This window comes from Lichenostomus cassidix, chromosome 4 (assembly GCF_008360975.1).
Source record: "Lichenostomus cassidix isolate B80296 chromosome 4, HeHo_3.0, whole genome shotgun sequence".
In the NCBI taxonomy this organism is placed as follows: Eukaryota; Metazoa; Chordata; class Aves; order Passeriformes; family Meliphagidae; genus Lichenostomus; species Lichenostomus cassidix.
The window spans coordinates 52,246,504-52,390,682 of NC_139484.1; the positions used below are offsets into that span (position 1 = coordinate 52,246,504).

At 35.9% G+C, this 144,179-nt stretch overlaps 1 long non-coding RNA gene across 1 annotated transcript; it reads left to right on the forward strand.

The window, feature by feature from the left end:
* Nucleotides 1-30,363: 30,363 nt before the first annotated feature.
* Nucleotides 30,364-85,670, forward strand: LOC146438482 (uncharacterized). The gene is made up of 2 exons (XR_014852084.1): nt 30,364-30,439; nt 85,354-85,670. It is a non-coding gene; the product is annotated as an uncharacterized LOC146438482 (long non-coding RNA).
* The last annotated feature ends 58,509 nt before the right edge of the window (nt 85,671-144,179 follow it).

The following is a 144,179-nucleotide window of genomic DNA, read 5'->3' on the forward strand; positions in this document are numbered from 1 at the left end:
CTTTCAGGAGCTTTATAGAGACTTTTCTTTCTTCAGAGCAGGTAATCTTGTAGATCTTTTTGAATAATATCCAGTTGTTTTGTTCTATAAAAACTGTACACGTCTCTTCTTAGTGTTGCTTTTGTTGAGCCATTATCTTTGGAAAAGAAGAGCAAGACCAACAAGCCTGCCTCCAGTGTAAGTATAGGAGACAGGTCTGCTTCATAGAGGAGAGTAGAGTGGAAAATTTCTAAGAGTAGGAGGAGATATTCATAAGAGGAATTATTTCATTAGTAGGGAGGGAATTCTTGAGGAAGCTTGATAAAAAACTAGCGTTTGTCCTCTACAGATCTGTGGTTATTGCCCTTGTGCTGTCAAAGCTGCAATTAACCTGTGGGAATTTGATTGTGTGTTTTCGTGTTGCAGCTGAGAAGATAATAAAGAAGGTTATAAAAACAAATAAGAATATCTGCTAAACCTTGTTTAGCGTTTGATTACATATATTGCCTCTCTTCTTTTTTTATTGATAAAACAATAATAAGCAAAGATCTTTAAAGAAGCTTATGTTTTTTCTGTTTCCATCAGTGCTAATTGCTTTGATGACCATGGTAAACCTTTCCAATCCTCTGATGAGCTGTAGTGTGAAATATAAGGGGTTATTGATCAGAGTCTAGGTCAGAATAATTCTAAGAACCTGTTACCAAAAATATATTTCTAAATAATCTCTTAGTTGCTTCAGACACAAATCACATTCTGCATGAATGAATTCATTTTTAACAATAACTGTGTATTCTATAAACTATTATCTGTAAAACAAAATATTTCAGGAGTTATTTAGCCCATTTTCTTCCTGTGTTTTTGTTTGTTTGTTCTATTTCTATAGAGAATAAAGTAAAAATATTAAAACATTAATTTTTAGGATATTAAAATAAAACATAGTGGCATGTCCAAATGGAGTCATTCTATTGAGGAAGTAAAATATTTTGATATTTTCAAAATATTACCCCTAATTTTTGCAGGAGTTCAGCTGAAATTATTTACTGAGTTTAGGTTATTTCTTAGACAAGTCCAATTAAATTCTGGCATAGTAGCTTTGCTTCTTATAAAACAATTAATACAATTTTAAGCTAAAAAACCCCAGATGTAAGTATATATTTATTGAATTATTAAAACATACCAACATTTTCATATTCTTATGCTTACCACTTCAAAAGTACAGAATCTCAGAATCATGGGTAAGTTTGGAAAGTGACCCACAAGAGTGGGTCACTAGCCCAACCTTCCTGCTCCAGGGTCATCCTGGATCACATGGCACAAGACTGTGTCCACATGGTTCTTGAATATCTCCAGTGAGGGAAACTCCACAGCCTCCCTGGGCAATCTGTTCTAGCACTATGTCATTCACACAGTAAAGAAGTTCTTCCTCATGTTCAGGTGGAACTTCCTGGGCATCAGATTCTGCCCATTGCCTCCTGTCCTATTGCTTGGCACCCTGAGCAGAGCCTGACTCCATCCTCCTGACACCCTCCCTTCAGACACTGATAGACATTGATGAGGTTCCCTCTCAGTTGTCTCTTCTCAAGGCTGAACATGTACAGATCCCTCTGCCTGTCCTTGTAGTACAGATGCTCCTGTCCCTCCATCATCTTTGTCACCCTACTCTGGACCTGCTCCAGGAGCTCCATGGCTGCCTTATACTGAGGAGTCCAGAACTGGACACAGCACTCCAGATGAACCTTACCAGGGCTGAGGAGCAGGATTACTGCCCTCAAACTGCTGGCAATGCTCTTCCTAATGCACTCCTGTACTTGTCAATTCAATTCAGAAATAATCCTTCCCAAGGTTTTATGCATTCTACATTGTATCATATACATTAATATCAGTCAACAAAAGTTTGATATATCCTTCTCAATCATAAATTACCTAAATAGTCAAATATCTCATAATCCTAATTTAAATCACTTTTATGGTGAAGTAATTCAGCATTAAATCAGTTGCAGCTCTTGGAGAATATTTTTGTCAGGAAAGTAATAAACATAAATTCTTTTAAAAATAATAAAATTATTACCTGTAAAAAAAAAATTATTATTCTCCTCTTCCATGTATATTCTATAGCTTGTAGTGTCTGCAAAATTTTTTGGATTGTACAGTACATACTGATTTTGCATCTATAATGCCTTCTTTATTTCTTCTAAGTATATCAAGAGCATTAGAAATATTTAAATCTGTCTTAATATGCTTTCTCTTTCTCCAGGCTTTACATTTGTCTTTTCATCTATTTAAACATGAGTCATTCTATGAACCAGTGCACTAAATGCTCACGTAAAGGTAGATTCCTGCAACACAGTTTCCTTCTTATCATTTGGTTCTCAGGGGTTTTGCTTTCCAAAGGCAATAACAGTTTCTGCCAGAGTTTGGTCCCCAGTCCAAGTTATTTATCAAGAGTGGAAAATGTTTTATCCTAAGCTGTAAAATTACGAAAAATATATGATAAGTAAAATTATATCATGTCCTTCCTTAATCCAAACTCACAAAAGTGCATAAGAACTAAAAATGGCAAGAATCCCACAGAAAAATCTCACATAAGTGAAAAATCAATTAAGACAATCCCAAGAGTAGAATCCATCCTTTATCTGTTAAACAAGGAATTTTGTAACCATTTAGTGGGATTTACTTTGCTTATGTTTTATGATGCTGCTACTGCTGCATATGATGAGGTCAAACAGACCCAAAAGGGCTAAGATACAAAAAGACTGACAGATACTAAGAGTAAGATTGACTAATACCATCCATATTAAGGTATGGATGTATACAAAATTTCCTATATTCCTATATAATTAAAGCAATATGCAAGTGTGATAGCAGCTCCTAATAACGTGTGTATTTGCTTTGTGAGCAGGCTAGATGGGATAAGTTACAAGGGATGACATATTAGCAACCCAAACATCTCACAAAATTATGGCTCTGATCTTTCTCACAGAGATGTATAGGGCTCATGGTGATCTTTTGTTGAGACGGTTGAAAGTTACAAGATAAGGTTTTGAATTGTTAAAAATGTGATTTGAAGAGAGAAAAAAAGGCATTTCATAAAGGATGCAGAGTCTCCCTGAGGGACTTCATAATATAATGAAAACAACTTAGATATACCACTAAGAGATCACTACAATTATGAATGTGACTATAATGTCTCCCTGGTTTATATTTCAATGCTGATTTTATCTTGTTTTAAAATGCCAGAATTAGCAAAATGTTTTATTGCTAGATATTACTAATGTTTAGCAGAGAAAAATATATGGGAATGTTAATAAGGTAGAAAACTTAATATTTGTCAGTATATTAAATATATTTTAATCTAGTGGGGTTTTGGTTTTTTTTTCAAAAAGGCTTTAGCAAGACTTATTTAATGTAGTGTGAATCTTTACCATACTTGTAAAATCTAGAGCACATGCATCGTTTTGGACCAAAACGTGAAGTACTAGGCTCATCATAAAACAGTGGAGTACTGCACAGCACAGGTTGAGCTTGACATATGAAATGTAGGCTCCTTTTGTAACTTGATGATTGTTTCTATTTTTAGTAAATGGGATTTAAGCACCTGCTTTGCTCCCTCATAATTTCAACATCTGTGGAAGTTTTCTTGTGCTTTGTCATTCAGTTAGAGGCACTAGTGACAGTCTCTGACTGCTTCATTTATCACTGTACATTCTGTTCCACATTTGGAATTTATTGTTTCAAAGATGGAGCCTAGTTTGAGTTCAGTAGGCAATTTTATGCATTGTCTGAAATGTCTTGCTTCATGCTAATAATAAAATCTTTTTGTAGGATATTTATCAAGGTCTAAGTAATAAAACAGTTTGGAGTAGGCTTCAGCTTCTAAATTAAGATATTTATTTTTTTCAACAGAGACTGAAAGCCCTGTATAGTGTTCCTCTAAGGAGCATCTCAGTTGTTTGAACTGTAGTGGTTAATTTGCAACAGAAGTCAGAATTTCTAAATTGCAAAGGAGAAACCTGCACTACAGCACTGACTATTAATAAAATGCCTAATGTTCCCTCTTCATAAAAATAAAGGATTTCTTATAACTTAATTGACTTTGTCATCTTTTTAAGCTTCTCTAGAGACTGATTTTTTAAACCTTTAAAATTTTGCCTGCAGGCTGCTACAGAGACTGTTCTTTGTATATTACATACCACAGAAAAATATACTTTTTTTTAATGTACAATGCAGTATTTTGTGCTGAGGTGAACATTTAGAAATATCACACCAATAATGGTTCAAAGTGGGAGAATTTTACTGCTGGGAAGGTTTTGGATATGGGAATTTTAATTCATTAACCTTGAAGAAATTTATTTTAAGTTCTGACATTACTTTCACAACCCAGTCATAATTTTCAATGCTATGAAGAGCCTTTTCACTTGGGTATTAGAAGGTTGTTTTGTGCCTGAGAAAAAAAGGTGAATCCTTCTTACCCACTGCCTTTCCTTGAGCCCTGGTTTTGTAAAAAATTGCATGTTTATAATGCATTTGGTGTTTGTATGGTCTGAAAGTTAGTTTGCCAGTTTGAACAGCAAATGCCAATATACATTTAAGAGGGAGGATGTAAGACTCTTTTAATGTTAAACTTCTCTGTCCAGTTTGTAATTATATACAGTACTTAAAAACATGAATAATATTTTTATCTTTGATGACAGTTAACTGTTCATTTATTTGGCTTTCAGTTAGCACTGGTAATATTTACTATGGAAGCTTCAAAGTTGTGTTGATTTTATCTTGAATAATTTTTTTTCATTAGTAGCTCATTATCAAGGTATTGTAGAGACGGTCTCTCTGTATGATATATGATTTCCTAAGAAATTAAAGACATGTTAAAAATTCCTGTAGCAGGAACACTAAATTTGCTCAAGTCAGGAACAGGAAGAGTAGCTTGAATATGTCTTTCCATATATTGTCATTTTCCTGATGTCAGAGTGGTTAGAATATGGATGAAGAACTAAGTTAATTCCAGAGTTCACTATTAGAGAAACTTCAGAACCAGCTGTGTTAATGAATGACAGTAAGTTCAAATGAAAATGGATCTGCCAGGTTTAACATGTAGGAAAATATTTATTTTTAGAATAAAGGTCAAATTGTAGAAGAACTGTAGTTTTCTTTTCTTAATCTTTTATCCAAAGCACCAGACTTTGTTTTCTGAAAGAAAAATAAATAATAAAGTGGCTTTTATATTGGAAGAATTAAGTGTTAAAGATAAAATATTTCAGTACTTTTTGAGAAGTGTGTAGTGTCCTACAGACATTGAAAAAGACTGAATAAAAGTTAAACTACCAATTTCCCTTTTTCCTCCCAGTGTTTTTGTCTCATTCTTCATGCACATGACATGGTATAGTCCACCACTTCCTGAAAAATAATATCTAAGAGCAATAGGGATAAAGGAATTCTTACCCCCCCAAAAAAAAAGAAAGAAAATTCTTCCCAAGACTGTTATTGCAAGAATGAGATTATTTAAAAAAAAAAAAAAAATTTGTAATCTTGATCACTCTAATTTACATGGTTTATCTGCAAAGAATCCTACTATTTGATTTTCTGTCTATGAATGAGACAGAAAATGTCTGTCTGTGCTATATTGGAGAGGCAAGGATTAAGAAAAAAAAACCCAGGCAGAAAAGATCCAGATCAGGTATTTTTTTCCTGAAGCTCTACTCAACTGTACTAAGTTTAACATGCTCCCCTCAAAAGCTGTTCTCTGTTTTTTCTGCTGTCATACACATAAAAATTCTCAAATATAAGCTCTGAAGTAACAGGGAAATAAACACTTAAAACTTCCACACTCGATAATTACTTAAAAAAAAAATCCCTGAAAAAAAGTAAAACTTGGAAAATACATTAGTAAAGAAACTCAGTAATTCTGAAATGGGGTTGCTTTAATCATATTAGAGTATTAGCAGAAAACGTCTGAATCCTTTGAATTCTTGTTATAAAACACACATTGATTTTTCTCTTGTTCTGATGCTAGAATTGTACTATATCTACTCTCATACCTTTTAGTAAGAATTACACTTAAAAGAATACATTCATTTTCTCTCAGATATTTCGTCAGTTGTTTTTTCATTCTTTTTTGTGTTCACAGTTCAATTTAGATACATTCATTATCCCTCTATTTTTTGTCCTTTCTTTCCTCATATCTCAGTAGTCTATCTGATGTCTCTCCAGTATGCAGGTTATTGTAATTGCATTCTATGATTAGTTTAGTTTATTACAGTGCAAACTTCCTAGAGCTTTTCCTGTAAATTGAGGTACAACACATATGGATCATATACTTGGGGAGGTTTTGTTGTGTCTTGTTTGGAACAAACAATTTTTATGATCAAACAACTTTTCATTGATAGGTTTATTCATTCTAGTAGTTTCCTTCGCATTTAATGTGGATTTAACAAAGACCTAGAGGAAAAGTGTGTTAGAAAACTTAGCTGTAAACCACTTTTGAAATTTCTTAATCTTCCTTGTATATAAAACCCACATTCAAGAAGTTTAAAATAAGAATTTGTTGACTCTGTATGGAATCCAAGCAGTAACTGTGACATTCTAAAGCATGTGGAAACTAAAATAACATCATCTAATTTGGCTGTGTTACTGGAGTGGTCAACAACCTTGTTTTAACTTATCTGTATTTCTGAAAAAGAGAAACTTAAAAAAAGGGGGCTTGTGAGACAGAAGTTAACCTTAACATGATGAGTTAAAACATTTCATAAACCCTTATTTTATATTTCAATAACAGCTATAGTTTTCATATAGAGAGTTCTTCAAAGTTTTTTTTTATTTTTTTCGGAATGGTAGCATAATGTCGTTTTCATTCATGAAAATTTCTGATGGAAAATTTTAGCCTTTGCCCTTTTTTTGGTTAAATGGTGGGTGCTCACCTATTTTGTATCATTGGTTTCTTTCATTCCAAGGCAGAAAAATAAGTCACTTGCTAACTCTGCAAAATTAGCAGTGCTTCAGAATGATTCCATATTTTAGCTTGCTCAGTATAAAAGTAACCTACCAAAAAAGTCTACAAGATCTACAAACCCTATCTTTACATCAAACCATTATTTTTTTAGCTTTATCTACATGTAGGGAGGTAAAGGTTGAATATGCACAGGTAAACAGAGAGATAAACTGGAGGAAGAGCCACACCCAGACCTGTGAGCTTACTGGGGCCAAAGACACAGATCTGCAGCTTCAGAGCAGCTTCATTGCCCTGGTAAAATGTGAGGGAAGAGTCTAGAACAGAGCCAGAGGCAGCCAAGCCTGGAATGCAAGTCAACATCAAAGGATAGCAGCAGGTGGTAATAGTTGGAGACACTTTCCCATTGGGAATAGAGGCCCCCATCTGCCAGCCCTGTCTGCTGTCTGCAGAGACTTTTTGCCTGCCTCAGGCTCAGATACCAGATGATATGGTGAGACTTTTGAGATTTGTCCAGCCCTTCAATCATTTTCTGCTGCTGTTCATGTGCATGGACACTGGTGGTACTGTGAGGGGAGATACCAACCACATCAAGAGTGGTTTCCCAGCTCTGGGTGTGAGAGTGAAGGACACAATAACCCACACTGTTTTCCCTTAATCCCGATGATTAAAGAGAAAGGCTTGATTTGGAGCACATGGGTACTGCAGGTCAATCACTGGCTGCACTGCTGGAGCCTTGGCTTTTATATCACATTGTCTGTTTTGAGGATTGAGGACTGCTAGACAGGCCTAGTTTTTAGTGTCAAAATGTGAAAGGAAGCAGCAGTAGAGGGAGAAGAAAAGAAATAGGGACCCCATTCTTATATTGTGTCATTTTAAAATGAAAATTTGTTAATAATTTCCAAAACAACAAGGATTTCCTTTTTTCATAAAAAAAATCATTTCCCAACAGTTATATTTTCAGTACACAATTCAGTTTATATCTTTCCCTTTTTTGTTCCCTTTTTCACATACTTGATGTGGAGACCTAGTCTTCCAATAAATACCTCAACACAAGTGCATGTTATGTGTTTTATAAAGATTCAAGGATAGTATCACAATTTGCCCTTGATGAACAGTGAGAAAGTCATACATATTGGTAATTAGTTAAGATTCTTCTTATTCTTGGATATATGGTAATCATAACTGCCTAAGGCTGGATGGTGTGCTGATAATGACAGGAATGTCCTTTGTACAAGAAGAGAAGAAAATCTGTACAGAGATGAGAAAGAATGCAGATTTAGAGAACTGTAATGACATGAAGGAAGGTGCATGTTTTCATCATTTGACAAGAGGATGTGTTCTTTTTTAACCTCATCTAACTCACTTTCTCTGCTGATTTGCCACGGGAAGGTGCTTGAAGGGAGAATGTTTGCACTCCACTCAAGGCTGTGTGGTTCAATTTGTAGGTTTTATTCAGGATATCATGATACTGCCATTTTCATACATATTTAACATGTACAGTGCACTATCCATTTAAAAGTAATATATCTGTCCTCCTATTTGTACCCCCTAGAGAAAAATCTCTCCACCAGGCTTCTCAACAATGAAACCCTTTGTGAGCTTTCAGTTGCAGAGGCTCTGGCAGTAGTGTTTTAACAGAATGTTGATGTTTGGAAGTGACTGAGGACAAGAACGCAGTGGATGTGCAGAGTTATCACAGAATTGATCTGGTGTAATCCTAGGATCTACATAGATGACATTATATATTCATAAAATTAGACAAATTAATTTAAAAACTTAAGATAAATGATCATGTAAAAATTGAGCCACCAGAAGCAAAGGGTAATGATCACTGGTTTGACATCAGCAGTGACCTGTAACAAATGGAATACCTCAAGGGTCAACACCGGAATGTTGGGCTTTTTAAAGTGTTCAATATCTTAGTCAATGATCTGAATGGTAACATAGAATTCTCCCTCAGCAAATATATGAATTTTGCAATATAAGGAGAATGACTGATAGACCAAATGTCAGAGCTATTGTCCAGAAGGACCTGTAAAAAGCTGACAATTGAGCCAAAGAAATCTATTAAATTTCAGCAAGGAGGCTGAACATCAGTATAGGTTAGAATACCCAACAACTAATAACAATGTATCATGCACCTAAGTATGATTCCCTCTTATCATCTCCCTGTCTTCAGTTACGTGAAATTTAGAGATTATGTCAACTAACTGTGTAATCTTTATGTAAACCTCCTGGAAAAAGTTGTAACAGACTTCAGGAGCAGAACTGGCTTTGGACAAAATAAGTCAACAACATCCTGAAGTTTTGTTCCTTTTTTTTTTTTGTTCTATAGATTTGGAAATATATATGATGTCACAACTGATGACTCATATGCATTGCCATCACTGGTTAGAGGAGGCACTGGGCTTGGGGGGAATTTCATGGAATTCTCATTAAATTGCAAATTCCTTCAGTAAATCTCTAATGCCAGTAGTCTGATTCAAAGACCACTGAAAGCAGTGCACAAGGAATTGGAGTGAATTATATTCCATATTAGCATCAGTTCATTGTTTATATATATGGTCAGTAAATCTGCAACAGTAGCAAGAAGGCGTATATATGTATACTCGTGTGCACAAGGAGAAACGTGCTCCTTGTACATTTGAATATGAAGAATTTACTGAGGAATTATGATGTGAAATCAAAATAATCAAATTACATTTATATGGCATCTCAAAAGTAGAATAGTAAACATAGGACTTTTAGTGGAAATATTTCTCCTAAGTCCTTATCTGAATGAGTTTTAGTTGCATGATAGAAGCTGTTATTCTGAAGAGGTGAAGAAGGCTGCTGATTCATGTACACTAATCTATACCAATGAATTTTTGAGGAAAGAAAATTATCCAGTATATATCTAGTAACATGTAAGCTATAGTTCATGGCAGGTAACTCCTCACATTGTTTTTCAAAAGAACTTGGAAGTGACAGGAAAAAGTTAACAGAATGTTCCCAGTGTGACACTAACCAAAGATGCTAATACATTTTATGAACAGGGCAATACTGAATATCAGTATAGTTATTATATAATTGCATGTTTCTAGTATTGAATAGGATCGATTATCTGTAGCTATTATGCAGGAATGATGTGGCAAAATTAAGAGAGGGTTGTAGAAAGAAGCACAGAACTGAAGATTTACTCTTGAAGTAGGAACAAAATTAGTGTAATTGTTATGCAAAATGAATCGTTGGAAGAAAACCATGACTGGTATCAGCTATATTTGTTTAAAAAATTTTTTTGGCACAAAACGAATCTATTGGTAGATCACTGTTGATGCTGGGACTCATTTTATTTCTGTCATGTGCAGTTTGGAAGATTTCACTTCACATTAGTCTTAATTTGTGTGAAGTCCCATCTATACATGTAATTCAGGTCATTTTGAAGAACTATTGTATCATAAGCCTTTGCTTCTTTGAGCGTGGGCTCTTTGAGGAATCTCTCTGGATGCCTCACATTCTATTTTCTCCTGTCTCATGAAGATGATGACAACAGATCAAGAGACTTGTCTCTTCTCCCCACCACCATTGCCTATACAAATACTAAAGTGCCAAATCTTTAAATCAAATCCTGTGAAATTTTCAAGTGGTGAAATATGCCTTCTATCTCCTCCATTTCCCCACTAAATTTAGTGGTACTCAGCACCCTAGACAGTGGGAGATTTTTTCTGAACACCTAGTCAATAGATTTACCAGGAAAGGAACAGGCCAAGTACTGACTCCTAGGTCATGGGACACCCTCTTTCCTGGAACAAGGCAGATGTGTGGTATAAATAAGGTAACTAAAACTCAAATGAGAAACTGGTGCTTTCTTCCTGGGCTATGACAACAACATCTGTGACATTTTGGTGGTGCTGTTCTGAATTTTGGTAGATATTGCTGGCCCCTGTGCCACAGGGTCCTGAGATTGTCATCTGACAATGGTATGTATATAAATGGTAGAGGAAAAGGGGTAACATGGCATAAAATTAGTAAAAGTCAGAAACAGAAGAAGAAAGCTGGGAGGAAAAGGTGATGGTCAAAATTATCATCATGTTAGCCAGCATGAATCCCTGGAAACTAACTCTGGAAAATCTTGCCCATATGGTCTAACTAAAGGGACAAAAAATACACTTGCAGTGCTGCTAAGAATGAAAGAATTCTTAGCAGCTGCTACATTTTCCAGATCCACCAGTCCACTTTCCTCCAGGAGATCTGCACATCTAAAGAACTTGTAAAGCTATGAAGTCTGGGAGTGCATATTAGCTGATCAGGTTGATCTCCACTTCTTCCTATTCTTGTCCTATTATTGTTACCTGGTGGTATGGTTTGGCAGCTCTGTCCCCACAATGGTCACCTATCCAGTGCATCCTGCTCCTGAGTTTTCATCTTATCTCTAGATGGACTCAAAACTATTAATCCTGCTGAACATCCTGGATAACAGCTGTGATGACAGGCTCAAGTAATCTCCCTCCTCTCTGTCTTCTCCTCTGTCCAAATCACAGCCTGGGTACTGGGGTGCCACATCTGTTTCAGGATGGCTTTTCTGGTCCAAACTGTCTCTCTTCTCTGGTAACATCAGGACAAATCATCAGGGAGCACATGGATGCTGCAAAACCTCTTCATCAGAGGAGAGCAAAAGAATAAGCCTGACAGTCCTTAAATATCTTTGAGGACCCAACATATTAACTTTCTGTCTAATGTCAACTTTTCCACAGATCATAGCTCCTGAAGAACACAGTTTCTGCAGATCATAAACCTGATCAGTTCCTGTAGGGGATGGTTGAAAATGAGCTCTGAATAAAATAGGTAGATGAGGAGGGATTACTGGTACCTCAAAGGCTTGAGGGCTGGAAGCACATATTAAGGCATTTTCTCTATATATATCAAAGAAAAGCAGTTTTTGAAGTCCAGAGTTTTCGAAGACTCCAGTACACTTGCATAATGGCTGTGAAGTACTTTGATATTCATTGAGTGCAGGAATTTGTTGGTTTAATTTCCTCTGGAAGGGAATGGGTGTGTGGGTGTGGAGGGTGTGTGTGAGTATGTGGTCTGAAGCAGCTTTGAGAACTAGCTCAGCACATAATAAGTGAAGGGATTTTCTTCAAAAGCTTATTACTGCTCCCATCCAGACTGCAAATGCCTTAGACAACTAATTTGATTCTGGAACACTTAATACTTGTGTTCTGCTTCCAGTGTCTCTAGACTGCCTTTTTTTCCCCCATAGCTTTTACATCTACTGCTGTGAAAGCAATAAATGATGTTTGAATTTGTGATTTTGGTTGATTGCTTGCTTATTCTGAAAATGGTTAGACTTCATGCAGTCAGATTCTAATATCAGGGCTTTGAGAAATGTATAAAAACCATGTTATCAGGCTACCTTTGCAGAGAATAGATAAGCACTGTTGTTTTCCTGGGGACACATCATATCATTTGAACTGGCTCTACTTCTAGTGCTCTGCTGGTTGATGCCTTAATTGATTTATGGCAAATATAATTATACAACCTGTTGATATTCAGTTAAAAATTTTAAATGGTTTCTGAATAGAAAACAGAAACAATAGAGAAAAAAACACAGAAAAAGAAAGAAAACCCCATGAAGAACCCACTTTGCTATCTTCAACTGCTTTCAGAGGGTTGTTATTTTGTTTGTTTTAATGTTGAGGGTAAATAAGCTTTGCCAGCAGTGCAGTTCTGCCAGCATATGTACCTGTACTAAATGAAGGTGAAGTGAAAAGGAGTAATCAGAAACAGGCAGGATGAAATTAAGTCTGCCTCTAGGCATGTTTATATATGCAAATTAAGCAATAGAATATTACAAGGGCTTTTGCTAAGTGTTTTGGAAAACAAAAACTTGTGGGCTGTTTCATAAGGGTCAGTTCTGAATGAAGCATTGGAGCACACAAGTTTAGTGCATTTCCAAAACTCAAGAACCCTTCTTTTTTCATATTTCCTTCCAAAGAATGCATATCAATTTTAAACTATTTAAATATGACATGCAAATATGCAAAAATGAGTGAAAATATTGTACATGTATTGAAAGAGCAAGCACAGCCTAGGAGTTGGCTGGACAGGGTGCTGGACCATCTTGTCTGGACTGTACTTTTGCCAAGAAAGTTTGGACCAGATGATCCTTGAGGTACCTTCCAACCTGGTATTCTACAGTAGTTTGAAAGAGTGCAGTTTTAAAAGTATTTAACAGTACTTAGTATTTTAACAGTATTCATTTATTTTGCACTCTTTAACAATATAGTTCTCTGATAACATTTTTAAGAAGGGATGGAGAAAGCTGCAGTGCAACTGCAAGTCAGAGAAGAGAGGAGTGAGAATATGTGAGAGAAACAAACCTGCAGTCACCAAGGCCAGTCAAAAATGAGGAGGAGGAGATGCTCTAGACACAAGAGCAGAGTGGTGAAAACCATGGTGAAGCAGCCACGTCCCTCCAACCCACGGATGTCCATATGGGAGCAGAGATCTACCTGCAGCCCCAGGAGGACTCCACCTCAGAGCAGGGGGAATGCCCAAAGGAGACTGTGACCCTGTGGGAAGCCTGAACTGGACCAGGAGATAGGAGCCCATGCTGGAGTAGATTTGCTGTCAGGACTTGTGACCCCATGGAGACCCACACTGGAGCAGTTTGTAAAGAACTGAAGCCTGTGGGAAGGACTTACATTGCAGGAGTTCATGGAGGACTGTCCAGAGCAGGAGAAGTGTGAGAAGTCCTCTCCCTGTAGTGAAAGGAGTGGCAGAGGCATCATGTTAAGAACTGACCACAACCCCCATTCTCCTGTCCCCCTGCACTGCAGAAAGGGAGGAGATAGAGAAAATCAACAGTGAAGAAGACAGGCAGGGAGAAAACATTTTGAGATTTGGACTCATTACCCTACTCTGATTTGGCTGGTAATAAATTAAACTAATTTTCCCAAGTTAAGCCTCTTTGCCCCGTGATGGCTATTGGTAAGGGATCTCTTGCCTGTCCTCACATATGCCCTTATGTCCAGCCAGGGTCAACCACCCCACAGAACTTACTGAACTCAAACAGATTCTTCATATTTGAGAGGAAGGGACAAATATGAAAGTAAAGCAAGATAGTGCTATATATTGAAAAAAATTGAAGAAATCACCCCAATTGAAAAAGTTTTAAAAGCTTTAGAGCTTTACAGCAGCAGACCTCATAGGCCACACGGCCTGTGTGAAATTGGATTCCATGTGATTATTTCTGGGCAATAATTCAGAGCAAATAACATCAAGAAAGCCTTGCATAAATCCTGACAGAAAAAGTGGATTTAAATCAAACTAATAGGTTGCAAAACATATGAAATATGCTTTGTACTGTGCCTTGGAGACACATGGCCAAATCCATATTCAAAAAGTAAAAACAAACCAGAGTGATTTGAAGAATAAATCACTTGTCATCGTGATCTTTAAAAATGCCAGAATTTAATGCAAAAATATAATCCTAACATTTATTGCAGCAAAAATAAATGTCAACATATTAGACTTAACTGGCTAAGCCTTGTGGTAGCATTTCTACAAAGTGAAAGGAACATGACAAGTTGTATTTCACATTTATTAGAATAAGATTTGCTCTTCTTTATCATAAGCAGTAGATTTAAACACTTTATTTTAATTTGCTTCACAGTATTGAGAAAAACATTGACTCAGATAAGAAGTGGAATATCATATACACTTTTCTCTGAAGCAATCAATCAACTTTAGAAGCTAAATATGTAATATGACAACACTAGAGTTTTGCAGTGAAATACAAAATGTAACATAAAATGTTTGTGACATTTCACAGACACTAGTTAGAAACATATCTGCTATATCTAGAACATCAGACAAGTTATAGTCTACTATTGGTTATAACAGATATATCTTCATAAACATGTAATTGCACATTAGTATACAGAAGGACTATAACTGAGAGCATCTTTTGAGGGCTGCTAGGGACATATCCAGACACAATCATTGCTCTAATTCCTTCTCAAATATCGATTTTGTGTAACACTTGTGTGCGCTTCCTCTCCCTCCATTATTTATGACTTTATGCTTTCCAAAGTGTGTTCCTACACATTACTAACATAAGTACACATAAGAGATTTAGGCATCATAGAGACTAGCAGTTTTTTAAAGCTTATATTCATAAGAAATAATCCAAATTCATTGGAAATTAATACATTTCTTCTTGTTATAGCAGTGGTAGCTTAGCCTTCAAGAGATTTCAAAATATTGTTTGTTGCCTCACAGGTAAAAATGTTTAGATGATTTTCTTTCGTATGACAAATAATATTTACATAAATCTAGAATAATAAAGTAACATAAATATTAAAACACCAATATGATAACTGCATTAAATACCTATATAAAGAAACACTGTGAAGTTTATCATTGAAACACTAAAACATACTTCAAATTTATATTTAAATTTGCAAAACTTAAGCACTAAGAAGATGACAGATTTGTACTTATTTATGTAATATTACTTCAACCTCTCGATGTTTTCTATCTGTTAAAATCAGAGGTAGTTTTCTCTTTCCAAGAAAAAGAGAATGCCATATGTGGTCACAAAATTAAAGTACAAAAGCTTACAGGGTTGTCAGAATACAGTATAGTTATCTATATTAGAATTACTTTTTAGTATAAACTGTCCGTTTTTCAGCCTTAAATTTTATTTATGTAGCAATACATAACAATATAACATCTTCTAGTTTTGCTTTATGTTTTCTTTTATTGTTCAGTGCTGTTTTATTTGAAAAGATGATGACAGAAAGAAATACATCCAACAGTCTCCCCATGGCTGAGGGAATATTGTGTATGTTACATAAAAGAATCTACTGCATCTTTCTTGCTCCAGGAGTGGCAGCAAAACCATCCTGCATGTGGCAGAGCTGCCAGGAGTCACTGATGTGTCTGACTGGTGTTGCTGCTGGTGCTGGTCTTGTTGGAGCACCCAGGGAAACCTAGATGAAAGAGGAAAACCTAGTGAGAGAAAAGACAGTGTGGAAATGGTATGAAGGTGTCTCTAGTAATATAGGTAAGCCCATTAAATATGTCCAAAGTGACAACTGGTCCTATTTACTAAAGCTAATAGGTACAGGTGACAGAAATTCAAAAAAGGGCCAGTTTTTTACTAAGTTAAAAGACTCTAACTTAGAAAAGAGTATGATCACAAGACAAGAAGATCCAAGATTAATTTTAAAGACTTTCTTTCCCTAATATTGGATATAAACACTTGTCCCAATCTTTTCATTGAAATTAACTAAATTATTTTAGTTTTCACCTGGTTTTCAAGTATGCATGGGTTTGGTTCTTAAGAGGTATGAGCGGGTTGACTTGAGATGGATTTGTCCAGGAAAGTGGGTACTTTCATTATCCTGTGTAGGGGCTGAGCGAAGCATTCTCCTTTCTGGTACACACAGGCAGAAAAGCTGGTACAAACTAAGTGCTAGGTCTAATGGAAAGCTTTGCAGACTCTACAAGTCTCTATTTTTGGGGATACTCTCATATTGATCATTTCCCAGCACTGCTTTTGCAATTGGCATAGGTCAGCTTTGGATCTCAGGCATTTTAATGAATTTCACTCCCTTAGAATGCAACTTCTAAAATGGGCCCTATGACAGACACGTTGCATCCTTTGTTGTTTGTAGGGGGCTTTAACACTCTTATAGGCAAATGCCTCCTTTTTATTCACATAAAGTACTATATGACATAAAAGTGTATGGTATAAACTTCACATATCAGTAGAGTAAGAAGTTGAGTGTTATTTCATCTGAATGACCAAATGTACAATTACACATTTAACTCTGAAGTTTGTGCTAAGAGGAGGAGTTGTAGCATATATTGATTATTGGATTTAAATTTGAAACTCATCATTTTTCGTAATAAACAAGGCTCACAAATGTTTAAGTATTACACTGCTCTGTATAAATAAAAGTGACAAAAATCTAATTACATACACTGAAATTATGCTGCAATCAAAGAGTGATAAGACAGTACAATATTCTTTTTTAGAGGAAATCAAACTTCTCTTTCAATGGACTCTTATTTGTGTCTAGATTTTATATCCTTCAACTTATAGATACATAAAGGTGTTTATAGACCTGAAACTGGTAGCCGCTTAAAAGTGTTTAAAAATTTCTACGGAAAAAAATTTATTGAGCTTTTGACATATCAAAAACTACATATACTTCTGCTCATATACTTTTGTAGGTTACATGAAAAATTCTCCTTTTCCTCTACAAAAAATCCCCATTGTGTTTTTATCTGCTCATAAAACATTCACTAAAGCAAACAGAATGTTCAGGTAGTAATATTCTATTTTATATTTCCTCTACTTTTTAAAGGAGCTTTTTTTATTTTGATTTATGTTTCATTGCCCCCTGCTGTTTGATAAAGAACTTTTTTATTTTTTTAAAGAATCAACATCTCAGTCTACTTTCTTTACTAATGGAAAAGGAATTGAACTTGAAATCATCTTCTCTAGTTATGATCTCAGATTCAATATGCTTTTTTTTTTTTTTTACCTGAAAGGCTGAAGCAGTCAAATAGTGCAGTCATTCAATCAAACTATTGTGGAAATGCTGCAAAATTAAAAAAAAAAAAAAAGAGGATTCAAGTGCCATTTCCTGTCTTACACAAAATATTGAGAAACTGTATTATTTTCATATGCAGTGTTTCTTCCTTTTTTAGTTACTGCCTTGAGAATGCCTCATGTGAAAAATGAGTTTTCCTTACATATGTAGATCTACTAGCCCCTACTCCTTGGGAAGGATTCTCTGTTGCTTGATGAGACTTTTCACTTAGATATTCTCATCACCTGTCTCAACATAGTTCTTTTGATTTTCAAAAATATTTACCTGGAAAAGCTGAAGCCTTAGTGATGTTCATTTTTCCTTCTGGAAGTTACACAGAAATTTTGCCCAAGCAATATTTTTCCATGTATAAGGATATCTACAAGACTTCTCTAGTGGTATTTTAATATAAAAAACCTAGATATGACAGATATTGACTATGTCCACCAGCAAAATATCTGTGTACCTTATGAATGGTTCCCTTCTTCAATTAATCTCTCTCATGCCAGGAGAGCCTTGGCTCTTTCAAAATGAGATTGTTTTTTTACATAAATGAGATATATAGACAATGACAGCAAAAGCTTGGTGCAAAAGGTTTCCATAAGGCACAAAATCTCATTTATGTTATCAGAATTGTGGGACTATATTTAAAGTTGTGGGTTTGCTTTAAAAACTGAGTTTGGAAAAGTTCTTGGGCTTGTAATGCAAACTCATAAGGCATTCTATATTCTATAAGGTAACCATAGAAAACCCATGTAGAAGAATAGTGACATTTGTACCATTGCCACTACACCTAAGGGGTTGATCTACTAACATGAAGTGGAGCATGAAGACTCAGGATAATATCTGGTTTATCTTGGCTGATTGGATAGCCTGAATTAAAACCTCCAGCATCTGGCTGCACCAAACAGAGAGAGCACGACTTACCCACAACACCTTCTTTCAGTAAGATGTCATTTTATTTCAGTTTGTCAGAGGCAAACTAAGAACACAGCCAATTAATTAGCTCAGATGACTTGGATGACTTGATCATTTGTCTGAGCCCTGAGGCTTCTTATTAAATATCCACAGTTTATAATGTAGTACAGAGCTAGAATACCCATGCCAGATCAGATGCTGTGTAGGTGTGTTACATCAGTATAAATGCTCAGCTCTGTACAAGTTAATTTAGAATATTCCTTGCTTAAGGGAAGAAGCAACTACAGATAGAGCCACAAATGGATTTTTTCTGCTTCTCAGCTAACAAGAATCACAAGTCCTTTTTGTAGAAAAGATTTACTGCCTCTATCTGCCCACATCACAGAAAAGTGAGGAATTAAGCTGATTGCACAAAGAATTACTTCAAAATTCAAACCAAATGGCAAAAAGATTTACTTCAAAAACAATTTTTGTGTATTTCAGTAAGGCTTTTTACACTGACCATCAAAGTATCCTTCTGAACTAGTTGTCCAGCTGTGGGATGAGCAAGTTTGTGGTGTGCTGGCTAGGACTGAATGACAAGGCTCAAAGGGTTGTAATGTGTGGGGTTACAGCTGGCTGGTGATCAGCCATTAGTGCTGTCCTGCAGAGTTCAATTCCAGGGATAGATCCATTCTAGGAACAGGTCTGTTCCTCCTAATTCAGGAGTTGAATGCACCTTGAAATGCAAGGAGTTGAGTTAAATATGTTGATGATACTAGACTGGGAGATGCTATTGGCTCTCTTGAGGGACAAGAGGACTTGCAGAGGTATCTAGGCAGATTTGAGCTTTAGAAAAACATCAGTGGTATGAAATTCCACATAACACCAGGCAGAGCTGGGAGAGGAGTGGTTGGAGAGCAGCCCTGCAGAAAGGGATCTGGGACTGCTTGTCAGCAGCAGCTCAGTGTGAGCCAGCAGGGTGCCCTGGCAGCTAGAGTGCAAACCCATCCTGGGGTGCATCAAACACAGAAGCAGCAATCAGCTAAAAGCTGTGATTATCTTGCTGCATTCAACATTGGTGCAGCCTCACCTCGAGCACTGTGTGCAGTTCTGGGCCTCACACGTTAAAGAAGTATGTTCAGGTCTTGAAATATGTCCAGAGAGGGGCATCAAAGATGGTGTAAAGGGCTGAAAGGCATGACCTCAGCCCTTTGGCCTTTTCTGGTTTGGAGAAAAGGAGGCTGAGAGATGACCTCATTGCTCTCTGCAGCATCATAAAGAGGGGAAGGGGAGAGGGAGGTGCTGAACTCTTCCCCCTGGGATCCATGGATAGGAATATGTGAATGGTTCAAAGTTGTGCCAGGGAAGGTTCAGACTGAATATTGGGAAGCATTTCTTTATTGAGAAGATAGTCAATCCTTGGATCTGGCTTACTAGAAAGGTGCCTGATGCCCCAACCTTGCTAGTGTTTAAGAGTTATTTGGATCTTAACAACATGCTTTAACTTTTGGTCAGCCCTGAAATGATCAGGCAGTTGGACTAGAAAATCACTGTAGGTCCTTACAACTGAACTATTCTATTCTATTCCATGCCATGCCATGCCATGCCATGCCATGCCATGCCATTCCATTCCATTCCATGCCATTCCATTCCATGCCATTCTATTCTATTCTATTCTATTCTATTCTATTCTATTCTCATTCATCCAGCAGTTTTCAGTCTTGTCCACAGCTGGAAATTGTTGATGGAAAAGCCTGAAAGGACAAATTATCATTGTTACGTATATAGATAGTTTTAGCATGTTAGTACAAATCAATGGTGTTAATGTTTCTCTCTTAACATTCTAGCTGCAACATTTATTGTTTTGATGTTTCTTGACTCTTATTTTTGAGTTCTGGAATCCATTTATGCAATTATGTAGCAACATAGCTATTGGCTATGAAAATTACCTCACTTACATAAAGACATCCTTCCAGCTTATTCATAACTAAGTTAATATCATGCTGCAGAGCCTAGGATGGATCCTAAGTGTGCATTTTCACATTTTGGACTATTTTTTAGTGAGTTCTTTTCCTCAGTGACACATTGCTCTGATTTTCCATCGTAATCATTGCCTTAATTTGTTTTGCAAAAATTTCACAACTTCTTAGACGTATGTGTTCTGTATGGTTTTCTCTCTAGGTATTTGACTGTTTTCCCAAGAAGTATTTTCTTATGAAATGCCTTTTTGTGCCACTTTAACACCCCAATACTTGTATCACTTTAACATCCCAATATTTTTCTTTGTTGCTCTTAAGCATCTATGCCTCTTAGAAGAGTTGTCTGTTCTTTATATATCCATACTTCCTAACTGTTGTTTTTTACTCATTCTAGATTATAGTACAAGTTTCAGAGATAATTTCCTTTGACCAATATATATATAAAATAAATTAGGTCAAATATGTGCCAAATCTGAGGCTAAGCATGTAGAGGTTTAATGTCAGCTATGGGTGGTGTATAATACCATCAAGACTACTGATTAGTTTTGTAGATATAAAGAATTCTAGACCACAGCCTTTCTTTGATGGTAGTGGCAAATTTTCCGATTCTCTAACAAAGCCAGTTGAATGAAGTAGAAAAGCTTCCTATTTTTTATAGGAATGGAAGAAGTAATCTGAAGAACTGCTTCTGTACAAGGTTTTGTTTCTCTCAGTCACATTGTTCTCTCTTGCAGTACACCTGAGGTCTGGTAATCTTCCCTAACAATGCCAATTGTTCCAGCTTATTGGGTTGCTCAAAGAAACATAACAGAAGCTGTTTCCAGAACGTAATTTGGCAGAATATTTTATTATCAAAATAATTGTGCAAGAATGCTCGTTATGTACTTATGAGATATAAAAACATACCTGGAATATTTCTCAGCTTCCATAACCTGTTCTTCCCAAAGAAGAAACTACATACAAACAACCACATATAAATATGCAAGAAAATTTAATGAAATACAATAATAATAAATGAATATAGACATTGCATATCTGCTATTGCAAGTTGTACTTTAGAGATTTTTTTCTTTATTATTTGCAATAGAAAAAGCCTTTATTTTCATTAAGACAAACAAAAAAATGTAATAAAGCAGCTCACCATAACAATAGGTTTGACATGCTAGGTTAAGAATATGTTTGAGGCAAATCAGAACCAGTCTGTCATCGCGGCGAGAGGGAAACTCACAGCACTCTCAATATGAGATATAAAGTAAGCTCCCTTTTATTTCACCAAACAAGAAACTTATATACTGTTACAGAAGTTACTATTCATAGATACACACACACCTGCAGTCTGTTCTCACACATTCAGGGATCCTCCCGGTGACTCCCTTTTTCTTTCTCATAACACTTCTGACTCCCTAATCTTTCTCATGACATTCTTCCCACAGAACATTCTCAGGTAAACAAGCCACTGTAGCTTGTTGGAATTTTACTGAGGCCTGAGAATTCAGTTAGCATAAGTTTTGCTGGAAAACTGCGTTTTCCAACACCAGTCTATGTTAATATCTGCTAAGTTAGATTCACTGAGTAAAAATACATACATACATGGATATATTCATAAAATGGTGCAAAAGGCAAATACTCTTATTATTGTTTTCTAAAAATTCTGATCCAGATCACAACCCTACTATTATACATAAACTCAAAATAAACATTAAGACATATTCTTTGTTTCAACAGGTCATAATGCAAACTATATGAGTAAGAAAAAGAACCAGAGAAAAGTCATTTTTAATGTGAGGTTAAAGAGAACAATGGTTCACAGAAGTCTCACAGAAAGCTGATAGAAATAACCTCTTATTTCCAAAAAGGATCAAAACTTATTACTAGCTATTACTTATACCCATGTATATGGAGAAAAACTATCAGCCTTCCATACATACTAAGAGAAAATATATCACATTGTCTATTTTTTTTCACTCTTGTCCGCAGATGTTTTAGTTCTGTAAACAAGACTAGGCTCCATTTATAGAAGTCAAGCAGCATTGTGCCAAAGCCAAAGGGGTATGATTTCAAACTGAAAGAAAGCAGGTTTAGATTAGATATTAGGAAAAAAAAATTACTTAGAGGGTGGTGAGGTATTGGAAGAGGTTGCCCAGAGAAGTTAAAAGTGAATGCACCATCCCTGGAGGTACTCAAGACCAGGTTAGATAGAGCTCTGAGCAACATGGTCTAGTAAAAGGTGTCACTGCCCATGGCAGGGTGGTTGGAACAAGATGATATTTAATATCCCTTCCTACCCAGGCCATTCTATGATTCCATGAATAGTGACTTCCTCATATGCATCTTCTTAATGTTTTTTTACTTCTGTATGACAACTGTAATGTTTTGAGAAGTAAAAAGCTGAAATAAACCAGGACACTGAAGCAGTGTTGCCTCACAATATATTGATGAAAACTCCCTGCTCAGAGAGTGCTTCCACCAGATGATTATGGGACAGATAACCCAGATGTTCAGATTTAAATCATAGATTTTGATTTTAAACCATTCAGGTTGAAAGACAAAAAGCCCATTTTACCTGGATTGTTGTTTACAGTCATGCTTGCCTCTCTTTGCATTATTTGCAGGGTTGGAGCAGATGTGTGATAATAAAATTTGAACCAGAATGATATGGTAAATGCAAGCACAGAGCCAAAATAAGAAAGTCTGTTCAGAAATCTCTGCTTCTTAAGTTTTACAAGATCTTTTCAAAAGTTTCATCACAAAATCAGAGAAATCTCAGGTTTGGAAAGGACTTCTGGAGATCATCTAGTCCAACCCCCCTGATAAGGCACGTTCATGTTTGTTTGTTTATGTGTTTGATAGTAGACCTCATTATAATTTTTTAGGGTTTTTTATTTTGTATTTGGGGTGAAAAGCTGATTGACCTTTATGTCTGGAAGGTATACTAAATGCACAACTATGCTATGTGTGCCAAAGGAAAAAGGAGCATTTGTGGATGTTTATATATATATATTTTTATTTATACATTTATATTTATGTATATATGTAAATTTTGTACACACATATATATATACTGCTATTTGCCTTTGTGTATAGATATCTGTAGAGTGAGAAAAACATGGTTTCTGTGTAAATGTAATAAAGAATGCAATAAATCTTAAGAAAGTGAGGCAGCTGTATACTGTTTCTCATTATCTTCACCATTCCATGCATAATTCTAATATGTATTTCTGCTCAGTGTCAAAGGTCTACCCTGAATATAAAATTATTATTTTATTCATGAGCTTCTTCATTAGCATTGTACTATATAAGTTTTCACCATATCCTCTCTGTGAGGTGAAATACTTACTACAGTTAAAAAAACTGCACCAGCTTTTCACAAACTCAGTCACAGAGAGAGCTAGTCTGCATGATAGTCCCATTCCCATGTCTTTCTTGATTCTTCCAACTGTCAGTTGCACAAATCATTGGCTCTACCCCATGGTTTTGTTTGCTGTGTGTTATTAAGGCAACCTTTTTTGATGTGGATTAACTATTCATCCAGAAAAACGTATCACAGTAACAAATTGCAAAGATTCCATTTGAGGTGACTTGTCTGGTCTTCAGGCCATGACAATCTTTATCTTTCTGTGTGATTTTAACAACTGGATCTTTCTGTTGATTTGTCAGTTGTTATATACTTACTACACTCTCTGTATAATACTCTAACTTGAAAAGTAAAATCTTTGGTACTTCGTTTTGATGGCCTGTATACTGAAGTCTCATTTTACCTAAATTTTCTCACTGTTGCACCCTGATACAATTCCAGAGAACAAATTCTGTGATACTTACATCCTTTCTTTTGTAAACGTGGTGGACTAATCTCGACCAGTAACCTGAAGTGAGTTGACTTTTGTAGACTGCCAGATACTCACCAAGATGCTCTAGCAATCTTCTCCCCAAACCAGATAGTGGAGAGAAAATATAACAAAAAGCTCATGGTTTGAGTTATGACAAGGAGATCACTAAGCTATTATAGTCATGGGCAGATTAGACTATACTTGTGCAAAGTTAGTTTAGTTTGTTTCCAGTTAATTAAAAAGTAGGATAATGAGAAGAACAAATCTAAAAACACCTTCCCCCCATCCCTCGCAAACTCAGCTTCACTCTCAACTTGTCTACCTTCTCCTCTCTGGCAGTGCAGGACAACTGAGAATGGGGGCTGTGGCCAGTTTGTCAGAAGTCCTGCTAGGAGCCTGCTCCAGCAAGGGCTGTCCTGGGGTCACAGCTTTCTTTGGGGCACACACACTTGCTCCAACACAGGGTCCTCTACAGGCTTCAGTGTGGTGATGTGCTCCACTCTGAACATCCATGGGCTGCAGTGGAATAACCTGTGTCACTATCACCTTCACCTTCTTTCAATTTTTAAAATGGAATTAAATTCCGGAAACTGTTAATTCATTTTTATCACAGTATTTTTGAAAGAAAAATAAAAAAAAAAGCTAAAGTTATTGCTGTATTCATGAGAAAAAAATCACAGTCTTTGCAACTGTCCCATAGAGAAACTTGTATTTACAGTGATACTCCCTCAGTACTCTGTACTTTGCTTGAGGGATAGTCTATGTTACATTGAAGAAGTAATTTTCGAGCGCCTTGCACTAGCTGAATTTAAACAGAAATCTTCTCTTAAGAACTAATTTACAATTTAGATTAACCTGGAAAGAAATCATTATTATTATTTAGGAAAAACTAAAACTGAGAAATTTCCTTTTCTTTGAGTAGCTATTTTCTAGGGCAAATTAGTGATAACTTTCATAAAAATGAGTGTTTTCATCAAAGTGTTGCAGAATTGGGTCACTTTTCTAATTGTATTGAGAACAATTAGGAATTTCACATTGACTTTTGATAAGTATTTTATTGAGATACAGAGGTTTTGTTCAGAAAAGGAACAACATTTAGATTACTTGGATTACTACATTGAATTACATATTATCACAAAAATTCAGTATCACCACATTATTTAGAATTAAACTGACAGTGGCAGGTGGACTAGTTTTTAAGTATAGTTTTCCCTTTAAGATATTTTTTGCCTTAACAAAGGTAAAGAATGATAAAGGACTTGAGGTCATGGTTGATAAACAGCTGACCATTTGATCTCTGTCGGATACTGCAACACTGGAGGCCAACAAAAATTTATAAATTATATTTAAAACCCCTTTACATGAAAATAGAAAATTAGGAATTTTTAAGTTGTATTACTTTTGTTATTAATGAGACCCTTATGGGATATATGAGCTTGAGAAACTAGAGAATGCTAGCCATAATTTGAAATTAGGTAAATTGTGATTTATAGCAAGAAAGCAAGACTTTTACTTTATACTATTGACTTGATCAATGTCCACAAGAATCCACAAGAACCAGATTGCTGACAGCATAATGGCCTTTGGTCTAGAAGAACTGAACATGACAAACCCACTTGTAGAAGATAAACAAGTTTCAGCAGCATCACATCAATGAGACCAAATGTTCTAATTACTGAAACAGCTTAAGTGGGAAGCAGTGAAGACTTAATAATATATGTTATTTGAAGATCAGGACATATGTAGCTGAGGCACATATTATTAAAAGGGAAAATGAAAAAATCACTAGATGTGTCACAAATCTGCATTATTCAGAAGGTCACTATTCAGCAACCATAGCAGATCTTTTTATCCTTTAAAAATTTAATAATCCACATACTTTAATGGTCTTTGCATTACTAAACAAGGATTTTATTTTTTAGCAGTTTTCAAGTTTTGCAGTACCACAATACTTCAGTTTTTCTAGCACTATTGAAAAGAAAAATAAAAGTAGGTTCTGGGAAAACCCCATGTCATGGCTTAACCCTATATCTTGGATTTTCTGACACTCGCTATGCCATTCTGCTTCATATCATAGCTGATATAAATAGGGTAGTCTTTTCCCAGGATTTATACACAGCTCCTCTTAATCTAACACCATCTACTAGCCTCATTTTGCATTTTCCTATTAACTGCAATGTATGTATGACTTAATGCTTTTTGAGTTCTTTATTTACTGACCCAGCCAGAAAATATGTTACACAGCCATTATTTACTAATCCTTAATGACAGCTTGTATGCATCCGAAAAGCAGCTTCACCATAGTGATATGTTTCTAGATCTGATTTTAAAAATCGTTTAATTGATTTCCTTTGATTAATTAATGAAGTCAGTGTAAGTCTCTACACGTGGAAAGCAATCAAGAAGTTTCAATCTCTCTTTTTCCAATACTGCTGCATGCTGAAAGCTCCAACTCAAGTGTTACTCATCGGTCAAGTAGAAACAGCTGTTATCCAGGAAGAATGGGATTTAAATAGAGATAAGAGAAAAAGCAAAATTCTCCCAATATAAAGGTTCATAGAAAGTGTGGGAGAGCCCAAAATCAAGAAAAACAAGGTTTTAAAGTTAAAAAAAAATTAAAAATGTAATCTGGCTACTGTCTTAAAAGACAATGAAAAATTGTTTCTTTTAATACATTAACAACAAAAGGAAGTCTAAAGAAAATCTCCAGCCTTTATTGGATATTGGATGCAGGGGGAAACATAGTGAAAAATGATGAGGAAAAGTCTGAGGTAATTAATGGATTCTTTGCCTGAGTCTTTAATAGTAAGACCAGCTGTTCTCTAGATACCCTGAGCTGGAAGACAGGAAAGAGGAGCACAATGAAGCCCACATAATCCAGGTCAGTGACCTGCTACACTACTTAAACACTCACAGGTTTATGGGGCTGGATGAGATGCACCTGAAGGTACTGAGGGATCTGGCATACCTGCCCAGCAATCACTTACCAACAGTCCTGGCTATGCAGGGGGCTCCCAGTTGACTGGAGGTTTGTAAATGTGATTTCCAGCTACAAGGGAGGCCACAAGGAGGATGCAGAAAGAGCCTCTCAGCCTGATATCAGTGCTGGGGAAGGCCATGGAGCAAATCATCCTGAGTGCTATCATGCAGCATGTGCAGGACAGCCCTCGGATCAACCAGAACAGGTTTATGAAAGGCAGCTCCTGCTTGACCAACCTGACCTCCTTCTAGGACAAGGTGACTTGCTTAGTGGATGAGGGAAAGGCTGTGGATGTTGTCTGCTTGGATTTAAGCAAAGCCTTTGATACTTTCTCCCACAGCTCCAGTTCTGGAGAACCTGGCAGGTCATTACCTTAAACAGGTAATGCTCCTCTGAGTTACCCTTGGGATGGTGATATACATGAGTTCAAGGAGAGTGATTTTGCCTCAGCTCTTGGTTCAAAAGCAAGACATTTTCTTTTACCTCCCTTGGTTTTCAGCTGCTACATGACCTGTCAGCTAAAAAGTGCCACCAAGTTCCCTCCTCTGCAAGTATTTCAACAAAGCCTGACTACAATGTCTCCACTGCGCTCCACCCTTTGTTTAGTCGTCCTTGGATTGTGTGAGGGAAGTCAGGAATGCAGACCATGCTCCAGCCAGCAAGTAGCAACCACATATTCCCCTTTAGCACATATTTTGTGTGGTGAGTTGGGCATACTGATCTCAATCTCCATCTACTAAAACATAATTTTACCCCCCGTCTTTTTCCCACACGGTCTTTTTCCAACCTTAATGATTCTATGATAACTGTTCTTCTCCCTGCATTACTCTAAGTTGTTTATATGATCCAACTGCTGTGGAAAATAATAAAAATACCAAAAATGATTTAAGGAAATATATTAGGTTAGGTGATGCATCCTATATGTTGTGTTCAGCTTTCTGTTGTTTCACTGAGGTAAATATGGACTGATGCTGTCTCAGAGCACAGCTGATTTAGATGTATAACACTAGGTAATTTTTGCTCTATTGCTGAGCTAGAAAGCTCCTAAGATAAAACTGGTACTGATTTCCCTGAGATGAATCTATGATGACTTTCAGTGTGACAACTAAGAAAAATTTGACGTGTTGCACTAAGCAATTTGAGAACTTCAAATTCTAAAGAAATTTCTTGGATCAGTCTGAAATCCACAATGAGGTGGTGCTCTAGAAATGTCAACTGTTATTTTTATTTTCATATGGAAATACTGAAACTAATTAACAATACTTAAACCACTTAATATAAATGTCTGTTGTGGTTAAAGAAAACTAATGTAATTGGTCAATGGTCTTTAAACCTGCTGGAAACTGTTAATTCCAGTTAATTAAAAAAACAAATAAAGAAGGAAATTTTCTGATAGTTAACCATGTGGAAAACCATTACAATTTAGTCTTGACTTAAGCACACACTGTTCTTTCCTATATGCCAAGTATGGAAAAAGCAGCACACAAACAAAATGGATACTGCATAGAGTTGTGTTTAAAGTCTATAAATCATATAAAACCACTCTTTTGCAGTCTTTATTTAGAGGGATTTTATTATTATTTTAAAGGGATTCATTTCATCCCAGTATCTTTGGGATGAAGTCTCAAGCGAGCAAGGAGAAATCAATAAGTATTTCTTCATTGCATGCTGCCATAGTTCGTAGAGAGTCAGCATTAACCTGTGGCGTTGTGTCCCCGCAAAGCAGCCGAAAGCCCCATCGCCACACGGAAAGGCAGTCGGCTGCGCCGAGACATGCGCCGGGCTGTGCTGGAGCCGGGGAGCGCACTGGAGCGGAGTGGAGCTCGGGGGACAGAAGCTCTGCGGGAAACAAGGTGGAACAAAGAAATGTAGGATCACAGTCTGCTGTTTTCCAGGGAATTTATTAGGGTCTTCAGGTGAAGATTAGGTTAATATTAGGGTCTTCATGGCAAAGAGGGGCAGGAAGCAGGGGGCAGATGACAGGGTTGGAAATCCTGAGGCTGCGAACCCCGAACACCGAATTGCAGGGGATTATAAGGGAAGGGAAAAGGGGAGTGGTTAGCTCCGGAGAGCCAACCAAGGAAGGCCAGAGGGAAGAAGGAAAGGGGTACAAACCAATAGGCTTGTGATAAGGGAGGGTACAAATTCAAAGAAGCAATGACACACAGAACTAAGGAGAAACTTCTAGAACATAAGTAATATAGGGAGAAGGGACAGGGGAGAGTACAGAACCAATAATTTCTAGCTAGGGTGCATGCTTAATTTCCCAACCTCAGGGGCTCACTGTTGATCTCCACAAGTCTCCATAAGCTAAACAGTCCTTATCCACTGCCCCCTGTGGTAAGTCCCTCAACCACTAAAACTTGCAGACACACACTGCAACATTAACCTTCTTAACATACTATGCTGTTATTCCTCTCTGGTGCAGTGTCATTGACAATATGTTTTAGACCTTCCTTATAATTTTCATGGTGCTCTAGAGAATAAATGGTTTTACAAAACACTTCAGAACGTCATGTAAAAAATTTTAATTGATATATATGTGTTTATGCTCCTTCAAAAAACAAAACACCAAACCAAAACAAGCAAAAACTAACAAACAAAACAACAACAACAAAAACAAAAAAAAAAAATCAGCCAAGCCAGATGAGAGAAATTTATTTTCAGAATTAAATGTTTCTATACACTTTACAAGTAATATCCTTTAAGCTTGTCTTGGTTTGAAAACAAACCAGTGGGAGATCACAAGTCAAGATTGAAATTAAAAATAAGTGAAATAATACAAGGAAAAACACTGACAAAGTCAGATACAACCTAACACCCTGTTAGGGTGGTAGTAGCAGTCCAGCTGAAGTAGTCCAGTTGAAGTGGTGATCCTGTGAAGGTCTAGTCTCCAGCTGAAGATCCAGTGGTAGCTCTCATCCTCTGGGAACCCAGCAGACAGGGCTCACTCAGGCAGTTCCAAGGCCAGGTTATATCCAGGTGGGAACACCTGGCTCCTCCCTCCTCGGCAGAGCATCTCACAATGGGATGAGATAAGTCCATGAGTCACACGGTGGGTCCCTGATGGCCCATTGCCTGTCATGCGGGGTGGGTCGTTAGCAGCTGGTAACAGCTAACGGATGGCCCATTGTCTGTCATCCGGAGTGGGTGATAGCAGCTAATGGCCCACAGCTGGTGGTAATAGAATACTTAACTACATCTATATTGCAACCTAGGACAGCTTTAAAGATACTAATGTTTGAAATATTTGTAGTCTGTGGATTACAGTGTACTCTTTCAGAGTGAGGAAACAATGACATTTAATGGAGGATCTTTTTCTTAATATGAACTCTAGACTTCTGTTAAATGCAGTGTAATATTTTGCAGGTGAAATAGGGGTGGGAGAGCACAATGTCAGTCTCCCCTTGAAAGACTATGTTAAACACAGAAGTTTTCTAAAAATGCTGGACCGGAACCTACATGGTCCTTTCTCTGGGCTCAGAGTACATCTGTGGCTTTTTGTTGCATAGTTTTAACATTATTTACTTTTCTTGGTCAGTAGATGCTGGAGATCCTTGTTATCACAAGGTTCTTCTAGCTTACCCTAGTTAGGTCTAGTTTGCACTTAAGTCCTAACCTTTTGCTCATTCACACTGTATTAATATAGCATAATTTTCAAGCATATAAGTAAGGTTTGTCTCAGAATGCCATGAAGCACTGCAAAGATTTTGTACCCAAAACCTTTAGCAATATCTAAAGGTCTAAAAAGATCTAAAAAATTAAGGAAAAATCAATTATACTGTGCCAATCCACATCTCGCCAGGAATCACATCCTATTTTTTAGGAAATTCTGTTGGCTGGTATTAAATAAATCAATCATTTTGGCTTCTTTCAGGAAAAAAAAAAACTGTGTGGTGTGAACAAAGTAGGATTTATATGTTGATGTGGATGCATAAGACAAAGCTGAGAAGTGTGAAGGACTGTAAGCCACTTTCTCATTAAAGAGATGACATATGGCATAGTTATTTTCTTGGACATGCAATTTTTATGCAATATTACTTCTTTTGTTATTCATTGCTCAGTTTAGCATCCAGTGAATTGCCATCTATATGCAGAAGATACTTATGAAGCTAATTTTTGGGTGTATACAGAAAACTTAGTGAGTTCCCTTGCATATGCAAGTGAGATTGCAGGACTGAGGTAAGAAAACAGAAGTTGAAAGCACACTGAAACATTTAACTTTTAAACAAAACTTGAAAGCACAGTTTGTAGGCATTGCAGCCTTTCAGATGCACAGTTGTAGAACAGCTGAATTATTACAGGATACCTCTGGATGACTGATTTAAAACCTCTCTTGAGACTGAACTAAAATTGACCATGATATATAGTTGTTTGGGCTTGAGATAGGTAGGTGATTTGGAATATGGTACTGTTCATAAAATTGCCATCTAGGTCTGAGCTGTGTGCCACTTTGATAGTTTAATTATAAATCTATCACTTAAATCTTTCTGAAAGATGGGTTGTTGTTCAAGCAAATTCTGATTTAATCGAGCAATACAAGATGAGGTTCTATGGTTTATAAAGGAGAACAGACTGGACTGCTATAATGTGCCAAAGATGCTTTATTTTTCCCAAATTTAAAATGTGAAATGTTATCCAGCCTAAGAAAAATAAATGTGCTATAGATCAGATTGCTTTCTAAAGTCCAGATTAAACAGCTTTTGTATGATTTTTAAAATCCACCTTTCTTTGGATTCATTTTAATTTTGCAGTGTCTCATGGGATTTCAAATGAGGATAGCTCTACACCTAGTGGTCTGGTATAATTTCAGCAAAAATTCTTGTGCTTTCATTTTGAAAATATCACTTATTTAAGTTTTTTTGGATTTTTGCAAAACTAGGGCTCAGACTTTGTATAAAACTTTCAAAAGGATCTGAACTTCCGGAAGATTTATTTAATTGTTCATAGCTCATAGTATCCTTTAAGGAAATCAATATTTTCTAAGTTAATGAAGTTAAATTAAAACTTTGAACTGGCACTAATTAATACAGAAAAGACAATGCATGATGACCTGGATTTAGTTCAAGTCTGGTGGGTTTGTGAGTACTGTGTTATAAGAACTAGGTTACTGAAGAGGACATGTTTGGATGATGCATGCTGTTCAGTAGATATTGAGACCTTTTAGACCTTGTCTCAAAAGTTGTACATCTGGTCAAGGTGACTCAAGCAAAACAAATATTAGAGAAGTATTTATTAAAATAAGAATATGTTTGTAGTGTTATATATATTTCTTTATATCTAACATTACATATTTGTCTGTATATGTATATATTTATATATATTTATATACACACACTCACTGAATTTTCGTGTCAATTACTTTTCTGAAGCCACACTTCCACAAAGCAATCTGTGAAGGGCCTACTAATAGACAGCTCTGCTGTGTAATCTTCTGTGTGCCACACATATTTTCACATGCTTGGGAAGCATTGTAGTTATCAGAATTCTGTTGACTGAGAACTTTGATCCACACTTCTCATTAAAGCCATCCCAGTTTTCCCAGGTGCTTTACAGGCTGCAGCTCCAAGTCCTTTAGTATATTTTGCATTTACTGGGTTTAACAGGCAAGCAGTCATCTGGAAATTTCACTGGATCAGTCTTATACCCATCCCAGGCCAAAACTTCTTAAGTTATTGGATTTTTGTGAGGAACAGAGACAGCAGTCCTAAGAATCTCTGAAATTCCTGTTGCCTAATATCATGCTTTCAGTAACAATCAGTAGAAGTTGTCTAGGACAGATCTTCACAGAATAAATTCAGTGAAGTTCTCCCATGATCCTTTCCTAATTTCTAACAATCTCTGAGTCAGACCTTTGGACCAGAACCAGAATTAACTTTTTTTTGGGGGTGTCATGGATTAACTCCAGCTGGCAACTAAACCCCACACAGGTGGTCATTCACACAAACACACATACGGAGTCCTGGTGAGATGGGGGCAAGAATCTTAAAATAATAGACTTTTTAAGGTTAGAAAAGACCAGTAAGATCGTTGAGTTAAACCACCAACCTTGTTGACCACCACCATGTTCACCATTAAACCACATCCCCAACTGCCATATCCACACATTTTTGCAACACTTCCAGATATGGTGACTCCACCTCCAGAATCAGAAAAGTCAGAAATGTCATGGGTTGAGATAAAAGGTTTAAAAGGTAAAGCAGAAGCTGTGCATGGAAGCAAAGCAAAACAAGGGATGCATGCACAACTTCCTGTGGGCAGACAGAAGTTCAGCCATCCCCAAAAAGCAGAGCTCCATCACTTGTAACAGTGACTTGGGAAGACAAACACCATCACTCCAAACATCTCCCCTTCTTTTGTCTTCCCCCAGCTTTAGATGCTGCTCCTGATGTCATGTGGTGTGGAATATCCCTTGGGTCAGAGGGATTTATCTGTTCTGTCTGTATCCCTTCCCAATTTGCTGTGTACACGAATCCTCACTGGTAGGATGGGGTGAGAGACAAAAAAAGGCTTTGACTCTTCAAGAAAGGCTCAGCAATAAAAAAAAATTCAACATTTCCAGCACAAAGCCAAAACACAGCTCCATACCAGCTACTATGAAGAAAATTAACTCTATCCCAGCCAAAACCAGCATAGAAAGAATATACAGAATTTAATATTAGGGGTTAATATATATTATTATGAGTTCAATAGCAAAATGTACCATAAATTTAGCTTCGGAAAGCAAACTCTCCCAGGACAAATATTGTTTCTGTTAAAGCCCCTTCATGTGACCCTTTATTGTATGCAGTTCTTGTAATGTGTTTAAGCTAGTAGAAAGGATAAAAATGTCTACTGTGTCCGTTTCATCTATGAAGAAAAGCAGCAGCAAAAGCTAAGTAACAATGAATTAATTTGTCATGCTTTCTGTGGCTCTATGCAGTATTCTTTATACCCATAACATTTCAGCATGGTGATACCTTGGAAGAGAATGACTTTTTTATTAAAAATAAATATCTAACTTTATGATTTTAAGAAATGCTGTTAGTATGTTGTATGTATTAAAAACGCTTTACAAATGTCTATTTTTAGTACTTTAAATTGGAACAATCACTGTTTTTACAAGCATGAAGTACAAAATAATGACTAAATGAAAAAGAAAAGAAAAAGGAAAAGATAAAGGGAAAGACTAAAATACTTTCATTCTCTTTTCTACTATTCACCTTTCCTTCACAAAGGAAAAACTGTATTGATCATTGAAATTCTTCTCTCAAGAGATGCTTGAAATGACTGTGTCCTTGAGAACACTTGTCCTAATTTACTGTCTAATTAAGAGCCACATATCTATTCTTTACTTGCTCTGTCTTAGAGTATTTCTGATGGTCAGGGGCTCAGGATATTACAATTCTTTGCAACATAGAAATATAATTCTAAAAAAGGACATTTAAAAAAAGACATTTAAAAAAAGGCCAAACAAACCAAAACAAAAGAAAAGCCCCAACTCTTGACTTCAGAGAAAACACACTGATAAAATAGTAGTTGAAATTTCTGCAAGCACCTCAAGTTCAATGTAATAAAGATATTTATATTGTTATGTACCTGAATGCTGTGATCATGATGCTGCATTAACACAAACTCAAAAAAAGCCCGCCTCCATTGGAAAATTAGCTTTTCAGAGTTTATTTCAGGTCCAATACTGGCACACAGTCACATCCCTTGTACTGGTGTTAAGTAACAAAAATTTGGTAGCTAGCAGGGGGTCTGTGGGGATGGCTTCTGTGTGAACATGGAGAAACTTTCCCCCATGTCAAACAGAGTCAATGCCAGCTGGGTCTAAGACAGAACCATCACTAGACAAAGCTGAGTCAATCAACAATACTGATAGTACCTCAGTGAAAACACATTTAAGGAAGGAGAAAAAAATACTGTTCAACAGTAGCTGGGAGAGAGGAGTGAATAAGTGAGAGAAACAGCTCCGCAGACACCAAGGTCAGAGAAGAAGGGGAGGAGGTGTTTCCAGCACTGGAGCAGAAACTCCCCCACAGCCTGTAGGGAAGATGACAGTGACACGAGTCGTTTTCCTAGAGGTGGAGGTGTCCCAAAGGAAGCTGTGATCCCATGGAGAGCCTGTGCTGGAATAGGCTCCTGGAATTGTCACCTGTGGAGAAACCATGATGGCACAGTCTATTTCTGAATGACTGAACCTGTGGAAAGGACCTACACTGGAGCAGTTCCTGAAGAGCTGCAACCCATGGGAAGGACACAGGTTTGAGAAGTTCATGAAGGACTGTGTCCTGTGGATGGCATCCTATGCCGAAGCAGGTACAGAGCATGAGGAAGAAGAAATTTATTGGTTTATATGTTCCTACAAATTGTACTCAGTAAGTTATCAACACTCTTTCAGTCTCAGGATTTGGTACGAAAAAGAGAAAATGGTGGCTGATGTTTTTTTCCCCCCCAACTTTGATTAAAATACATACTGCAGGTGTCTGAGCAAGGAACAATGTGGAAAGAGGTATTTATAACACAGGACTATAAGTTTCTGAATCACTGTATCTAAATAGTTGAAATTATCAACAGTATAGAATTCTTATTGAATGGAGTAACATGATAAGGTATCATAGCAAAAAGCCTGCCTAAAACTCACAGTTTTTAATCAAATCAGATTCAAAATAGTTTATTGTTGGTTAATTATATATTGTCCATAATTCAATCAGTAAATTGCACTTTCTGAATCAATGTGCCATATAACAGAAACTGCAATACTAGATAATTTCAAAATGTTAATAAGCACCTACACTTTTCTAAATACTTTTTCATAAATAATCCCCAAAATTATATCTACATACAGTAGGTATATACCCCCCATATACACCCCTGCCTTGGGGTATGTGGGTTGTAGACATATACACCCTCTGATCAGCACTTTTCTAAAGAAGATGCGATGGGATATAAATGGCTGAGAAATACATGTCAAAAAAAACAAAAAGAGATGTAGTAAAATAAAACAAGATGGTCTATAAACTGTAAAAAAGGAATGAGTAGAATTTTTGCAGCAAGACTCAGTAAAAGGATCACGTGCCTTTTTAGGCAGTTTTGCAGTTTAGTTGTTCCATCTGGAAAGAATCTAGCTTGTTTATTTTAAAATTCAAAGCCAAACTCAGTAAGAATGATGGAAAAACTTGTTTAAAAACACAGTTGTGATTTGAATGCAGAAATCTTGTATAGCTACACCTTGACTGTGAGGGTGAGTCTCAGCTTATAGGTTGTTCCTCAATGTGTTTTGTATCTCACGTTTCTGTTTTACAAAGGTAATATTTGCCTTTCTAGGCATACCATGGTGAGATGTCAAAACACAGCACACTATTAAGCATTAAAGAGACTATATGATATTTAATCTTTCATATTTATCTTGGCAATTTTGCAAGGCTTGATTTTACCACTAAAATCTGGGTGGCATAAAAACGGTACATAAATCTTACAGTGTCATGATATTCTCCCGCCTTTCTCACCTTATCCTTATATTCTTATACACATATATCCTGTGGCCAGTCTGATTGCTTTGATTACAAGGAAATTATGTCATCTGTATGAAAAAATGAATCTTTATAGCTCTAAACTGGCACTTACAGAAGTAGAAATTCCTGACATGGTATAGTCATATCTCACATTGATAGAAGATATATTAGTTTGAAAAAAAAAAAAAAACAGTGGGAGATCACAAGTCAGTATTAACATTTAACAGGAAAATTAAAAATAAGCATAATAGTACAAGGAAAAGCACTGACAAAGTCAGATACAGCCTGACACCCTGCTAGGGTGGTGTCAGCAGTCCAACTAAAGTAGTTCAGTTGAAGCAGTAATCCTGTGGAAGGTCTGGTCTCCAGTTGAAGGCCCAGTGGGAGCTCTTGTCCTCTGGGAACCCAGTAGACAGGGCTGACTTGAGCAGTTCCAAGGCCAGGTTATATCCAGGTGGGAATGCTTGGCTCCTCCCTCCTGGTTGGAGCATCTCACAATAGGATGAGATAATTCCATGAGTCATGCAGTGGTTTCTTGATGGCCCATTGATTGTTATCAGGGGTGAGACATAGCAGGAGATAACAGCTAATGTCCCACAGCTGGTGGTAATAGAATACTGAATACATCTATATTGTAACCTAGGACAGAAGACATTAAAGCTTTCTTTGGCTGATAAAACAGAAGTCCAATTTAGACTACCAATGCAATGCATGAGATTTTTTTTGTATTCCCTCTAGTTGCATTGAAGCAACTCTATGTCATTCTACACAGCACGATCTCACTTTTTTAACCCTTATATTTCTTTATTTTAAACAAATTCTTTTATTCTGTAAGCTTCATTGAATAGTTGCTTTCATACTAAGCAAAATTAATATAATATTTTTGCAAAGCATCTGGCAGTCTGAGGCCCATGACTTCATTCTATTAATGACAGTAAATACAATTCTGTTACGTTGCATGTTCATCATGAATAAAATACACTTTTTAATAAGGATGAAAACACTACAGCATATCTCAATACATAGGAACACTTTCTTAATTATGTCTCCATATAACTACTTCAGTGTTCCTACCTTATAGTTTGCAATAGAAAGTTTTACCCTACTTCTCCTGTCTCACGAGTATCTTTTTCCTATTTCAATTGCATTTAAATGGAGGGATTTACATTTTGTTAATTTGTCCCTTGACTTTTTTTTTAAGCTTCTTGATTCTCCCCATAAAGAATGGCAAGGGTACAAATTGGCAGAGGTTTGAGAGTCTTCTTCCAAAAATTGGAGATTTTGCAATAAGAGAATATAATCAAATAACACCCTCAGGGCATAATGTTCAAAACTTCTTTTACCAGCATTATACATGAATTTACTCTTTAATTAAAAACTTGGAGTGTGAGAAGGAAATTACATGATTGGTAACATATGATGGAAATGAAGTATGAAAAATTTTCTCTCGACCAATACTGCCGATATAAGAAAATCTGGCATTACAGCCATTCCTTAGACTGTATTCTGCAGCTGCAGGCTGATTAAAACTCAACAGGAAGAGCTATAATAAACAAATACCACCTGCTGCAAGAACAGGTGTTTGTGTCTTCATTTAGAAACCAAAGTAAAACAGAAGATGCCAAGGGGCTTAAGTAGATCAGTATTTGGATTGACATAATTTGTTACTACTTGTCCTTGAATTTAAAAGCATATTATTCTGCTTTCAAGACTCCTTGATGGGGATTCAACACTAGTTTCTAGTAATTAAGAAGCTCTTTGCCTTCTCTGTTCAGCTCTCCATTCTCCATATTCTGTGCATTCAGTGAAAATATTTGTTTTTCCATTCAGTGGTATATATAGCATCATGTCTTTGACTAAGAACATTCTGTGCACAAAAACAAGTAAAACCAACATTTGATATTTTATTTAATTTCACTAATCTCATCAGTGTTATATTTGACATTTTTAGCCCAAACAAATCAATATAGTCATGGGAATTTATCATGATTGATCTGTTCCTTGATGGATTTAATACATGTTTACAAAAGAAGATTTCCATTATAAAAAAGTACAAACCATTTTGTTTCTGATATTTTTCTCAGTGACACTTCTGATACATAAAAGGCAAATGAGTATCTTTCCCAATGAAACTGAGTGTCTGTTCAGTGTGTCTTCAGTGTGCAACTTCTCAGCGGTGACTTCCAATTGCATATTTTTTTCTTCATTGTAACAGCACTTAAGCAATAATAGCCAGAGTTACTGTCTAGATAAAAACATAAATTGACAGGCTATGTAATTGTTCATCTAAACAAAATGTAGTAGAGCACAAAGCAATGATTGTGATATACCTTTAACTAAACCCAGAACAAATTAGACTAAATGGATTCATCCTGTACCAGGAAAGTTACCTTCATGTTACAAGAAGACTCAAGGTACTTAGCAGCTGATTGTAGTTTACAGTGGATGACTTCAAGATAGTTCATGGTAGCAGATAAAACTTACAGCCAGCAGGCAAAGAACTCCAAGGTAACAAAGTTTCTGAGAGCTCTATTTTTTTTCTCTTTTGCAAGAGATGTTACACATAAATAAGTGCTGAAATCCCATAATACTTAAAGCTGATGCGAAGAGTTATTACTGGGAATACAGGCAATATCACAAATTCATTTAAAATCTGCACACTGCCAGAAGTGTGGATTATAAAAAGGAGAAGCTGAGAACTGGAAAGTTTTTGGGAAGATTTAACATATTTAAGATGTAAAAATTACTTTGCTGGCTTGTTTAGGGAGCCTGCATGGGTTGAGCAGGAGCTGGAGCAGCGTGATGCCAAAGGTAGGATTACCTGGGGGGTTTTTTTGTTTGTTTTTGAATTTCTGACAGTCCAAATACTTAATAACCTTGGAAGTAAATTAAGTTTAAATTGTTCTTAGATCAATATCTTAGAAGAGAGAGCAGAAAACCTGTTATTTGCTACAATGGCCATAAGCACATTGACAGCAATGACTGGTATCTCTTTTATGTTATTGAGTATGGAAGAATAAAACTTCTCTCTTTCAAGAGAAGGTCACAAGCAAATCTCATTATGTCTGTAAAATTGACTTGCACTAATATTAAAGATATCTGGAACTTATTTTAAATTATGTTTGCTATATTAAATATAATGAAGTATTAAAATGAGATTTAATATAGGTGAGAATACATTTTCTAATAGAAATAAATATCACTTCTAATGCTGCTCACAAAAGCCTACACTTTATTGTTGCATATTTTTTAGAATTTAATAACTATGTAGTTAAATCAGTAATATAAATATATTTTTGAACATAATTGGATACAAGTATGAACCAAAGAGCTGGGAAAGAACTTAAATACATTTTGAAAATTAAGGTAGAAAAAAAAGATAATTTTTGAAATGGCTCTGATATAGATTATAGAAGGAGGCAACTAAATTGAGTGAATATTCAAATATATATGGAAACATAAGCTATAAGAATGAGCCTTTGAGAAGTCAAACTACATGTTTAGTTTAACAAAATGAAAATTAAGAGAAATGTCAATTAGCCTGTAGACTCACAAAAACAAACAAAACATATCTGTCCACTATACTGTGTGTAAAACCTTAAAATAAATGGCTCAGATATATTAATGAAACTTTTAATTTTAAGTGTAGATACCTGCTGGCTTCATAGTTAATTTGGGTTTTTTACCTATATAAAGCTTTCAGAATTACATGTACAGTTATTGCAGAATTTGAGTTGGATCAGCACTGTCTAAACTTAAAATCAATAGAACTTTGAAATAATTTATTAGAAAATGAAGCTGCTATGAAATTGGAAAACTATATCATTAAGTAGAGCAGTGTAATGCATTACTAGCTGTCTATGATGTAACAGACTACTAAGAAATCTCTTGCACTCACCACCAGAATTTTCCTTCACATTTTGTATATTTTAATATATTTTTTTATTCTGCTTGACAACCTGTTTCCCCTGATTAAACTCTTTTGGTTTTTTAAACCTTCTTTTTTATTTGAAAAGTTATTTTCCATTATGTCTAGCAAAACAAACAAGACCAAATGTTTGCCCATATTTTGGGTATTTCTGTGATAAAATCTGTAGTTTAATGCTGTTAAATAGTGTTGCATTTTCTTACTTCCCTTTTTCTTCTGGCTGAGGCTTACAGAACTGACCTCATTTCTTCCTTCAGTATCACATGAAGCTTCTATTACACCTCATACTTATTATTTCCCTGTTCTACCATATAAGCTAACCAAAGCATAACTGATATGCTAGTTGTTTGGGGGTTTTTCTTTTTTTTTTTCTAGTGGTCTTTAAAGCATTAGCTGTTGGGAAATGTTCAAAACTGAGGCAGCCTAGAAAAGTAGCATTGCCTACTTGTCACATTCAGGTGGTGGGACTGTGAAAGTGCATCTTAAAGGGTAAATAGACATGAAGTGATGTGGTGGAGGCTCTAGGCCAAACTGAAAAACTTATCACAAACAATCAAAGGTTATCTTTGCCTGCCTTAATTTTTGTTTACACATGTAATTTCTTATTTTACCTCACAGCTGACTGTTTTGGGAAAAATCAGAGTGAACCCTTCTGCCTGATTTTATCTCCGGTGATGTCATTGGACTAGGCTATAAAGGTTTCCTATAAAACTAGCTGTATAAAAATATGAAACTACCCATATATGTAATCTCTTGACTAGCTAGTGGGCTTATTTTCATTAGAAAAGCTGCAGTGAATTTAATTTTCAACATTGAGATGGTATGAAATCTACCCATAATCGCTGCCCAAAATCTCTACACAAATCAAATAAAGGATTTCAGGGCTCAATAGGTTAGCTCAAGATGAGCTGGAAAACAAAGAAGTGATAGATACACCTTTTATGTTATGTGATTTTTGCTGACTTTGCACATGTATAACATATTTGAAGCTGAAAACTAGTGGCTGAGAAAAAGCCTGATGAAAACTCTGACAGCTGCTAATTGTTGTTGGATATAGAGCAAGTCAGCAATTGGCCTCAAGCTTGATTAGCAAGGGCAATATCATCTTGAACTGGTGTTCTGATTAATAGTGCAATAAAGGGAGAAGACAGTTGCCCGATATGGGATGAGATCAGCACAGCACATGTGGACCTCAGACATCTTGTCAAAGGCTGAGACCAACATGGAACACAGTTTCACACAGAGACCAGGCCACAAGGTGGGAATCTTATCTGTCAGCATGAGTGTCCTCAATCCCTAGATCTGTGCTGCCAGCCTGAGCTGGGCAAGGGGAGCAGGGACTGTGGCTGTAGGATGTAGTATGTAGGATAAACTCACTTGCCTAGAGATCGCCAGCCATCACTGTACTAAAAATGCTCAGTAAAGAAACTCCAGGTTATGTCAGGATGGTGATGTTGTTCTGTTCTCAGAGGCACTGTACCCAATTACCTCATCACAAGAGTTAATTGCTCTTTAAATACAAGATGTCACTGTAAAAGTTTTTTCTTGTTCAGCTGTTTATGTGTCATGATTCTCTTCAAGAGAATGTGGAGCATTAGAGCTTGAAAAAAACCAAAAAGCAAACAAAAAAATCCCATGAAACCAATCAAACCCTGCTTCTGCACCAAAAAACCAAAATAAAAAACCAAAGGGATAAAGCTCACTGTTTGAAAGAAAGTACTGAGAGGTAGGTAGGTAGCAGAAATTTTCTTCTAGAAAGAAATATGTTTCCTTATTCTTGCTACGAAGTTTAGCGCACCAGTCCACATCTAAAACAAAATCCTACAAAAATCTGTTCAATGCTTATTTTCGTATTTTCACAGGACTGTGAAAGAGATGTACATGAATGTCCAAGATGTTACAAGTTCAATTTTTTATATATGTATATTTAATTGTTAAATAATACAAAGGATGGAGACTGCTGGAGGGAATTTCTTAACCTTGAGTCGTTTTTTCATATTTTGATTATCTGGAAGCTTTCATGTACTGCATTTATTTAAAAGACAAAGCAATGAACCTATTTCAGTGCATTGAAAAGCCCACAATGATAAGTGAATATCAGACAAAGGTTTTCTGAAGACGTTGTTCAGATTCTTCAGATGTTCTGAAAAGTTTTCCTTCCATTCTTCTTCAACTAAGTTTATTAAAGAGTTCTTAGTCACAAATTGTTCCCTATGCCTTCAATGTCAGACGTACTGTTTATCCTGGAAATGCCTGCAGTGTTGCTGGTATATGATGTACATTCCATTAGTGGCTGTTTCACCCCCAACAGCTTCTGTGAAATATTTGAGACAGAGTAAAAAATAAATTATTATTGAACTATATGTTATTAGATATAAGTGTTCAAGATGGTGAATTCTGTTTTCTCCCTCTGGGAAGTAGACTTTGCCTGCTTCAATGGACTTTAAATAAAAAACTTAAGAAAGCTGCTAAAGATCTGCAATGACCATATAGTGTGTTCATGAATCAAATCTGGAATCTATTTCTCAACTATTAATATTTCATATTTCCAGAACTGTGTTCATATTCATTTTATTCTGTGGTTCCTTAAACCCTACTCTATTCATCAGTGCACACAGTGTGGATCTTTATACTCCTACACATTTACTCTCAAGCTAATGAAGAAATCCTGGATGTAGAAGTCTGTATTCATAATTTTATTTTAAAACTTTAGTCAAACATACACTTTTGCAGACTACATGCAATGCGTCTTTAAAGCCTTCAGTTTATGAGTCTAAGAATTCATTTATTGAGAGAAATTTTCACCAACTTTTCCTTATGATGGAACACAGTGAATGGATTAACCAACAGAAGGGTTCCAATCTTTGCCAGGAGATTCTGCTGTTTGGTAATATTACTTCAGTAATGTCTGCCATGTCCTTATGTATACAATGTGGTTGTGATTGTTAATTTCCTTCATGTCAGGCCCTACAATGATGAGCTTTGGATTTTTGGCTTAAACTGTGTTGGTAAAATTTCAATAATTTGACTATTGCTGAGCAGTTCTTGCAAAATGTTCTCTCCTTCCTACTCTGCTTTACTCCCCAGCCAAAGCGAGTAACCTGGGACTGGGCAGGGGCTGGGAGGGGACAGAGCTGGGACAGCTGATCCAGAGTGGCATTCTGTACCAGATGATTTCATGCTCAGCATTCTGTACCAGATGACTTCATGCTCAGCAATAAATGCTGAGGGAAAGGGTGAGAAAGAGCAGTGAATGAGTACCTGTGTAGGCATTTAAAATTTATTGTTTAAATTTTAAATCTCTAAAATAATTTTTAAAATTAAATTTAAGCAAATTCTCTTTAAAGATGTCCCCTTTCTCTGCTGGTTTATTTTCAATGAAGTATTTTTTAAGAAATCAAAACATTAAATAGGAACTTAGAAACAGTATTTGCAGATATTTGCAATGTTTTTCACAATCAGACTAGTCCTGATTTCTTACTTAAAATAGTGATCTTAAAAGTGTTCTATTTCGCCTATCATATTCACTCATTTTACAAAGTTTACAGACAGATTTTGACAGTAAATAAAGAAGCAATTATTCAAATAATTTTTTGTGATATATAGCTGTGATGAAACATAGAGTTGAAAACCTTTTTCTTTTCTCTCTCCTCCAAAGTCCTCAAGACAAAGGTTTTTACCTGACTGAATTAGGCTTTTTACCTGTATGTCTGTCTTCTATAGCATCTTATAAATATCAGTTATGGTGCCATGTGAATGGTAATAGTTATTAAAGGCCTCATATAAAGCTATGGACCATGATTTTTGAGAAATGAATGTTCATATATTTTTATTCTAGTTCACTTGTTTTCTGAGGCAAAAAGTCATGATCAATCACCTAAAAATATTGTAAATTTATCATCATATTTAGAGATATCCTTTCTCATAGGCCAAAACAAAAAAAAATCTTGGATGTTGGTGGAGTAATGTAATTAAACTGTATTTTATTCTTTATTTGTACACATTATTTTTGAAAGAAATGAGTGAATGTTTTACAAAGGAAATTCTTAAGATCAGGACAGCAGAATTGCAAGATTTTATAAATTACTACTTGCAACAAAATGGAAAACAATAATTAATGTATTAAAACAGTCAAAACTATAAACATACAGTTTTCTAGTGTGTTCTCTCAAATCAATCAAGTTGGTTTACAGCTTTGATACCAATTTTATTTTTTGGTTACCTATATATTGTCCGAGAACTGAAGAAGTGCAGCACAGCCTCTGTGCAGTAAGGAGCGATTTGACTGAAGCCAAACATTGGAGGGGAGAGGAACTTGACTCACTAAGCTTCCTTGCAGGACAAATCTACAGGTAAAACAGTAGCCTAGACAGTTCTAGCATACACATAGACTTTTGAAAAATTACTTGAAGCTGCTGCTGCCAAAAATGTCTTTGGAAGCATTGCATCTCAAAAACCTTTGGCCTAAATACTCCTGTGAGGTAGACTACAAACTCCTGGAGTTTTCTATAAACCTGTCTGCATACATGTGTGCCACTCCATTCAGCTAGCATGTGGTTTGATCCCTACCTGAGTCACAGAGACTCAGAGATCTGCGCCTTTTCATTGTCTCTTTTCTTTGTCAGTGATGAACCTAGTGGAAATGTGAACAGAAAGACAGATGTAGAGAAGTGTGGCTCAGGTAGAGTTACTACTCCCCATTAACCTTTTCCTAGAGAATTTCAGATCACAGCAAGAGAACCATCTTCAGTTTAATGTTGGCCTAGAATCACTGTGTTAATAACACTAAGATGAGATAGTGGATTGAAAACTGTTTCCCAGAGCTCGTGGTCCTATTTTTAACAGTTGAATACCTACCAGTATGTTGTTATTCTAGATACAAAGGGATAGATCAAATTTACATTACAATCCTTGGAAAGTCTCCTAAATATTTCTGTGGATGTTGGTGCATAGCAATAGTACATACATCAAATTCTACCAAAAACAGCTTTCAGTGGAGTACCAAATCTCCAACAAAAGGAAAAATTGGCATTTTTAAGTAAATTGTTTCTCACAAGCAGGATTCATTCATTGATTTAGAGAATGTTATCAGTCTTATGAAGAGGCAAGAATAAATTTACAGGACAATATTCATGCATTATTTCTCTAGTATATCTAGGGCTGTATTAAGTTTAACAGGACTCACCATAGAATCATGGAATGGTTTGGATTGGAAGGGTTCTTAAAAATCTTCTATTTGCATCAAGCATATAGGCTAACAACACGATGGAGTTATAAAAACAAAAATCTATTTATCCTAGGTTATATCAGAATATTTCCTGGAGCCAAAGTCCCTCTTCCTACATGATAAATCTGTAAGCTTTCTGAAGTTATTTCAAGGAAAAGTTTTCCATGCGCAACTTCTGCTGCAACTATGTCTAGATTTTATTTGGTTTCACCAAGTGGAATGTTGTGCCAGTAATGTGTCCTTGCTGCAAAGCAGGCTAACAGTGTCCTGTGCTGCATCAGGGAGTGTTGCAGTGTTCAGCAGATGAAGGGTGGTAAGAGAGCAACACTGGTGAGATCCACCGAGTCTGGACCAATAAGATACTGAAGGGCCTGGAACATCTCTCTCCCGAGGAAAGGCTGAGAGAGGTGGAACTGTTTGGCCTTGAGAAGAGAAAGCTCTAGGCAAAGTCTCATCACTGTATATCAATATGTGAGGGGAGGGTAGAAATAAGACAGAGACAAGCTCTTTAATGTGCTGCAAAAAGAGGTCGTGGGCACGAGCTGAAACACAGGAGGTTCTGTCTGAACATCAGAAAACACTTTTTCATTGTGGGGGTGACTGAACTCTGCACAGTTTGCCCAGGGAGGTAGTGGAGTCCCCACCCTTGGAGATTTTCAAAAGGCATCTGGACATGTTCCTGGCTCTAGGAAACACTGCTTGAGCTGAGCAGTTGGGCCAGATAATCTCCAGAGGTTCCTTCCAGTTTAATAATCATGTGATTGTATCGGTTCTATGATCTTAAATGTAGATCTTCATTCAGAGATCTTTGGGGAGGAACCTTTCCTGCTTTATTTTAAACAAATTTCTCTGCCTGGTTTATTTTAGAGCAGGCCTCTTCATGGCCTTAGTTTATTAACTGTGGACTGCCTATCTGGAAACTAAAACTGGCCATAAAAGCATTTATCATGTATGGAACTTTTAACTTCATTGTATATTCTTGTTCTTTTAATGAACAAACCTTTTTATAGATCTAGCTACACATAATTCAGCTGCAGGCTGTTTTCTTAATTTTGTATTTCTCTGACAGAATTCACCTGATTTAGCAAAATCCATATTTTCATTGACTGAAATTCTCAAAATGTTGTACTTGCAACAAGCTTTCAAAGAAACATCTGTTCAGATGGAAATACCATTTTTTTTCTACCATCAAGCACTTGCCTTTCTGCTCTGCTATTTTTTGCTTTGCTCTTTAGAGCTGATACTTTATTCATGAGACCTACAAATATGTTTTAAAGCAATTTAACATTTTGTTTTGAACTCCAGTTGCTTAAACTACTATTTCTACAACTTTCTAGAAGGCTTTACTATGTTTTCTGAACAAAACTAAAGTGATAAAAAATAACTCATCTGTCTGAAATGGACTTTTGGGCAATTTTCTCGTGTTTCTTTATCAAAAACAGCAATAGACTGATACCCTGCAATACTGTATTTTGTAATTTCTATGCCTATATCTATGAATAGTGCTTTACAGCTAAAAATTATCCAATCTCTTATATTTTTTACTTAAGTTTTTTCATGTTTTGGGGAGCTGGGGGGTGATGTGCTATTTTCAAGGTTTCAAAGGCAGAGGGGTTTGAAGGTATAAGGAAAACTTTTCAACTTCTAATGTAATGCCACTGTCAGAGCCTTGTTTTTCCTAAGCCTTTGATATAGAAAAAATGCTTATTCCATAATACTTTGGAGACTGAAGCATTGTGGTATTATGGGAGGGAATCAAAGTACTGTGTTGTATAAGTAAAACTATTTTTGAGCAGTTTATCTGCTTAGCTTTCCTTTCATATGAGGAAGTCAACATTCCTGGTATGTTGATTAATTCATATTGCAGTTCTAGGGGAAAAAAATTCCATAAGTTGTTCCATTAGCCTAACTTTTTGCTTAATTTTGCACTTAGCAGTAAGATTGCTTTTCCAAAGGGATTCCTGTAAAGGTACTTACCTACTGTGTCTGGCCTCGTTACACAAGTACAGTGCACGTTGTTTCACACAAAATTTCCTGTTGTGATGGTTTTTAGCCTAGATTTCCCTTTAGGAAAATGCCATGTTGAAATATAAATAACTTTCAACCATTTTGTTGCTTTTAGTTCCAGTTTTGTTATAAAATGCAATTTTCACTAAAAAGTGTTGTTTTTCCATAGGAAAATAGAGAAATTGTTCTGTAAAATTTTATGTGAGTCTACTAGTTGATTATGCTTGTTTGTTTGTTGAGTTATTAGCTACAAAAATATATCAAATAATTTGTCATCTGTTAATAACAGGTACTGGGAATTAATGGAAACTAGAATTCTGATTTAGTAAATAGTTTTAGAAAAGCCATTCTGGTGTGGGACTGTGGATAGAAAACTCTAAGGCTCTGTAGATTAATCTCTGTAGATTTTTTTAATTTTGTTTTTTGAATTATTTTTATATATGGCAAAGTAGCCTTACTCTGACGAAAGAAAAACAAAAACAAGAACAAAAGGCCATCTATGAAGTTGAAAATGAACAGCTGAAGTGGAACATTTACTGAATCACTGGAAAACCTCTTCCTGGTTGCTATTTATGCCTATTGCTGCATTTAAACCTAGCAAACATCTGTCTTTATACCCTGCAATTTCAAAGGTCCCAAAGAAGTTTGGTTTAGTGTGTGTATATAGTCCTCTTAACTGTGTGAGTAGCTAGGCACATGTTGTTGTAGGCCATTTAGGTCCTTTCACTCTTGAATGGAACTGATTAGTCCAGTAATCATTTTGAAATCACAGTTGAAATGTTTCTTACTGCTTAGAGACTAGACTTTTCTGAACTGCTTAGAGAATAGTCTTCAGAAAGAAATTCAGCTTAAAGTTAAATATAGATGATATTCCTGTATCTGAAAGAGGAAGAATGGATTCAGAAGAAAAGGAAGTCTCTCCTTCAAGCCAGTGAAACAGCACCATATGACTTAGCATTTTGGAATTCCTTTATGATGCTGAAAATTTGCATTCTATTTATGGAAATGATAGCATCCTATTCATTCCCATTTTATCCTAATACTGTCTGTGCATTATACAAGACATTCTTTTAAATAAGTGAGTTTCAGAGTCAGAAGGGTACAGTTACATACATTTATTCTTTCCTTTGCTGTATGAATCTAGATTCTTTTCCTTATATGACACTACAAAGATTTATAGGAAGAAAATGCAGAATGTCTTTCTCTTATCCTATTCAAAAGATATATTTATACTTCTGGAAAGTATCCAGAAAAGTACACATTTTGTATTAGAATAGTCTTCAGGAGATACAAGTCTTTTATCTGTATTTTTGTATGATGCAGTTATACAAAAGGCTGTAACTATAGAAGTATTCTAGAAGTACTCCTGTGTAGTCATCTACTTCCATAAGGGACTCGTGTGTAGAAATTAATCTCCTTGAGACTCAGTTTTCAGTTGTCTTAAAATTCTTATTAATATTTTGACTTTACAAAGTGCCTGCCCTGGCTTGGGCTCTAATTTAAGGCCAGATTCTCAACTCTAGATTGATTTAGATTTTCTCCTCTCTCCCTTATTTGGAAGAAGATATGTTTTCTACTTCTAGCAGTAGAAGCTTTACAATTACAAGCATCATAAAAGCAAAATGATCAGCGTTATAATATCAGCCCCTAAACATTATTGTTAAAAAGTCGCCTTAGTAAGTGTTAATGTAGTGTTACTCTCAATTGACATAGTTTTCACACAACACCAAATGCGGTTTGTTCCCGTTCTCAGCATCAATTAAAGATTGCATACAAACCAGGGTCTTTGACCATTTTCAGAAGAGGTGTTTCAAACTGAACATGTTCTTACATATTTGGGCCTGAATATAGATCCTTATCTTGTTAGATGTGCTTGAGTGCAAGTTCTTTAAGATGGTTAATTTACCATTTTAGTTTTCAGAGAAATATGCATTTACTTCTGTTTAGCACTGCTCATGAATAGGTGACTGCTAAAGAAGACTGTAAAGCTAACATAAAACAGCAGTTGAAATTTTGTTACATGAAAAATGCCTGCAGCTTGTCCACTGAACTTATGGGATCGTACCAGAAATGCAGGGGATTTGAGGAAATTCTTATGTTTTATTTCCTTTAGGTTTTATAGAACCAGCATGACCCAGGGAACTTTCCTCCAGTAATTGCTCTTAAAATCACTTCATGAAATCAGTACTCTTCTGTTCAACAATTGTGGGTCAGGACCTAGTTATTTCTGATAGTCTGACAGCCTTTGAAATACAGTTTGCAGTATGTGAATCCAGCATGAAGTGGGAGTAAATTACAAACTTCTGCAGTATCCCAAAATACGAGATAATTCTTTTTTTGTGAACATAGCATGATAACTACTCATCTGTAACTGCTGAAGTTCTTATTACTGCAGACTTTGAACATGTGAGGCTGCATTTAGTCTGGCTGAGATGGAGTTAATTTTCTCTACAGAAACCCTCATAGCTCTGCGCTGTGCATTGGTATCTAGAAAGGTGTTGGTAGCACACCAGTGTTTTGGGTACTGCTGAGCAGTGCTCCCACAGCATCAGTGCTGTCTCTCCAACATTCCACCTCCTACCAGTAGACTTCAAGGGGACATTGACCCAAATTGACAAAAAGGAATATTCCATACCATATACTGTCTGCTCAGATGTAAAAGTTATGAGAAAGGAGGAGGAAGGAAAAGCATTTTTTAGTACGGCATTTGTCTTCTAGAACTACTATCCATGCTAAAGCCCTGCTTCCCTGGAAGGGGCTTGACATTGTTTGATGATGGAAAGTAGAGAATAAAATATTTTTTGTTTTGCTTTGTGCACTCAACCTTGCTTTTGCTTCATTAAACTGCCTTTGTCTTGACCCGCAAGTGGTTTTTTCATCTTATTTTCTTCCTGCTTGTCCTGCTGAGGATCAAAGTGCTAGAGCAGCGTGGTAGGGAGCCAGCATTCAGCCAAGGCCAACCCACCACAGAGGCACTGTGAACAGTTCTGTGACTCAAAGGAAGAACATTTAGTTGGAGAACTAATAAATTTGTAAGCTGTCCAGAAGCTGATGTGATGTTACACCCTAGAAAATGTGTTCTTCAAACTTCCAAACTAGCAAGAATTCTGTAGTCTATCTTTGAATACTAAGAATAAAATACTGGGTAGGAACCAGTATTGGCAAGAAATAACAAGCTTTGTTCAACTTTTCAAGGCTTGAAGGCTTTGTAAGTTTTGTCTGTTTTCATCTTAGCCTTTCCAAATAAAATTAGCTTGTTTAACCATATCATCAGTTTTCTAATGAAGTTAACTATTACCCAATTTCTAGTTTTAATTTGTTTGTATAATCATGTGGTATATTTCTTCAATAGATGATAATAGAAAGTAATTATCCTATATAAAAGGAAATGTTTATCACACTAACAGTATAGCAATACAAATACAGATATCATAGAACATCAGCAGACTTGAAAGGGGCACAGTGCAGTGTAAAAGGGTCCAGACATATGATATAAAAAGGAAGGCACAGGATTATATAGGAGATCCCATAGCAATAAATAACTCACCAGTGAAGTGGAAATGTAGACTTGATTGCTGGGCAAAAACAATTTTAAGTTCAATAAAGAAAACTTAAAATAATTATGTGACAATGTAAGGTATTCCATATATTTGGCTACAGAGTAGAATTTCAATGAAAAAATCAAAGTGCAAAGCCTTTAATATTTTTTTTTAATACTCTTCCTGTTCTATAACTAATGTGGGCCAATAATCAATGATTAGTCTTTAGGCTTCAACAAAAAATTGGCTTTACATATGAAAGCGTGTTTCCTGTGTTTCTCAGTTCTGGCCAAACATTGCACTTAACTGATTTCAGAGGAGCTGTGTTGCTTTGTAGCAATTAGAAAAAATTGTTTATGTTGTTAGAACTCTTCCAGTGTTTTCAGTGTCAGGAGCTGATCTCTCTTGCCAAAAATTTAATGCATTCTATCAATTCAGCATCTTGGGTTCTTCTCTCTGAAAACAGAAAGAACAATTCCTGCCTCCCTGAAGCCTTTTATTAAAGGAGAAATAGAGGTCTTTATCATTTCACATTCAATTGGACAAATGTAAAATTGCTGTTCTCCAGTACAGGAGGAGTATATTACCATTCTAGTAAGAAGCCACAGCCTTGCAGGCCACAAGCAGTGACAGAGAAGGTTCAGGCTGGACATTAGGAAGAATTTCTTCATTGAAAGGGTTGCCAAGCACTAGAACAGGCTGCCCACAGAAGTGATAGAGTCACCATTCCTGGAAGTGTTTAAAAAATGCCTGCCGCTGGCACTCAGTGCTGTGGTTTAGTTGACATGACGGTGTTTCCCAGCCTTAATGGTTCTGTTATAGACTATATATGTGTTTGCAACTGTAACAGCTGTTTAAAAAACATATAAACTTTAAAAATACGTTACTGTATACTACTAATTCTAAGTTACTCTAACATGTAGATGGTGCAAGATAAAGGTTATAACAAATAGCATGTTCAGAAAATTATTTTCTTTTCCACAGAGGTATTACTTTTTAAAAACAGAATAAGAAGAAACCCTTTTCAGAAAGTACAATTATCACACAAATATATGGTGATAAATTACCTTCTGTGAGACTTTATTTTTGAGAGAAAGTGAAAGCTGTGAAAGAAAGTGTATAAACTTAGCCAAATGAGTAGTTTCTGAATAATATTCATTCAACAGTAGATTTACATTAAATGCTATGCTGATGCATTGTATGTCAAAGTCTTGTCTTTGTTCAGATTTTTAATATTTTGAAAAGTTTAGAGGCTTTGTCTAAGCTTTGCCATAACTGACAACTGAGATGAAATAGAAGAGATGAACAGTTTTCATATGCAACTGGCAGAACTGCTGAATACTGGGGTTTTTTTCTGAGGAGACTGGATTGGCAGCAGAATGAGAAAGGGACTAGAGGGATCTATACAATGCAGGCAGACAAAGGACTCATGACTATAGAATATAATGAAAATACAAAACATCTTTATTAGACCTTAAAGGCATTGCACATATTAAAACACTTCATAAGTTACAATAGCAATTTTCTAATCTTACTCAGAATATTGCTTAATAAATGAATTTTGCTTACTTGAATGACATTATATCTATGTTTTTGTAAAATTTTAAGATATAATACCAGCTACAAGAAGCAATATACACATATTACTGAATTGTGTGGCTCAAGCTAATTACTGGGAAACACATTAAATGAATCCAATGAAGCCTGCTCTCTCCCTCTGCTGTTTGATATAAGATCTTTACTTGGAATGGTGCTCCTTTGCACAGATGAAACAGTTCAAAACTGTTTGGAAGCACCAGAACTTGTTGCTGAATGACTGTTGAAGTTACAATTTTGTTTTGTTTGAATCCTGCATACTGATCACAAATAATGAACACAAGGTAAATATTGGCTTATTCTTTTATTACTGAAGCAAGAATTGGGTGGAAGAAGAAGCAATTTGTTATTGTCCTGCTTAAATGTTGGGGTTTGAATAGCTTTATCCTGTCCCTTTTATAAATGGCATTTTGAAATACACTTACTCTAAATATCACCTTAAAATATTGGATTACAGTGTCCTTCCACTTTGTCAGAGATGTTTTTTATGATCTAAAGATCAGACACTGCTAGGAAGGCTGGTCTAGCTCCATCAGCTTCCATTTCAGTGGGCTCAGTGATCATGTGATGTCACTTTAAATCTGGAAGGAAACGAACTCAGGTGGGAAGGGAATCCTTAGCAATCCAGCCTTATAAAGAACAGTATGGATTGAATACCTACATTAATAAAGGATATTGCACATATATATGTTGGTTTATTGACCTGTGAAAGATTTAATTCTTTTTCAGTTCTTTCTTTCAGATGCAGCTTAAGTCTTCAGCAGGCTTATCAAATGTGGTAATTTTTATTCTGCAAAGAGATGCATAACAGTGTTCATAAAATACTTCTGAGATTGACAGAATGTGTTGCAATGCAGTCTCTCACCTGAATGTCTAATAAGCACATCCTAAAAATGTCAAAATCATATACTGAAGATTGGAATAGCTTCAGGCAACCTGCAGCATTTTGGGAAAAGCCATGGAGAGATACATGGGAATAGTTGCATATAATTAAAAATTATATAATTAAATAATTAAATAGTAAACTTAGTTAAATAATAAATGCACTATTTTGAATCTATTAAGTATCACAGTTAAAATTTATTTGTGCATTTATGTATTTATTTATTATATAATACATTAAATTTTCTGGGAAGCCTCTCTTTCAGAGATTAAAAAAAAAACAAACAACCACCAGCAAAATAAAAAAAAAAACCAAAAAAACCCCAACCCCGCAACACATAAATAATTACAACTTATGTATTTATTTAGTGGTAATAGATGCTTACTGAAACCAGAGATATCAAAGCGTTGTTCTTCCTTTTTTTCTATTTCCTATGCAGATGTGTAAATAAAGCTAATGTGTTTTGTTTTCTTGTATCTTCTCTTTTTCATGTTCTAAAAATACTGAAAGGATCAGTATTTGAGGCATTGAATTACAATAATTGGGGCCTTACAAACTTGTGATAATGAGCAAAAGGGAACAAAAAATGATCAAAAGATGTGAAACTCACCATCAAACAACAAAAACAACTTTGCATATTTAGTATTTAATATCAACAAGCATGCTAATGAGATGAAAAATAATTAAATTATCTGGTTGTTGGAGAAACTAAAAAAACCCATAGCAGATAAAAATCAATCTCACCTGGGATTAATACCACAAAAAAAAAAAAAAAAAGAAGTTGCAACAGTCATAGTGATGATGTTAGAGTTCCCACAGCAGTTATTTATGTTTGGGGGTTTTTTAGTACAAGTAGGATGAATAGATTTTATTTGGAGGAGAAAGGAGAAAGCAGACTGGAGTAGAAACACTTATTTGCATTAAATATTGCTTCATTATAATCATTATATGTTTCCAAAACAGAATATTTGACAAAATTGTGTAACACAATATTTAATGTTTCTTTTACTATTTACTAATATTTATTATATTTCTTGATTGATAAAGGGCTTTAATGTTTGAAAGCCAGAAAGAGAGTGTTTACCTACATTAATGATGCAAATCAATAACTTGAAGAATATCTTGGTGGTGGTGATATATTTTCCATAAAACTATTTCATTTTAAGAAAGGCAAATATTTTTAAGCTGAAGATTTGTTGACTACTTAATAGTTTTAGAATTGGTTCATTATTGATGAAAACAGCATTCTTGTAGGGTCTGGGGGCGGATAAAATAACTATGGCAAGCTCCATATCTGTATTGAAAGTGACTATGATAATTTCATATATGAGTGTGTGCATATTGGCTGAGGGAAAAGACACAATGACTACAGCCATTGGTAGTAAAATCCATGACAAGTCATGATCCTAGACACCAAAACTCAAATGTTTTATTTAAAATATTACAATATTCATCATATAGCTTTGGCCTGGAGCTCTTTCTCAAATTAATAATTTCTGGCAGGATTAAAGGTTTAGAATGGCTAAAAAATCTTTCCTGTTTACATGAAGCCACCCTGTTTTCACCGTTTCAAAAGCCTGGGGAATGTGTCATTCATCTCCTAGTACACCTGCCATTAACTGGGGCATTGTTGTATTCCTGTTGATACACAGTGCTCCCTACTGCTTTAATTTGAAGTACATGTACACAATATACACCCATCGAGCCCATTCTGTTAATCAGCATGGCAGGAATTCATCTCATCCACTCTGGTATCTACACATACCAGAGTTCTTCAGTCCATATACAGTCTTAAGTCAACAAAGCAGCTGCCCTAGAGTATAACACCCTAAAGTCAGCACATCACCCCCTCAAGTATAATGTGGTGGTGATGTTGAACTGCCCATGCAGGTATTCTGCACTAGGTACTGGCAGCATTAGTTGTGCAGAAATATCTACACACTATCTAAAATTGAAGTTCAGTTTTGGGTGAGGACATAATGTGCATCCTTTCCCACCAGAAATCAGTACAAAATGAAAAAATATTTAATAAATTATGAATTTAGGAAGCTAAGTCAAGAGCACTGGAAATTAGTCTGAAATGTTTGCTAGATCAGGGAGAGATTCATGCATATGAATGACTGTACTTATACACAGACAAAAGGCTCTCTTATACATAGGAGTTCTTAAATGACAGTTTATTAATGGCACAAGTCCTTTAATATTGATTTTTGGGAACAAAATATGCTTTTCTACTCACTGTCTCCATTTTTTTTTTTTTTCAATTGAGATACTTCATAATGAACCTTTGTCAATCCATTAGGGATTTATGCAAATGTAGGTCTTATTCAAAAATCACATTTTCACAGCTTCTGTGTATTTGTTAATATGTTTGCAAACAACCTACTTAATACGGAAATTATAAGTATGATCCTTAATAAACAAACAAATAGCTAATTCTTGCAGCTGTGATGCACTGTCTTTCAGGCTTACATTTTTACATGGAGCAAGTAAGCAGAATTAGGAAAAAAGAAATCTCATACAGCTCTCCAAATTTTCAAGGCTTTTCAGCTTGTCTTCTCTCATTCTTTTTCCTTTGGCTTATGAGCATTTTCTCTCCTTTGTCTCACTTGCTATGAATAACATGTTTTGAGGTAAAAACTGTTAAGGAGACTCTGATCCAGGTGTCAGTGTGAGTTGGTTGTGAATTCAGATCAAATGCAATGTCAATAAGATACTTCAAAACAGGAAGCCTAGAAACTTAGAAAAGAATGTCTTTTTTTTTTTTTTTTTAATTCCCAGGTCTTCTACAGCTTACTTATTAATGTGCATAATAATTAGGGGGTAGAAGAAAGAAAAAAAGTCAATGTTGTTTGTCTATTGACTAATTAAGTACTCCATAGCTGCACTTTTAGATTAGCCTTAAGACTTTGAATTCAGTCTTTGAATGGCTGGAATACATAGAACTCTGGCATGCAACCAGCCCTCTTTGTAGTGAGGCTCTTTTATGCAAAAACAGCTGCAACTTTCATTAAGTGTTTGGATGCAGCCAAGCAAGACAGAATAGTTAAGATGTAATGAAAAAGTGATAGAAATTATGATCTCCAATATAAAATAATCACCCGGGAGAAGGAGTTGTCTTCTGCTCCTGCAGTGACATTCACTGCAATATCTGTATCTGAAAGTAACAGAAATTCAGAATTAAATTGAGGTTATGCATTGTTTTCACAACAGCTTGATGTTTTCTGAGGACACAATACAAAGAGACAGTAGCCTTAACTTCAAAACACTGGTACTTTTGGACATCATCAGGTCTTTGTCTGGTCAAACACAAAGAAACTCTTTTGAGCTGCACAAACATTTAACACAAATACAGTAATGAATCCTCATAAAACTGAAGTTATGGTTTAAAATGTAGTTAATTACTTGCAGTGACCTATGTCTAATAAATTTGCCTGTTCCAACAGTTTTTAATGATAATTGATTCAAAACTGGATTTTTTCTATGACCTTATTATGTTATCATAAATTCTGCCAAACAATATTTTTTATTACAACTTCATTATGTTGCATGTATATTTTCATCAATAAAAAATGTTAGAATAGCTGAATACCATATACTCCAGATGGTTCCTCCTACATAGATACTACATTCCTCCTACATAGACACTGTGGAGATTCCATTTACTGTAGAATAGTCAAAATAAAGGCCTTTTACTGCAGTGAGAAGCCCTTATTCATTATACTGAGCTGTAATTAGCAGGGTCTCTTTTAAAATGTTCATACGTTTTCTACTTGATTGTGATCAATTAAATTAAATTCACTACAGAAAACTGTAGCTCTATTTCAGCAGAAATCAAGAATCGAAGTTTACATACTTTATTCTCAAAATCCAATTTCACTCTTATGAAGCACCTTGTGTTTTACCCCATGATCTGCAAAATAAATTGTTTTCAAATATTAAAGGTATCATCTACGTTTGACAGACTCTGGAGACATCACATCATATGTGTTATGGGAGCTTTAACCTGGATATTTCCACTGTGGTGCCATGGACTGAAAGCTCTTTAGTACTTAATTAAATTCAGTTCTAGAGCACTTCTTCATTTTAAAGGGAATTGAGTCTGCACGTTCCAAGGTTAATCCACAGTGAACACCAATATTAAGCAAAAGGGATGATGTGGAATTCCTGCACAAAAGCACTCTCCTGTTCTGAGTTAAAACACTAATGTGACCATTTTACTTTGTGACTTTTATCTACACAAAGTAGTGTGGGTTTGTACTTAAAGAGAATAAAGAAGAAAAACACAATTTATAGAAAGATGTGTCCTCTAGGCCTCAGACTGTTCTGGTACCGAGTATAATGGTAAGATACCTACAGGATGAGAATAGTAAGACTGACACCAAACTAATAGATAATGATTTTTTTAAAGACAGTAGATCATATGTAAATGACTAAGAATATCCATAATCAAAGTAGCTGAATTTTAGATATATTTTAGAACTTTTTTGAAGCAGCATTTTTAAAGATGGTTTTTTTTTCCTTATGCTAAGGAATCTGTGAGTGCTTTTGAAAAATATTTCCTACTCTGTTTGCTTATTACTTTCTGCTTTGATTTTAGTAATAATATCAGCTCACATCTGGCATGGTTTCTTTTGAACATAAGTACAGAATTACAGCAATAATGTTTCTATAAGTGTTCATAGCGTGTACCTAATAGTAGAATAATTTTATTTTCCACATGTATGAAGTCAGTATATTTAGTAAGAAAGGAGTTCATTCTTCTTTCATTAGGGAAAACCCTATATAATCAAGTTGTAAGTGTCTCATGTGTGCACCACTGTAAGGCAAAAATTCCATTAAATCTCTCCATAAAGTTTTTGTATATATTTCCATGTGAGTTGTTATTAACAGTAGAAATCTTGTATGAAATAAAATTAAAAAAATATTAGATCTACCACTGTGACCTTGACATACTAACAAGCCCACAAAAGTTCCTTCATCACATTCAACACTTCTATGATATACAGGCAGGTACCCCTTTGCCACATTATGATTAATTGATTTGTCATTGTAATTCTTTGGCCTGTATCTTGTATCTTTTTATTTGAAGTTAACATAAAGTAATGGTTTGTTATAGAGAATAACATTCTCCTTTGGTATGCTGTATTGAAGATTCTACATATATTACTGAAGTGCCTTCTAAACCCAAGTTAGCTTTATATACTGTGACAGGGTCACAACGTGTTTGGGGTTGTAAGGGATCTCCAGAGGTCATCTTGTTCAAATCTTTTGCTCAAGCTGGGCCACCCAGAGCAGGTTTCTGAGGACCATCTTGTGAGAGGCTGGAGGGTTCGCTGGCTCTAAACCTTTCGGGTGCATGAGTAAGGGGATGGGGCAGGTAAGGTGCTGCCCCATTCTGCACATCCCACCCCCCAGGCCTGTATCCCAGCCTGCCAGTGGCCACCAATCCACAGTGCTCCACACCTGCCCCTGGAGCCCCAGTCTAGCCCCACAGTGGCCAGATGAATGGAAGTCCCACCTGGGAGAAGGGCCCAGGAAAGACAAAGGATATTTAACTCAGGACATGAGGCAAGTACATGTCTTGACCTTACCCCCTCTTGGAATTTCTAATTTTCAGCTGCACACTGCCAGGACTAGGAATATTAGCTATGTTTGTTCTTTTTTATATATTTTCTCCCTTTCTTCTAATTCCCTCATCTCAGAGTTTTGATTAACTCAAAATCAGACGTGCTTGGAGTTTTCTGAGTTGAAATGGCTAAGTTAGTGCTTTGTGGAATGTTTTATGTTGACTAAATGCTGCTCTAAGCTTTTGCCAAAGTTCTCTGATTTTCTGAAGTTGTCAGCAAAGGGGTTTTTTTTTTGTTTTGACATCTTGAGAATATCTTGTCAGTATTTCTGTAGTGCAAGCTCTTTTAAGAGAGTAATTGAGCAAGGTTTTGGGTTTTTACACATCTAGACAGCTTTTGAATTTCTCCAAGGACAGTTAGTAGCTTTGCTTATCTGCCCAAACATGAAAAAACAACTACTTTATGTCCAGATAGAACATCCTGTATTTCATGTTTTGACCATTGCCTCCTGTTCTGTCACTGGATACCACTGTCTCTGCATTCTTGTGGGTCTGGCTGGGATGGAGTTGGCTTTTGTCATGACAGCCCATATGGTGCTGCTTTTTGCATTTGTGGTTAAAACAGCATTGACAACATACCAGTGTTTTGTCTATTGCTGAATACTTAAATAGACAGCATCAAGACTTTCACTTTAACCTCTCTCCAACCTCTCCCTCCCACAAGGGCTAGTTGGCTGGGGATAGGTAAGAGGCTGGGAGGGGACATAGCTGGGGCAGCTGACCCAAACTGACCCCTGAGCCTTCTCTTCTTCAGGCTGAATTAAAGAAATTCAAAGAGTAGTTTCTTATGGTTTTTTAGATTACAAAGATAAAACTTCCAGAAAGAAAAGTTTTTAGGCAAAGGCTCTCAAAGACTTCCTCCTTGAGCAAAATGAAATTGAATTTCCCTTATGCAAAACAATATGCTTTTGTTTACACATTATTTTCTTTACACACAATTCTTCTATACCTTCCTAAATACAGCACCTTTGTGAAGCTATCTAGAATTATTGTGTATTGCTGCAGTTTTTCCTAGCCCATATCCAGGAGAGCTATATTTTAAAAAATAAGCCTTGAGAAATATTTGCTTTCTCAGTGCATTGAAATGGAAATCTAGTCAGAAAAAGATCTTTGAAGCAATCTTTAGGAAACATTGGCAGAGAACACATGGCTCCTTTACTTGCATTAGGTGTGGAAGAAACAGATTTAAATAAATAGACTGAACTGGACAAAGGGCACATTTCAGGAAAAGGTCTTGATTCCTGAGATACTAATTTTACTTGTTTGATTTCAGCTTCTATTTTAAGAAGATTTAGGTTACATGCTGGGATTGTAAACTAGAGTGATCAAAAGGAATTAGGTTACCACTTAAAATACATTCTTGATTTTTTACATTTTAAGTCAAGTCAGAAAACTATATCTGTCTAAATTTTAAGTGATTTTAGTAACTGCATACCCCTGAACTTACATTCAAAATTAACAAATTGCTGGGAGGTTTTAGCAGGGAAAAAAAAAAATCAGATTGTGAACACTGACAGGGACCAGGTAATTGCATGTGTAAATGTTCAAAATTGAATTTCTGATCTCTCAAGCAGAAGCCTACTTGCTAGCTACAATTGGTTTAGGCTGGCTATACATTTTGGGTAAAATGTGAGATAAAGAAAAAAGTCCTGAATCCTCCAAATAACAAAAAAGGAGACAATTATCTATTAGAAGGCTGTTCATACATTCTTCATGTACACTTTTTAGACAGAGAAAACTCTGATCTTAAAGTCCCATAAAGGAGGTGAAGACCTGTGTTGAAGAAGGGGTTTGGGAAGTGGCAGAAGACCTGTGAAATCAGGGAGATTTGTCTGGATATGGCCCAGAGCTTAACTAGTTAACACTTCGGTCTAGAAATTGCAAACAATGCACAACAGAAGCCAACATGACTTTCTGCCTGACTGTAAACAGTCTCTTCACTTGGGGGTGAGAAAGCTAGATCTAGGGAATATAACTCTAGATCCCATCTGGAAAGGTGAACAGCCTGGTACAATAGCCTAGTTTCAGAATTTATAGTCTTAAAAATTCTGAAACTAATCTAGTACCCATGTCCACTACAGGGTTTTACTTTGTCCCATTTGTGACAAGGATTTACTTTTGTTTTAAAAAGAAAAAAGGTCTAAAGAAAAAAAAAAAAAAGGCTAAGCCACAGATAATGGATCTTCTTTAACAATAATGTCATAGGTAAACTTTACTACTTGATGCACGAATGGCTCCTGCTTACGAGTTCCTTTCTAACACATACACTTCTGTTGAATTGCCAGAGAAAAAACATGTTTTCATAGTGATCTTTAGGGTCTAAACCTAACAAAGTGACTGCAAGGCTGACTCTTAGCTGGCATGGACACATGTATTTATGAAGCCATAATAAGTGTAACTCTTTCCTATTCTGCAGTTAATATTAATAAATAATCTTACAGATTTATGATACTGACACTCCTGTCTGCTGATAAATTGATGGGGCATTTTCCTTGTTACACCCAGTTGTTTGGAGGACTGATTGAAGTTTTTTGTTAGGGAAATACATTTTTTAGTAATTGTGTTCATCAACCTGTTACAGTTAAGTTTTTAAAGTAGGATGTTCACAAGATGCTGTTAATGACCTGGTGATACATAAAACATTTCTTGACTATTAATTACAAACAACAATATGACTTAACAAAGGGAAAAACTTACTAGATGTTTATCTTTGTGAATATTGAATATTCCGATTTATTTCTCTCCTTTCATAACTTCTTCTCCAAAGTAATATTTCTAATCAATGATTTTACAAAATTTACTTCATATTGTGTTTTTGAGAGATTGTGACTGGAATTTAGCCAGATATTCCACACAGATAGACATATATAGCAGAAAAATTGAGTACCTAAATCTTAGTAGAGTTTTTGTAAGAATAAAATGTCTATTAAAGTCTAACATACTAATCTTGCCAAAAAGAACTTGTACAAATTCTTAGGAGGGAAAGTATAAAGGAAATACATGAAGACAAGGAGGGCTTAGAGGAAAGAGGCACTCTCTAAAACTGCTGACTAAAAGCACTTTGTGAGGGAAAGGGCCAGAATTATGTTCTAAAACAAAGAGAAAATATAGCAGAACAGTTCAAAGAAAAATGCTCTGAAAGAATTTACTGCCTTGTGGCTAGAGGTGACATTGAAAGTAACATGGACACAAGTTGATTAAGCTGCTGTCAACATATTTGGCCCCAGGAATCAGTTACTATTGATTTACAGCTTACAGTAAAGGAAAAATGCAGAAACTTACAAAAAGAGCTGTATTCAGTAAATTCTATTAGCATATTCGCTGCAAAGGATGAAGAAAACAAGTTGGAATTAATCTAAGGAAAAATTCACATCAAAAGGCTCTGTTAGAACCAAAAGTTCCCTTTGTGTTGCAAGCCCATGAGAAAAATGAAAGCACAACAGATATTTTTTATTATCTTTTACTTTCTGCATGCTTAAAACAGTAGACTTTTTAAAAACCAGTTTTTAGTATATTAAATCAGTGTGTTTCTAAAAATAAAATATGACTGTTTCATTCATAAAACATTCACAGCATATTTATTTTGACATTCTGAAATGCAAAACACGACCCCTCTTCCCTCAGATCTGCAGAACATTTTGTGCCTGTCACATGGGGATCAATAGCTTCCAGGAGTATTGTCAAAGACTATCACAAAGCACCTTGAAAAAAAAGATACAGATAGTGTTACTGTAGAAACACAAATGGAAATACAGGAGCTGTTAGCAGCTGCAGGTCATGCAAGTGGGCTACCAGCTAAACTGGAACTAAAGTATGGACAGCATAATTTATAATACCAAGACTTGATAAACCAATGCTTCAGTAAAATTTAATTAGGTAAATTCTATTGACAGTCACAGAATAAAAGAAAAAAAAAAAAAAAAAAAGACAGGTGCTTCTTTCCCACACAATATTATATGGAAAAACACTTTTACTCTGTAAATATGCATTTAAAGGTATCATCAACCCCCTGAAGCACACCACAGAGATGCAAACCTACCTGTAGTTCATATTTATGTATCTAGCTACAAATAACACTTCATTTTCTTTTTTATTGCTTTTGCTGGTTGGATGTTTGAATTGCAAACTATGTGGTTTATCACTCCGTAAGACCTTTTCTATTTTTTTCTTCATCAAAACAGAGGTAATAAACAAAAATTTTGTGTTGAACATATTTTGTGTTTCTTGATTGCTCAATATAGATTCTAATTTAAAATTCTGCTACATTTTCTTTAGAGCCCAGCATATACAGAAGAAAGAAGGAGAACATGTAGTTGTCTGCTTTTTTTTTGTAAACCAAGAAATACTTGAAGCAGCTGGACCTGCTCAAATGAGAAGTTGTAACACATAGAGGCTTGGAAAATTAGCCAGATACTTTTACATGTTTGAGACAGACGAACTCGAACTAGATACTGTGAGCTGTGAAAATTAATAAGGTGCTCAGGAAAATGGATAGTCTATCATGCAAAAGAAGAGTAAAAATACTCATTTTGTGAAGCTAATAAATAATGTGTGAGAGAGGATATGGTAGCAACTCTGGGATAAATGAGGAACAATAAGGTTTTATTAAGCTTCAGGATAGTACTGTGGCAGCACTGTCTTATAAGATAAATGTCTTTCCTGAAGTTTATCAGTCTACCCTTCACCTAGTATGACATGTTAGATAAGAATAAACGAGTATCTCTAAGGAGAGGTAGTGAGCATATGAGATAGTGAGGTGGTTCCAAGTATCAGAATTGTAGTGACACTATCTTAGACCACACTGCTTTCTCAGTTACTAAAGCTGAACAGCTTTGATATATATAGCCTCCTGGAGAAGTGAAAGTGCTAGATGACTCAATCATTTTACTATACTCAGGAGATTTTAGGTAGTGTGAACTGAGGAGATTTTAGGTAGTGTGAATCATGTGATCTCATCCACACATACAGTCCTACTCCACATAACCAGCTGTCTGAAGTAACAAGTTGCTTTAACAGATTTATTAAACAACGTGGTTACAAGTTTAGCAATCTGCTTGTTTGTTCCTGCAGGCTTGGTTCTCACTACTCGCCGGGAAGTTTTTACTTTAGAAACTTGCAACTGTAGGAATGATTTTTCTCTTTCTGCAAACTCAGTGAATAGTTTCTGCTGAGCTTTGTAACTCTACAGAAATTTAACAGAACTTTCATCCACCATGCAAGTTTTCTCTTCATGTGCAGACATCTTATTTTGGGGAAATGTTAAAGTAACATGATCTCACTCATGTAAGCAGAAAACAATTTACCGAATGAAACATAGGCATATAAGAATCAATTTAACTTAATACTAGTGGTCAGAAAGTATTTTTATTTAAATATTCTCATTTCTCTATATGAGAACTGTGAAAAGGCAGGAAAATGGTCTTAGGGAAGTATTTCTGGATCATAAGATTTTACATTGCATTACTCTATTCAAAAACATGTTTACAGTTTGTACGTGTTACCTCTGAAGGCACAATGGCACATACAACTATAAATATAAAACAGCCATAAGTGTTTAGATACCTGGAGGGAAAAAAATAATTAACTTATCTACTAATAATAGTCATATATTTTGTTCTTCATGAGTATTGACACATTGAATACTTTTTTTTTCTTTTTCTTTTCTTTTTTTTTTTTTTTGAGAAAGCAAGAGAGTGTATATTTCAAACAAAAAGGGAAAACAGACAATTACTGAAAACAAGAAATTACTGCCAGGTTAGGGTAAAGGAGTCTTTTACACTTTCCTTTTATGTACACTAGAGACAGAGGACATCTCCTCTGAAATCGGAAAGGCACATGCCTAAATTTGTTGTTTTCTATGATTACAAGGGAAAAGAGACGTAGATGGAGTTCTGGTCTTTTTTTCTCAAAAAAAATTGATATTCTTATTCAAACTCACACCAATTCCTCATTTTTAGAGAGAGGTGTTTTATTTAAATAAAACTAATTTTATTGAATAACAAATATGCATCAAAGATTGACTCTTTTTTCAGTAAGTGATGCTGAATGATTTCTTTGATTTTGGACATAGAGCTACATTTGTTTTACCAGACCTAAATTATCAAAGAACCAGTCTGGTTTCATATGATTGGTGTAGTTACTGTTTTCTTATCTATTTATAATATAATTTTCTGTAGATAAGCTTTTGGTTACAGAGATGCTGATAAAAATTTTGAAATATGTTTGGCCTAGTAACTATCCTGGTAAAATACTAGTGATAACATCCTTATTTCATCGGCATCTTTTATAAACAGGCATTTCCTGAATTATTTTGGTTAGTCTGCTTTTAATTTTTATGTTGCTTGTCATCAGAGCCAGATGATTATATATTTCAGGCACAACAATATTAAAAACAGAGCTTAAACCTCAAGACTGGGTTTGTTCTAAGAGGAATCACTAAAAGACAGTTGGGGGGATTTTCTGGAAATTATAAGATTGTTTGGACAAGAAATGTGAAACTAAGGGTATCCTACTGCTTTCCTCACATTTATCCTGGATTTTTTTATAGTTGGTCGTATTCATTTTGAGCTACTTTACACTTGACACTAAAACAAAATAAAAGGCCAGTTTACTATTCCAAGCAGTTCAGTGCGTAAAATCAGCTTTAAATATATTGGAAAGTACATCAAGCATACATAGAACAGATATTAATAAACAATGTAATCAGAATATATGATATATTAAAAAATGCAATTTCTTGTGAGAAGGCATAGATGAAAGTTGTGTAATGGACTCATTAGATATGCTACATCTTGGCAGATGGAATTTGACGAGTGATAACAGCAGCACTGACTTAAAAAAAATTCTTATATAATATTTTGAATGTAAATTTACACCATAACTTGTACATTTATGTAGTAGCAGGGTATGTTATATTTTTTTAATAAGTTTTTATTGTTGTAGCAAAGCTAAGCTGAAGTCCAATGGAAGCCTTTACCATTTCTTTCAGAGACTTTGGGCAAGCCTTATGTGAGATGTTAAAACCAGTCAAATGAGGAAAAATATATTTAATGTAATGTCGTGGTTGTTTTAAGGAATATTGTTAACATGCAACAAGAAGTTATGGTGAAATAGAATGGGCAGGTAAGATTAAAGTGTAGAAAACTTTTGGAATAAGAGTTAATTCTGAAGAGGCAACTCAATACAGAGGGGCAACATATAAATATGAAGAGGAATTTTGAAAAACATGCATTGAAAATGTCACGTTTTCCCATTTCTGATGATGTATAACATGGTGGAGAAAGACTGCAGGAAACTCTATGCTGTACTCTTGGGTGATTAGGAAGGTTTTCAAATAGCATTCCTGATTGTTGTCATAATGCTTAAAGCCTGCAAGTCAGTTTTTTTGATTGTACCTATGTCATGGCTAGGGCAAATATAAGCAGGAAAAGCAACACTATTCTATAATTTGAACCTGATCACTAAACAAAACATTTCTTTCATGCCCCAATAGTGCTTAATTCAAAATTAGTACACTGCAGTTTAGAGTTGCCCATAGTGTGTCATTATATGAAAGTCTGCCTTACTAGTTATTTGTGTCAGGAAATAGCTCAATATTTATGAAGTACTTAGTATAAGAATGGAGTAATTCTTCCCATCATCAAAGATAATCACTGAATAATTAGTGGATTTTTGAAAACTATATTATCATAAAATTATGAAATATATTTTTTTAACAAGTTGAATACATAATATGTATACAATTTCAGGAATAACTATATTCAAGGGAAAAACCAAACATCTATGTGATAAGTTTTCTTGCTGGATTTGTGTAATAAAACCATACATGGATTTGTCCTTCAAGAGACCTTACTCAGCAATAGTCCCATGTATGCCATTGTTTATAGTTACTGACCTAATCAGAACTTACATATTTAATAAAATATCACAGTGAGATCTTACTCACAATGTGGTGGAACCAGTAGTGTCAATATTTGGCAAGGTATCTACTACCCAACATGCAGAAAACTATTGACATTGATTTCTTTTTCTAGATCCCTCTCAATATTAAGAGATGTTGATCATTTTCCTTTCAAATTAAAGAAAAAATAAAATTAAAATCGAATTCAAACGAGATTATGCAAAACACTCACAGATCGATGTATGTGCAGTAGTTCTGATAGGTCAAGATATTTCAGGATAAAAACCATGGAGTCCATCTTGACATTTTAGAAATCCAGTAACACAAAACTTGTTGGTGAATTAAAGAACTTGCTGGATTATGATACTATTTGTTTCTCCCATATGTGGTAATTTTATTTTTACATGTAACATTTTCTATAAGCTGTAGTAGATATGTATTAAGGAAAGATGTTTCAATTGAAGCATTATTCTATTTGATCAGTTAATCCTAATGCTCTAAGGACCTTCATGTGCAATTAACACACATCCTCCACTGTTACAATTGAAGACAGCAAAAATTCATAAATGTATTACTATTGTATTCATCTCAAAGAACTGTAATGATGTAGAACTTACTTCAGATAATCCTTAGGCTTGTGATAGTATTTTAGAAAATATCAGTGTTGATATATTCTAAAGATCTATCAAAAAATAGTTGAAAACAAAGCAAAATAAAAAGTCTTTGAGTCATTTGTACTTGATTTTTTTTAGACCATAGAGATTTTTGTTGCTTTTCATTAAAAAATTATTCATTACACTTCAGTTAAGGGTTCTAGCTTTGTTGATAATCTATTTTAAATTAAAAGGTTCTGAATTCTTATTTAACCATAGTGAAAAAAAAAGATATTTTAAAAATAATTAAGGAAAAAAACAGTCCCTCTAGGGCATATCCATGGCTCATATGAATTCATTTTAAAAGGCTGACATTATATCTCAATCCTGATCTACTGACAGGACAGAAAGGAAAGAGCCACAGTTACACCACATTTGTATCGAATAGCAATTGCTTAGCCATACTTATTTGTGTTCAACACATCATGAGGGATATCCTTGCACTTAGCAAATCAAGTAATAACCTAATATGTTTCTTGGTTGAAGTTCTGTATTATAGTTTATATTGTTATATTTATTGATTTGGAAAATGTAAGCAAACCTTTTATAAATCTTGGGAAAAATTCTAGATTATGGGACATAACTGTTCTGTGAAAGACTATAAGAGGAATCAAAAACGGGAATGAATTCACTTTCCTTCTGCTCAAACTAAAGAAATAGATTATTATCAAAATTCTGAGAACATGGAAAAAAACAACATGTGTAGTTCATATATTACCCTGTTTTTAACTATAGATCTTGTTAAGTTTTCGTATCTTACTAGCAAGAGCAATGTATAAATGGAGGTTCAAAAGTAACTTCATTAGTCTTGGTTTTGAACTATGTGTTTCTGCATAAGAAGAACCTATTAGGTGCTGTCCATTGTCCCATCGTATAGGAAACTGCTTGTCCCATAAATGTACACTTTCTTCTGAAGTGGAATCATAGAACAAGTGATAACATCATTCCCAGAATTTTCTATTGAAGGTTAGTTTGCAAGCATTGAAAATAGATATGTGAGTGAACAGGCAGAGTAATGTTAATAAGGAAAGTGATGTATAACATGCACAGCACAATGGACTAAACAATCTGTGTGTGTGTGTATGTAAAATGAACTCAATTATATTTTTTTCAGTGGGCTTTTCCTGCTGGACGACATACTTCTCCTCCTCCATCCCTTTGCAAAGGAAACCGTTCTGCAGTGCCTGAGATAAAAACCAAAGTTTATAATCTGATGGAGAAGTAGAGAAATTTTTAACTTGTAGATCATCCATACGTTATACTTTGTTGTATGTTACTCTTTTCACTGATAGCAAATGCAATTTAGTCTGTCTAGAGCTTTTATTTTTCTGGAAACTTGTATTAAATATTAAACTAATACAGCCGTATAGCAACTGAAAATGATTAAACCTACTATAGTAATTCAAACATTATTCTTTCCAGCTGAATAAAATCCTAATGCTAAAGATTGCTGTAATGAATCATTATATATTTGCATTTCAAAACAACAATAATGACAGCAGTGAAAAATATTTCACAATTCACTTTTTTTGTAATACCAGATATGGCTTTAATCTTTATTATAATGTCACCTGCTGCTGCCAATATTCTTAAACATCTTTCATAGTTTTCCCATATCCTCAAAAATTGTTATTTTTATGCATATCACCTGTGAAAATCATTACCAGCTTTACAGGGATGTGACATCCTGTGCAAAGCCGAAAGCATTTTCTTAGCCTATTTACTAAAGAATTTTATTTAATCTGTCTGTTTTTAATAACTTTCTGAATCAATTGGTTAATTTCAAGTAATACCAAATAAAATTACAACATAATCTTCTAGGAAATGACCACTTACATAAAAAGACCCAAGTTAGGCATCCCTGACAGGGAGAGGGCAGAAATCTGTTTGCATACTTCTTTTAGTATTAGCTGTCTATCCAAAGGCACACACATTCTCATCATCTGATTAGCTCGACTTTGGCTGTAGACTGGAACTGCTGCTGCTGTTTCTTGTCTAGGATGAATATTGCTGAAATATGGAAAGACTTGGGGAAGGGGAGTAAAAAGGCTTTGACAGAACAGCTGGCTAGGTGACAAAATACATAAAGTCATAGGAATTGCTTTCACCATTCAAAACCAGTTTGGTTTTCTTTTCTGCTCTATTTTCACCATTTTAAGTTGTGGCAGAATAAAGGAAAGATTCACATAAAGGCATTCCTTTGTGTGAATGGTTTTTATTCTATTTAAATAAAATTTTATTTTATTTAAATAAAATATCCCTCTTGAAAAAAATGTGTAGTTGGTAACTACAAGGAAGAAAAACACATAAAAAGTTCAGTGAGTAAATGTAAATTTGACACTTCTGAGAGAGCTGAGGGATCAAGCTCCTCGCATTTCTAAGTTCAGTAGAGTTATTGCCAGGTTTTCTAGGAGTATACGATTATTCCTTCAGCCAGAAGACTGAAACAGCAGCATAGTGTCACACATCTCAGAATCCTCTTCTCTGTCTTAACCAGAGTAGATCATGTTTGTACACACATTTATCATGGTACCAAGAAGACAACATACCTTATAAATCATCAGGATATGCAAGTGTAGGCTCAAGGGTTCTGCCAATGCTCCCACAGGATTTCTGCCAGAGCTGGCAAACATCTGACCTACTGTGATGGCAGACAGGTACAACTGCCTCCAGGTGAACATGTACACCTACCCTGTGTGGAAGGAGCTACAGTGACAATTATTGTGGCTTACAAAAACACCTAGTTGTGAAAAATAACTTTAGTAAACAAGCCAATGCTGGTTATATTGGCAAGTTATATTCTTTCAGGAGTACAGATGCTGTTAATATCCATAGTTTAGCCAGGATAAGCTCAGATTGAATGGTAATTGAAAATTTATCCATGAAGTTGGCATAAAATATTTGATAATTAGTTTTTGAACCCAAATGAAATTAATGAGTTTGTTGCTGAAATGTTCAGTTTAGTCTTGTGAAAAGAATGTTGCTTTTGAGAGTACGCTTTTTATTTTGGTATATCTCAGTTCAATCTTTTAGAAGCCCAAGTAGTTAGGTAAAGATCCATTTGTTCCCTTCAACTCACAAACAAAAAAATCTACTTTATTTTACTTTAGGTATAGCAGTGTGTTTTTTAAGGTCCATTTGTTTTCCATATCCCTGATCTGACATTGCATGTATACAGAAGAACAGACATCCTTAGAACTGTAATGAGATCACATATGGTCACAATTCGTAAATGAAATAACTTTTCATCTCAAGCTAATAAATATTCTGTAGCCATCTTCCAATTTTAACCCATTAGAAAATTCTATTGAGGTAGAGGAACACACTTCTGCTTTCAATCCTCACTTAAAGCAGTTAACCCTATATAGAAACAGCTTAAATGTCTTGAACTTTGCCTCCTTTCAGCAGTGAGTAGATTCATTTTAGGACAATTAATTGTTATCATATCTCAAAGGCTGAAAAGTTGTCACCATTCTTTTATGAAGAAGTTTTCAAATATGTACCATATCTCCTTTTATTTTCCTCTTCAGAATAATGCAAGGTAAATGGTTGTTTACAAAAGAAAGTATTTCCAATAATTAAAAAAAAACAAAGAGGTATCAACTACTTAGGAGAATCCTTTCTTACTGCTCAGTTAGACCAACTGTAAAAATAGCTACCAATTTCATAAAATGGGAAATAACCTAGAGGAAGATGGATGTGGGATGATAAAGGAATAGAATGAAGATTCAGCCAGTATAGATATAAATCACTAGACTAATTTCAGAATCTGTGCATGGTCTCTTGCATCTAATAAGAAATATGGTATATAGAATTAAATCCTAATATAAACTTCAACAAATTTCTGATAAAATAAAGCTCAGTTACAAACTATGAATACATGCCTCATTTTATACTTCTGTGTTAACCATTAAGTTTATGAAGGCATAGCATAATACTTCTCATGATTTATAAGATGAAAACATGTATCTGGACTGCAACCAGTATTTGCACAAACACAGCCCTGTTTGCCAGGGAGTCAATTGCCTAGTGGATTACGGAACAAGCCACATTTGTGTTGTGGGTCACTTATTCATCTTTAACATGAAACTGAAAGTCGCATTTGCTCTCCAACTCTGCCATATAGCAAAAATTCATTGTACTAAATAGTTTGTTTGGATTTACTCAGCACAAAAGATTTCTTTTTTGTCTTAAAATACACCTCAGTTGCGAGTATATGAACTTAACTAGGACTCAAGGAAACAAAGAACAACCAAGCATGCTTGTTTGTACGTCCAACCCAGGGATGACTTGGACATACAAACTGTGGACATACTGTGGATTCAGAGATGCAGCTCCACCAAAAGGATTTTCTCTGCTCATCCAGTCTTACTGATATCCTAGTACTAAAATGCAAAGCAGATGGTCCTATTTGGTATTTTTATATTTGTGAAATGCAACTTTATATCACTTAAGGAGTTCTGATACTTGTTGAGGTGAGCTTTTAGGATTCTTCTGGAAGAAAACTGTCGATCATAATAATGTAAGAGTCAGTGAGCCCAGGATCAGATACACTGCTTAAAGGAACTAATTAATTAAACAAGGTTGAATAGAACAGCATGCAACAGAAGAAATATAAAGTACCTTTTTTTCCTCCCTGTTTCTGCACCATGGTGACTAATGTTTATTAAGTTCCCATAGTGAGATGCAGAGAGGTTTTTCTCAAGATCTCGTGCTGTTTTAAAAGGAAACAATGGTTTGTGGTAAAGTCAACTCATGCTGAGCTACATTAACTGCACCGAGTTATCTGCTGATAATGGTGTTATTAACACATTACCCACTGTGTATATTTGTGGATTAGGATATTTCTTTGTTAATGGAATTGAGCCATTTTCTTTGAAATGGCAAGTATTAGGCATTTTGATACCATTTTGAAGAGGTTGAGAATCCAGCCCCATTTATTGGGTGGATTTCTTTTTTTTTTAGGATCTTCGCCCTTTAAACTTCAGGAACTATGCTTACTTTTACTCCATTGTCTTGCTTAGAGATTTCATTGAGACTATTAAAAGGGCATAATTTTTACAACGAGAGAAAAATATAAAAATATTTTATTTTGGGGAGTACACACACTATAAGTTCTGAACATTCCAAAAGTTCACCCACTCATACACCAGTAAATAATGACTCTTACATTACATTATTGAAAGGCTGTTGCTGAAGTTTAGCAATTGTTTTTTCCTAGTTAGGTAGCACTGGCCAAACTCTGGAGTGCAGTAGAAAGTCCAGTTTCTTGCTCATTAGAGGAGAGTTGGAGGTAAACACATTTCCTGCAAATTCAACATAATAAGTAAGCCTACCCAACCACACATTTGTTACACATGACCAAATAAAACAAAATGTACTCTTCCTAAAAACAGTAAGTCCAAACATGTTGCTGTGATTTTCATGCTTATTTGCTCCCTTCTGAATCTAAGTCCATGACAGGAATAATGATGTAATCATTACATAAATACAGGGAAGCAAATGACAGCACAATTATGTGATTAAAAATGAACTTTATTTGTGCTTTCCTGTGTAAGGATAAGTACATACTGCTCAATTTGTAAACACTGGCAAAAACAAAGCAATACTTTTAATCTATGATAATTTCCTGAACTTGAAATAGGAGGCAAATTAAATAATTTTTTTTTAAAATTTGACAAGTAAAAAGCCAAGGACTAGTATTTCAAACTAGGAAACCCCAAAAGAAAACTATTTCTTCTATGTTTCATGAGACAATCAAATTTTAGCTCTCTGTCTACTCACAGCTTCATACTTTTTTCTTGAAAATAGTTCCAGCTGAAAGTAATTAAATAATTAAATCATCTTAATTAAATAGACAAATTCCATTGTGCTGGAAGCCATAAATTTTCAGGTTAATCAAAAGGTTTCGGTCTTTTAATTTTGTCATGCAAAGAGGGTAAAGACTCAAATCAAACAACAATTCATGCTGCTATAAAGCAGTATTATGTAATCCATGACATATCAGACAAGTTCTTCACATTTCGGTAACATAAGCCTATAACCATAAACCTCAAATGTCTCAAATATGTAACTTAATCATTATCTTGTAAAGGTTTTGTGAATTAGCAGTAACTGATATTAAGAAAATATTGGATTATCTTTCTAGTGCTATTATGCATATTTTTCAAGCTCTTGTGTTCCTGCTTTATCCTCTCTGACTAAGCTCCTAGTTTGTATCATGGATGTAATAATTTTTTCATTTGTCAGACCCATCTGTATTTATATTTATTTTTTTAATTCAGGCTTCCTCTTTCTGTATACTTGGATAGTAACAAATACAGTGCAACTCATTTCTACACAAGCTTCTAAATGTTTCTACAAGTAAAATAAATAATCAGATAACATAATTTCCAATGAAGACAGTTATATCTAAAAGTCTTAAGTTTACCTGGGAGTCCTAAATCTTCTTGTATCTCTTGGACCACTGAAATGGAGAGATGAAAACTGTCTCTATATTTTTGAGAAAACTTAAACTGAAGTCTTTTTGTTTCCTTTTTCCAAGCCAAAAGTGGCTAGATTTTAACTGGTTTGGGTTTTTTTCCCCAGATTATAAAATATGAGTGCAAGACAAGACCATCTTTCTTTTATGTGCCTTTTTTTTTTACATGAAGATCTCTGCTGCAGTCTATACAGTTCAACCAATGTTTTGTGCTAAATACAAACATTACATCATACAATATTTATAATTGTGAGTAAGGCTCTGTGTAGTTTTATAGCCTTTTTCTAGTATATAGCCCTTAAACTATCAAGGTGTTTACATTTTTTCATTCTGTGTAGTGAAGCAGTCCATACTTCCACTGTTCTCTGAGTATGAGAACATGTTTAGAGAACAACTCATAATGACTGTTATATAAATATGTAAATATATATGACTTTATTATATAAATATTTAAATATATATGGATGCATTGTATGTTTATATGTTTATATATATATAATATATACTAAAAGTAGACCCAGAACTACAAGAGACTTCCAGTTTCTATAGCTTGTATTTATTTGTTATGTAAGATTAATATAATGTTTCTAGTCCTTTCATTGATAGTGCCACAGTACACACATCACCAAGAAAACACAAGGAATTTCATGAGGAAGAGTGCCCCCATGAAATATTGGTGTTAAGTCTGACCATGGGATCTGACAAGAAAAAGATATTGCTTTAAATAGAGCCTGTTCAGATTTCTGCTTGATTTTCTTCTTCATATTTAAAATAAATCAATGGATATTTTATGCAGATAACACAAGCACTGAGGAATTTGCAACATATAACAGGTTAGCATCTGAAAGATTGTACAGAGTTATTATATCTGTGAGAGGCTGTGCATCTGTAAGAGTTTCAAGCAGCAAAGTAATAATCCAGCAACTATTTCAGAGTGAGCTTGCAGGTGTCCACCCATTTAGACTCTTGGAAAAGGTGTTACCTTTTCTCTTTGCTTTATACAACCTTGCCAAATGGATTTTAAATAGCATCTTTAGACACTGCACTTATGACCATTCTTAGAGCTCATAGACACTGAATACTATACAAAATGATCTTTCAGTAACAGATAAAAGTTAGGTGGATAATTCAGAGCTGGAATTAGACTTAGGAAAATAGCCCAAAATGAGAGATTATCAAGGCTGAGAGTAATAAAAATATCTGATTACATCAATCAAAAAGAGTTAAATTCAAGTGGCAGTGATTTAATTAAATATATAAGACTTCACAGCCTACTTTTGCTTATTCATACATTTTGGTAATCTGGAAAAAATATAATTTTTCATGCTGATGAATAAATGAAAGCCAAAGTACCATAAGTGCAATGCTGGGGTTTTGCTGTATATCTCTTACGCTATATAGTTTCTTCTTGGAATGCTTTGTATGAAAATCCATTGTCCACTCAGGTAAAGTGGAACAGGAGCTACTGGAATATTCTTATTGCCATCCCTCTTTGCTTTGTTGTTTTCTTCTCCCTATTTTCTCCACTCTTATCTGGCAGGGAACTGGAATGATAAGACAGTGTTCTGTGCAAAACTATGCAATCACATTTTTAATAAGTAGACTAGAAATTCTTTTGTTATAAAATATTTATTTCTCAATACATTTATTTGCAATAAAGCAAAGACCAGAAAAATGTATTTAGTTTGCCCTTGAAACAATATAGTATTGTTTTCTAAATGTATTATGCTAGTAAATTTCACTAATATATTTCCCTATTAATTTATGTCATTTATTAAGTTTAACTTGCATCTACAGAAAAAATGATCTTACAGTTTGATTTGCAGCAGGGGGAGATGTACTCATAAAGAATATCTTGGTTGTGCTTTCCCCACATATTTTTAGCTATGAAATCTATATTTCTAAAGGGCTGTCCTCTGAATAACAAAGACATTCTCTTTGCATTGTTATTAAAATAATAAAGCAGTAAAATTATGAAAAAAGAATATGTGCTTTAATTTTTTTTTAATTTCAAGCATTTAATAACTTATTTCTAGATAAAAGTTCTGCAATTTTAAAGCTATCCAGAAATGAAAAATAAATTACTTGTTTTTATGTCTAATGTGCATGCATATCTTGGGGACTGAGGAGGGACTGGAAGAAATGGGATCAACTTGAGTGAGAAGGTTGAGTAACTAAGTAGGGGGACTAAGAATTCCTCATATCAACTAAGGAAAAACAACAACCAGTATGCAAGTGGTAAAGTCAAATTGTGTACTTAAACAGAAATGAAAACTGCCATTTCAGCTGAATTTCTTTTTTATTATACATTTTTCTTAAAATCACCTGAAAATTTAAAGCTAAGGATTTGCTGTGTCTGTGTATATATTTCAGATTGAATGCTAACAGCAAGACCATGAGGGGGAAGTGTGTCCTGCAATAACAAATGACATGATTATTTTGATTATATTATGAATCATTAAATGTAGATTCATTTTACTAAAGCTTTTATGAGTACATAATCAAGGTAACAGTAGTTCAGTCAAGCAATGTGTGTGGTAATAGGAGAAATCTGGCAAAATGAGCATTGTTTTGAGATTTAGAAACCATGGCAAATAATTTTTGCATGAGAGTTTCTCTAGAAGTATTGTGAAAGACACCACTTATAAAGTTGAAAAGGGAAAGCATGGAAAAGCTAATATGCAGCCTCCAAATCATGATTTTCTTTGTAGCTAAAGGGAAAAACAAAATAAACTGTAATGTAAGATATAACTTTCTTTTTAAATGAATACTCGAGTTCTTTGCTTTAGACATGAAAAAATCAGGAATAAGACTGTAAAAGAAAAAGTGTGGCTTTGGTAAGACAGGTGGAACTAGTTTTATCCAAAAGTCTGAGACATTATTTGTTGTATTACAGTGTAAACATGTTTTGTCAGTATCAAAGACAATTGATGAGAAGCAGTCTCATGTTCACAAGTGTTACCCCATAAAACCTCTGAACAGCTGATGCTTGAATGAACTAGGAGTCTGGGAATTCTAGGACAATTCTACACAGAAAGAGAAAATGCTTTATAAGTGAAAAAAAAATTAGTCACATTTCAATAGTGTGAACAAAATGCAAATGGATATTACTGTTAATTCACTTACTGTGGTACAAACACTCACAGTCCAAATTTTCTAATTAGTACAAAAGAAACTTCATTAGCAAAGCTACTGTTAGCAGCTGTTACATCTTTAAAAAAAAAAATAAACACCACAAAACACCAAACCCTTATGACAGCTAAACCTGTTTCTCATTTGCCAGGTTCAGAGACAATGACCAGGGTCAGATACAGCCCAGTGACTTTGCCAGCTTGTTGGTGCCAAGGCAGGGATGAGGTCAGGCCAGGAGTTCAGCCCATAGCTCGGGTTGCTGTCTGGATAAATGAGATTAGTGGCCCAGTCATCCCATTAAGGGCCCAGGATTAGTCTCAAATGAAAGCAGTTCCCATACACAGGAGACCAGCCAGAGTCTCCCTGCTGTTGTCTGGGAGCCTCCAATGACTCCTCTGCTAGATTGTTTTCTCAAAGACATCACTGCACTACTGCTAGATGGGCCATGAGCCTCAGCAGCCAAATCCACTAGAGGATGGATGTTTTCATGCCCATTCCCAATATTCTCAGAGACTCCAAGCCAATTCTTTCAGCTTGGGTTCTGAGGTGTCATGAAAAGGTGTTGGCAGTCTCTCAGCATCCCAGGAATGAGGTTTTTTTGTCCTCACTCTAGGGTCTACTTGGGACTATTTTTGTCTGGTTTTGAACAGATTTTTCTCCTTTGCTCTTTCTTTACTCTTCTGTAACTCTGTGCTACATATGACTTTGGCACTAATGGTTCCCTGTGCGTATGTTGGATATATTTGCTTCTTTCTGTTACCAATAAAATCTGTTTTTCTCAGCTTCTAAGTTTGCATTATTAACAGAGGAGCTTTTGATATCCTTATAAGTCCAATATGATATTCAGTATCCATACTCTAAAGACCTCTTCTGGCACCCAAATCCTGTACTCTTAGATGCCTCATGATTATTATAGGGCCATGGATCACACATTCTCCACAGAATAACTAAGTGATGTTCCTATCTATGTAGAATTTGTTAACAAAGTTGTAACACAGACTTGTGTAAAGCCAAAGTAAACAAAAATGAATTAATTGCCACTTGGTCATTAGATAATTGCTCTTTCAGCTTAACTGATTAAAGCAAAGCTCCAGGCAAGTTGAATCCAGAAAAGCCAAGCCTCATAGCCCAGCCTGAAGCTTTGCAAAGTTAGTGAAAACTCTTATTACCAATGGCAATACTGAGTTTGCATGTTCTAGCTATTTTTAAACTAAAAAGATACATTTAAAAGTTCACAGTCTTGCTCATACTTTCCAAGTTTACATAGAATCATTTAACCTGTCATTTACCTTCTGGGAATTTGACACCAAGGTAATAGTTTTCATACTGCTGGTTTTCTAGGACATGTCTTAGTACCATGACACCACCTAAACTCAGAACCTATCAGTGTGAATGTAACAACTTAATAAGTAGCACATGTTGACTATGTTCCTTTTTTTTGAAGTGCTTGTTCTTGTTGAAAACAGGACCAGGATGGAAGAAGACAAATGAATTATTAACTTTGTTAAATAAAGATTAATTATGCAATAATATGTCTATCATATTGGAAATAGGGAAATTCCACTTGTCTTGAAGTATTTCTGTGCTATATCTAGGACTTGTATGAATCATTAACATTGTTTATCATTGATACCATCCATGAACGGTACTTGTCTATCTTTTAAATTTTTCAATATTTGCTTTTAATAAATATATCACTGACCCATAAAAGCTCCATAAAACCTTTCTCTGTATTTGTGAGTCTGTTTAGGACCAATTATTTCACTGTACTGAAACAATGATGGCAAAACTTTAAAGCCAGTTACTGGATCTAAACCTTCCTGGAAACAAGAGTGTTGTCATTTCTATAAGCAACACTGTAAAAATAATTCATTTTTGTATCAAAAGAGTATATTCCTCTTTATAATTCACATGCATATGAAAACAAGTAAAAAGCAGTCATTCTTTATAGAACATTTTGAATAATAGAACTTGTATTAAGAATCATTTGTGGATTCAGAAGTTTTTAGCTTCAGAAAGTGATGGATAAGAGAATGTTTAAATATGCACACAGCACTTACAGCTCAGGAATCTGTGATCCAGTGAGACTAAGAAGGTATCCAGGGGAAGTATTGCTACCTATTTTTATAGTCTTGTGCTTTCTTCTCTGTGTCTGCTTTTGGCTATTATCAAGGACAAGGCTGGATTAGATGTACCTTTGAGCTAAACAAGTATAGCCATCCTATTTTTCTATATTACTTGCCACAAAGGTATGCCTCATTTATAATCATATCTAGTTATTTGTCTGAAACCAGAAAACACAGGAATAAAGGAACTCTAAAAAACATCACACTTTCCAGTTCCTTATCAAGTGATATTTAACACTTAGCTTTTGAAAACCAGATCAACACATTTGAAATTTAGATAAAATATCATTTACAGTCCTATAATCTCCTTAGCTATAATCACTGCTGATATACCAATCATCCTGTCTTTGTGGGCCATCTGAAATTTTCTTCAGATGAAGACTCCAGATAGAAGATTCAAGAGAATCTACAGAAGGTACAATGTGTCCTCCAGAAATAAGACATATTCCAAGAATTTCACAGGCATCTGTTGCCCTCACGAGTCCAATTTTTTTTTTTAAATGACTGGGAAAGGACATGGTATGACAAATCTGAGATAATACAAAGATGGTAGCATAACTGATAAGTAGCAGTAACAGGGAGAGCTCACAAATGGAAAAAAGCAAATATACAAAGCCACAGAAAAAACACCAACCAAAGAAAAAGAACCAAAAAATGTTAGGACAACCAAGAAGTTGTCACATGAACGTCAAAGCTATCACGATGAGGTCACTGATAGACTTGGATGAAAGGAGATAAAATGAACTTTAGACATTAGAAATAGTAAAAAGAGTGAATAATTAGTGTTGGAGTGATGTGGGTACACAAAAGAGGAAAGACTGACTGCAAAACAGGAAGAAAATGATGCAATTTGGTCAAAAGATTTTAGAAATAAAAGAAAAGACCATTGGGAACAAGAGTGGAGGCCAGAATTAACTAACAAGGAAAAGTGGAATCATTAAGATGGACAGAATGAGGTGAGGTATGGTGGTAATGGTCCTGTAGAACTGCACTGCTGAAAAATAGAATTTAGTTCAAATTGATTACTAATACTCAATGAGAAAAATCATGTATGATCCAGGTGTTAAATTCTGTTACAGGGCAAATTGAAGTTTGCCCTGTAACAGAAGTTTAAGAACTTCAGAAGTGCCATTTCAGTATAATTGTGGAATGTTATAGGAACTGAACTGGATTATTTTTGTGCATGTGTGAGAAAATAACAATGCAAAGAAATTAAGGAAAATATGAATATCATAACATTCATAGAGATTTTATTAAATGTGGTCACTCTTGAGATGCATAACTGCTCTTTTGTGCCTCATTGTGTATCGCATTGAGGAAGTGATGGCTCAAATTCATTTTGTAAATAGATAGGTAGCAATGGTCAATAAATTCCTTTCACTGCTTGACTGTGTGTATGCATCTGTGATATCATTCATATATAGTTTTACAACTATAGTTATAAAACATACATATAGTTATAAAACATACATATATAGTTTTACAAACTCCAGAGGTTGTTTTTTGCCTTTTTCCTTGGCTTCTATTTCCCTGTTTTTCAAATGTGAAGTTTCAAAAGCGGTTTTGTTCCAAGATAGTAGGATAGAAGGGAAACAACCATGTAACAGCCCAAAGTACTGACTAACTTTCAAGACTGTACCCCTGGCAGTATCCACCCATCACAGGGTAACATTAGCTTAACATGTACCTTACAAATAAGTTCCTTAACAGGACTGCATTACTGCAGGCACAGAATTACTGTAGGCACACTATGTGACTCTTTCATAGAGCACCTTGAAAATTTAATATCACCTGGTAATATGAATTATATTCAATCTCTACTCAACAAAAATATGTTTAACCAAATAACAGTAAAGATCTCATGTGAAAAAATGCCAAAAAATACCATGTCCATGAAGGATAAAAGTATTTTCTGGCAATTCATGCCATATATCTGACAATTTGCTTACCCAAAAAATAGAATACATGTGCAGTTTTAAGAAATGGGAATCCAGGTGTGCTAGGTTCACATCTAAATTCTAGATCTGTCAAGTCCTTTTTACAATGATGTTAACCTGTCCTGTTAACCTGTCAATTTTATTTATGTTCATTCCTGCAATATGGTTAAAATATAAGTAGCTTTACATACCAACAGGCCTATGTTAAAACTTCTCTGTTTTCAGGTAAAAATACAATCTGATTCTGGAACTATTTATTTTACTTAGTATTTTCTCAATGTGTGTTTTTCTTTTCTTCATGCTTCTTCATTTAATTTCATGAAAGAATTTGAAACACAGATATATAGAATACTCACTGAGATTTTAGTTCTAATAATGAAAATGATAAAACTTTCTTTTTTTCCCCTCTTGAGGAAAGGTCACTGGTGCCCAAATCCCATTCTCAAACTCAGATCCCTCAAGTTTTATTTGCCACCCAATTGATCTGAAAAAAATTATCTCTAGTAGCAGTACAAGCTATATTTTTTCGATCTTTTATTTTTCCCTCCATTTTGTGACCTTCTCATTCCTCTCTTCATACAGCACTACTAAGGACCATATATTTATTATTCTTTAAGACAGAAAGCAGCATTCAGAGTTGCCTGGCAGCAAGTTTGTAATATTCCCAGTAATTAGGTCATGGGAACTGAGAGACAGAAGAAATGGATCTTTGCAGCCCAGAGGGAAATCTGCTACAGCCTGACTGATTCCAAAGTTTTGGCATGGAAAACTTGTCATTTGATGATTAGTTTCCAAACCTCTCTTATGTCAAATAGTGTTGTTTGTTCATAAAACATGCTACAATGGTCTGTCCCCAAGGCTCACTAGAACAAACTATGTGACAACAGAAAGTTGCTGGGAGTATCAGTAATTGCAGTCAGTATGATTTAACTGGCAACAGTTTAGAAATTCTTTGCCTAACTGCACTTGTCCTGTGCATAGAAGTGGATCAGGAGCTCTCTAATCAATATGTGTATGAGTATAAACACTATATATATATATGTATGTATGTATATTTAAACATTATTTATAGTGTAATATATGCACTATAAATGTTGAGATGTCTGTTTGAAATATAGAATAGATCTGGAAGTTGTACATATGTATTTTATAAATTTATATATTAATGTAATCTTAGTGATCTTCCAGGCTCGGGAAGGTTCAATATTATAAACTTCAGAAAGACAAAAATAACTCGAAAAATATTTCGAAGGATTACTTGGGCACAAATTGATGGCTTGAATAAGTCATCATTGAATGCTTCTTTCAGAGTGTTGCACATCCCTACATAAAACCAGTATATTATATAGTAAAATAATAGCAACAAAAAGCATCTTCACTTCTAGTATATTCTAAACCAGAGCATTTTCAAGTCATTCAAAATACCATGTCTTACAAATTTATCCACATAAATTGAAGGACAAATTTTAAATATTTAACTATGCTGAAAATTCCTTTGTATGATTTGCTTCTTTCAAATTTACACAGTAGAAAGTTTTCAAAAATTCCTATCCTACACATTGTTTGGTTTCATACCAATTAGCAGTAGTGTGAGGTAAGGATTCCTGAGTACAAGCACAGAATGATAGAATAAGAGGTGAAAATACAGTGATAGTATGATAAACAAGGCTGAGTAAACTTGGGTGCCACAAATGTGAATATGAAATAATTTCTACAGCACAGAGTACAGACTGGATACTGTAGGTAATTCTGATCTTGCAAGTTGATCTCAGGCCACTGTTACTCTCACAGCAAGAGATTAAGGTCTGGAGCAATATATTCTTGCATTAAGAATATGAATGATGATGTTAAAACATGACAAAGATGATTTACCCATGTGCCAAAATAAATTAAAAAAAAAAATCATTACGAGCTGGAGAACCTGGTTTAAGGTGCTAGGAAACCAAGTAGAAAATAAGGTAGAAACAAATTGTGTCATTAGTGCACATTCTGTCACAGACCACTAAAAAACAGGGGTATAGGGGGCAGAAGTATATTTTGTCTGTTAATGTCCCCAGTAAAGGGAGTAATACTTGCTAAGAACTTAATTCTGTGGTGTTATATGGCTCATAAATAATAATAAAATATTATAGTAATTATAATAAGGTGAAAACTGAAAGGCTTGCATAAGTAATAGTGAAGAATGATCATGGTGTCTGAAAGCATCAGATGCCTTAGCATATTTAAGGACTGATTTAAGAGATAAGACTATCATAAAACTATCACTGTTCTGCTAAAACAATAAGGAAATAGGTCAACTGTTTTAAATTATCATAACTCTATTGAAGTAATTGAGGAAATATTAGTTTATATCAGCACAGTTTATGTCGCTTTATTCTACACCAGTTCAAGACTTATTAGGTAACTGACACCACAGATGTAACAGCAGTAATAAAAAATGTTAGCAGTTTTTGTCTTCTATCCTGATATTATCAGACTGAATTGAAGGGGAAGAAGAGATAAAGAAAAAAAAGACAAGCCTTTGTGAATTCAAATAATCATAGAATCATTAAGGTTGGATAGAACCTCCAAGGTCATCGAGTCCAAGGTCCATCAAGTGCCAAGTCCAGTGACTTCTTGATTACTTCCAGGATGTCCAACCTGAATCTCTCCTGGGGAAGCTTCAAGCCATTTCCTCTTGTCCTGTCACTGGTTGCCTGGGAGAAGGATCTGACCCCCACTTGTCAATCAATCTCCTTTCTGGTAGCTATAGACAGCAGTAAGATCTTCCCTGAGCCTCCTCTCCTCCACGCTAAACAACCCCAGCTCCCTTGTCCTCTTACCTATGCTTTCAGTCTTGGATTCTGTCATGCTAATGAATGATCCCATACTAATCTGAGAGGTTGTTACAGAGCTAAACCATCTAGGGAATATTAAAGCTCCTCACACACTTCTGAAGCATCATCGTAAAATGGAGTGATGGGTTGTTGTAGCACGGTCCGGGAGGGTGGCACAGGCCGGCGGCCCCCCCGGACCGGGTTTCTGGTTTGTCTAAATCCCACCGAATTTGGGGTGAGCGGCCCCCGAGGTTCCGTGGCATGGTGGCAGTCTTCTAACCGTGTCAATTCAAGCAGGAATATAGTGAGACAAAGGAAGAACTGGACTGCATCTCTGTTCTACTAGAGGTTTATTTGGGGTAACGGGGAAAAGGGTCATAGGGAAGGAGAAGGGGGAAGGGAGACAAGGCAGGTAGCAGATGCTAGCAGCCCAGAGATGCAAGACCTCAAGCTGGTCCAGGCTCTGCCTTTTAAGGGGAAGGAGAGGGGGCAGGGGCTGGTTCTCTCTGAGCCAATCCCAGGAGGACAAAGGGAAGATGGGCAGGAGGGTACACACCAATAGGTTTTGAGGTACAGCAGAGCATATTTCAAAATGAACCAATGGTATACAAAGCAGAGGAACAAAGGAGCACATGGAATCCTAATACCCACATTGCTACAATGGGTCTTGATGTTTAAGATGCCCATGCAGATTGTCTGAAAATGAATGTAAGACAAATGATAACATAACCTAGCAAATATCTTTTTTGGCAAGAAAGGCGTAACAAGCAAGTTACCTGAGACATATAACGTCAGGCCATAGATATCTGTAGTAATGCAATTTTCAGATCTCCATGTGCTTCCTTTGTTTCCCTGCTCTGTATACTATTGGTTCATTTTAAAATATGCACTCTGCTGTACCTGAACACATATTGGTGTGTTCCCCCTGTCAATTCTCCCCTCCTCCTCCTAAGACTGGCTCTAAGGGAGACAGTCCCACCCCTTCCTTTCCCCTTAAAAGCCAGCGTCTGCATCAGAGAGAGGTCTTCCATCTCTGAGCTGCCAGCCGCTGACCTACCCACTTCTCCTTCCCCTGGAACCCCTTTTTCCTTACCCCAAATAAACCTCCCTGACAGAACAGAGATGGAGTTCCAGTTCATTTCTTCGTCTGACTTAATTTCCTGCTGAATTGATGTGGCTGGGAGACTCACACCAGCCCACAGGACCCCAGGGGCTGTCCGCCCAGGATCTGGTGGAATTACACGGACCAGGGTCCTGGTTCCAAGGGGGGAGCTGGCTTGTGCCACCCTCCCGGAGCCTTTGTTCTACTATAGATGAGTATTAAAGAAATGCTACTGTAATTCTGCTTAACAGGTCAGACATAGATAGTGAACTATTTGCAAATCTTCAATATTTCTAATTGTGGCAGGACTCCCATGCAAGACACTAATATATTAACCATTCATACTCATATGCACAATTTCAAACTTTTTCTCTGTAATAATAGTTAACATTTAATATGTAACAACATTGCTCTTAGATATGCATATGACTTTGGAAGGATGTAAAATAGATAACTAGGTTTTAAAAAGTACGAGGCGATTAACTCACATTTGTGTGTAATAGCTTAGGAGGCATTTGCATTATGTAGCTAAGTTTATAGAAAATATGGTTCAGACAGGCAGGCAAATAAAAGAGGTTTCTCCTTGTACTGTGTTTTTGTGGCAAGATTTTGTTAGTGGGGAGGCCACAGGGTTGGCTTCTGTGAGAAGCTGCCAGAAGCTTGCCCCATGTCCAACGTAGCCATTTCCACCCAGCTCCAAAATGGACCCAGCCAGTGCCAAAGCCAAGCCCATCAGCCATGGTGGTAGTGTCTGGATGATAAGACATGTAAGACGAGTAAAAAAAACTGCTGCAAAACAGCAGCTGGAGAGAGGAGTGAGAAAATGTAACAGGACCACTTCTGAAGGCACTGAGGTCAGTGGAGAAGGAGGGGCAGGAGGTGCTCCAAGCACTGGAGCTGAGATTCCTGAGAGCTCTGATCCTCCAGTGGGAAGACTACACTGGAGCAGGCTCCTAGCAGGAGCTCTGACCCAGTGGAGCAAGTTTGCTGGCAGCACTTGTGACCTCATGGGGAACCCACAATGATCTGTTCCTGAAGGACTGCACCTGGTGGGAGGCATCCATGCTGGAGGAATTTGTGAACGACTGCAGCCTGTGGGGAGATTGCACACTGGAGTAGCTCTTGGAGGATTGTCTGCCCTGGGAGGGAGCCCCTAGTGGAGCAGGGGAAAAGCTTAAGGAGTCCTCCCCACGAGGAGAAAGGAGTGGCAGCACATGATGAATTGCCACCATTCACCATCCCCTGTCCTGCTGGGGAGAGGAGGAAGAGAAGCGCAGAAGGGAGGGGTGGAGGAAAGGTGCTGTAAGATTTAATTTTATTTCTCATTACTCTACTCTGATTTGATTAGTAATAAATTCAAATAATTTCCCCAAGTTGAGTGTGTTTTATCCATGCTGGTAATCAGTGAACGATTTCTCCCTGTCCTTAACTCATAATTCCTTGTCCAGGTGAGGAGGGTAGTGATAGAGTAGATTTGGTAGGCACCTGGCATCCAGCCAATGTCAAACCACCACACCTGTTCCAATTATTTTCCTTGAATACCAAACTATTTTTTTCTGTTCATGTAACATTTAAAAAAGTTGACATCTGGTAGGACTAAAGTAATTTTTTTTAATTTATCTGATGACAGTTACCTTGTGCACAAAGAAAAATGGTTTGTTGCATAAATAAGATCATCAGAATTGTTGTGTAATAAACACCCTATTTAAACACTTCTATATTTTAGCATTCTCAGTACATGGTGAACATTAAATAATGAGCTCATGTTTTTAGCATCATTTTAATTAGATAACATCTGGGTGGACATTTTTCATTTTCAGATGGATTTTTTTGCTAGTTCACTTATGAGTAAAGATTGATGCAATAAATTTTGGGGCATATATAAGAAAGTTTATTGTTCAGCCAGGCTAAGCTGTTGTACTAGACTACTAGTTACCAATTTCCTGATTGTCAGCAGTCTAGTGTAAAGTGAAAGTTCCAGAAAAAAGAAACCCACAGAGTTATATTCTTTTATAACAGAGATAAAAATCAGAAAATTTCTAAACAAAAACTTTGACGAGTCTGTTGGTGTCTGTGAAGTCACCAGTTTTTTCTGGTTCTGAGCTATTCTAGTGATAAATAAATACCTTTTGAACAATGCAAAAAAATTATACTTTCATATCTTCTAGTAAAATTTCCTATAAATATCTGGTTATATGGTTTACATCCACGCATTTTCCTCATAATTTTTCTAAGTTCCCTCTTCATTACATACCCCTCAAAATATTAAACATTAAAGTAAAAATAACCAAATAATGTAACATCAGTGTAGCAAGCAGGGCAAGGTGCCCTCAGCAGCAAAATTGCTCCCATAATATATTTTATCTCACAGCTAGTTCATCAATATTAATTTTGTTACCTAACACAGACTGTAATGATTTTGCATTAGTTTCTTAGATGTCTTCTAGAGCTCTAGAAGAATGTTATAGGGGAAAAATATACAGAAAAGCAAAAACCCAAAAAGCAGAATAACTAATAGATAAAACATCTGCTGAATAATTTTGAAATTGTGATGTTTGCAATGCTAATATGTTTTGCAGAATCATCCTACAATTCACATGATACCTTTTCTCCTGGATAATCATTTCCAGAGAGATACTCACTTCTAGAGTAATCACAGGATACTTTAGGACTCAGTTGTAGAGGAAAAATTATTGTGAAAGACCTGTCAAAACTAGTTCTGTCCTCCCCAACATTTTTACCAGAAGTATATAAGGCCTGATTCCAATTTACTCTAATTACTTTAAATATTCAGGTTTTTATTGATTCAGTATTTTGAAATTATATTGCCGTTCCACAATTAGATATGATATATTAGGCAGGTGTGATACAAACTAGATTTCACTAAGTCATTTACCCATGATCCAAAATCTCCTGAATACACTTAGCTTGTCAGTTCTGTATCTTTCATACACAAATCAATGTTTTAAATATACAAAATAATGTAAAGTTGAAACATGGTTGATGACAGAATACCTGATGCTATTTTTTAATGATGTCCATTTTTAAACTAAGAAAAGTTACTTCCCAAGTGAGCTCATGCATAACAAGAAAATTTTAAAAAAGTATTTTAAATTTTTTAAATAAAAAATATTTCCCATGCAATTGTTTATTAAAAAATTATTATTTAAACCAATACATTTTCAAGCTGTAAATTAAATGTTTATTGCCTTTAACTGATAAAAGAGCCATACTCATTTCCAAATGAAATGCAAATGAGTATGGCTCCTACGAAACCAATATGATTTACCCACACCAATAGAAGCAATTGTCATGGATATAATTTATTATCTCTCAGCATAATGTACTGTATACAAACTGTGAGGTTTGTATTCTTGAAGCATTCACTGAGGAAAGTATATTCTGTAGTCTTTTTTCACAAAATAACTCTTTCTTTTTAAAGGACACTGAAATGTTTTAACACAACCTCTTTTACCTTGCATTTCATTGCTGATTCTATCCAGTATATATCCTTTATACCCGAAGAAATAACTTCACAGGCTCCAAAGAACTTAATAAGGCAACATTAACGTTGTATGTATAAATTAAAGAGTAATGATAATATAGGCTAAGTTCTTATCCCTTTGAACATCAGTCACTATCTATTTTGAGAGTGAAATTTAGTTTTGAGTAGAATAATTGGAGCCTCCTCATTTAGTGCAGGGCCTATTTACTTCCTTTTCTTTCTTAATCCTTTGCCCCTAAGTAAAAGCTTTAATTTCACTTTGTCATAGGAAAAGAAAACTTTAAACAAATTTGATCTAGTATTATGCATGAGAGCACAGGTATAAAGCTAACTATTAAAGTATGGTATCTACCTGTTATGACCTTTTGTTTGGATACTCATGCCAAAATAATGGATTTTTTATAAGTTTTCATCAGAAACTATATGCACTGTCAAGTTTTCATGGAAGGTGAAAGAGGTTTTTCTCAACTGTTAGATGAATTTTGTATTACTTCCTCCTCAAATTCCAAGCTGCATTGGCTCTGACAGTTAGCAGACTTCTGCCAGTAGTCTTGCGTATTTAATTCATGTTGGTGTCTAAATCAACGTCATTGTCTTTTCTAGTGCAATTTATATTGTTCCCTCTTTTTTTGCCATGTATTTCCAGTGTTTTTCTCCTTGTAGCAAAAAAAAAAAAACCCTCTTAATATTCTTTTATCGCCTTATTTCTTCTCTGGATACCAGCAGATTTTTTCTTCATAAGAATAGAGGAATAGATAAGCAAGGCAGTGTTCACAATACCCAGTTATCTTGTCTATCACCTACCCTGGTGATAGGCCAAGAAAAAATATTATTTGCACTGGCATTTTCCTGGTGGTGAGTGAAAATGAAACCTCCAGGTTGTTGGCAGGATTGGTCTGTTAATGCCCACATGCAGTAGTGTGGTCAATGTGCCACGTGATGGATCCCAAAGTGATTTGTAGATCAGCACAGACTCTGTCCACCCCTCTTTAGCTCTAGGAAGACATATGCTTTTCTAGGTTTAGGAAAAACAAAACCTTCTCTGAGGAATATTAAGCCTAACTTTTGCTTATGAATATCAGAAATGGAAGCAAAGCACAGAATAATTTGTTCTGTGGAAAAAAAAAATCTCTCATTGACTGTGAGATCTTTTGTATTTCCTAAGAACATCCTTACCCAGGTGTAGCAATGTGGGTTTTTAGGATTCCATGTGCTCTCTTTGTTTCCCTGCTCTGTATACTATTGGTTCATTCTAAAATATACATCATGCTGTACCTGAAAACCTATTGGTGTGCACCCTTTTGCCAATCTTCCCTTCCTTCTCCTGGGACTGGCTCTTAGAGAGCCAGCCCCCACCCCCTTCCTTTCCCCTTAAAAGCCAGCACCTGGGTCTGAGAGAGCTCTCCTCTCTGAGCTGGCAGCTCCTACCCTGTCCCTGCTTTTCCTCCCCCCTTCTCCTCCCCTGAAACCCCTCTCCCCATTAACCCAAATAAACCTCCCTGCCAGAACAGAGATGGAGTCCAGTTCGTTTCTTCGCCTTACTACGTTACCTGTTAGAATTTCCATGGTTTAGAGACTCGCGCCACGGGACCCCAGGGCCCGCCCACTCCAGATCCGGTGGGATTACACAGACCAGGGACCCGGTCCGGGGGGGGAGCCGGCCTGTGCCACCCTCCCAGACCCAGTAGTAACACCCAGGTTTGCCTAGGTTTCATCTGGAATTCTTCTGTGGGGTTGCTTAAAATTAATCAAGTCTAAAATGTTTTGAAAAATGTTTACGATTCAAATAATAATAAGTAAAAATTTAAAAATTCCCAGAATGTTCCTGACCAGCTTTATACTTGAATGCCCAGTAGAGTTGTTTATTTCTGCAAGAGTTTTTAGCCATGCAAAAATCTGCTATTAATGGGAAAGACACAAGAAATAATGTCTTAATATAATTGTTTTACTGGTTCATAATTAATTTATACTTGCTCGTCTGTTTGGGGTTAAAATTCAGGAATGATGCCAATATTTTATATCTACATCCATTTTGCTTAGTGCACGCCCCCTGAAAAGAGACTTTGGGCAGGAACATTAATGGAAAATTATGCTTTGGCACTGACTCACCCTTCTTTCAGGTTGATACTAATTTGGACAAACAATTCATACTTTTTTCCAACCAGAGCACATCTTTACCTTCCCATGTGGTGTAAATACATCTTGTTAATCATTCTTCCTAAATAAAGCTTTTTTAATATACTTATAATTTTTATCATTTTTTTTTTTCTACATCCATAACTATGTTATCATGATTTCACATATCACCCTGGATCCCAAGAGGTATGACAGTTTAGAACAGTTAATGATCTGTTTCATAATTATCTGGAACTGAATACTGTGTGTGTGTTGGCACACTGCAATAAATTTAAATACCCACAAGCTAGGAAGGCCATATGTTTGAGTTTTCTACTTGGAGGTGTATCCTGGTGGAATTTCTTACATTTGCCAGTTTATCTCAAAGTTCTGATTTTACAGGTAGATTAGAAACAATGCATTTAACCTTTTCTCAGCATCTATTCATTTCAGTCTTTTCTCTGTTCTCCACACCTTCATCACTTTCCCTCTCTTAAGTTTGCAAGAACAGCCTCCTGAGTGTGGAAGAAGATGTAGCACAGCTTTAACACGAGTATGTGAGTCTTGGTGGAGCCTGGGCACCGAGCACATGCATCAGCTGTGAGTTCATAGAAATGAATTGCACATAAATCAAGTCAGAGATTCAAGTTGCATTGCAAACTTGATGCTTGAAAACTCAAAACAGAAAACATTGGAGGCTGTATTTGTTGTTTCGGCAAGAGTTTGGGCCTGCTGAAACAGGAACAGCCAGGGAAGATGAATAGGAGTGTAAATTATCTGAGACAGTTTGGTTGTCATCATGAAGTTTCCTCTGTCTGAGTAGTTGTAATATGTTCTTTTGGGGACACAATAACAAAGCGTAGTGCCTGTTCCTAGCTCTCCTCTCTGTCTTAGCAAGACCTCTGCCACTAATATCCCTCCCCACTATTTGCATATTTTATTTCTTTTTTAATTCTCAGAAGAATACTAGTGCTGGTAAATATGTTTGCTGCAATCACTGCATACTAAGTGTGCTAACTAGAAATTCAAGACTTTCTGAGTGCTTGACATGTGAGGCAAGACTTTCTCCCCACAAAATTAGCACTATTAGCCATTAAATAAAATGGAGATTTATTTGGACCTACATAGACAAAACAACTTTCAACTTTTAATGTCTTCATCATACATATACTGAAGGCAGGTTTAATTCAATGTGTGAATCCTCAACAGTGATGTTTTTATCCAATAAATAAATAAAAGAACAAAAAAATTATTTGAAAGTTCAATGAATATCACCTTATATCTATGCCTCTACGATGACTTATATGTTGTCTTACAGAAAAAAACATGCAGGTTATCAAATATAAATATCTGTTCATACCAAGCAAAGTATTAAAGAATGTGAAATATTACAATTCATTAATATTAGCATACACCACATGAGAAAAAAACATAGATTTTAAGAAATACTTTGTTCTGGGAGATACTTTATCACTTCCTCATTTTAATGGATAAAATATTCTAATATTACTTTTACTCCAGATTGACATGTAATGTTGGTCAAGCTTATAATTAGTCTTCCTTTTGCTATCAAAATCATAGCACAGTAAACTGACTAGAACCCACATCTGTACTGAAAAGCTTATGCTGAATCTGAATAATTAAAGCAAAACCAAAATAATTAGGTGGGAAAAAATACTTACACTATGATGCTCAACAACAGCCTCCATATTGTTTGAATTTAATCAGTTTCTGAGCTCATTATTACTGAACTTTTGTATTATTTTGAAAACAAACCAGTGGGAGATTGCAAGTCAGGTTTATAACTTAATAGGAAAATTTTAAAAAATATGTGTAATAACACAAGGAAAAACACTGACAAAGTCAGATACAACCTGACACCCTGTTAGGGTGGTGGTAGCAGTCCAAATGAAGCAGTACAGTTGAAGCAGTGATCCTGTGAAAGGTCTGGTCTTCAGTTGAAGGCCCAGTGGGAGCTCTTGTCCTCTGGGAACCCAGTAGACAAGGCTGCCTTGGGCAGTTCCAAGGCCAGGTTATATCCAGGTGGGAATGCTTGGCTCCTCCCTCCTGGGTGGAGCATCTCACAATAGGATGAGATAATTCCATGGGTCATGCAGTGGTTCTTGATGGCTCATTGTCTGTTATCAGGGGTGAGTCATAGCAGGAGATAACAGCTAATGCCCCACAGCTGGTGGTAATTGAATACTTAAATGCATTTATATTGTAACCTAGAACAACTTTACATTCACTTTATGTTTTATTTTATATGTGCTAACATTTTATTTCTCCTAGCTGGTTTATACTGATAAAATTAAACTCATGGTATCAGCTCTGTAAGGATGTAGGGAACTCAAAGGGTATGTGAATCCCGGGGTTGTAAGTATATCTGGTTTGAGTGAGAATATGGGATGAGTAGTTTACTCAATAGTAAACAGAAACGATGGGAAAACTACTAAGTAAATACACATAATGAATCAGGAGATAACAGAGAGCATAACAAAGACAAGAACTCCCACATCACAAATGGCTGAGCCACTGATGCAGTCGCTCAAGTGTCACCATGAAGAAGCACAAAGATAACTTTGTAACCGATAGGAAGGGGGAAGCTAGATTACCATGAGACTCATGGGAATGAATAAACCTTTTGTGGGATTGAGACAGACCAATGTAATTTTTACTTATGCCTCAACCTGTGTTACCCACGGGGTGACAGATGCTCTCGGGCTGTGCCGTGCTGGCAGCTCTGTCCCCGGGGAGGCTTCGCCTGGCAGCGCTCAGCGCACAGAAAGCTTCCCCGGTCGGGCTGGAGAGACCCGCCTGGCCGGTGGGGCAGATCCCGGGATGCCCGGGGGAAATTCCCGGGAGATCGGGCTGTGGAGGAGCCTCTGCACACAAAAGCAGTGACCTGCGACACCAGCGGGCCTTTTTCTGTGGGTTTCTTGGAGGCAGCGGGACTCGCCTGGACGGTCAGCTCGGCCCTCCACCCCCTCGCCTTGTCCTCCCGGCGGTGCTGCTTCTCTTCTCCCCTGGCTGTCTGTCCTGCCCGCCCCTGTCCTGCCCTGCTTCGCCGCTTCCCCGAGGAGCTCCGTGGCCGCGACAGCCTCGGGCTCGCTGTTTGCCCGACGGAGCCGCCGAGCCCAGCCGTGACAGCCGCAGCTGCTGCCGAGTGCGCTCGGAGACACGGGAGCCTGAGCTGAGCCTGAGCCTGAGCTGAGCTGAGCCTGAGCTGAGCTGAGCCTGAGCCTGAGCTGAGCTGAGCCTGAGCCTGAGCTGAGCTGAGCCTGAGCTGAGCTGAGCCTGAGCCTGAGCCTGAGCCTGAGCCTGAGCCTGAGCCTGAGCTGAGCCTGGGCCTGAGCCTGCTCCTGAGCCTGGTCCTGGTCCCGTTCCGTTCCCGCTCCCGTTCCTCGCCCAGGGCAGGCACACGCCGCCGCTGCAGTTCGCAAATCGCGCCCAGCCGCCCCGCAGCCGCGCAGACTCGGCGCAGCTCGCAGCGCACAGCTCCATCTGCCGAGCTGCCGCAGCCGGGGAACACCGGGAGCGATCTGTGCCGGGGCTCTGTTCCTCTCTCCGTCTCTCTTTTCCCCTCCCTGCTCCCTTTTCTATCCCAGTTCGGTAGGAACACTTATCTTTCTTTATCAATTAACAGTTCTCAGATATAATATTTCTTCACTTGCACTTTATTTTCATCCGAGAAATCTATCAAAAAGAATCTTACCCGATTTCCCTTTTACAGTGGGACATGACAGGGATATATCAGAGGCCTAATGGATTATCCAAAACTTGGTAGGAGATGTTTTAAAAGGAGTGTGGAAATGTGCAAAACTACTGTGGGATGCTTAGAGGAAGACCAAAAGTAGGGAAATGGAAGGAGAAATTTGGGTCAGGCAGGAGCAATAGGGAAGAGGGGAGAGGGTAGTAAAATATCCTTTTTAAGCAGGATGCTAACAGTACTTTTTTTTGACAATTGCCTGTTCCAGTAATATTAAATTTAGAAGTTTTTTAAGACTCATTATACTCTCTTCCTATTTTCTATGTAATTTAGCCCCTATTTTCTATGTGGTTTAGTTCCCTATTCTGCATGTGGCTATGTGACTTCAAGGTGCACTAACTGGTACGTAGGAGACCACACTTGAACTCAGACCTGCAGGGGGATACCTGCTCTGGCACATGGAGCACGTCCTGCTCCTTCTCTGACTGTTGCCTCTGCTGCTTCTCTTTCTGTTCTGTCTGCTTCTGCCTTTTGGCATTTTCTGCCCTTTCTGAGACTGAGGTGCCATCAGCCTATCTGAGGGGCTCAGCCGTGCCCTGTGGTGTATCCACTGGAATGGGCTGGAGCTGCCTGTGTCCAGCATGGGGCAGCCCCTGCCTCTCCTCCCTGAGGCCATCCCTCACCCCCAGCTACCTTGCTACAAACAGCCAGTAAACCTTCCTAGTTTATAGCAGGTAAATACAAATCTCATTCCTGAACTTAAATCAGATGCCTCATGTATTGGAATAACTGAATGTGTAACACTTCTAAAGGAAAGCTGCAAGCTTTTAACTAAGACATATCTTAAAATTGTGTCTAACATAATTTACATAGTGCCACATGAAGCATAGAGGCATTTCAACCTCAAAATGATGTTTAAAATACTTATTCTGTGTTCAAATTTAAAAGATAACTCATGAGTAAACTAGTCATATTGCAAGATATAAATTATTTGTAAAGTAGTATGTGGTTTTATCCATAGAGACAAAAATGCTTTTACGTGCTCATGCTTGGGGATTTCCAGTTAAGAAGAGATGCATCTATGCTCTCATTGCTCAAAAGTGAGAGCCTGACTGCTGTTATCCTTCCCCTTGTAGCTTGGGACAAAATCAAAACAAGGAGATGCTAAGCATATCCTGCTCCGAGTTCCCCTTTCCCCCAAAAGGAATTCACATTTTCATGTACCTCTTGTTCAAGATAAAACACTAAGATGTTGTATGATAGAGAAAAGTATTTTGATGCCACGGACAAAGTATTTTCAAAGTCCTTTATGAATGGTTAAGTAGGCAGTGTCTCTTTTTGAGCTAACTAAAAAGTGAAGGGAGAAACAAAACATTTGTTTCCCAAAGGTAAGCACCTACCTGTAGCTCCAAATAAGACCCATGAGATTATAGCTCCAGCTACAAAGCACTCTGGGATTTACTTTCTGAGCTACTGCACGGAAATTGAAAGGTTAGTTCTGTTCATTTCCTTTAAAAAAAAAAAAAAAAAAAAAAAAAGAAAAAAGACTACATTAGTGCACTGTGTAGCAATAGGGAAATCTGCCTCCTATGTCTCACCAGCCCACATGACAGCTCACCCTGTGGGGACAATGCCGAGGTTGCCACACATGTGGGTAAGTCCTCTGGGCTTCTCTTCAAGCTTTCTTTGCCACTGCCTTGCCAAGAGTGGAAAGAGTGGAGACTGCTGTGAGGATACAATCAGGCTTAATTGATCTCTGGAATTCTAATGTAATTGAACTTGTTTTGTTTGTTTCTATTGAAGGACAATAACCTTCTAACCACAGGTCATGGGCATGTGAAAGGAATATTTCCAGTACTATACTTTTGTACATTTTTAGGGATATTTTAAAATAATTTTACATTTAATATGGAAGAATTTATTTTCTCATTTATTTCTAATGGAACCATCAAAGGAAAGGCAACTTTTCCTTTTGAAGACAAAGGAATTTCAGATTTTCTTGTGTAATATTACTAGGACATTATCTTTAAAGTAGCATAAAAGTAAACATTAGGCATAGCCGCCAAATTATAGCAAAAAGGAAAAGTTCCTAAACCAGTATTTTACGAGCCTACTTGTAATATTTTGTGTTTTTCTTTGGTGATAGAGAGCAATACTGCAGAAATGTTCATTCAGTGCACTTATCTTTTAAATTTTTCAATATTCCTTAAATTAACCTTAACTCTGTTAACCATAACTATGGTTAGTAGAGTTAACCATAACTTTGAAGTCAACATGATAAAAAAGGAAGATTTTCATACCTGGTTAAGGAATGTGTTGACTGAAAGAGAATGCCTGCAAAATACAGAGGAACCTGGAATTTTCTTTTTAAAGTCAAACGATAATTGATTAATATTTTAAGCTGTGAATAAGAAAAGAGTATTTTCTTCATTTTATTTACATGTTTGCACCCTTTGAAATGATACAATAAGGAAAAGGAACATTTTTATCTGTAATATTAAAGCAATAAGCAACCAAAAGCTAGGACTGCTCTTTCAGTCTACCTAATAAGTGTGACTCCCACTAATGACACCTCATAAATAAATGATGATTTTTATGTAAAAAATTGTTATTTTCACTTACTTATTCAAAACTGAATATTACATATTGCAGGAGATTTTCACAGTCCTTAAGTAACTGCAGTGCTGGGATGTGTTACCCTTGACATTCACCTGTCTGATTATGTGCTGGAAATGTACACAAACAGTCAAAATATTTAGGTTTGGGCTTTAAAGCAGCAGATTTTTTTTAATATTTCAGCCTAAAATTTGCACGTTTTCATTTCTTGGCTGACATGCTTGATACATTATGTCACTCCAGACTGGAATGGTGTGATATAGGAAAGTAATAAGGGAGGAGACAGGTGATGCAACATTTCTTTCCATTCCAAAAAACGGCATGATCTTGGGTGATGCCTAAGGTTGTACTACCAGAATTTATGAAATGCTTTGGAAGATCCTTGTGACAGTGAATTTGAACACAAAACGTCAAATACTTATAACTTTGAATTGTGCAGAGAATATATAAAGTCTGATGACTAAATATAACCTTTCAAAAGTGAATAAAATAAAAAAGCATATTAGTATAATACTCTTCTCAGTCTAAGTATTTCACAGCTATGTACATTTAACTCTGATGAAACTTATGTGTAAGAGCAAAGCAGTTAATAAAAGTATATGCAATGAAAAGATTAAAAGAAGGCCTACTAATATAATGGAAGGTGACTTGAGAACTTTACAGCAAACTTAAAATCATTAAAGCAATTTTTAATACTTAATTGAAATGACATTTCCTTTTTCTGATCTCTCTAGGCATATGAATTATATTTATAGTAATTTTGTGAAATACAGCATGCATAACAAAACTCAGGAGAAGTTTAATTTCTATTAAAAGCAATGCTATGGAAAAATCCATAACAAACCCTAAAAAATTCCATTTACATGTTTCTTTGTGTTTCGTGTCTTTCATTAGACTGGATGGACATCTGCCTTATTTTAAAAGACTACTGCAAATGAGCAGTTACCGAGTCCTTTTGTTTGTTGCTTTTTATTTTTTCAGTTTTGCATATTTTTCTGTATGCTTCTATTTTATATTTGAGATCATTTCAGAATTATGTGTTCTCTCTCAAGATATGTACTGTCTTGGGCCAGAACTCCACCTTGATACAAAGACACATCCGATGCGGAAGTTTCTAGATGCACTGAATTTACTGTTCATTTACTGTTACCCTGCGTGCTGTGACACCAACATACAAGATTTTCTGTATAAAATTCTCCAAGAATAGAAGTTGTTTGCTCCAGTCCTACTGAAGTTGATCACTTCAATGATTGACTTCAGTGGATGATTTCACAAGACCCTTTTAAACTGTGAGACAAATGTAATGTATACCTCCCTCTTTTCTAAAGTCTGTTACACAGTGTCAACAATATTTTATCTAAATTCATTTTACTTTCTGCAAAATCCACACTTAAATGTGAATCATAATAGAGATTAGCTACATATTGATTTTAACTTAATTTGAAAAAATGGAGTGAAAAAGTGGAGTATCCACTTGGCAGTACTATAGTAGACTATATATGTCACAGTCAGGCAAACATTTATCTGCAAATAGAATTTCTCAGGAGAAAACTTAGTGTTTAACTCCTTTTCAACACAGATTTTCCTCCCCTTTCATTCTCCACAAATAGATTTTAACATAATACATTAATTTCTAAATTTTGAAAAATGTCTCTCCTTCCATCTTGCAGTTTCCTTTAGTTACAGAATAATTGTGATGTTCAGACAGCACAAAGAAATAAAATCTAGCTGAAAAATTTGAGTAGCTAAATTGGAGATAACAAGCTCCTCTCTAAAAGAGGACAAAAATCTGAATAGATAGATGGATAAATAATGGATAAATTTGCCATTATTCAAGGATTGATCCACTGCAGGTTAATAACTGTAGTATTTTCTCTTTATAGCACTAACTTGTGTATTGCCATCTCTTTAAGATAATAAAATTGTCAGTTCTTTAATTTCAGCATATAGTGATATTTTATTGTTATACTTACTTTTCCGTGAATAATGAGTCTAATTATCCAGATAGTATATGTATAGACCACTTGTGTATTTTAAAGGTTCAAGCTATTTCTTACTCTAGTACGTAGTATTTTTTTTTATTATATTGCATGTAATTATTTTGTAGCCAATATACTGTTATAATAATGACTGTGTCCAGCATGTTGGGGAAGGTTATCCTCCCCATCTACTCTGCCCTGAGTTCCACCTCTACCTGCAGTTCTAAAATATCTGGAGTCAGTCTTGCTGTCAAGACTGTTCATGCATTTTATGTTAATAGTCACTGAACAAAACCAGAAATGACCCTGAGACTCCCAAAACTAGTGAATAATTAATTTATTTTAAATAACTAATTTAAATAAAAAGTGAGAATCAGCAGAATGGATTTGCTTTAACTTTCAGAAAAGAAAATGAATAAGGATAAAATAGAGAAAATGCTAATACTAGTGTCAGTTGGAGTAAGATAGGGATATCTAAAAAACTATGCCCAGAAGACAGACTACTGGGAGAAGAACAGCTCATAAAAGCTTTTTATAAATTGAAAGCATTCAGTATAAAAAAATAATAAAATAGAGCAAATGTAAGTAATTAATCATTGCAGGGCCAACAGAAACATGAACATTACAGTTAGCAAAATGTCATGACTGAAAAACAGTATTAAAGTATGTGTAGTGTGTCTTGTCTATAAATAAAAGACAAGAACAACAACATGTTATAATCTGTAGGTATTACAGATTATAATGAAGAGAATGAAGAGATAAGATAGATAAAAGAGAATCCATTTGAATCAGGATTGGTATGAGCCAGTGTGGTGGTTTGACTTTGGGTGGCCACCAGATGCATATCAAATCCTCTATCACCCCCCTTATCAGTAGGATGTGGAGGAAGAAAATAAAAAAAATAATAATAAATCCCCCTATTTCTAGTCCTAAATTAAATACATTAAAGTGTTAGGTTAACTGGCATTACTGAGTCTAGTTCCTAAATTCAGTGTTTAAATGAATCTCTAATATTCCTCAATGTGAACATTTTCTGATTTGTCAGATTATTTGGGCTGTTGCAATATTTAATTTTTAAGTTTCTTATGTACTACCAGCTGACACACATTTGTTTGAGTTTCCCTTTTAAAAAGAACTTGTAGTGAAGTTACTATATTCTAAAACATTAAGGCTGTCTGACAATCAGCATTAGCAAGTTCATTGTTTTCAAGACAAAAATATTGCTGACAAATTCCAGGCTAGAATTAAGAAAATTAGAAGCTATAACTTTGAATAAAAGAAGTTCTAGAAAGATATTAAGCAACATAATGTTTCGCTCTTCCGCAATCTTTCCTCCTGATAGGTTTTTAATTAGATTATCATCTTTGTCAGATTTAAAACACACACTGAGGAGGCTGGTCTTGCAGTACTCAGTGCAGTATTACAGCTTCAACAACACCATTCCTCTTCACTGTCCCAGAATAGAGAGGAAATGACAATATTTTGTAACAGTCATGAAAATACCTGTTCCACTGAGTAGCTTTTAGACATAAATAACCCGAAAAGTGTTTCCAGAACACCTCTTTGAAGCAGGCACTACTGTTAAATTATGAATTACACGTTATACTGTTTCATTAGTTGTACTCTTAAGAATACCTTCTGAGAAAAAATATGTGAAATTCATGTAGCACGCTTAAACTATATTAAATGCCACAAAACCATGGCACTACAAAGGTTAAAAAAATAAATTAAGAATGTTTAAATCCTGGTTTTCAGTGAACCGTGGTTTCTCAAAATTCTCAATCATGAAGGTTCATCAGAATGATAAATTGTTCACTGTTATTTCAGTAAGGGACATTATGCAAGGGAACACAATGGTTTTTTTTAATGGTGTGTAACAACAGGTTATCCCAAGAAAGATGCATCAAGTCAAAGAATTTAGAAAATTCATGGTTCACTGAAAGTAGTGGTTAAAAATATTGCCATTTCCTTTCAAAAATGTAAAGAGCTGAAAGAGTTTAATTTTAAAACATTAATTTTTATCCTCTTTCTCCCCATAGAAATTTTCTGCACTGGATTAGGAAATTCAGTATTTGCTCTGTGTTTCGTATTCATATTTCAAAGGTTTTTTTTTATTAATTTGGTCTGCTTTCTCTTTCAGGATTTCATGATGATTAAAGAAAGATCTCTGTGAGTATTTTTACACCCTGTTAGGTCTGATTTTGAATGGTTTTGGATTCATTCATTCTAGAATATACTGATGCCTCGAATATTAATGATTTAATGCATCTATAACCACAAGGATATTCCATTGATCATACAAAATAAATCCCAAGCAGTTAATAAAGATGTGTGCATACAGAGACACATTTTCACATAGCAACCTCTTCTTGCATGAATATTTCTTGTTCAACAATTTAATTTCAGTAAAATTCTGAATTATTTTCTGTGATGTAAGCTGTTTTAAAATCTAGTGAAAGAAGAAGGGGAAGATTAGAAGTCTTAGTTAATGCAGCATACTCTTCAAGGTTTATCTAATACACTATGACAGTACCGCTAGTCATATTCCCTTTAAAGAATTGTCATGTATGTCTTTACATGTCTTTACGTGTGAGCTCCATGTGTGTTTACCCTCCAAGAACAAAGAGCAGAGTTAGCAAAGCAGAAGCAAATATATCCAACCTTGGCACTATTTGCTAACATAGAGGTTAGTGATAAGTGCTGTGTTAACAGTTTTTCACACATATGTGGAGCATGGAGTGAACACGACCCCGTCTGCCTATGAAATTTAACAGTTACCACCACTACATGTTATTACTCTTTGGAAGCTTTCCATCAGTCACAGACATCTGTTCTTTAAAGGAATGTAGCAGTAGTGCATGTTCATCACTTACAAGGAGAAGAAGAAGAATGAACTTGATGATATTTGCTCATAAATTTCACAGACACTTGTTCACAGCAGAGGAGTAATAAGATTTCAGAATGCTGCTTGCTATTGTACATAACAGAGATTTTCTTGAATGTGGATTCTTCTACAAATTTTTTTTTTCTTTCTATTCTCTTTGAATCTATTCTTTGTTCTCGCAGACACATCTTCCATCATCCTACTTAAATGGAAAGTCCAGTTAAATAGTTTGCTTTTAATTACATTTACACTATGTGGCTCTTCATAACTCATTGTTCCTTAGTGTATAGCCTTCATTATGTAATGTACCTCTGTGAAAAAAGGATAAAATTAGAAAAACCAAGAGACAAAATGAGTTCTTTGTAATGAAAGGAAAAGATAAAAAGAACCTTTTATGAATGTATTATAGAACAAAGTAAAATATATAGGTTAATTATTTATGGGAAAGAGAGCAAATTATGATTTAAACAAAGGAGGTTTAAGTAGAATTTGCTTCAGTCTTTACAAATTTAATTGTGTCCAAACACATTGCAATACTAATCTTAGCACAGAAATAGGACTGTAGGCCAGAATATGGAAAGAAGACACTGAGGAATACTTTAGTTCAAGTCTTCAGTTCTTGATGAACTGAGGAACTAAAGGAACTGACACTACTTTAAAAACATTGAAGTAATCTGAACTCCTAGTCATCCCTGGGTCTTTCCTCTTGAAAGAAAGAAAAAAACACTTAAAGTTGGAACAAAAGGAAAAGAAATATAAGACAAAAATAGAGTAGTGTTTTCCTTAGAAGATCTGTGGAGCAGTTGTTTCATTATTAATAATGAAATTAATAATATTAATAAATCAGTAGAAGTGGTAAAATGCACCTTGTATTGGTCAATAACATATTAGGTCATATCAATACATTTTCTTTTATGTTATGCTAACAGTGTAGTGAATAAGGGGGAAGAAAATACTTCAATATTTACTAAGGCCATAGTAAGATTTGGGGACTATATAACACACTCTTATGAGCAATTTCACAAAGTATGGTTCACATTTTATCAGTACAAAATTGGTGTACAGTTGGAAGAAAACCTACATTTAGTATTTAGTATTATTGATTCACTGTCTGTTGGAAGGATTTCAAGTGAGGTGCTTCCAAGTTTTTTCTATGACTGATTTTATTTAATATTTTAGTTCATGATTTAGATGTTGGTATATATAATAATGTGTACAGATGGTGTTAGACAAGAGGGGTTATGAGTGCTTTGGAAGATCAGAATTCACTGTGATTCGGAAAAAATTGAAAACTGACCTGAAATCATCAATAAAAACAAAGTATAAATGTCACAATTAAAATGCATAAATAAAATGTGTACAAATATGAAATGAAATTGTCTAGGCATTAGTGCTGGAAAAATAATGTACAACTGCAGTGGGGCCACAAATTAGACAAGATTTGAGATATTGCCATGGCAAAAAAGCAGTTACATTCCCAGATTCACTTAGACTTGAAAAATATTTTACATCGCATGTGGAAGATAACATTTCTGTTTTCATTTGGTCACTGGCACTGTCTAAAAAGGAATATGTTGGGCATACCACACATGTGTTCTAAATAAGCAAATGGGACATGCATCCTTATGCCTGGGACTGTCTGAAAGAAGGGAGGATTTACAAATTGAGACAAAAATGGGAACATAAGAATAACTCTCCAAAATTGTAGAATCCTAGAGCAGTCTGGCCTGGAAGGGACCTTAAGGATCACCTAGTTCCAGCCCCCCTGCCAGGAGCCAGGACATCTTCCAGTAGACCAAGGTGCTCAAAGCCCCATTCAGCCTGGCCTTGAACACTTCCAGGGATGAGATGTCCACAGTTCCTCTGGGCTAAGCATTCCAGTGTCTTACCAGCCACACAGTAAAGAATGTATATATGATTGTATACAATTGTATAATTGTATATAAGGAATGTATATATACAATTCTAATAAATAATTTCAACCTACTCACTTTAAAGCCATTCCCTCTTGTCACATTGCTACATGCATGTAAACAGCCTCACTCCAGACTTGCAGGCTTCAAATGGGTCCCCCTGGATCCTTTGTCTCTCTGGGTTCAACAACCTCAGCTTTCTCAGCCTGATCCTATAGGAAAGGTGTTCTTTCCCTCCCTCTAATCAATCTGGTGACCCTCCTCTGGAATTGCTCTAGAGGTTGATGTCCTTCATGTGCTTGGGACCCCAGAGGTGGACGCAGCCCTGTAGGTGGGGTCTCACCTGAGAGGAGCAGAGGGGCAGAATCCCTTCCCTTGGCCTGCTGGTCACATTTCTTTGGATGCAGCCCAGGACACTATTCTCTTTCTGGGCTGCAGCAGCACATGGCCAGCTCATGTCCAGCCTCTCACCCACCAGCATCCTCAAGTCCTTCAAGGCAGAGCTGTTCTGTCTGTTCATCCCCAGCTCGTATTGATACTAGGGTTTACCCCAACACAGGTCTTGGGCCTTGCACTTGGCCTTGTTGTAAGTTGTGCTTATAAAGCAGACGTTTTTGCAGCAAGATAAGTTTGCTACATGAAAATATGTATTTGAGCTTGCTAGTAAGAAGAAATGGCCTAATTGTAATGTTTGTCCAGAGTGCAATAGGCTACATGACATTGCACAGAAATATTCTTAAACAGGACTTTAAGGGAAGATTAATTGGATGCTTTAGAGTTTGATTCTGAGTATAGGCAATCTCGCTTTTGTGAAGAGGGGTTGACCACCTGGTCTTTTCACATTGTCCCTAGAGGCCTCTTCTTCTAATTCTACAATAAAATTATATTTACTTTTTTAGTACTTTACAACACCTGGGAGGCTAAATAATTGAACAGGATCCCTGTCATGAGAGATTTGATTTTTATTAGTGTGATTTATAGCTATATCCACCTACAGAAATATTCTTTGATGTGAAAAATAGAAATTGTTTCTTTATTTTAATTGTTTTGTTCCCTCAAATGCTTTGTGATGGGCAGCTCTACAATCTTTTTGTACTTCTATGTGTTTTGTGATATTGTGTTAATATTAAAAGTTATTAGTTGGTTTAGAGATAAAAGGGGAGAAAATAAACACAATTTTTACCTGCAAGTTAATTCAACTGCTCATCATTTGAAAACCAGATGTTTCAGCTTACATAAGTTATTTCCTATCTTACTTTTGAATTGTGTTTTTTTTTAATTTATCTCAACAAAATTAATTCATTTATTTTTATACAGAGTCTTTCTCATGTTATAGATATTGTAGATAATTCTGGGGTTTTTTCAGAGTTGTTTTACTGTATCCTACTGGAAATGACACAAAAATATTTGTAATCTGTTTATTTTTGATGCATTAACCACAAACTGATGAATAGGCAAATTATTTAAAAAATAATACCTCCAGGAGTATACTTTAATTCCATTTAAAAGTGATCCATACTGGGAATCACTAATAGATTATACAATAATGTACTCTTTAAAATATAGGTATTTTCTTCCATTTACTGTTTCATTAGGTTGGGGAGGCAGAGGCAGGAGGTATGATGTTACAGGTGAGAGAACAAACTCCCTGACAGCACAGCCCTGACAGTGTTACTCATCGTACTCTCCACAGTTTATGTTAAATGAGTGACTAAAATGTTCCCAAGGGAACTCTGAACATTGCAAGCTTCCTTGGCAACCAAAAGTGCCTACAGACAGCCCTGCCCATCACATTTTACAGTCTTTCTCTTTTCATGTCATTCTGTCACTCTGAAGCCCCCGCAGTGCAGTGTTCTTCCTGCAGGGGCATTTTGGAGTTCACAGATAATACAGGGTATTTTCCAGTTCACTGCTGTATTCTGCCTCCTATCCGTGTTGGCTGGACTGTTTTAATTCACAGACTTCTAATGAAATCTTCATCTCAATATGACAAATACTGCTCAAAATGGAAAAGAGGAATTCTGCCTGTGTTGTTGGATTTTGTTATTGATGGGAGGGAAAGGCTAAGGCTAATTCCATACGAATGTTTAACTGCCATTTTGTCATTTTAATACCTTCAAAACTATTCAGAACTTTTGATGTTTGACCTGGTGGATGGCTTTGTGATTCAGAAATTCAAAGATATTAATTTTATTGAGAATTAATTGCAAAGATAGTTAGCTTTTGCTGCAAATATTTTGCTCAGCAAAGCTACCTGGAGATTTAAAATATTTGAGGATCTAATAGAGCACCCAAGAATTCTTATTCTTGCTACTGGGCCTTAGCTCAGCCCCGTCTAAGTTATTCTCAGTTCCTCATACTGTGGGGGGTTTTTTGTTTTTTTGAGGTTTTTTATTTCCCATCTAGGCTGCATTTCAAAAAATCAACCTGTGTGGAAAAAAAATTGAAATGATATTTTAGCAGTGGCAGTACTAATTATGTACAATACGTCAGCAGCAACAGTGATCCCTGGGAATTAAAAAGAACTGGATATACCTCCCACAAGCAGTGAAAGCAGCACTTATTATTTGGTGTGTGGACATTCTGTATTGAATCATTTTTAGTCTATTCTGTGAATTTTTTCCAATTTTTATTAAAATAAATCATGATGATAGATTATTTTTCATTGAAGAAATTGAAGAGCTTTAGAGAGTTTATGTTGGACTTTTCAATGGGAAAGGGAAACCTGGATTGCGCATTCAGCTTCAAGGGTTGACATTGTGAGAATCCACTCTGAAGAAGATGATTCAGGTGCCTCTGGACATTACAGAAACTCTGGAAATCCTCAGTCTACTCCATTGTGCAAATCTCACTCTTTAGTCATCGAGTTTGCTATACTCGATCTCTACTTCTGAGCTGTTATTTCCAATAGTTTTTGTGTTACTTGAATTTTATGTGTTCTTCCAGGCATATAGTTTCCTTTAAAATGCAGTTTCAATTATCTGCACTTATTTTTAATAGTGCATCTTTTGTTTTGGTGGACCACTCCATAGTTACAACTTGTAATGATTTTATTTTTTTTTTTTTTATGAAGGGTAATGATACTTGCATTATGTTTAGTTACTTGCATTATATTTAGTTGAAAGATTCAACTAAAGCTTAAATACCAATAAATGGGCTTAAAAAAAAAAGCAGTGAAAAGATGTAGCAAATTGTATATTCTACCTGTTTTATGTATCAGAAACATGAGGAGTGTTATGTTCATGCCAAAAAAAAAAAGGTCTAAGAAACCTTTTTAAACATTATATCTAAACTGTTTCACTGAGGTTTTTCTCCTGAAATTTGTTTTTTTAAATTTCAGCCTGCAGTAAATCTTTTGGCCTGATTTATAAATATCTGAAAATAAAACTAATATGCTACATGAAAATACTGACAGATCATCAACTACAAGAACACCAGGGAACATTGCACAAATTAGAACTAGATATGTTTTCCTACAAGAATGTATTCCTTCTGCTTTCTGCAGAAGAAAAGATTGTTCATATTCTCTACATTGCTGAAATTGCAACATTAAATGTTTGAACATGTGAAAGGCCTCTTGAACATAATTCCTTGTGAATGATCTATGTAGAAGATGGTAAAACACCTAGATTGTGTCTGCATAAAATATGTAGATTCTGTCTCCAGTGGAAGTCAGTGGTGAAACATTGTTTTTACTCTTATAGGACAGTTCTTTTAGTAGAAATCTAACAGTAAGAAATGTTAATTAAAGAAATTTTTTCTTGACATAGAGGATTATGAATAGGATTTGTAGAAGCATATGAACACCATTTGTCCCACTGAAACAATTTCAGTTTAAAGACCCTGAAGAAATTTATGGGCACTGGACTACAGAAGTGGAATATTTTCCAGGTTACTTGGTTTGCCTCTTTCATCCTTTTATATCACTATCACATAACATTATTTTCATAATGTGCTTAAACTAAAGAGGAACTATTTAGTTAGTTAGTTAGTTAGTCAGTCAGTCAGTGAGTGAGTCATTTATTAATGCATCCTTATGCTGGAAAGTTTTCTCAGAATGTCTGACAATTTTTTGTAATTTCTTATAACTCCTCTTTTCCTAAAAACTTCATTTTCCTAGGAAATTAAATAATAATAATGGTACAGATTCAAAAAAGTATACAGAAATGATCTCCAAAACGTTGAAAAAATCATGTAAATATTTTCCGGTCTATCCTGGAACACTGCTCTGCATAAAATGTAGCTCCTGCATCATAGAATTGGGCTTTCCTGCCAAACAGGTGCATCCTAGAAGATTTGCAAAGTGAAGATGTGATCAGATAATAATCTCATAGTTTCCCTTCATCTTCTGTTTCCAGCAGGTGAGTTACACAACACAGTAAAAATTATTGTTATTAATCCTGAGGAAGGTTTCTCTGTTTTGAATTTGTATTTAATTTATCTATAATTGAATTTCAGGTAATTTTTATTATTTTAGTTCTCTGTGTCATACAGTTATTTCTTGATGTTCTATATTATTATATCACTTAACTTTGTCCTTATCATCTTCTATTGTTATACTCACACTCTATTATCTCATTACAACTAATGAATTTATTAACCAAGGTTCATCCCAAGACTTCATCAATAATCTCATCTATGCCTGAAAGTTCCCTTTTCCATGCTACCTCTTTCTGCTACTTTTTTGATCTGGTTTCCATGTTAAAGGTGTTTGGCTGGTCTCTATTACTTTAGTTATATTCTCATATGTAGCACCATTTCAGATACTGAGTTGAAAAGAAAATTATATTACTACATTCCAATGCCTAAAAATCAGTCGAAGAAAGAAAGCTAACGTGTCAGTTTCCATTATTCTGAGAAGAATTGTTCTGTTACTTTCTCTTCAATAGCAAGTATTTTTTTGCAATATTACTGGGTAACCAGTCTACATGATGTAATGCATTCTGATAAAAAAACCAAAAACCTTTTTTTTTTACAAAGTTATTTTGATTTTTCCTACTGAACCTCCACTTTAACAAAAACCAAACCAACAAAAAAAACCCAACCAAGCTCCAAAACACCTTTCTTGTACTGGTGTATAAACAATCTCTGTTACATTTCTTTTCTCTGTACACACATTCTGCATGATGCAGAAGCTTAATCAGGCACATTTGTTGGTTAAAATTTATTGTCTAATATTTTGAGGTTTTCAGCAAATTGAAGAAAACAGGTAACAGAAACTAGTTTTCTACAAATATAGTAGAATATGAATAGATAAATAAGTATCATTATCTATTGCTCAGATATGTTTTCTCTAGTACTAACTGCAGGGTATTTTTGCTGGTATGTGATTAGTGGTAGCTCTAGAACACTAAAATTTGAAACTTCCTATCTGTTTTTTTTATTTTTTACTTTCTAAGCTTTATTTCTTTACTGATAATTTTCCATCATGTACATACCATAATGGAAAAGAATACCTTTGAATTTATCATATAAAAATGAAAAAGTTTGGTGGGGTTTTTTTAGTTTTGTGTAGAATCTTCTGCAAAATTGGTATTGAATATGTGAGTGACTAAAAAAGAAATAAAGTTTGGCTATATATGTGAGGAAACTAACAAAAAAATTATGTTTTACAAACAGTCAGACGTGGTTGGAAGGAGGAATGTATGTGTCAGGATGAAGAATCTTGTGGTAAGGATTATTTTGGTAATGAAGTACTGAATAAAAAAAGGACAAAACAGACAAAACTCCACTATAATGATGTTTATTCATTCTTCAAATTTTTAACTCATTAAAAACCAGATTTCTATTATTTCTTATCAGGAAGCTGCTATAATAATAGTCTGTTTGTTGACATGTTGAATGCAAATAATTAGTCTGCTAAAGTACTCCACATTTTAATTTTAAAACAACAGTATAGAAAGAGTTACATGATATTCACAATGCTTAAAGAAAGGATCATTTTATGAGGACATTTTCACTGATCTCTCCAAGTTTTTTTTTGTTGACAATCTTTTTCTTTTAAGACAGATAATTAATTTTTTACCCTCCAGCATATCTGATGAACATTCTAGCTGTATGCCCCTTTCTTTGGTTAAGCATTGTCAAGCATAATCATTTACTGTAGATCACACTGGAAGAGGGTATGTATTTAATCATATGGTTTTCTGACTTCTGTAAAGCAAACAACAGTAATTTAGTGAGTAGAATGTAAATACCAGACTATGGAAAAATACTAAAATAAAAATATAAATATGTAAGTATATAAAATATACAAAAAATATATATGAAATACATGAATAGATATCTTTAAAAATATCTTCAAGAAAAAGTGTTTCTTAATTGAGATAACATGTGGCTTGAACTGCACCAAAGATCCAGTTTTTTTCATTTTGAGGAGGATCAAAAAAATAATGTCTTCAAAGATGAATAGCCATCAGGAAATTCTTCCACGAATAGCATTGTGGAGATGAAGCTGCACAGAATATTTCCTGGAAGTAAGCTGCTTCCTAGTAATTTTGTGGAGGCATCAGGCTTGACAAGAAGGGATGAAAAAGGAGGAGACATTGGTAATAGTAATTTGCATGTTTTGTTCTGATATTTTCCTCTCTTGATAATAGAGAAAATAGTAAAACTCTACATTGAAATGTCAGGACCGTGGACATAGGAAGAAATAAAATAAATGCACAAATTGGAAATGATCACAGCATGAGTATCTTAACCACATACCTCTGATATGTCTTTCTCAAAAGAATTTTAAGGAAGAAAGGCATAAGAAGCAGCTAGTGCTGTGCATGCCTGTAGAAGTCAAGATATTCTTGTAAAGTGTATTTCTGACCATTTCTGCTCATTTTCATATGGGAGTTGCAAAGAATAGTAAGCATAGAAAACTTTCAATAGAGTATGACAATTCAGTAATATTTTGAAAAAAATATATCTTGATTTCACTTTACCTACACAAAAGCAGGATGAGGATTTCACTGGAGTTCATTTTATGGTGGGAGATGAGTCATGCACTGAAGAATTCAGAATCTAGAGTGTTCATAAATTAGAAATTGTACTATACTAGGTGCCCAGTATATTAAGACCAACAATCTTTTTTAAAATCCTTCACTGTGGAGATAATGAAGTAAAAACCTTACGAAACTCTAGTGGATGAGTCACTACTGGGAAGTAAAGTGACTTCTATTCAAAGAGACTTCCTCAGGCATTTTTGTTTCATGACATGTCAGTATTTCTCAGTTCACATATGGTGTTAAATTAAGCTTAGCTGTTTATGTCTGCCTGGTTTGACTTTTTGACTCTCTCTCTTTTCCATCAGATGCAATGGTTTTGCCCCAAAATGCTTAGATATTTCAAAATATGTGTATGATAGTAGTTTTTTAACATTTTATTTTAAAAATCACTTTCCCCTTTGACTCGATGGGTTGTGCTGAACTTTCTAAACTCACTAAGAAAAATAAAGTGTAAAACAGGAAGATTTTAATATATTTCTCTTAGTCTAGAACAATACTAATTTAATACTTTAAATTATTGAACACTCTGCCCATGATTTGGATAAATGGGATCACTTAAACATATATTTATAATTCTAGCAATCTAGAACTAAATTTATAAAACATTTTAACATATAGAGAATTTAAAAAAATAATAGCATATTTTATTATATTAAAAATATTATTTCATTTTATGACTAAAAATATGCACACTTAGATCTGTAAAAGTCATCACTAACAAAAAAAATCCTTATGAATTTCAGACAGTGAATGATAGTTATAAAAGCTCCATGTTTCAGAAGTTAGCTACTTCCTCCACCAGCTCCCTCAAAACCCACAGATACAGCTTGTCAGGTCCCATAAGCTTGTACAGCTTCAGGCTCATGGCTTCAAACCTGATTTTCTCTTACAGTGGGTGATTCTTTATTCTCCCAGTCCCTGCCTTTGCCTTCTGTGACTTGGGTGGTGTGGCTGGAGCACTTGCCTGTGAAGAGTGAAGCAGAAAAGTAATTCAGTACCTGAGCCTTCCCTATACCCTGGGTAACCAGGACTCTCATTTCCTTCCAGAGAAGGCCTACATTTCCTATAGTTTTTCTTTTATCACTGACACCTATAGAAGCTTTTCTTGTTACCCTTGATGTCCATGGTCAGGTTTAATTCCATCACGGTTTTAGCTTTCCTAACATGATCACTGTCTACTTGGAAAATCTCTCTGTATTTCTCCAGGCTGCTTGTACTTGCTCCAATCTCTCTAAGCTTTCCTTTTTGTTTTTTCCAGGAGCTGCTTGCTCACCCACATAGCCATCTTGACATTTTTGCCCAACTTCTATTTGATGTGATGCATCACTCCTGAGCTCATGGAAGGTGATCCTTGAATATTAACCAATTTTCCTGGGCCCCTGTTCCCTCCAGGGCTCTATCCCATGGTACACTGCCAAGCAGAAAATCCCAGATTCTGCTCTCCTCAAATCCACAGTGACTTTGTTGTGTGCTCTCCTCATTGTCCTAAGGATCTTGAACACCATTTCATGGTCACCACAGCCAAAACTATCCTCTAACTTCACATTCCCTACCAGCCCCTCCATGCTGGTGAGAGCAAGGTCTGGCATAACACCCCTCCTTGTTGGCTCCTCTATCACTTGGAGAAGGAAGTTTTCATCACAGCATTCCAGGAACCCCCTGGAGTGCTTATGCCCTCCATGTTGTCCCTTTCAACAGATACCAGTCTGCTTGAAGTCCCCTGAGAGAGCCAGTGCTTGTGAACATGAGGTTACTTTGATATGTCTATGCCTTATCCACATGGTCTTCCTGGTCAGGAAGCCAGTAGCAGACTTCCACTGTAATGTCACCTGTCCCTGCTCTCCTTTTAATCCTGACTCATAAGCTCTAGGTCAGGTATTTTTAAATTTCAGAATGCTAAGGGTAGCCCGATGGTTCTGAAGTAACTCGGCATATTTGTTAATTTTATTGAAAATGGTTTTTACAAAATTAGGAAAAATACTTATTTAAGGTTACATAAGACACTTTTCCACAAGATATAGTACTAAGGAAGGATGAATACAATCACCACACTCCTAAGACCAGCTACTCATGGCAATTGTATGTTGATGAAGTAGTAGCTATGAATGCATGGGCAAGATAGAATCTGACCCAAAACCCTAAGGGAATGTTTGCTGGTTACTTTTTTTGTTGAAGGAGAATTAAGCTGCTGCACCAAAAGCTAGTAGATGAGGAGATCTTCTTCTGGTCACTTGGATGTTACATGCTCAGTATGAGAGGTGCTCCCTTGTCAGGCATTATCCCTGACAGCATTGCAAGGAGCACTTCTGCTTAGGCAATGAAAGTACAGTTGTTTTATTAGCAGGATCGTCTTTTAAGATTTAGGAAGTCTTCTTGAACCAAAGTGTTGATAGGTACCTAACGGTGATTACAGGGTGTACACTTGCAATGCTGGAAATGTACAAAAAGTTGATCTAACAATAATAAATGAAGATTTTATTCTTTAAAACCTATTGTTTTGAGCACCTGATTCATGGGTCAGAATGCCTACTTAGCCTAATGAGCAGAGGTGAACCATCAATATGTGGAAGGTCAAAGTTGTCCTGTAGAAGAAACTCAGTAAGATGGAGGAATGAATCAACATGCTTCTCGTGGATTTCATCAGACATGTGAAAATCCTGCATTGAGACTGAATAACTCTGCATTAATGCAGGCTGCAGACTGGCTAGAAAACAGTTCTTCAAGAAAAGGACCTATGAGTCCTGGTGGACTAGAAACTGAAAAAGCCAGCAATGCGTGCTTAAGATAATTGCCTACTGGGCTGTGTTAACAAGAGCATAAACAACAGCTGAAGGGAAGTGCTTATTTCCTTCTACTCAGCATTTATGAGGTCAAATCTGAAGCACTGTCCAGTTTTGTGGCTCCCAGTAGGAAACACATAAACAAACTGCAGTCCAATGGAGTGCTACTAAGTTTGTCAGGAGTCTGGATCACATGTACTGTGGGAAGAAGCTGAAGGAGCTGATTTTATTTATCCTGCAGGGGTAATTAAAGGAGGACAAACTAATTACAATGGTCCAAAAAGCTGGAACCAGACACTTAAGTGCATGGCAAAAGGGCAAGAGACAATGGTTACAGGCTGCAGCAAGGGAAATTCTGACTGAAGGAAAAAGCACTTCACAGTGATGGTGATGTAGTACTGGAATAGGCTGTCCAAAGAGGCTGGAGAACCTTCATCTTACAGATTTTCAAAACTCAAATGGATATGACCATGAGCAACCTGATTTAACTTTCAAATCAGCACTGCTCTGAGCATAAGGTCAAACTAGATTATCTCCAGAGAGACATTCCAACGTAAATGCAATTCTGCGATCAACATAAAAAGTGGCATGTTCATCATCTTCCTTACAAGCTGTTCTGCAGCTTTCAGTTAGATGCAATAATGGAAGTGTATGTAAAAAATGTACATGCATATACTTTCTTTTAGACATTGTTCTTGATTTATTTGGCATTAAACATCACAACTGGATCTTGAACAAAAAGTACACCTTTTTGCTTTCTTTTTTCTTCTTTTTTTTTTTTTCATAGCTAAGAAAAAATTCATTTTAATTCCTTTAGAAATAAGTGGAAAAAATTGAATAGTAATGGATAAAAATAAAACTGTTAGGCTTCTCAGCTAATAAGGATAATATTTGTATGTACCTAGATATACCTTAGAAAGATGGTTGGTACTTCTACTGTGCTGTACAACTTGTAATAACCAAAATGGACATAACATTGAGTAATTAATTCTGACACTAGTCAAACAGAATAGAAATGTTATTCTATTTCCTACCTCCTTAAACAGACTTTATCAGTTATTACTCAAATGTATTTCTCACTTAACAAGCAGCAGGAAGATCTTGAACATGGTACACTGTAAGAAGGAAAGCATTAAGAACACATACAATAATGCATGTTTTAGACAAGAATTAGGTTGATAGACTTTCACTGTATAAGGGCAGGGGCTATATGATGGAAGGAGAGGTAGGAAAGAAACCTTTACACAATTGTGTCCAATTAAAAGCAGACAGCTTTGACTGAGTACAGAAATATGTTTTACAGGCACTAAATCTCATTTGTCTTGAGGAATGTAACGCATTTCAGAGATACAGATTCTGATTGAATAGATACCATTAGAAAATAAACCACTTGTAATAAATAGGTTTGACGGAATCAGGCAGATTGCTAGGTACCACAATACTGAAAATGAGTTTTCAAACAAATGAAACCAGACAAATTCCAGCTGTAATTTAATTCTTGGTGTGTCTGTATGGCAGATACCATAAGCTCCATATAGGATGATGGTTCTCAAAGCATTTACTTTGTTTTATCTTCAGAATATTCATTTGTATCTATGATCTGTGGAGAAGAAACACAATCAGGTTCTGTATGCAATTCAACATTGGCATCATAGGGATATTTTCTGTAGACTTTCATCTGTGTGATTTTTCACTCTCATGTCAACATAGATATTAAAGTGTCTGTGTCACATACAATTCTGAAAAGGCTTAAATGACCTCAGATGGAAAAGATTCTCTCCTGAAAATGATGGCACTTCTGCAGTCTTTTGCAATAGACTGGTTAACCATATTAGCAGTAGTAAGAACCTCAAAACAGTTGGGATACAGATAAATGTGAAGGAAATAATATGTCACCTTTCTCAAAGACTCCATAAATACCAGCTTGAGAGATTTTTTCTGACATTATCCTATGTTACATTTCTAAGTGTTAATGTGTAGCCTCAGTGTCGAAGTATTGTCACAGCTGAGCATCTTGATATGTAACTCCAATTAAAGTAAGCTTGCTCCTGAAATACTGGATGCATATCATAATATATCTAAGCATTAAAAGGGAAATCCAAAGAGATACAGAACAATGTAAAATGACAATGGGCTTAAAGCATATCTAATGACTGATGCCCAGGAGGAGATAAACGGCTGTGTGTATTTGTTATTTAAAATAAAAAGGATATTTAAGATGTCTTCAAATGGTAGCCATTTTAGATTCCTTTTTTTACAGTTCAAAATGTTATGTACCTTAAAAGAGAAAATAATCTTTCTGCAATGTTTAACCTGGATATTAAACTACCTTAACAGAAGACGAATAAGAAATTATCGAAAGAAACAGTCCTTCCTGCTGAGGGGCAGCCAATTATATTTTAAATAGTATTCTCTTCTTTTTGTGACTTTACAACTGTAATTTATTGTTAAATTGATAAATTACCATGTTTATTTGTCTATTATATGTCCAAAGGCATTTAGCCAGATTCCAGTAATTATTTATATGATTGAAAAATTAATAATTACAGAAAAATCATCTTAAATTAAATTAGAGTTTGCTTTCTTTTACCTTCAAATATTTGCTGTCTGACTAAAAGGTCTACCTATACTGTGCTCTGCTTTGCCAATTGACTTTTTCTTTTCAATCTGTTAACGGAATATTTCTTATTACATAAGAAATATTGCCAGGTTGGCATCCTTGCTTGATGTGAACAACTTGGAAAAACTGGTAAATATATTTGTTACTTCAGGGGTAGATTATCACACATTTCATATCTTGGCATTTCTGGTCTAAATCTCATCTAAAAGGCAGCAGCTTAAATCTTTGTCATAGCCATCTGTTAGCTGTAACACTTCAGTTGCAACATATAAAAGTTTGTTTCTGATAAATTATTTTTTTGTTATATGCATTATTTAAAATTTCCTATTGCCATTCCACAACTACTGCAACTTTTTGCCTTTCAGTGACATCCAAATTAGGATGACTTTAAATATTTTCTGCCTCTGCTTTCATGGAAATCACAGGATTACTTTTTAGAAGATGTCATAACGTTCTGCCTGACCATGATTTAAAATTCTATTAAAGAGGTCTAGACTTCACAGAGTTTATTAGTACCATTTTGTTGTAGAAAATAAAAAGAAAGCAGGCGGGTAGGCTGGGGGCGCGCGGCAGAAGGACGCACAGCAGGCAGTCTGCGGTTCTCCAGTGGTTTATTATGCGGTGCAGTAGGGAAGGTCCGGGGAAGGAGAGACGGGGCGGAGAAGCAGGGACGGGCGTGGGGTCTGGAGCTCCGGAGGCTGCAAGCTGTCAGCGGCAGTTGGTGTCGGGCAGCAAGGTGTCCCGGTGAGCAGGACAAAATGGCCGTTGAGCACACAGTGGAATAGGGTCTTAAGGGGAAGGAGAGAGGGAGTGGTTTGGCACGCAGGCCAACCGGGAAAGCCATAGGGAAGAGGGACAGGGGTAACAACCAATCATTACAAGGGAGGGGAGGCTACATAATCCAAACCAACCAATGGGGTACAACTTAGGAGGGGAACAAAGAAGAACAGTCTGGAAACTAAGCCATATATGGGAAAGGGGCGGGGGAGGCGTCTGGGCCAATGATCTTCTTAGCTGGTGCATACATTGCCACAGGGGCTCATGGGCTGATCTCACTGTCACCATGACTGAGACAGCACAGGCTGTCCCTGCCCCCACGGCCGGCCCTCTAGCTGGCAACTCGGAGGTAAAACCTCCACACCTCCCCCTTTTTTACCAACTAAATGAGGGAAAGGAGAACAGTTTGAACATTTTACTCTGAAATCTATGGATGTTAAATGTAAATGCCAAATTATTAACGACTTGCACAAAATGTGCCTGGAGCAATTTACGCGATTTCACAGTAAAAGTTCGATTTAAAGCAAATAAGGAAACACAAGTATAAATAACTTTATTGGATGGGGGAACCATTGGAGAGCTCTTTATGGGGGATGGGGTACGTGCAAAATCTTTATTTTTCAGCTCGGTGGTCTGGAGCTGCCGGCAGAGATTTTTCGTATTTCAGCTCTGGTGTCTTTGCCTGCCGGTGGCTTTTCTTGATGTTTTCTGGTAGTGCCTCTGATAGCAGCACGCGAATGAAAAGTATGGTTTTGACCTGTGGAGACACTACTTGAGACACCGTTAGAGCAGATGGCGGTTGGCAGTGCTGTAGATGTTCATGGGGACCCAAAGCGGCATGGGGGAGGGCGACATAACCGGCGGGAAGGAGAGCGCAAAAGGCGGGAAGGGAAAGCGGGAGGCGGGAAACGCGAAGGTTTGTGGGAAGAAGAAGCTGCTTCAGGGGACTTGAGCACGCCATTTTAGATGTTAGGAAAGAGCCCCCCACCGCCATTTTGGGGACTCACGGATTTTTGGGGGTAAGGTCAGGGAAGAGAAAAAGGGAAGGGGGTTTGCCGTTGGCCGAAACCGGACATCAAGGCAATGGTCAAGGGCTTTACGGTACCGTTGATCGAGGCCGGACATCAAAATTCCAGACAAGGGCGAAAGGATAAGGGAAAAGGGGGCAGCCGTTAGCTGAAACCGGAGACTAGGTCCCAGTTAAGAGCTTGGAAAGAATTTTGTGGCTGTTGACGAAGACACAAAGTCTCCGTCAAGAGCACTTTTGTGACCGTTGGCTGAGACACGAGGTCTCAGTCAAGGGCAATGGGGTGAGATTTAAGCGGGTTAGGGAAAGAGGGGTGAGGGAAAAGGGTTCGTTGCCGTCGGTTCCAACATCCAAGGGCAACAAATTAGGTTTAAGGGGTATAGGGTAGATGTTTAGGGAAGATTTTCCCCGAACACCAGAAAGGTCTGAGGGATACGCTAAAGCAGATTTCTGATAAGGGGTTCGAGAAACCGCGTCGGCGTCTTCTCCCAGACAACCTAAGCGGAGCACCAAGGCAGGCTCCCAGATAAAGGGTTCTAGGAGCACCGCATCGATGCATCATCTCAGGCTATAAGGGGACTGCCATCTGCATCAGCTGAGCTGCTTCTCCAAAACTCAGCCGAGGGGGACAGGCAGCAAGGGGGAACAAAAGGGGTCAGTGAGTGCTGCCCAATTGCATTCACTAAGTACCTTTTGTTAGAAAGGGGAAGGATAAAGGGGAAAGGAAGGTGGGAGGATGGAACATTCACCCCTATTAAATTTTGGGATAGGTTAACTAAATAATGGGGTTAACGAAAAAGCGCGTCGTTTTGTTAGGCATGGCGCAGATGTTACGTGCCAGCCCATTTCTGCCACTCGCGAGGGGTTAGGGTTAGTAGGAAAGGGGAAAAGGAAATTTTTTGCCTCACCCATGCAGTGTTCTCCGCTGCCGCTGTGAGCTGGGGAACTAGGTTGCATCGGTCCGGCGCTTGATGTTGGGCAGGTCCGGACTTCATGAGCTAGCTCGCCACTCACCGGGAACACTGCACTTCGCTTGCGTCCGGTTGGCTCAGTCCCTCTGGTTAGCTCAGTCGGCCCAGGGATCATCACTCTTCTCTTCGAAAGAGAAAGTGGGCTCGGAGGGTCACGTTGGTTCGCCACTTGTTGTTGAAAATAAAAAGAAAGCAGGCGGGTAGGCTGGGGGCGCGCGGCAGAAGGACGCACAGCAGGCAGTCTGCGGTTCTCCAGTGGTTTATTATGCGGTGCAGTAGGGAAGGTCCGGGGAAGGAGAGACGGGGCGGAGAAGCAGGGACGGGCGTGGGGTCTGGAGCTCCGGAGGCTGCAAGCTGTCAGCGGCAGTTGGTGTCGGGCAGCAAGGTGTCCCGGTGAGCAGGACAAAATGGCCGTTGAGCACACAGTGGAATAGGGTCTTAAGGGGAAGGAGAGAGGGAGTGGTTTGGCACGCAGGCCAACCGGAAAAGCCATAGGGAAGAGGGACAGGGGTAACAACCAATCATTACAAGGGAGGGGAGGATACATAATCCAAACCAACCAATGGGGTACAACTTAGGAGGGGAACAAAGAAGAACAGTCTGGAAACTAAGCCATATATGGGAAAGGGGCGGGGGAGGCGTCTGGGCCAATGATCTTCTTAGCTGGTGCATACATTGCCACAGGGGCTCATGGGCTGATCTCACTGTCACCATGACTGAGACAGCACAGGCTGTCCCTGCCCCCACGGCCGGCCCTCTAGCTGGCAACTCGGAGGTAAAACCTCCACACCATTTGTTACAAGAACTTCTATATCTTTTGGGAAAAACATATATATATAGGGATACTTTTGTTTGGGAATTGTGACATCATTCCTTTGGAGCTATCAACTGTGAAAGAAGTATTCAGAAATGCCTTTGAGTAATATGATATGAATTCTTCAGAATTGTTATTGTCTTATGTAGGTTTCAAAACACAGGAAGGGAGTTGGAATTCCTACTAAGATCAGTTGAATTTATGGAGCTAATCCATCACACTTTCTAACTGACAGTTTAACAAACACAGGAAAAATATTTAAAAATTCATGAACTGTTAATAGTCTTCACTGAACTGTAGCAATACCATATACGCTCTATGGTATATTAAATTTGCATTATTTAGTATTTTCATTCTCTTTATTCCTTTACAAGCAAGGCAATAAAATGCTAATTAAAACCTGCATTTGCCACCGAGGAAGCTCAAGATTTGTCTACAGTTTCAATGATTAATTAACTTCTGTATATCCTTAGGTAAGTTGTGCCTCCAGACATATTAATCATTGGTATAGATATGCATTTTCAGTGATGGGTTGCATTGGTGGGAATGTGTAGAAGTGGCTTCAAAAAGAAAACAACTAACTTTTCTGTCATTGCAGCAAGATTTCTATAAGTAATACCTTGGTGATAATTTTATAAACCAACTACAGGAACATTTGAGGATTTGAGGTTGAATGACCCTTTACATCTGGTTATAAAACAGATGCAGTGCTTGAATCAGTCTGTGTAAGCATTCTGAGTTTGGACCTGTTCCTCTGGGGACAGGAACGTAGACTGGGACAGGGTTATGGTGTTTAACTGAGGTTTTTACTGACATTTTACTTCTTTTATTTCTCCTAAGACTCTCTCTGGCATGTGTCCAATTTTATCATCCTCTGCCATTCATTGGTTTCTGTATTAAGAAAATATTGTGCACTAACTAAACAGAAATATAATATAGCTGCAGTGAGAGGCAAGCTAAGTAGTATATAAAGAATAGCTCTCAGAGGGGATATTAAGGGCAGAGTAGAGATTGGTTTATATTTCTTCAGAATCTGTTTGGCTTTGTACTGCTCCATTTTGAGATTTATGTTTTCTCTGGGGAAGTCATAACACTTGCATTAAAGTACATATGTGCTCTATAAAATAATCTTCAAACTAGATATCAATCAATCAGTCAATTCATGTTGCAAAAAAGAAAAAAAGAAGGAAAAATATGCAAAATTGCCATTATTTTACAATATTCATGAGTTAGAAAATTTAGTTCAAATACTTTTGAATTTCTTTCTTATTATACACATAAAACAACAGCAAAAACACATTGGTCAGGTTTTCCTACAATTCAGAACCTAAGCATATGTATTACACTATAAAATTGATTTGGCATTTTATTTTTAATTACCTGTAGAGATTGAGAGACTCTTGTGCTTGCTCATTCACTTCTTAGTCCTGGGGGGATAGGGAGAAAGATGATCAGCAAGAAATCAAAATATAGAAGAAAAGCAGTAAAGCAAACCAAAACTGTGGTATGAACATTACTGTGTATGCTTCCACTATAAATTACAGACCCTACAAACTAATACCTTTTGTTCAGGTATTAATTACAGTTAAAGCTGATAAAATGTTAAGGTCTTATATGTTGATTTGAAGAGAAGTTATTCTTTGCTGGCCAAAGTTTTAGTTTGCTCAAATTAGCATTTCCTGGAAATAGCTCAGGAAGGCATCACATGGATTATATGAATTACTGATTTACTGATTAGTAGATCCCACATAAAGAAATAAATCTGTGGATTACTTAGACCACATTGCAAGTATTCTTTCTCCGGGTATGTCTGACATGGTGTTTGCATTGTAGATTTATACTGTACACTAGTCACCATCCAGTGTCTTGTGCTTTATTTTGATCCTAGAAATCTATCAAAAAAATCCTCCCTGACCCCCCCTTTACAGCAGGTTGGGACAACATGTTTTTAGGGTCTCGTTGACCAGATTGTCCCTCTAGAGAAATCTGCTCAGGAGGAACCACAGAAATGTATGTTTAGGTTTAGATTGCTACCTAAACCATCAAAGGTTCGGTTCTTCACTAGGAGACCCAAGATAATATTTCTTCTAAATTGTGGAAATGGGGCAGTAAAATCTTAAATACAAGTGTGGAGTGGTTCCTAAAGAGCAAATCTGATTAAAAAGTGACACCGTGATCAGGAACATAAAATCCTATTGCCAATAATAGCACCATAAATGAGATGGGACAGTCAGCAGGTGATGGATGCAAACAGAATAAATTTGTCACACAGAAAAATGTGCCATCATCACACTTATTATGTTATGCTCTTGTTAAACTAAAATTAGCATGAACATTGAAAAAGGAATTAACTATTCCTTACCAAGTAATCCTTTAAGGTATGGCAACCCTTTGTATATAAAGTACTTATGAATTTAGAAATGTGAGTTTTAGAAATGTGAATTTAGAAATATATCTTTAGATCCATCTATTATATATTTTTCTAATATATTCTACTTTCTAATATACCTTTAGAAAGAACTGCTGGAATGTGCGTTCAGGAAAGAAGATATGATGTAATAGCTAATCCAGAAGATGTAAATAAACAGGGCTTTTTACTGTTATGATAGTTAATTATAAAAGAGGAAATATTTTTATATGGCAAGCTTGAGAATTGTTTCAGAGAGGGAACCAACCTAAAGTATAAAATAGAGTCTGGTTCAAGAGCCAATGTGCACAGAATGTCTTCTCAGGACTCACTCCTGAAAAACAAAAGCTCTTTCTTTAGAAATAAAAAATTGTATATTTTATTTCCTTCGTGCCATGGACAAAATGCTTTATTGTTTATATGTAGGTACTTAGATATTGATTTACTGGTAATGCTTTTGATGTAACAACCACTTTACATTACCAATTTTTGTGTGTGGGAATTAGCCTATGCTATGTGATGATGTGATGATCAGATGGTTATGCTCAGAATGCAGATTTGTCCATAAAGGCAAAACACAACCCTAGCTATTACTGCTTGGTCATAGTAATAGGAAAAGAAATTGGATTTTTTGTTTGTTTGTTTATTTTAGATTTCATAGTGCTTTAGAATGGAATTTATTTTACAGTGAAAAAAATATTTTGTCTCATGTCAAGATCAAAGTCTTTTATGGAGAATTAGGCTCCATTTGAATCAAAGCATAATGTATTTTGACATGAATAAAGTCTGTACCTGTAATCCTGCACTCAATTAATTTGAGTAAAACCACCACAGACAAAAGATTTTACTCAGCTTTCAAGTGATAACAACACAGCTATTGTGAAAGTGATTTACTGGCAGCTCTAAGCCATTTCTAGACAGCAGGTACTGTCTGGATATGAAAAGAGATGCCATACAACCCTCTATATTCACAGTTACCTTGGTCTTTCAAAACTGGTTTGATTCTACCTTAATTCTAATGAATGAAAACCAACCAGTCATGCAAACAAAAGCCCAGGTAACATTGGCAAAAACAGCAGACAGAGAAAATCTGATAAAAAATTATTAGGAAATATTATTTATTAAGAAATAGTAGCAAGATATGGACTTGCATGAACCATTGAACACTAGGAGTTATACCTTTAACTAAAAAATTGTTTCTTTTTAATTCTCAATACCATAGTAAAGTTAGTTAAGGGGCAATGTCAGCTGCAAAATCAGATTTTTGTTGGGTTTTTTTGTGGTTTATTATCAGTGGTAATAATCACCTAGTTGAACTGAAAGTTAAGTCTAAGTAAACCATGGCAGAACTTTCAATGTTAATGGAGAGACAGAGGTATTTGTGGAAGATAAAAGTATATCTACCCCAGATATGTGCAGTGAATGTACAATTCCTTCACTGATACTGACAATAGGATTAATCTTACTTAAAGGTGACCAAAAGAGTTTAGATAACTAGAGTAGGTTAATCATTAGGATCTCCTCAACAGAGGAGACAGACAAATACTTAGCACTTAGTTCCATATGAAGACAGGTAGGTTGAATTACCCAATTTCTAGAATTTCCACTCTGTCTTTACTGTCTAGAGAGAGATTCCAGATTTGTAGCTAAGACTAGACAGTCAGCATTAAGTTGCATGAGAGAAAGGTCTCACCAGCCACTTCTTTAGATGACCTGGTCAGAAGCTGACCACAATTGATGATTCTGCATGTAGATATGTATACGGAATATACATAATTTCACATAGGAAAATCTGTATATTTGTGAGAAATATATTGGATTCACATCATCTATAAAATGCGAACAACTGTTTATATTTTTATTAATTTCATATCTTTCTCAGCTGCCTCTCTCCCCAGCCTATGCCAACAAAGTCAATGAATTAATTCAATGACAAACTCAATGACAATCCTCATTGCCCATCTTCTTCCTAGCAGGAGAGGCTTTCAATCCATTGACTTGCTGACAGCTTTTAGAGAAAAATGTAGAAATTTATTTCTAACAATAAGTTTTTACTTCCCTTCAAAAGTCATGTCAAAGTTTCCCTTTCCAACTTTCTTTCAAAGTTCAAAGGTGAGCTTTAGACACCTTTTGAAACAAGGTCTAAAAAGGATAAACCTAATGTTTTTTCCCACACTATTGTGTCAAGAAGAAGAGGAAAGGAGTTTTCCTGAGGAATGTTGATTTTGTTTTCCTTCTTCTTTATTTTTAATGCTGAAGAATTGCTGAGTGACTGAATAGGAATGAGGATCAAATCTGGACAAAAGACCATCCTCAGGAGATGTTTCTTCCAAGAAGTTCCAAATTCAGTTGCAGTAAGAAGGATGAGGGGCTTATTAGCATGCAGTTGTATTATAAGAATGTATTCAGACATGAATCAGAGCTGTGTTCAGCAAAATATAAATAATGCAAAAAACCATCCTCATCTTTTACTCAGAAATTACCCATTTTCTATCCTGTGGAACTCATGTAAGGCTCAGAACAAAGAGAAGAAACTGAGAGACAAAGGTGACGGATAGAGATCTCTAATTAGAATAAAATTGTAGTTATCACTAAACAAGGACACAACTACTTTACAATTTATTTAGTTGCAATCAACTCGCAGTTGGTATCAAAGTAGTTCACTAGAAAGAATTTATTAAAGGACAAAACTGGTGGATTTACTGATGAAAATAAAAGTAAAATGTCAACAACAGAGGACAAATTCAATCCCTCTCATGGATACCATGTCATGAAATCCTTATTGGATTTAAGTGCTCAATCTCTCTTTAATGGAAATTGCTTTAACTGAATTTGTATTGGCTAAATTGAAAACTATGTCCTTGGTGCCTTTGCTTGTAATTTTTTGCTTATATTTTCAAAACTTCCTAGATGTTACTGCTGCGAGCTGTCAGAATGCAAGAGAAAAGCAATGAAAAACTTGTAAAGTTACTGCTAAAGATGCTCACTGTGCTAATATTATACAGTTCCCAGTGGTTCTGTCCTCTATCAAAAGTTGTATCAACAGCCTCTTTGTGAGGAAATACCATTAAAGACATTTTTTTCATTGAGATTCTCACTGTATTAACTGATTGGAGAAGTAGCAGCAGTAGGCAGGAGTTAATAGCAGGAGTTAAAGAGCAATTGCTGCTTTAAAAGCTGCTGCTTTGATCCATGAAAAATGGATCCATTATGATTACCCTGAGAAGCACCCTTACTTTTCTTGTATGCTTATGTGTCCAGAAGAAAAAAAATATGCTCGAACACCTATAATGATTGCCTACGCTAACTCAAAATGTGGGTCTTAAAGCAGAAGAACAATTCTGTTGTAGTTGAACTAAACCTCAAAATGTTATCGTTTTTCCATGGATGGAGATTAATCAGATTTTAATAGACAGTGGAAACAACATAGAAAAGTTTGAAGACGTATCTAATAAGAAAATGGGCAATGTTAGACCTCAGGAGTTCTCTTGTCAAAGAGTTAAAATTAGCATTCAGGAACTTCTCTGTGAAGACCTACCGTCACTTCAAAATGGTTACATTGTTTGGAGGTCCCTCTGAAATAATCTGAAAAATTAGAAATTCAAAATGAGTTGTGCATTACGGCCAAGATAAGATCTGTTTTTTCGGTAAGGCAAGATGCTGCCTGTAGGGATTTGACCATGGATGCAAAATGCTATTTGTGCAGACTGTGTAAGCCATAGCACAATGAAGAAACAGAAACATGGGGCAATGTGGGCAGCAGAATACTCGGCCTTGAGCTAAAAAATGAAGAATTCTTTAGTTTTGGCAAACTAATCATAGCTTATACCTCCTGACATATTTTATTGTTCATATATTGAATATTATAATAAAACAGTTAAAAAAGAATATTTTAGTATTTCATATCCTTTAAAACCCATCTTCCTACTTTTCATCTGGACTCATACACAGAACACAAATACACAAAGCATCAGTTTTTAATAAGAATAAACAGAATAATAGATAAGCAGTCACATAAAACTATGGTGTTTGTCTCTGGATCCGGTGACATAAATCATTAGCACTTTGTTTTTTAAGTTTGGCTTATTTGTTTATTTCTTTAATATTTTAGATTTCTAAAATCTACATATAACATTGAAATAACTACAAAAATGGAGATTGGTTTTCCTTTCTTTTTTATTCTTGGTGATTCTCAGCCTTACTTTTTCATAACACTCTGTCCCATCTTTCTCTTGAGAACAATACCCTTTTGTTAACAGTTTAATTATGATGATGGCCTGAGGGGACAAGCACTTCTGCAGATGACAGTGGACAGTGACTTTTTTCATCTGCTCACTCCAAGGCAATTCTGACTTCTCCTTTGTTTCCTCACTTATGCTTTCCATCATCTACTTAATAAAAAACTTGGGAATGCATGTTGTGGCTACTTGTTCTAAGCTTCCCATTTCTCCCTCTTTTAGTGTCTGAGGATCCAAGACTTGAAGGAACTACTCTGTTAGAAGCTCACCCTTGATTCACATAGGAAGAGCTGTGAGAAAGTCTGTAGAGGTACAAGAAAGGTAAGATTACAGAATTGGGTTTGTTAAAATGGAATTCTTTGGTGCAGAAGGATTCAGGAGAGAAAATACCTACACAGAAGGTTATAAAATGCTAAGGAAAGGGTAGTTGAGCTAGTGAGGAAGTGATTACTGGGGCCAAGTTATCAGTGTTAACAGAGGTAGTGGATGATGCCAGCTGAGCAACACTGAAGTATTGGTCTGGGGGTTGCAAAGGCTGATCCTTCTCTCAGCTGATGCCAGTCAGGGCAGCAAAGACTGCTTGGATACTTTTGCAGGGTGAAAAATTCATTAATCCTAAATCCAACTGTTTCCTATATTTGTGTTTTTCTGATATTTATATGTGCTTTTTGTGCCAAGATTTCAAAAGTGTTAAATGCAAAAAATTGCAACAGCTGTAAGTGACACAACAGATTATTCATAGTTATCCAACTATAAATATTGTACCACTGAAACAGAGCTAAAAGGTTCTAAAAAATATAGAAACTTTATTACAAATTAAGAAAACAGAAGAATCTCAATTATTATGCTTGGGAGGTTGCTGGTTCTTCTGAGTCTTTTCTAGGGCATTTTTTCTGTGTTCATTTGCTTTGCTGATCCACCATAGTCTTTCATTTATGATAGCCTCCCTCCTGTAATCACTAAGCTTTTCTGTCACATCTCTTTCTATATTAATTACAAGGCATATAGGTAACTTTACAGGATCTCAGAAGGGGTCCAAAAATCCTAAATATCCCTTTACAGGATCAGGCTAGACCTGGAGGCATATATAGAAATTATTAGAGATTCAACTTTCAAATCTGAAAGTCTTCAGCTGTTCCTATGGTAACCAATTGGATCATTGGATTGAGAGGTACAGCTTGTTCTGAAAAGAGAAAGTTTTAAAAACAGGGACTTCATACCAGTTTAAATACTGAAATAGACTGCTATCACAAACAGTAGGCAAGTACACTCCTCTTTATTGCTTTCCTCTCCTTCTCCTTTTGAGTTTGTTTTTTCTCTGTTTAGTGTTGTGGCTTTGGGTGATTTGATCAAGCAGCCATGTGTAAACTTTTGGACTGGGCTCATCAGCTTTTGATCTGCCTATATAAAACTCCATAGATCAATTATATGATTATTATATTATATTGCTTTAGGTGAGTATTTCAACAATTCTAAACCTGAAAGAAACAGTTTTAATAAGATAAACCTTTGTGCATGGACATGGCTGTAATTTATTAAATTTAGCCTTATGTTATTCAGCTATACTATTGCAGCTTTTGTCTCCACTATTGATTAATGAGCTACTGCAGAATATCTGTCAACTGCAAACCTATGCAAACCCATAAATAAAGGTAAGAGGGTTATTTTTGTAAAAAAAATCTATTTAAAAATGTAAAAGTGTCTTTTAATACATAATTTATGATTAACAAAAACTATTAATAATTAAAATATAAGATGATCTTGTAGAAAGATCAGAAGATTAATTTGTTTTTTAAATACAAAAGTCTCTTCTGTGTGTCTGCAATTAAACAGTCAGGCTTGTTCACTGTGAGTATGTGAGAGAGAGGACATTCTCATCCATATGGTACAATCTTAAATGGCCCATATTTATCAAGTAAACAGAACTGCTGAATCCCACAGTACAATAGCAAGGCACAAGAATAGTTCTTTTATACTGAATAGTGTTTTTAAAGCTTTTTACTTCTTGCATATTACCAGAACATTTCTCTGTTTGGGTAATACACTTGAAGATGAGTATTCTGTCTAAGACCACATAATTGCTCCCTCAAATTCCTTTCATACTGAGTGGTCTCAGTAGCTGTACCAATGGGTAGGAATTTTAGGTGAAGTCCAAAGATGGATTTGGGAAAGCACACAAAGTTGGCCTGGATGCTGCTCCTGAAATATCTGATGCACTCAGGTGGCTAGCAGGCAGACACAGTCAGCCCCTTCAGGGAAAATCTGTTGTCAGAGACATAATGCATCTATGCTTGGGAGATACTCGGTTCAGTTAAGAATTAAGAGGAAATAAAGAGTAAACAAAATTAGGTTTTAAGAATATAGTCCATGTGATTCACTTTTATCACTTCATTGGTTTTATTGCTCTCTCTGCACCATGGTTTTGATAATGTGAAATGAGCAGAGCCACATAGGTGTGAAACTAGGTTGAGATAATAGAATCACTTGCCCAGAGCCCTTGTGCTTTTCTGGTTTCTTAAAAGTCAGGACAGAAAAAAATTAGGAAAAAGTTGTAGTATATGGGGAAATGTCCTGCTGTTTCTAAGTAGTGACCTTGTATACAGCTTCAGCACTTCTGTAAAAAATTCTGTTTAATGATTTTCTACTTTTTAAAATTTCATAATTAAAGTTTTTTAAATTTTTAAGTATTGTATATATGGTAATTCAATCTAGGAAAATAAAACAGAAGTAGGAAATCAGGAGCAGACTTTTTCCATCTATAAGGAATTTGACAACTGATAAAAGCATACACATATGAATATATAAAAAAGAAACACTAATGAATAATCAGATTTCTTATTGGTATATTTTTCTATTTCTTACATAGCAGAAAAGGAAAGGGGAAGGCAATCTCCTTCTATTGTAGAATCTCTTTAGTGCAAAAGATAATCTACTGGGTACTGGAGTGCTCATAATATAAGCAACCCTTTTTGTGACTTTCTTTTGCTGTAGGTTTGTAATGGTCCAAGGCATTTTAATAATTAGTCTACAGGGAGCCTTAATAGACTAGGGCAACTCTTAATTAACTTAATCCCCAGTACATGAGTTGACCAGGAGACATCAAACCACATTTTAGCTTGGAGGCTATGTGAACTCAGAGGAAATCTCATTTTTTAACTACTGTGGTGCTGCATTTTTTCCTTCTAGCATAGTGTGGTTGTAGCTAAACACATTGTGTCATCCTGTCCTGTAGTAACCAGAAGCCTTTATTTTCAGTAGAATTAATAATAAATGAAGATGGCAATTTCAGCATAATTATTTTAAGGTGCAAAAATTATCATAGGATGATGTTCATGTATGGTTAAAATAGACAATGAAGAACATATTTTCCTTAATTTTTTATATATCCCTATTGTATATTTCTGATGCTTAAAACAATCCTAGATCCATTTTAAATACATGAAAATATACTGAGAATCTTTTTAGCTACAGTAGGGTTTTAATTAGAAATATTCTGTACTCATATGATTTGGTACTGAGGGAAGTATTCTAGTATATGATTATGCTTCAAGCATGCTTTATATTTATAAGGATTCAGTTTGTACTTTACATTCTATTCTTGCTTCTTATCAAGATTTGTGATAAGTCTTAATAGCAGGGAAAAAAATGAACTTCCTGAAGCAGCCCTTTTCTTTTCATTTCTGTTACTATTCACATATTCAGTAACATTTTTAATGAAGTGAATGTTGCTTTAGGAATATGATCCTGAGGTACCTAAAGCTGTGTAAAAGTAACTATTATCACTGCATTGCATGGAGTGACACTGTGGGCAGCCTAACAGTGATGAAAGAAAAAACGTCGGTATAATCACAAAGCACCCATGTGAAAGACAAAGCTATTCTATAAGGCACATATGCTTCTGAATAAACATTATTAACAACAGAATGTATGAAACACACCTATTTTTATTCTTTGAAGCGAATTGTTGGGGTGTTAGTATTAAAATTTCCAACAGATTTATAACTAAATATATGAGAGGTATATTTAAATTAAGTGATTTAACAGAAAAATCACTGGGTAAAGAATTTTAATCTAAGCTATGGCACTAAGATACTGTTTAGCTCTTCAGGGATGCAATTTGTCTGTCCCAGCTGCTGAATGCTTTGGGGAACACACTTTCCTTAAGACACATTCCATTAGAATCTTAGCCGACGTTTCTAATACTACAAATAAGTTCAAAAATAGTCGTATTCATGTTAACCCAACCTTCAGCTGGGTACTTACACATCTCACTGTCATCAAGGAAAGGATACTGATTTAACAATGGCAGAAGATCTGAATCAGTGAGAAAATTGAGAACATAAATGTTTTTCTGATATATAAAATATTAGGATATTTCCTGACATATGAATTTTTTAGCATTATGGAAAATATATGTGTATTGCATAGTGAAGCATAATGAGACCTCAAAAATTGTATCATTAGGAAAAATGCACACACATCTTTTCATGCTATTACAGTCAAATTTAATTCACCTCATTAAAACACTTCCCTTTTATTTCAGTACTGTTGCATGTATTCAAATGCACTGCATTTCATAGTGAATTCAATTTCTTATATTATTAATCCCCTTATAAAAAGGAAAATTAAATCTCTTAAAAAATCTTGATGTAGTCAGTTTAATTTCCATAACTATAAATCTTTTATAACAAATGAGTTTTAATTAGTTGCTGTCCTTGGCCATGTACAAGAGGAAGGAATCTTCTTTCAATTAATCTATTGTTAGGTTATACTGAATTAAAAAGTCCCATATGCTTAGGATGTTCAGACTACAATCTTTCCAGTTTAATAGACATTGACTCATAAATTTCTAAGTAGTTTTCAAGTGTTTCCCTTTGTTGCTGTTTTAGTAGAGAGTCCACTACTTTTAACTTGATGGGTAGACAGGACAACACTGGCAAATAACTCCAAAATAGTCCATAGATATATGCAGCTATAAACTGAATGAAAATCTCCAAACAGATTGCTTGAAAGTTTTCAATTTTTCAGTTTACTTTTATTTGGAGTATAAAATTAATGGCTGTTGGCTTGATATATGGTCCAAATGAATTCAGGAGTTAAGGAACAGACTTGATTAATCTTCATCTTTACTTCATTTTACATTTTACCATTCTAAGTTTGTTTGTAGTTTCACAGAGTAATGTGGGTTGAGTGATACCTCAGGAAATCATCCAGGCCAGCCTAAGGCTCAAAAGAGGTTCAGACCAGGTCACCTCAGGTCATTGTGCAGTCACTCTTAAAAACCTACATGGATGGAGACGGCACAACCTCCCTGGCAGCCTGTCTCGCTACCCCATGCCTGGAAGTGTTCAAGGCCAGGCTGAATGGGCTTTGAGCAACCTGGTCTGGTGCAAGATATCCCTGACCATGGCAGGGGGGTTGGAAGTAAATGATCTTTAAAGGTCCTTTCTGACACAGGCTATTCTATGATTCTCACAAGGAAGAGGTTTCTCCATTCTCCCCAAGATTTATCTGAGATTTTATGTTTGGTTTTGTTGAGAGCATAAGAAGGAAAGGGACAGGAAAGTTATTATATGTAATCTAACCTATGACATTGAAACAAAAATGAAGTTTTTATAGTGAAATTTCAAGAAAGAAGTGTTTTAAATGACCTGGAAAAAGATTAGATTTCTAATCTAGATTCTGCCTTAATCTAAGGCTTTCTTTTACAGTTAGGTGACTGTTTTAGTGGAGGAGCCAAAGAACATGTTTGATTTCTGATATAATTATATTGACCTAATTAAGCAATGACACAACAGGAGTCATAATATTTGAGTTGGTGGTTGTTGGGCTTTTTTCTCTGTGGAGCTTCCAACAGGCTACCCCAATTAGATAAGCTATCTGTGAGCTAGAAAATGTAACATAATGTACTACAACTACAATTTTTGTCAGTGTGGCAAGTGAGATACTGCATAATTAGGAAAGTAGCACAATTGTCAGTCTTAAAGGCAGCAAGCTTTGCCTGCATGGTGCCAATGGGCCCCATGCAAATGCTTGGTTCACAGCCACATCATTACCACAAAATATGTCTGAGATCTGAAATGAGACAAGTAATGTTACAGGATTTCTTCATATGTGAAGGAGTGAAAAAGGATTAGCTATGTAACTTTCTATTAAAAATTATTCAGAAGCTGAGACTAACTTACCCTAGACTGGTGTCTCTGAATTATTCATCTTACCTCCTCTCTCATGATCCTGCCCACATTAAGCATCAAGGAACCTAGCAGAGCTGTGAATTTTATATACAAAGATCCCCAGATGTCTAAAGTGCCTCTTTGCTTGGACAGCATAAGCCACTTAAGAAAACAGGGTGCTCACCTACTCCCAGTTAGCACTGGAATGCAGTGCTTATTTTCAAGATTTAAAGTTGGCAGTGCAACCTTGTGACAGTGAAGGATAAGGCCATATGGGGCTCTGTTACCAAGAGTGCAGACAAACTGGCAAGATAAGTGGTTATTCATCTCTGTTGTGCAGACTGGGAGGCCACACCTGGAGCACTGTGTATTTTGGCTCTTCAGTGAAAAAAAAAATTCACATACTGAAAACAGTCCTTCAGAAGGTAAGCAAGATGATAAAAGGAACTGGACTACATAGAGTAGAAGATGCTAGGGAAGCTGGCTTAAGTAAAAAGGTTAAGAGGGAAATCTTACTGTTCTCTTTGGCTACCTAGTGGGAGATTACAGGGAAGATAGGATCAGCTCCTTCTCAGAAGTACACAGAAATTTATTTTTTGGGCAATATACAGCAACTGCAAAAAAGAAAATTCTGAGTGGCTATTAGGTGGAAAAAGATCACAATGAAGGTGATAAAATACTGAACCAAGTTGTCCTGAGACATTAAGGAATATTTATCCTTGGAGATATTCAGAACTCAAATGACCAATGCCCTGAGCAAGCTGTTCTGATTTTCAGTTGGTGCTACTTTGAGGCAAGATCACCTTACAGGATTCCCCTCTAACCTTTTTCTTTTCTTTTTTTTTTTTCCTGTGAATGGTTATTATAACTCCATGATTTAAGTGTTCTATTTTTTACTATATTTTAGCCATTACTGACCCTTCCTGATCCAGCTTAATAGGTTAGTAGTGAGGCTGCTGCAAAAGTTAAAAGGTTCACAAAAGATTTATAAATCTGTTGGTTTCATGCAAGCTTATTTGATATGTCAAGTCAGCAAATATTTAGCAAAAACTCTTTGAGAATGCAAAAGGCTTTTTCTGTGAGAACTCCAGGTCAGATTGGCACAGACTAGCTGACAAAAAGCAACAGACCAAGTAGGGAACTCTAGAAAAAAGGTAGGAATAAAGCTAGGCATGGTTTGAATAGGTATATAGGAGATATGAGAGCAGCTAACTTATTTAAATAAGGGATAGTCTAAAAAGTGTGGAGAGAGTTCTGGGAAGACGTACTTTGACCACTTAGGTGAAAGCACTGCATGATGGGCTGACAGAGCTGAAGGAAGTCACAGAGAGAACTTGAGGAAAGCCTCATAAAGGGTAGCAACAACAAACCAGGTTGTGTACTGAGTGACACTGAACTGTGAATAAAACATCAAGGCATCGTAGCCATTATCACCCTGCCACAGGCAGTTTTAGCTACAAGGGACTAAAAAATAGTGCAACTGTGTTTTGAGAACTATGCTAACAAGAACAAATAGCAACTGCGTGGAGACATTCTGGGTTAGATCATCTGAGCAGTTAAGTCTACGGTTAAAAAATTGTTCAGGTCACAGGGTAACATGACCTGGAGAGATAATAACACAGAGTAAATCAATCAAAATCCCATTTATGTAGAATTTTACTCATGTAGCACCTTCCTTCTGTTGATTAAATGATGTGAAAAGGGCAAGATGATGCAGAAAAATCTTAGAATACAGTTTAGAAAGGTGACAGATGGCTTTCAAGGTAGATAAACTAATAGCAATGAAAAAAGTATCAAGTAATGTACTAAATTAAAAATAGAACCCTATAATGATTTGGGTTGGAAGGATCATTCAGCCCAAACCCCCTGACATAGGCAGAGATTCTTTCAACTAGACCAGGTTGCCCAAAGCCCCACCCAACCTGGCCTTGAACACTTCAAATGACATCCACTAGTTCTCTGGGCTACGTGTTTCAATATCTCACCACACTCACAGCAAAGAATTTCTTCCTAATGTCTAATCTATATCTACTTATTTGAGTTTAAAGCTATTCCACCTCATCCTATTTCTGTATGACCTTGTAAAAGTCCCTCTGCAGCTTTCTTGGATGCCCCCTTTAGGTACTGAAAGGCTGCTGTAAGGTATCCCTGGAGCCTCCTCTTCTCCAGGCTGAACAGCCCCAACTCCCCCAGCCTATCTTCACAGGAGAGGTGCTCCAGACCTCTGATCATTTTCTCTTAGTAGTGTCACTAAAATAACAGCTCTGGATAAATGAATCAATTGGTGGGAAATGAAACAAGGGAATAGAGTACTAGTCTCAGTATTAGTGTAAGGGTAGAAAACCTTATAGTACTCATGTTATGTATGGACCATGCACCGAATATTTTGATTAGCTGACTCGTCACAGTTAACGATTTAGATGCTTTGAGGCAATGGTAATTAAAGATTCATTCTTTTGTCCAATAATTCATAGCATAAATAGGAAAATAAGGAAAGAAATAATTTATTCAGCTATAACTGGCTTCGATGCTATTATTAATATATTTCAACCCAAACAAGAAAAAGCTACAACTAAGTCTCAGCAGTCTGTAAATAAACGTGCAGAATTCCTTTTTTCACTAGATTTGGCAAATCACCTGTTAGGAAGTGGCAGTTTTCATTACTACTTCAAGACTTGTTTGGGCATTAAACTATATGAAATTTGCAGTGCTGATTTATTAAATAAGAAATCTGTTTCCTGCATTAAAATAGAGGCACAGGAACAAAGGATTGCATTATACGGAGAAAAGCGCAAATGAAAAAAACAGAAGAAAATTCAACTTTTCTGACATAACATGCATGAAGAAATTAATTGCTATCATCTACTGATAGTACTGTTTGAGGTGAAAAAGCATTTGATAGATTGTCATAAAATATATACAGACCAGATTAAAAAAAAAAAAAAAAGCAAACAAATATATTTTGGTTAAAAAGAGCTTTTGCTTTAACTAAAATAGTAAAATAGTTAGATCATTCTGATTTTAAGCATATGCTTCAGCTAGAATCAATAATGATTAACTACATTTGTATTGGCAAGAATATACTAATAATTAAGTTTTCAGGTTTTCACTGTATGAAATAAAAAGAGAATGTCCTTATTCATTTTTACTAATTCCTGTGTTAAGCAGTGCACATATTAGACTAAACACCATCAATAATCACCTGCCATACTCTATTCACTTCTTTAATACAATCTTTGTTCTGTAATTAAAGGTTAATATACTTGTATAGTCAGTAGTGTAATTGTGTATGATATCTTGCAGTGTGATATTTGTCTTTACTCTGGAGGAACAATTCTAGACAAGCATTTATATAACTGATAACATTACTTGGTGAATTTTGAAACATTCCAGCGAAATTCTTCAGCTAGTGTTTTCGTCAGCAATTCACCAATATTCACCTTGATCTAATTGTGAAATACAAGTATGCATTTTACTACTAGTAATAAGATTTAGATTGCTTTTTTTTCTATTAGAACTGTAGAAGCAATAAAGTTACAAGAAAGTGAAAGTAGAATTTTTTCTCTTTATTACTCAGTCAATGAAGGGATTTAATGAAAACATCTTTAGTCAAAATCCTCTTCTCAGCCTATTGAGAGATGAACAGCTTCACTCCTCTTACACAGAGTTAGGTCAGTTAAACTAGTGATGGTGATCAGCTGGATACAATGGAGTTTATTTCAGATTAAAAAAATAAGAAATGCTTTGATTTATAAGAAGTATTAACTGAGACAACAAATTAATCAAGTTTGTTCACTTTTGCTGATGAATGAAGTCTGTATAGCTTGGATCAAGACCAAGGTGTTATGTGTGATCTGGATTGTGGAATAATGGCCACATTAAAAAAATATTAAGGCAATAAAATGGAATTACCAAGACGCTGTTAAACCTATACTTTATCTCATATAGTGAAAGTAAGAACTGGAATTCAAATATCTGACCTGTTTCAGAGGATTCTGTACTCCTACAGTCCTAATTATAATCTCCCAATTCATAGATCTCGGATCTCTGATCCACTCTGAGCCATTAATATAAAGGTATCAGATTAATTTTACTTTTCTTCAGGCAGATTATTCAGTGGGAAATTACATTTCTGTAGCTCCTCCCTATCTTTTCTATACTTTATAGCTTTTCTTCAGATTATAGTATTCATAATTTCCATAAAATCATAATGTCTATTATAACCAAAGTTATCTGAATAACTGAAGAAAAGAAGACTCAGTTTAATGTATATTCTCAAAGAAAAGAAAAAACTATTATTTCTGGAACAAAGTTTATGTTCTTTATGCAAGTTAATGCACTGTAAAAAATATATTCAAATAATTTCTAGAAGAAAAAAGTTAAAAGAAATACTGTAAAGAGGCGGCTTATTTTGTTTATGAAATGCATTTTAATTTTTTTCAACATTTCTGTGTAATGAATGTTAGTATTTCAATATTTGGGGATTTTTTCCTCTAATTTAGCCATAAACCCTATGTATCTGTTAATGAGGCTACATGGAATGTATTTGAATACAGGGGAACGAATAAACTTAGTAACATATAGGTTGGCACAGGTGAATACTGCCCTAAGCCACTTTTCACCTGACAAAGCACCACTCTGGCAACAGATGTGGCTCAGCAGAATGTGTGTTCACTCTTGGGTCAGCACACTGCGCAGACAGAATATTAAAGTAGCATTGGCCCTTCTTAGTCCACCAGCAGATTTATGTCAGCTTCTTAATTTGTTGTAAGTAGCTTATATTAATATTTTAGACTGTAAACATGTCAGGAGTGAACAAGTATCCCACTCAGGATAGATTCAAGTATCTATTCAGGATAGATTCAGGATGTCCTTATGCATGGAAAAATAAAATTTGTCATATGGTCAAGGTAAAGAGCTAGGACTGCTTACCAGTTTAGTCATCCCTGATACATCTTGAGGAGAATTAGCACCTCTGCAAAGTCTCTTTTTATAAGACATAACATCAGCAAATTCTATAGTTCATATTCAAAGTAACCAGAACCTTCTTAATGTCAAAAACCACAGAATATTAAACCTACAATTTAACTCATAGGAACATAAGTATATGTCATACAGTCTAGTTCTGCACTTAGACCAAACCAAATGTCCTAAGGGAGTGAAAGACGTGAGTTTCACAATCAAACTTAAACCATGAGCATTAAGATGCACTTGAAGAGAAAAACACTCAGAGATGAGACTGATCACACTCTCAAACTATTCATTTACCTCTGTGATTCAAGCTGGTTTTCTTGTGATAGTTCCTGTTTCCTTCCTCCATTCCTTCTTGCTTTGTCCTTTTTAGAAAATTAAAAATAAAAACTTTTTATCTCAAGAAGAACATACATTTACTCTTTGTGGGACAAGCTAGAGAAGGGGAACAGGTTGAAGGAAGAAAGTTTGATGTGAGTGCAAGTGTCTTGTGAGTTTCTGTAAACACAGAGTAGATGAACTTGCAATATTTTCATCACTGTGTAAGACACTCAAGAAAAAGTCCTAGAATGAAGAAAAAATCAGAGTAGGTAAAACTTTTTTGATTAATGTCTTGATTTTCAGAAATAGTGAGCCTTAATTTATCTTCTGAGATAAACAGGGATTGTAGTTGATTTACTTATTGTGAGTGATCCATAGGTACATATACAAGATTTAATACGTAAAGACATTGTTGGCACTTGAAGTTTCTACTGAAATTAACAAACATCTCTATTAGAATTTGTGATTCCACTGTAGGTATTCTGATGAGAAAGATGGCCTAAACACTATCAACTTCACTCTCATCTTTTTAGAAAAAGATTGCCTTCATAGTTGAAAATATTAGGTTGTTATTTTTATTTTAGCAATATTTATTTCTGTGGACTACTTTTGAAATTTCTGAAAATTTAAGCATTCAGTCTTTCTTAACTCCACCTGTTAGAATCCCCAAAAATACAGAATAATTTCTCTTTTACCTGCAGCTTCTTTATCATTTGACAGAGATCCTTCTAATATAATTTGTACCTAGGTTCTTATTGACTCCCCTTCTATTTCTATATAACATATTTCAACCAGCCTTTGAAAATTTGTACTAATAAGAAAGATTCACGGCTCTACTAGGCTGTTAAAGAATAACACCTAAAATGTGCTTCATTTTGTAAAGTGTTTTGTTTCTGAATGGGATGCTAGGTTAGGCATTTAAAAATGGATATGCCAATAGTCATTAATCCTTTAAGAAATCATGAAAGATCATGCAAATGAGTTTCTGATAAAAATTTTCCCATGGGTAAAATATAACTGGTCTTATAGCAAAATGGTGCCTGTGCCATGCAAGGCCATTTTATTCTGTACTTTAATTCAAGCTGTCAAAACATGTAAAGTGGTAGTGGGATGTCAGGGGCAGATACAAGACCAAAGGCCTTCTTTTTACTTGATAACCTCTTATCTTCAGGTGACATCATAAATCCTTGTCACTGTGAGAAGGCTGCAGTGAGCAGTAGCTTTATTTCTCCAGCTACTGTAAAATACCACCTGGTATCTTGCATAAACTACACAGTAAATCAGGGCAAAACTGCAATGTTATTTTACAATAACGCTGTAAATAACCTGAGCCTTGATCATAAATCTGTATCACCAGCAACAGCCCCAATCAACAATAGCAACTTTGAGACTGAAAAGATCTTTCTCTTCGCCTGTAAAACTCTTCTTGGTATTCTAGCTTTGCCTAGTGTCTGGTAACTATATCCTCACCTGCTCTGCGAAAATAAGCTTTGAATAAATACTTGAGATGGGTAGTTTAAATATACGACAGCATTTGTACACAATATTCACTATATTTTCTGATTCAAGAATGAATTCATGCAGGGGCATCTTCCCATACTGCTTTTTTATTATTGCATTAGTGGCTTCCAACAGTACAAAAGCAACCATCTATCTCAGATTTGATACAAAAGCAAAATATATAGGTTTCTCTGGTCGGGGCCACAATTTATTCCTGGAGTTACTCAAAGGGTCAGAGAGATAAAAAGAAGAGAAAAAAACCAAATGGATGTTCATAGATAGAGCAGGTGGGTTTTTTCTATGCATTGCATTGTGGCCTACTGGGGCACTAGCAGTCATATTGACTATCTTTATAACCCTGTCCAGATTGCCAGTACTGGAAAAATAATTACCTCTACACAAGATGGAGGGGATATGACTTGTTCATATCTAGTATTCTGTTGTGTTTATTAAAACCGGTATATAAAAAACTCACACATTTTTCAGCAGGAGGAGTTTTAACTGTCTTGTTCAAAATTTAATGTGTTTTTCAATGTGCTCCTCAGAAAGCTGTTAAGGGAGTTATTAGAGCAGTACCTGCCACTTTCTTACTGTTATTTTATTCAGTATCCCTTAAATACTATAAAAAGTATCTACTAAAAATTCAGAACTGTGATAAAATTGGCATATCACCTTCTTCTTTGCCCCTTTCCACCACTGTATACTTTATTCACAGTTGCTTCATCACTAGTTATTCCATGAAGAGTTAAATTTTAAAAAAGTACAGAGTTTTCAATTATTTCATGTTTCAATTTGCACATAAGGAGATTTTTTTCTTGTACTGACTTAAAAGATTCATGCATGCTTTTACCGAGTGGTTATATATTTTTTTTGCTTTCAGATTTAGCAAAGCCCTGCCAGAAGACATTTAATGCTGTCATCGATATTCACTCTACTGTCAGGGATATTAAACTGAGAAGAAAGACCTGGCATACTGACTTCCTCTTGAAGCTTTGATAGTATGTTGGCTACAGCTTAGCAGTGTGAAAAATAGTGTTGCATTGCAAGCAAAACCAGGGAATTTTCTTCTTGTCAATTTAGAAAAGTTGTGAGGCAAAAGTCAGCTTTAGACCACATAGGCTTTGCATATTAGAAGGATTGCAGGTTTTTTTTCATTTGCTAAGTAAAATTTACTTCATTTCTTTTGTCAATATTGACTATACTGTTACAGAGCAGTGGACTTGGAGAGTCTATTTTAGTTCTTGGAATCCCAAAGGCTCTTGTCAAATTTCATCATTTTACCTATTCAGTAGTATTAATGAGAAAATGTGCAAACCATCTAATTTTAACATACTCAGTAGACAGCAATGAACCTGAAAGAAAAGAACTGATTTATAAGGAGTGTATATATGTGTAAGAGTATTAGCAACTGGAAAGATAACAGATTGAGACAGGTGATTCTGTCCCTCTGTTCATCCCTAGCAAGCCTCCATCTGGAGTGCTGTGCCCAGTTCTGCAAGGGAGACTTGGACTCAAAGGAGTGAATCCAGCACAGAAAAGAAAGGTGATTAAGGGATAGGAGAATGTGTCACATGAGAAGAGCTGAGAGAGCTGGGACCCTTCAGCCTGGAGAAGACTCAAGAAGGGGTCTTATGAGTGTGCATTAACACCTGATGAGAGAGGGACAGAAGACAGAAACAGACTCTTCTCAGGGGGGCCCAGTGAAAAATGAGAGCCAATGGGTATGAACTGAAACACAGAAATTTGGTTTAAACATTAAAAAATGAAAAATAACCCTGAGAATGATCAAGCACTTGGACAGGTTGCCAATAGAGGTTTTCGAGTCTCCATCCATGGAGATATTCAAAACCTGACAGAATGTGGCCCTAATCAATCTACTCTAGCACACCTTTGTGCAGAGGGGTTAAGGCAGGTGATGTAGGTCCCTTTACACCTCTGCCTGTCCACGATTCTGCAAGCCTTTAAAAAGGAAGATGCTTGGGACTTGCTGAGTGACAGTTTTAAATTGTTACTATTAATGTGGATTTTCTGTCAGTAGGAATGAATAAGTTTAAATACTGCAAATCAGCAGAAAGGAGTGTACCTTGATTTAAAGACTAGAGGGTAGAAATATTCTTTTAACAATTTGACACATATCCTTGACAATTTGAAAGATAACATTCTAAAATTCTAACTAAATTGGGATGAAAAGTATGTTGGCTATATCACTTATCTAACCACTCAAAAATATTTGAGAGTCACATTTAACCAGAAGCTGAAAGCCATACAGATTATAACAAGTAACCAAGACAACTAACCTCCAGAAATCATCTTTCCTTAACTTACTGTCAAGCTTCAAATACATCTGGGGTTTTCACACACACCACTCAGCGTTCCCACTGCTTCTCCTAACCTCATATTTCTGTTAGGCACTGGTCATTTTCTCCCTGTTGATAAAACTTGGGACATCAGTCAGAAAGTTTCTCAACATTATGGCCATGTTTTGTTTCCTTGCTCGGAATTCATGAGGAAAGTTTCCAGAACACACTAGTTGTGCTGGCTTGTGATCAGAAAAATACTTGCATGGGTAGAAGAGGTGATTGTCATCTGCTTTATTGCTATCTCTTCTCTCATTTATGCTGTTTCATACACTGACATCCAACTCTTTTTATGGATTTTAAGTAACATTTAATAACATTATAGTCAATTCTTTGACTATTTTCACTCTCAGAAACCAAATGGCTGAATAATGGCTGCCATGGATTCACAGTCTTTGTTTGCAATCATGAAAATTTGGTTGTGAATTTTTTTGCTGTTTTAAGGTAGAAGAAATTTGCAAACTTTTTATTTTGTTTAAATAAGAACTGTGAACTGCAGCTAGAAACTTTATGTTTGCACTGACTTTACAATATTGAGTTTTTACTGAAAACTCATAGAAATATGCTGCAGCTTCTAAGGCTCTATGGCAATATATGTCCTTAGCAACTCTTTTGGAATTTTAATAATGTCATCGATGGAAGACTTCAGAAACTAAGGGTAAATATGGGTATTAGTCATCCTTAGTAATTAATTATATAATTAAAAAGCTATAGAATTAAAATGAATTTGTTACATTAATCAACTAATTGAGTAAACTTTTAAATGCAAGCTGCTGAAGTGTTCAGAAAGAACAAGAGGTCTGTAATATCACAATGATACCAAACTACAGATTATTTCCACTTTTATTAGTTATACCAGAAATAGATGAGACATGGTCTGACTGGTCATGGTTCTAAATAATCTGAGTTACATTTTGGGATTTGACCAGATGATATCCAGAGATTCCAGCATCATTATTTACTCTAATTAGTTTTGGTTAGTACTGAACGCAAAGGATGACTGAGCAAAGAATTGGAAAGCTGTACAACACAGTTTTTGTAGATATTTTATGGAGTTGTTCATGGCAGTTAATGAGTTAATAGCATTCAAAAATAGAGCTGTTTAGTTTGTGGTTTTTGCAATGCATTTTCATATCTGATTCATATAAATGACAAATATACTCTTTTACAAGGTGGGGCTCAGGGGAGCCAGATTCAGTGTGGCAGAATTATTTTGGGAGGCATTTGCATTCTAAAGGGACTGTTTTATGGAGAGCAGTATTTGGAGTTCATGTGTATGCAACAGAAGCTGAAAGCTCAGAAAAAAGATAGAAGGAAAAATTATTTCCTTCCAGCAAGATAGTCTAAACCACTATCTAATCAGTGCATTTTAAGTTTCAGCTGAAGAAGCTATTGGGAGAGTGGTGGAATTTACTCAGGTCTTACTGTACTGCAGTGAGCTGAAATAATTTGAAAGTATTTTGGATTTCTGACAGTCTGCATTTTATAGTTAATATTTGAAGACGAAAATGTGTACCATTTCTTAAATCTCTTGAAAGTTTAATTTTGTTTTTATCGGACAACAGAGGAATAGTACAGAGCTTTATCTTTACAAAGATCTTTTTCTCCTATGTCTTTATGGAGTCATTTCACTTGCATATATTCACCACCACAACTGAGCAATCACAAACTGATATCTACAGACTGGAAAACAAAGAAAGAATTATGCTAAAAGATCTGCCTCTCTGCCAGGGGTTGGAGAGCAATAGGGAAACTGAAAACATAGAAGCCTAGGATTTGGCTTGTTACAAATTCAAACTGCAAAGGTTTAAATGCTCCCTCAGTTGATATCCACTCAGTTGTAGATACCCAACA